The sequence below is a fragment of the Loxodonta africana genome, unplaced genomic scaffold, assembly GCF_030014295.1.
Source record: "Loxodonta africana isolate mLoxAfr1 unplaced genomic scaffold, mLoxAfr1.hap2 scaffold_59, whole genome shotgun sequence".
Taxonomy (NCBI): Eukaryota; Metazoa; Chordata; class Mammalia; order Proboscidea; family Elephantidae; genus Loxodonta; species Loxodonta africana.
This window is the reverse complement of record NW_026975316.1, coordinates 1,143,907-1,288,085: the sequence shown is the minus strand read 5'-3', so window position 1 is coordinate 1,288,085 and position 144,179 is coordinate 1,143,907. Positions and strand designations below refer to the sequence as shown.

At 40.9% G+C, this 144,179-nt stretch overlaps 1 long non-coding RNA gene across 2 annotated transcripts; it reads left to right on the top strand.

Annotated features, from left to right (window-relative positions):
• The first annotated feature begins 42,769 nt into the window (after window positions 1–42,769).
• On the top strand, window positions 42,770–83,582 carry LOC135229892 (uncharacterized). Of its 2 annotated transcripts, XR_010320561.1 has the most exons (4): window positions 42,770–42,969; window positions 58,476–58,629; window positions 75,252–75,399; window positions 82,539–83,582. It is a non-coding gene; the product is annotated as an uncharacterized LOC135229892 (long non-coding RNA). The 2 variants fall into 2 exon arrangements; XR_010320560.1 differs by lacking the exon at window positions 42,770–42,969 and having other exon boundaries at window positions 57,828–58,629.
• Window positions 83,583–144,179: the final 60,597 nt, after the last annotated feature.

Below are 144,179 nucleotides of genomic sequence, written 5' to 3'. Positions count from 1 at the left end.
CTTTTATTGTTTGAGTAGATGAAGTTGTAATAAAATTAGTTTTTGATTAATTAAGTGTATGGTACATTGTCCTAGATTATCACTAAACATAAAGAAGTAAAGTGCATATTGTCTTAAATGACACAAAGAAATCGTGAAAGGCAAAAAAATAATCAATCCAAAGAAGACAGGAATGAGATGAAGGGGGGACACAGAGAAGATAAGTAACTAAAAATCACTACATTGAATAATATAAAGTTTTTTTTAATTTAAAATAAAAAAACTAATAAGCTGAAAAACATAAGTTTTTCAGCAAATGTAAATAGTCTAAATATTCCGAGCAAAGAATCTAGACTGGAGAAAACCTTTTCGTATTTTAATTGTTGTTGTTAGGTTCCTTCATGTGGGTTCCTACTCAGAGCAACCCTATGTGCATCATAATGAAACACTGCCCCATTTTGCCCCAACCTAACTATCATTTCTATGTTTGAGCCCATTATTGCGGCCAGTGTGTTAATCCCTCATTTTTGCTGACCCTCTACTTCACCAAGCATGATGTCCTTCTCCAGGGACTGGTTCCTCCTTATAATATGTCCAAATTACATGGGACGAAATCTCGCCATCCTCGCTTCTAAGGAGCATTCTTGCTGTACTTCTTCCAAGACAAATTTGACCATTCTTTTGACAGTCCATTTTATATTCAATATTTTCCACCAACACCGTGATTCTAAGGCATCGATTCTTCTTTGGTCTTCCTTACTCGTTGTCCATCTTTCACATGCAGAAGTGGCAAAAGGCAACTGAAAATACAATGGCTTGGGTCAGGTGCACCTTAGTCCTCAAAGCGACATTTTTGCTTTTTAACACTTTAAAGAGGGCTTTTGTAGCCAATTTGCCAAATGCAATACATCCTTTGATTTTTTGACCGCTGCTTCCACTGGAGTTAATTGTAGATCAAAGTAAAATTAAATCCTTGACAACGTCAGTATTTTCTCCATTTATCACGATGTTGGTTACTGGTCCAGTTTTGAGGATTTTTGTTTTCTTTATTTTGAGATGTAATTCATACTGAAGGCTGACGTCTTTGATCTTCATCAGCAAGTGCTTCAAGTCCTCTCTACTTTCAACAGGCAAGGCTGTGTGTTCTGCATATTGCAGGTTGTTAATGAGTTTTTCTCTAATCCTGATGCTGCCTTCTTCATATAGTCCATCTCAGATCATTTGCTCAGCATACAAATTGAATAAGTATGGTGAAAGGATACAATCCTGATGCACATCTTTTCTGACTTCAAACTAAGCAGTGTCCCATTGTTGTGTTCCAGTTACTGCCTCTTGGTCTATGTAGAGAATCCGCATGAGCAAAATTAAGTGTCCTGGAATTCCCACTCTTTGCAATGTTATCCAAAATTTGTTATGATCTACTCAGTCAAATGCCTTTGAATAGTCAATAATTAACACAGAAAGATCTTTCTGTTCCACAGTCAGCCCCTGGCCTTGTTCTGACTGATGATATTGAGCTTTTCCTTTGTCTCTTTCCACAGATGTAGTCGTTTTGACTTCTGTGTATTCCATCTGGCGAGGGCCATGTGCATAGTTGCCGTTTATGTTGGTGAAAAAAAGGTATTTGCAATGAAGAAGTCATTGGTCTCGCAAAACTCTATCATTCAATCTCCGGCATTGTTTCTATCACCAAGGCCATATTTTCCGACTACCAATTGTTCTTCTTTGTTTCCAACTTTCACATTCCAATCACCAGTAATTACCAATGCATCCTGATTGCACGTTCAATCAATTTCAGACTACAGAAGCTGAAAAAAATCTTCAATTTCTTCAACTTTGTTCTTAGTGGTTGCTGCGTAAATTTGAATGATAGTCATATTAACTGGTCTTCCTTATAGGCCTATGGATATTATCCTATCACTGACAGCACTGTACTTCAGGATAGACCTCGAATTGTTCTTTTTGACCATAAATGTAACACCATTCCTCTTCAAGTTGTCATTTCTGGCGTAGTAGGCTATGTGTTGTCCGATTCAAAATGGCCAATACCAGTCCATTTCAGCTCACTAATGCCTAGGATATCGATGCTTATGTGTTCCATTTCGTTTTTGAAGATTTCCAAAATTCCTAGATTCATACTTCGTATATTTCAGGTTCCAAGCATTAGTGGTATTTTCAATTGCCTCATATGCATGTGAAAGATGGACAATGAATAAGGAAGACTGAAGAAGAATTGATGCTTTGGAATTGTGGTGTTGGCAAAGAATATTTAATATACCAAAAGAACAAACAAATCTGTCTTGGAAGTAGTACAGCCAGAATGCTCCTTAGAAGCCAGGATGGTGATACTGCATCTTACATACTTTGGCCATGTTGTCAGAAGAGATCAGTCCCTGGAGAAGGACATCATGCCTGGTAAAGTACACGGTCAGCTTAAAAGAGGAAGACCCTCAATGAGATGGATCGACACAGTGTCTGCAACTATGGGCTGAAGCATAACAACGATTGTAAGTATGGCACGGGGCCAGACAGTGTTTCTTTCTGTGGTACATAGGATCGCTATGAGTCGGAAGCGACTCCACTGCACCTAATAACAACAACAATAAACATCTTTCTGGTATTCTCAGCTTTTAGCCAAGATCCACTGGACATCAGCAATTATATCCCTCCTTCCGTGTCATTTTCTTTATTTTTTTTCTTTCAAATCAGGATTTTTCTATTTTAATATTTATTTAACCACAACTTATTTTTAAAAAAGAAAAGAAAAGAAAGGGAACATATATCTGTGTACCCAAAGCCTAGCACACAGAGCACATATTTCTTGTAGATCAGAGTCATTATACATGGTTGTCTGCCCAATGGATCAGAATCAAGTCATACAGAAATACAGCTGTATATGGCTTCAGTATGTCATATCTTCTTTGACAAGGCAAGTGATGGAACTTACCATTGTGCCAGTTGGGTAGTGCTCACATAGTTCATCTGAAGAGTTAGTGTTTCTTACTCTTTGGTCTGCCATCCCAATGATCCAGATCTTTCTTCATTATAATACCCTGATTCCATTATTCTTTGAAATCCTTCCACTGGCTATATACTTACATATTCAAATTTATCTCTCTAGGTTTATAGTCTCAGTCTTCTTCAATACATTTAATCAATTAATATATAAAAACAGAACCACCGTGGCCAGAAGTAGAACTGAAGTTAATGTAACAGTGGTTAAGAATTTCAACCTAGGTTTACATTCCTACCCATTACTATCCACAGGACTCTGGATGTGATAATAGCACCTACTTCATGGGGTTAATACGGGCATGGAATGAGCAATGTATGAAAAGTACTTGGTACTGTTCCTGACAGTGCACAATAAATGTTGTAATTATAATTAACAATGCACATGTTATAATTGTTATTATGTGATAGCAATGATGGAAATAACAGTAATTCCCAAATGTTATCAGGTAGATATTTTGATTTTTCTCTTTTTTTTTTTAATTATGTTTTAGATGAAGGTTTACAGAGCAAATTAATATCTCATTAGGCAATAAATACACATACTGTTTTGTGACATTGGTTGCCAACCCTAGACCATGTCAACATTCTACCCTTGTTAACCTTGGGTTCCCCATTATCAGCTTTCCTGTTCCCTCCAGCCTTCTCATCCTTGCCCCTGGGTTGGTGTGCCCATTTAGTCTTGATTTGTTTTACGGGTCTGTCTAAATTTTGGCTGAAGGGTGAACCTTCGGAGTGACTTCAGTACTGATTTAAAAGGACACTTAGGGGCCATACTCTCGAGGTTTCTCCAGTCTCTGTCAGACCAGTAAGTACGGTCTTTTTTTGTAAGTTATAGTTTTGTTCTGCATTTTTCTCCAGTTCTGTCCTGGACCCTCTATTGTGATCCTTGTCAGAGCAGTCGTTGGTGGTAGCTGGGCACCATCTAGTTATGCTGGACTCAGTCTGGTGGAGGCTGTGGTAGTTGTGGCCCATTAGTTTCCACATCCTTTTCTGAATCGGCTTGAATTTCTGGCAGTTTCCTGTTGATGTACTGCTGCAGCCATTTTTGAATTATCTTCAGCAAAATTTTACTTGAGTGAAATTTTAAGGAGGCATATTTAAATATAAAGACAAAGAATATATGAAATTTAAAAGGTCAAAAAGATACGTAAGACAAATATTAATTAAAAGGAAATATGGTTTAGCTATAAAATATTAAACAAAGCAGATTTTAAGAAAAAAACTCTAGATATGAAGATGCTCACACACACCATATAAGACAGGCTCTATTTTTTGGATTATTAGCTTGGAGTCCTGGTGGTGCAGTGGTTAAAAGCTGACACTTATCAAAAGGTTGGCAGTTCAAATCCACCAGCTGCTCCTTGAAAATCCTACAAGGCAGTTCTGCTTCACCCTATAGGGTTGCTATGAGTTGTAATTGACTCAACATGATTGGTTTTTATTTTTTCATATTAGCCAGCATGTTTTGTAATGCGCCTTGGTTTTCAGATACTTTCACTGACTTTATTTGACTCTATACCAAGGAGAACTACATTTCCCAAGATCCTTTGCCAGCATATTTCTTGTAGGAAATCACAATGTAAGACTGTCAGAAGATTAGAAAGGCTATAGGACAGAAGTCAGCAAATTTCTCCTTGTCTCTTTCCCCACTTCAACTATAGTTCCTGGAAGTAACCGTGGCTCGCCATGATTTCACTTTGAATAAATAGCCACTCTCTTCATGGTTTCAAATATTGTCTGCTGGTCCTCACCTTGGTTCTGGGTTCTGCATGAGGGCCCCACCCATGGGGTCCTGGAAGCCACCTTGTCCTGCTGTTTGACAGTTTTCTGGGTGTTGGAAGCAACATACTGATGGGAGTCTCTAAGTTGATTCAGCTTCCCTTGTTTGGTTCCTTGATTCCTTCATCTCCTATTGAAGTACTTATCTGAATTCTGTTCTCTCTTTTGAAATAGCTAGTGATCTCTCTCCTGATAACTGATTTTTAGATGAGGAAATTAGGCTTAGAAAAAAGTTTTTGAAAGAGACAACCTACTGGAGACATTTTCTTCTCATGATGATGGAAGAAACAATAGAGAAATACGAAAATATAATATCGCTGAAACTCTAGGCTTGGAAGTGGTATACAGACACTTTCAGCCACATGCTATTGAGCAAACTTTATCAAATCACTAGGTTAACACGTGATGGAGTGAAGAAGTGTGCTCCTCATGTGATCAGCAGAAGGCAGTAAATACTTGTCAAATGATAGTCTCTTTATCACAGACTCCAAACACCATGGGCAGAAAGTTAGTTGAAAAAACTCTTTAGCAACCATAAGAGTATATTCCACAATTATCATGGCAGATAGGAAACCCTGGTGGCGTAGTGGTTAAGTGCTATGGCTGTTAACCAAAATGTTGGCAGTTCGAGTCCACCAGGCGCTCCTTGGAAACTCTATGGGGCAGTTGTACTCTGTCCTATAGGGTCGCTATGAGGCAGAATCGACTCAACAGCAGTGGGTTTTTTGGGGTTTTGCATCATGGCAGATAAGGCAATATGAATCTTTTAAAAAGCATATCTCAGAGAGAAGATCCAGAGGCTATGCTATCAAAAAAATGAATGTGAAAACTACTCCAAGGAGGCAGAAAAGTGGCCTTATCAGTGACTATTCCTCATCAGAAATATAGTCGGCCTTTAAATGTCTGCCTAATGGAATTTCAGAATTTCTGGGGACCCACGATTCTTGTGGATATCTCATTCTTTCTTTCCTAATACCAGTGTTTATTTCCGTTATCCTGTCCCTGTCCAACCAAGACATGCTGGATATTTGGATAACTGGGAAATTTAGATAATTCACAGGTCATCAGATAAAAGATGGACCTTATTGGTGACTGCTTATCACCAAGAGATCCTGGGCTTTGAGCTTATTCCATGACTGAACGGGACATTTGGTTGTCTCCTTTGGAGAGGAGCTGGGACCCAGATGGGTGAACTACTTGATTAGGAATGTTGGTTAATCATCTGATCTTCATCCTTCCTGGCTCAAGTTTAGATTGCACTTCCCTTTTCTCTGAAGTTAGGTGTGGACTGTGAAACATTAGTGCAAGTGGCATGCATAACCCATGGCAAGAATTAAGAGCCAGCGAGTGAAATTCCATGTTCTTTACGTCTCGGAAACTATGGGGCAGTTCTACTCTGTCCTATAGGGTCGCTATGAGTCGGAATCGACTCGACGGCACTGGGTTTTGGGTTTTACACCTTCCATAAATTGCTGTTGCTTCACAATGAGGGAAGCACCATCAGCCTGTGTCCCTGAGGGAGGACAAATCCCAAGATAACATGCAGCGTGATCCAGAAATCCACTATTGTGGTTTTATGATAGAGTTTTTTTTAATCACTGGTGTTATACCACAGCATAAACTAGAATATTATAACTAATTGCCCACATTCTAGACAAAAATTCATGTTTGTGATTCCACTCATCTAAAATTAACAAAATCTTGTCATTCCAGTGAGAAATTTGGGAATGTAGCTAAGTACACAGAGGGTAAAATTTCAGTGTTGAAGGGGAATTAGATTTGTGTATAAGTGGTAAAGACCAATGTTAAAATAATTTGGTAGTTTTTAAAATTTTTTTCTAACAAAATAAGACATAGACTCTGAAGTAACCCAATCTTCAAAAATACTGATATAGGATAGATGGAAATTACATAGGGGAATACAAAATAAATTCTTTTGTTCTTTTCATATTTTATAGAATAATCTCAGAAATTATACTTTTCATTAAGATTTCTGCCATTTTATTTTCATATCAAAAATATTTGAAAGGTAAAAATAAATATATCCTTCCAGCTTTCAAAAATAATCACTGAGTGTATCACAATAAACTGTTCTCTTAATTTGTTTTATTTCTGGGAGTATGCAATAAAATTGCCAAGGAAAACAATAAGGCATCAGCCAATATACTGGATTATGCAATGCTGAGTATATTCCTCAGCCTCCCTCAGAGGATGCACATGACCCCTTCCCTCACGAAAGTTGTTCTCACTTGTAAATTACTTTCACAGAAAAACAAACAAATATTTCTAATGCTAAGAAAACGTGGCTGTAGGCATCAGATGATAGTGGGTAAAAAAAAAAAAAGTGGGTAGAGCATCAAAAATCAGAAAAAAAGTATTTCCTTTTTATTAGATGAAATAAATTTCTAAATGTTCACCATCACTACTCATTTTTCTTTTGGTATCTGGAGACCATAAACATCACTATTCATGGCACCATGACCTGCACGGTGACTAATAAATGATAAGTGTTTGATAACCTAACTGTTGAACTAAATAATATGTAAATTGATGGCTATATTTTCTTTTTTTATGTTGCATAAAGTAAGTTCCCTAAAACCCGTTGCCATCGAGTGGGTTCTGACTCCGACCAACCCTATACGACAGAGTAGAACTGCGCCATAGGGTTTCCAAGGAGTACCTGGTGGATTTGAACTGCTAACCTTTTGGTTTGCAGCTGTAGCTCTTAACCGCTATGTTTCCAGGGTTTCCAAAGTGAATCCACGGTCTTATATCAAAACTTGCTACTACATTCTGCAAATTGTATTTCCAGGCTTGGAGTGGATAAGAAAAGAAATTATAAACAAGAAATTTAAACATGGACTCATTGAGAAAAAATGTATATATATATATACATAGTCCAATCAAATGAATTATTTGCAAGGGAAAAAGAATTAATATTTTGTTATAAAAGCTATGATTGGCAATAAATTTACTTTAAGTGAAATCATAATAGCAAGATATAAAATTGTTCTAAATTGAAATTTTTAAGCTTATTTTAAAAATCATAAACAGAGTGAGGGTAATGGGGAAGTTATGGTATATGAAGCTTTTCAGAAGTAAATATTTAGAAAATGTGTATGGATAACAATTCTTTTTTTTAATATTAAGTATTCTTTTTATTGTGCTTTAAGTGAAAGTTTACAATTCGAGTAAGTTTCTCATACAAAAACTTATACAGACATGGTTAAGGTGATCCTAGTTGCTCTCCCTACAATGTGACAGCACTCTCCTTCTTTCTCCCCTGTGTATTTCCTGTGTCCATTCATCCAGTTCCTGTCCCCCTCTGCCTTCTCATCTCGCCTCCAGAGAGCTTTACCCACACAGCCACAATGTGTCTACTTGAGCTAAGAAGCACAATCCTCACCAGTTTCATTTTATGTCTTATAGTCCAGTCTAACCTTTGTCTGCAGAAGTGGCTTCGGAATGGTTTTAGTTTTGGGCTAACAGAGAGTCCAAGGGCCATGACCTCTGGAGTCCTTCCAGTGTTCAGTCAGACCGTTTAGCCTGGTCTCTTTTACTAGAATTTGAGGTCTGCATTCCACTTTTCTCCTGCTCCATCAGAGATTCTCTGTTGTGTTCCCTTAGAGTGCAGTCATTGGTGGTAACCGGGCACCATCTAGTTCTTCCAGTGTCAGGCTGTTAGAGTCTCTGGTTTAAGTGGCACTTTCTGTCTCTTGGGCTCATATTTCCTTGAGTCCTTGGTGTTCTTCATTCTCCTTTGCTCCAGGCGGATTGAGATCAACTGATGCGTCTTACATGGCCGCTTGCTAACTTTCAAGACCCCAGACACCACTCATCCAAGTGGGATGTGAAATATTTTCTTAATACGATTTGTTACGTCAGTTGACCTAGATGTCCCCTGAACCATGGTCCCCAGACCCCCACCCTTGCTACTCTGTCCCTCAAAGTGTTTCGTTGTATTCAGGAAACTGCTTAGCTTTTGGATTAGTCCAGTTGTGCTGACTTCCCCTGTATTGTGTGTTGTCCTTCCCTTCACCTAAAATGATTCTTGTCTACTCCGTAATTAGTGAATATCCCTCTTCCTCCTTCCCCATTCTCGTAATCATCAAAGAATGTTTTCTTCTGTGTTTAAACCTTTTCCTGAGTTCTTATAATAGTGGTCTCAAGCAATTTTGTCCTGCGACTGACTAATTTCAATCAGCATAATGCCTTCCAGATTCCTACATGTTATGAGATGTTTCATGGATTCATTGTTTTTCTCTGTTGTTGCACCGTATTCCATTGTGTGAATATACCATAATTTGTTTATCCATTTGTCCATTGGTGGGCACCTTGATTGTTTCCATCTCTTTGCTATTGTAACAGTGCTGCAGTGAACATGGGTGTGCATATATCTATTCTTGTAGGGCTCTTATTTCTCTACACTATATTCCAAGGACTGGGATTGCTGGATCGTATGGTACTCCTATCTTTTTAAGGAAACGCCAAATCGATTTCCTAAGTGGTTGTGCCATTTTACATTCCCACCAGCAATGTATAAGTGTTCCAGTCTCTCCACAACCTCTCCAACACTTATTATTTTGTGTTTTTTAGATTAGAGCCAGCTTCGTTGTGGTAAGATGGTATCTGATTGTAGTTTTGATTTGCATTTCTCTAAAGGCTATTGATCATGAGCGTTTCCTAACATAGCTGTTAGCCGCCTGAACGTCTTATTTGGTGAAGTTTCTGTTCATACCCTTTGCCCATTTTTTAATTGGTTTATTTGTCTTTTTGTTGTTGAAGTTTGGCAGTATCTGGTAGATTTTAAAGATTTAGACACTGATCGGATTTGTTGTAGCCAAATTTTTTTTCCCAGTCTATAGGTAGTCTTTTTACTCTTTTGGTGAGGCCTTTGGGTGAGGATAAGTGTTTCATTTTTAGAAGCTCCCAGTTATCGACTTTACCTTCCAGTGTTTGTGCATTGCTGGCAATGTTTTGTATACTGTTTATGCTATGTTTGAGGGCTACTAGAGTTCTTCCTATTTTTTCTTCCATGATCTTTATCATTTTAGATTTTATATTTAGGTCTTTGATCCATTTTGGGTTAGTTTTTCTGCATGGTGTGAGAGGTATGGGTCTTGTTTCATTTTTTTGCAGATGGGTATCCAGTTATTCCAGCACCATTTGTTAAAGAGACTGTCTTTTCTCCATTTAATGGACTTTGGGCCTTTGTTAAATACGAGCTGCTCATACGTGGATGAATTTATGTCTGAATTCTCAATTCTGTTCCATTGGTCTATGTACCTGCTGTTGTGCCAGTACCAGGCTGTTTTGACTACCCTGGTGTTGTAATATGTACTAAAATCAGGTAGTGTGAGGCCTCCCACTTTGTTCTAATTTTTCAGTACTGTTTTACTTATTTAGGGCCTCTTCCCTTTCCATATGAACTTGGTGATTTGTTTCTCCATCTCATTAAAAAATGCCATTGGAGTTTGGATCAGGCTTGCATTTATCTATAGATTGCTTGGAGTAGAATAAACATTTTCACAATCTTGAGTCTTCCCATTGAAGAACAAGGTATGTTTTTTCACTTACGTAGGTCTCTTTTGGTTTCTTGCAGTAGTGTCTCATAGTTTTCTTTGTATAGGTCTTTTATGTCTCTGGTTAGATATGTTCCTAAGTATTTAATCTTCTTGGGGCTATTGTAAATGGTATTCATTTCATGATTTCCCCTTCGACTTTCTCTTTGCTCATATAGAGGAATCCAACTGGTTTTTGCATGTTTACATGTTTATCTTGTATCCTGATACTTTGCTGAAATCTTCTATTAGTTCCAGTAGTTTTCTTGTGGATTCTTTAGGGTTTTCCGTGTATAAAATCATATCATCTGCAAATAGAGATAGTTTATTTCTTCCTTACCAATTTGGATGCTTTTTTTTTTTTTTCCCTAGACTAATTGCTCTGGCTAGGACCTCCAGAACAATGTTGAATAAAAGTGATGATAAAGGGCATCCTTGTCTGGTTCCCGTTCTCAAGGGGAATGATTTCAGACTCACTCCATTTAGGGTGCTGTTGGCTGTTGGCTTTACATAAATGTCCTTTATTATGTGGAGGAATTTTCCTTCTACTCCTATTTTGCTGAGAGTCTTTATCATGAATGGATGTTGGACTTTGTCAAATGCCTTTTCTGCATCAACCCATAAGACCATGTGGTTCTTGTCTTTTATTTATATGATGGATTACATTGATTGTTTTTCAAATGTTAAACCATCCCAGCATACCTAGTATGAATCCTACTTGGTCAAGGTGAATTACTTTTTCAATATGTTGTTGGCTAGAATTTTGCTGAGGGTTTTTGTGTCTAAGTTCATGGGGAATATTGGTCTGTAATTTTCTTTTTTTGTGGTGTCTTCACCTGGATTTGTTATGACGGTTATGCTGGCTTCATAGAATGAGATTGGGAGTATTCCATCCTTTTGTATGTTCTGAAATACCTTTAGTAGTAGTGGTGTTAACACTTCCCTGAAAGTTTGGTAGAATTCTCCAGTGAAGTCATCAGGGCCAGGGCTTTAATTTATTGGGAATTCTTAATTATCTTTTCAATTTCTTCTTTTGTTATAGGTTTATTTAGCTGTTCTACATCTGTTTGTGTTAGATTAGGTAGGTAGTGTGTTTCTAGAAATTTATCCAATTCTTCTGGGTTTTCAAATTTGTTGGAGTACAATTTTTCATAATATTCTGTTATGATTCTTTTAATTTCAGTTGGGTCTGTTGTAATATTGCCGATCTCATTTCTTATTCGGGTTATTTGCTTTCTCTCCTATTTTTCTTTTGTCCATTTGGCCAATGGTTTATCGATTTTGTTGATCTTTTCATAGAACCAGCTGTTGGTCTTGTTAACTCTTTCAATTGTTTTTCTTTTCTCTATTTCATTTAATTCTGCTCTAATTTTTATTATTTTGTTTCTACTGGTACCCTAGGACTTCTTTTGCTGCTTTCTTTCTATCTCTTTGAGTTGTAGGGATAATTCTTTGATTTTGGCCTTTCCTTCTTTTGGATGTGTGCATTTATTGCTATAAATTGACCTCTGAGCACTGTTTTGCTGTGTCCCACAGGTCCTGGTAGGAAGTGTTTTCATTCTCATTTGATTCTACGAATTTCTTTATTCCACCCTTAATTTCTTCTATAACCCAGTAGTATTTCAGCAAGGTGTTGTTCAGTTTCTGTGCGTTTGGTTTTTTTTTCACTTGCTTTATGTTATTGGCTTCTACTTTTACGGCTTTATGGTCAGAAAAGATGCTTTGAAATATTTTGATGTTTTGGATTCTGTTAAGACTTGCTTTATGACCTAATATGTGGTCTATTCTGGAGAACGCTCCATGTGCATTGGAAAAGAAAATATGCTTGTCTGCCGTTGGGTGGGGTGTTCTGTATGTGCCTATGAGATGAAGTTGGTTGATTGCGGCATTTAGACTTTCACTGTCTTTATTTAGCTTCTTTCTGGATGTTCTGTCCTTCACCAAAAGTAGTGTGTTGGAGCCTCCTACTATTATTGTAGAGCTGCCCATCTCTATTTTCAGTGCTTTTAGAGTTCATTTTATGTATTTTGGAGCCCTGTCATTGGCTGCACAAAAGGGTCCTTCCTTATCCTTTGTGGTAGATTTTACTTTAAAGTCTATTTTGTTAGAAATTAATATTGCCACTCTTCTTTTTTTGGTTGTTGTTTGTTTGGTATCTCTTTTCCATCCTTTGAGTTTTAGTTTGTTTGTATCTTTATGTCTAAGGTATGTCTCTTGTAGGCAACATATAGGCAGATCTTGTTTTTTTAATCCATTCTGCCACTCTCTGTCTCTTTATTGGTACATTTAGTACATTTACATTCAGCGTAATTATGTCTAGGTATGTGTTTAGTGCTGTCATTTTGATGCCTTTTTTTTTTGGTTGTTGACAGTTTCTTTTTTCCACTGAATTTTCTGTGCTGAGTAATTTCTCTTTATGTATTATCTTTTCCTCTTTTCCAGTGTTGTTGCTTTTGTTTTTGCTGTCTTCATGTTTTTCTTTTTTATTATTATTTTGATGTGCAGGATTGTTATTTTCCTTTGTGATTACCTTGATAAATTTACCCCTATTTTCATACTCCATATGAAAGATCTATGACTATATCTTTTAGTCCTTCTTTTTTGAGTTAATGTTGTCATCTTTTACTTCATGATGTCTGTTTCCCTGTTCTGAGCGTTTTAGCTTTGATTTAGTTTTGTGATTTCTCTGTCTTGAATGATATCTGGTTTCCCTGTCCTCTGTTCTTGTCTTGGATTGTTATCTGATGTTATTGAGTTTCTAACTGGAGGATTTCCTTTAGAATTTCTTGTAATTTTGGTTTGGTTTTGGCAATGTCCCTCAACTTCTGTTTATCTGGAAATGCCATAATTCACCTTCATATCTGAGACAGTTTTGCTGGATATATAATTCTCGGCTGGCAATTATTTTCCCTTTAAGTCTTTATATATGTCCTCCCATTGCCTTCTTGCCTGCATGGTTTCTGCTGAGTAGTCCGAGATTAGTCTTACTGACTGTCCTTCACAGGTGACTTTTTGTTTATCCCTAGCTGCTCTTAAAATTCTCTTTATCTTTGGTTTTGGCAAGATCGACTATAATATGTCTTGATATCTTTCTCTTGAGATCTACCTTCTGTGGGGTTAGATGAGCATCTTGGAAAGAGATCTCGTCTTTCATGATATCTGGGAGGTTTTCTGCCAACAAATTTTCCACAATTTTCTCTGTATTTTCTGTTTTTCCTCCCTGTTCTGGTACTCTGATTACTTGTAGGCTATTTCTCTTGATAGAGTCCCACATGATTCTTAGGGTTTCTTCATTTCTTAAAATTCTTTTATCTGATTTTTCTTTGAATATATTGGTGCCAAGTATTTTATTTTCAGTCTCACTAATTCTGACTTCACTTTCCTGAATTCTGCTCCTTTGACTTTCTACTGAGTTGTCTAATTCTGAAATTTTATTGTTGATCTTCTGAGTTTCTGACTGCTGTGTCTCTAAGGATTCTTGAAGCCTATTAAATTTTTCGTTATTCTCTTGAATAACCTTCTTAATTCCCTCAACTGCTTTATCTGTGTGTTCCTTGGCTTGTTCTGCATTTTGCCTGATCTCTTTTTTATTTTTTTTTCTTTCCTGATATCTTGAAGAGTTCTGTATATTATTATTTTGTATTCTATCTCTGGTAATTCTAGGAATATATCTTCATCTGGAAGATTCCTCAATTCTTTGCTTTGGAAGCTTGCTGACATGATCATCGTCTGCTTCTTTATGTGATTTGATATTGACTGTTGTCTCTGTATGTTTGCATACTGTGTCCTAGCTTCTTGCTTTGTTTTGTTTTGAAATACTTAATAGGCTGCTCAAATTAGTTGGTTTGATTAATGGAGCCTTTGAAGCTCTAATGTCCTGTCACCAGATGGCTAGAGCTGTTATCAGATATATGAGCTTAGAAGTCCATTCAGTTTTCTTGTAAGGATTCAGCTCATATTTGAAGGTAGTTAGTCACCAAGTGTGTGGTGTAGGCTCCCACCTACTGTCTTTGAGGAGCAGTGGTGATTGGTGTATGCACAGGTCTCTTGTTGCATCAGGTGGTCACACTCTGAGCAAGGTAGGGGGTTGACAACCTTTCCCTGAGTGTTTGTGAGGAAGACATGTCCCTGTTCTCTAGAGTGCACAAGTGGGTGGGCTCTGCAGCCATACCATTGACACCCGATACTTTTAACTGTAAGGACTGGGAGACACCACTTATCCTTGTACCCCTGACATGGGTGGCTAGGTGGTGCAGGTGGAGCCACCAGTCCTCAGGCCCCTGATTTGGGTAGGTGAGGACCCTGCTTATTAGAGCAGTGTCAAGCATCAAGAACCCACCTCGCCACTGCACAGCTGAAACTGTTAAAGTCAGACCTTAGGCCACACACCCTTGCACTGTAACAAGAACCCAGCTCCTGAAATGGGCCACACAGTTCTATGCAGGGGTGAAAGCCATTCAAAGTCTATGGTCCACTTGTGCCTGGACAGGAGCTGCTTCTGCCCTGAGTTTCCAGCTTAGAGGAGCCATCAGATTATTTTTTCCCTGTTTGTTAATTTGCTCCTTCTCCAATGGCTCTGGTTGCATGCCAGGACCTATCTCAGGCCCAGGGAAATCGAATGTCACTGAAGCCAGCTTGGGGGCCTGGGACAGAGGGTGAGGGATCAGATAAATGGGAGAGAGTTCTTTTGAAAGGGGAGGTATTTGATCTGTGCAGTGAATTAAATGCTAGCACTTATGCCGAGAGCGCTGTTCTTCTCTGATTCTGGAGGCGTGAGTAGACTCTGTGCCACTGGCTCTCTGTGGCTAGGGAAACCGTGTACAGAAAGCTACTGCCAGCCCCTCTGCAGTCACACCAGCAGATCAGGGATGAGGGGCGCTGGTTCACACTGAGTTAGGTCCGGCAACTTCTTGCTGCTTCTGAACCATATCTCCCTCCCTCTGTTGCTAAGTCCAATTTCTTAACTTTGCCTTTGATGTTCAGGGCTCCTAGCTTGTCATATATATAATCAATTTACTTGTTTTTTCAGGTCTTTGTTGTAAGAGGGACTATCAGAAGCATCTGACTACTCCACTATCTTGGCCCTGCCTGCATCTGATGCATTCTTGTCTAGCTATATTTGATAGATACTTTTCTAGGTTAGAACATAAGTTTTCCTCATGCTTTCAAAGTAGACATTATGTTCTCATGCCTGACTGATGGAAATTCACAGTCATGGGAATTCTTTCCTTTTTTTTTTTTTTGATTCAAAAAATCCTCTTATAAAATGTAATGAAGAAAAGTATGTAAAATTGTTTATTTGCATTTTATGAATTCCTAACTTGGATTATTTCTAGCATAAATATAAATATTGAAAACAACTGCAAATATATCATCACAAAGTTTCACAATCCATATTTGCAACAATGGTTGAGGGCACCTGCTTTCCCTTGGACCATTTCTATTACTATTTTTAAGTCTTCCAATAGCTGATAAACCATTTGGAAAAACGATGAATTCCAGCTGCCATTTTAATTTAAATTTATTTTTTAGTGAAATTAGATAAATTTCCATGAATATATTAGTGCCTTCTTATCTTCTACTGGACTCTCCTGACATATATTTTGCTCATTTTTATACTTTTATGTTGATTTGAGGAGTGCTATGGTGGCATAGTGGTTAAGAGCTATCACTGCCAGTCAAAAGGTCGGCAGTTTGAATCCACCAGGTGCTCCTTGGAAACCCTATGGGGCAGTTCCACTCTGTCAAAATTGACTCAATGACTTGGTTTATATGTATCATAAAGATAGGAAGGAAAGAAGAGACCAAAATGGATGTCAAAAGAGACTTCGAAACTTTCTCTAAAATATCCGGTAGCTAAAGGGAATAGAAGAAATTAAGAAGTAGAAGAGCTGAACAGAAGATTCAAAGGGCAGCTTGAAAGACAAAATAAAATATTATAATGAACTGTGCAAAGATCTGGAGCTAGAAAATCAAAAGGGAAGAAAACTCTCAGTATTTCTCAAGCCAAAAGAACTGAAGAAAAATTCAAGCTGCAAGTCGCAATATTGAAGGATTCTATGGGCAAAATATTGAACAGCTCAGGAAACATCAAGAGAAAGATGGAAGGAATACGCAGAGTCATTATACCAAAACTAATTGGCCAATGTTCAACATTTCAGGATGTAGCATATGATCAAGATCCAATGGTACTGCAGGAAGAAGTCCATGCTATGCTGAAAGGCATGGCAAAAAACAAGGGTCCAGGAACTGATAGAATACCAACTGAGATGTTTCAACAAACAAATGCAGCACTGGAAGTGCTCACTTGTCTATGCCAAGAAATTTGGAAGAGAGCTACCTGGCCAACCAACTGGAAGAGAGCCAATATATATGCCTATTCCCAAGAAAGGAGGTCCAATCAAATGCAGAAATTCTTGAACAATATCATTAATATCACATACAAGCAAAATTTTGCTAAAGATCATTCAAAAGTGGCTGTAGCAGTGTATTGACAGGGAACTGCCAGAAGTTCAAGATGAATTCAGGAGAGGATATGGAATGAGGGATATCATTGCTGATGTCAGATGGATCCTGGCTGAAAGCAGAGAATACCAGAAAGATGTTTACCTGTGTTTTATTGACTATGCAAAGACATTCGACTGTGTGGATCATAACCAATTACGGATAACATAGCAAAGAATGGGAATTTAGAGCACTGAATTTTGCTCATGAGAAACTTGGACATAGATCAAGAGGCAATCGTTCCAACAGAACAAGGGGATACTTCATGGTTTAAAGTTAAGAAAGATGTGCATCAGGTTTGTATCTTTTCACCATACTTATTCAATCTGTATGCAGACCAAGTAACCTGAGAAGCCAGACTGTATAGAAGAATTTGGCATCAGGATTAGAGGAAGACTCATTAACAACCTGTGATATGCAGATGACAAGACGATGCTTACTGAAAGTGAAGAGGACTTGAAGTACTTAGTGATAAAGATCAAAAACCACAGCCTTCATTATAGATTACACCTCAACATAAAGAGAACAGAAATCCTCACAACCAGACCACTAAGAAACGTCATGATAAAAGGAGAAAATATTGAACTTGTCAAGGATTTCATTTTACTTGGAGTGACAATCAAAGCAGCATTCAAGAAATCAAATGACGTGTTACTTTAGGCAAATCTGCTGCAAAAGACTTCCTTAAAGTGTTAAAAAGCAAAGATGTCACTTTAAGGACCACGGAGTGCCTGATCCAAGCCATGGTGTTTTCAACTGCCTTATATGTGTGTGAAAGCTGGACAAGGAGTAAGGAAGATCAAAGAAGAGTTGGTGCCTTTGAATAATAGTTTTAGTGAAGAATATTTAATGTACCGTGGACTGCCAAAAGGAGAAAAAAATCTGTCTTGGAAGAAGTACAGCAAGAATATCCTACTGAGCAGTTACATCTCTCTTATAGGGTTGCTGTAAGTTGGAATCAACTCAATAACAATGGGTTTCATTTGGTTTAAGTGGAGTTCAAGGAAAAAATGTTTTATATAAATATCACAAAATACATTTCCTAAATCTAAACTGATAATTTATATTTAGGAAATGTATAAATTTTTTTGCATTTTTTATTTATGAGAAAATAAAATTTGTAACTCTTCAGGGTTATACTTTATCTATATTAATGGGGTGCCAATTATACTTTCTGAGCATTCTTTTTAGTTCATATGATTTTTCAGTTGAGTCTAATAGTGTTTCAGGTTGATTATATCATACGTAAATACCATTCGTTTTTGCTAGCTTTTCAAAGGTAAGATATTTTTGGTTCCAGTGTTGTTTGCCATGATATCCAGGTCTACAATTTCCAAGAAAAATGTTGAGTATTTGATCCTTAATGTTTGATTGTAACATTGATGGAAAACATTAACAGTGTTTTATTTTCCATTTAAACTATGTATGCATTTTATCATATTACAGATTTTTTTCTGCCTCTTCTAGACTATCAAAAAAAAATTAGTATGTTTGTATTTAGTGTTCTATGGGAATTTGCATTATTTTTTACCAAAAATGTTTATCCCCCACTTATGTGATGTCAGGGTTTTTCTCTAATTTGGAGTCATCATTGACTTCTCTCTTTCTCTAACATCTTATATACAACACTTTCTGTTGGTTGTATCTTCAGAATAGATTCCATATCTGCCCACTTCTAAATTACTCCCTTGCCTACACCCTGGGCCTGGCTGCCATTACAGCTTGCTCAGACACTGCAAGGGCCTCCTAACTGCTCTCCCAACCTTCAATTTTTCCCTCTAGAGTCTAATCAGACAACAACCAGGGGGAAGTTCTTAAAACATTACTCAGGGGACATGTCTCTCTGATCAAATCTTTTCAAAGATTTTAAATAAATCCAAGTCCTTTAGGCTGCCATGATAGTCTTTTGGACATATCTCTCACCTCACTACAGAGCACCCCTCTCTCCCTTGATTTCTGTTGTGCATCCTCCTTGTTTTGTTTCATTGCCTCCAGGCCTTTGGACTGGGGTTGGTTCTCTCTCCTAGCATTTTTTTCTTTTTTTTGCATATTTTCCTGTTGGTTGTCTCTCCCCTTTCTTTCAGATCTCTGCTCAGATACCACTCTTAAGAAAGGACTTTGCTGACCAACTAATTTAACCTATAAATTAACATTCTACTTCAATGCCTTGCTCATTTTGTAAGCATTAGCATTACTTTGAATTTTACTGTATCTCTATTTGTATATGCATTTTTTGTGTATTTCTACATTGGAATGTAAGTTTCTGATGGGCAGAGATTTGTCTGATGGTTTACTTCTGTTTCTATGGGACCTGAAACAGCAGTTGACAAACAATATGCACTTACTTAATATTTTTTAATGAATGGATTATTGTACTGGTCCTATTGTAGGGCCATCTTAGGAATTTTGTAATTACAAATATATGTTTAAAATACAGTATCTTTTTTATCTACTGACAGCATTCATTTTCTGGGATTTGATTTATGGTATTAAATAATATGCATAAGTGAGGCTTGTCCAACTTTATATTTTTGTTCTTTTTATCAAATGTTTCAGTGATAATGCCATAAATATTCATGATATATTGATAACAATTTCTGATAACAATTAAGTAGCAACTACAATATACCAAGCAGTGTTCTACACATTTTGTTTATAATAAGTCACTTAACTTTCACAGGGAGTCCCTAGTTGCACTAAAAAAAAAAAAAAAATTTTTTTTTTTTTTTTTTTTTTTGCTGTTAACCAAAATATTTGTGGCTTCAGTCTGCCCAGAGGCACCTCAGAAGAAAGACCTAGTGATCTACCTCCAAAAGGTCACAGCAATTGAAAGCCCTACAGAGTATGGGTTTGCCATGAGATGAAATCAGTTGGATGGCAACTAGTTAATCCTCACAACATCAAAACCTATTACTTCTATTGAATCTGTTACTGTTGTTACTGCCATTGTACATATGACAAAGTTGAGGCTCAGAGAGGTTAAGTAACTTGTTCTTGGTCATGCAACTAGAATTTGTATGATTATTATTAATCACATGGTTTTGTTCTATTTTATATTCTCCATTGTCTAAACAGAAGCATAGCAAAAGGGGGGCAGAGGAGGGCACATGCCCCAGGGTCCAAGTCCAAGGGTGCAGCAGACAAGGTACAGAATGCTTTTAGGCACCACAAATACGAAAGCCAGACAAGAGGGGGAAGGCATTTCTGCTGACTCATCAACATCTATTCATCTTGAAATTTGGGATAGGAAAAGGCTGAACTTAGAGATTGCCCCTGGAAACTCCTTACCCTCACTATGCCCTGTGTCTGCAATATATTACAAAGTATAAGAATTGCAAGTTTCTTGCTATTTTGATAAAAGTAACATAAAAATTATATGACAGTGATTTGCTTTGGATTTTAATGGTTCAGTAGCTTTCTAGTTTAGGTATTTTCTATTCAGTGTTTTTTTCGTATTTTATTGATTATATTTTGTTAATGTATATCTGTGAACAGGCTTACACGCGTGTATATGAACGCACACATGCATGCACACACTCCTACACTCATGAACACACATATCCACTCAAGGATTTCACGGATAAAATTATAATATTGACATGAAGGTAGATCTCAATAATTCTTGAGATATAGAAAGTTAATGGTTAAGAAGACTAAATTCCATCAATACTGTTTATATATTCTATGCAAATCTAATAAAAATCACAACAAAATTTGTAAAGAAAATGACAAACTAATTCTAAAACTTACGTAGGTATGTAAAGGCCCAATAGTAGCTAGAGTAATACTAAAAAATAAGTAACAGCCCCTACCAGATACCTGACATTTTGTAATAAATGAACAGTGCTGTGTCCTTATTTAAATAAACAGACTTCTCATTTGACTAAATCGTTTATGTCATTGTTTAATTTCTATCTCTATGTTTACAACTACCAAATTTATATCTCCAAATAGAATCTCTTCCCTGAAATCTATGGTTGAATATCAACTTCCAAGTTAATATCTCCATGAGGATATATGTCAAGTATTCAAAGTTGATGTATTTGAAGTTTAAAGGTTGATTAGGCTCTCCAAGATATTTTCCTGCTCTATCTTCATCCTATCAATAAATGATGCCTTTATTCAACCAAAGCTTTAGTAGCATCCCTGACTCCACTGTTCTCTCAAAGAATGCATTGTTCAGCATTTGCTCATTGTCTTCAGGATTTTGCTACTTTTGCTATTTTCCATACTTGATGGTTCAAGTCATCATACTTACTCACCTGTACTTTTGTAATATCTATCTAAATTGTCTTACTGTGCCCATCTTTGTACCATAAAGCACATGGAATAATCCATTTAAAGTATGTTAGATTTTATTACGGTTCTATTCAATTTTACAAAAACCTGAGTTGAATGGAAAGCTTTTAAAATTAAACTCAGGGCCCAACTCCACCTGGCTTCCATTGTTGTGTGCTCCTCAATTCCTATTACATCACTGGGCTCTTTCACTGTATTACAGCTATATTTTGCTGAGGTTTCTTCTTTGGATACTAACTCATCTCTTATTTCAGGGCTTCAGCCAGTTCATTTGCTTTGAGCAGTCTGCTTCTAGAAATGATAGAGAGACTTCATCCCTGAACCAGTTACTATCTTGTCCTTTACCCTACTTTTTTAATTTTTCTTCAGAGAGCAAGGCACCATCTAACTATATATGTAATTATGTGTATCTATTTCTGTCTACTACTAGAAAAAGAATTGATGCATGCAAACTCCAGTGTTGATGAAGAATATTGAATATACCATAGACTCCCAATAGAATGAATGTTTACTCATGCAGTCTTAGAAGAAATACAACCAAAATGTACCTTAGAAATTAGGATGGTGTTTCAGTCATCTAATGCTGCTATATCAGAAATACCACAGGAGGATGGCTTTAACAAAGAAAAATTTATTCTGTTACTGTCTAGTAGGCTACAAGTCCAAATTCAGGTCGTCGGCTCCAGGGGAAGGCTTTCTCTCTCTGTCTGCTCTGGAGGAATGCCCTTGTCATCAATCTTCCCTTGGTCTGGGAGCATCTCAGTGCAGGAATCTCAGACCCAAAGGACATGCTCTGCTCCAGCACTCCTTTCTTGGTGGTATGAGGCCCCCATGTCTCTCTTCTCACTTCTCTCTTTTGTATCTCAAAAGAGATCCACTTAAGACACTACCTGATCTTATAGATTTCATCAACATAACTTCTGCTAATACATTTTATTACATCATAGTGATAGGGTGTACAACACTTAGCGAAACCACATCAGATCGTAAAATGATAGGCAATCATAGAATCGGACAAGGGAATCATGACCTAGGCAAGTTGACAGATATTTTGGGGGGGGACACAATTCAATCCATGACAGCTGGTGAGACTTCAAATTGCTTACTTTGGACATGTCATCAGGAAAAACCAATTGCTAGGAAAAGGTACCATGTTTGGTAAAGTAGAGAGCCAACCAAAATGGGGGAAACCCTCAGTGAGACGGAATAACCCAATAGCTGCAACAATGGACTCAAAATACCAAAGATCATGAAGAGGTTCCAGGACATGGCAATCTTTCATTTTATTATGCATAAAGTCACCGTAACTCAGAACCAACTTGATGGCAGCTAACAACAACTAGAATGCATATACTTTGACATCCTGCTTTGGTATCTGAAAAAAATATTTGTGTCCAGAAAGTATTTCTTGGATGAGTGAATGCAACTTGTGTAGATTAGATTATTAGTCACCAAATATTGACATTATTCCCCTGCTTGCCCCCCCCCACAGACCTACACTGTCTTCATGGGAGGAGTATATTTCCTGACCCATTGACACTAGTCTTGGCCATGTTACTTGGTTAATGGAATGTGGATATGAGTGTGAGTGTGGTGTTTCCCAGCCTAGTGTGTAAGAGACTTCTCCTCTGAAAGCTTGAAGTTCTACCATGAGATGAACTTGCCTCAAGTGTCTGCCGCCCCTTCAACTTGTCCAAGGAAATTAAGAGATGCATGGAAACAACCTGAACTCAAAACCTAGCTGATCTGTAGAGTTGCATGAAATACTTTTTACTACGTGTCACTAAGATTTTGTGGTTGTCTTTTATGCATCATTATTGTAGTAAAATTCTGACTAATATCCCAACCCAGTGCCTTCGAGTCGATTCCATGACTAATATAGGAACGTGATATGGAAGCCAAATACAGACCTAATGGTATATGAAGTATATGATTAATTCACTATACCTAGAAACAAGGGAAAGGGTTATCCTTGGTGCATCCTGAGTAGCGGGGTATTTCTCACTCTTCCACATCAGGATTTGCCATATGACTTGCTGGGCAAATGGAATATGAATGAAGTGAAAGATTCCACATTCAAACAGAAGAATTAAGTGCCATTTACCTGGTTCCATCCATATTCCTATGCATTTGCCAGGATAGTGACTAACATAAGAGCTGCTAACCAGAAATGAAATAGGAAAGATGATAATACAGAGCAGATTTGCACTTGACTCACACCCAAGAGGTATTATAAATGAGAAATATCCCCACATTTTAAGTCAATGAAACTTGTGGATTGTCAATCAACTAGGATAGAGTTCAAGCCCAGTTCCAAGGATATAACCCAACCATTTCACCAATAACAGTAATCACATTTGTCGTGATTATTTCTGGAGCATGAATTAAACCAGATGTTGTCTAATTAGGTCAACTGTTTATTTATTCTAGAAGGGGTTCATGCACCTGTAATTATTATACAAGTTTGAACTCAGGATTTTTTTTTTTTTAACCCAGTTAACACAAATTTTAACTGATTTAGTGATAATGCAAAAAAAGTGCTGCTGCTGATGATAATGGTGATGATATACACCCGTCCCAACCCATATGTATTTTATATAATTAATACTGACAGGAGCTTGGGTGAAATTTTGACTTGCTCTACAAGCATGACTAGAAACCAGTGAGATATCACAGGTGTCTCCTATGAACAATAGGCATATTGGTTTTGACAGACCCTAAACCAAAGATGTCCCTATAATAGCTGACTTGAATATCATATTTTTAATACCATTAGGTGACCATTTATATATTTTTATAACTGGTCCTTATTAATGGTAAGATAAACGGGACATTAATAGATTTGAATATCAGTATAACAACAGGGATCTGCAAGAAATTCAAGCCAGATTCAGAAGAGGGAGTGGAACCAGGGATATCATTGCTGATGTCAGATGGATCCTGGCTGAAAGCAGAGAATACCAGAAGGATGTTTACTTGTGTTTTACTGGCTATGCAAAGGCATTCGACTATGTGTGGATCATAACAAATTATGGATAACATTGTGAAGAATGGGAATTCCAGAACACATAATTGTGTTATCAGGAATCTGTACATGGATCAAGAGGCAATTGTTCAGACAGAACATGGGGAGACTGAGTAGTTTACCGTGAAGAAAGGTGAATGTCAGGGTTGTGTCCTTTCACCATACCTATTCAATCTCTATGCTGAGCAAATAATCTGAGGAACTGGACTGTATGAAGAAGAATGAGGTATCAGAATTGGAGGAAGACTCATTACAGCCTGCATTATGCAGATGACACAACCTTGCTTGCTGAAAGTGAAGAGGATTTGAAGCATTTACTGAGGAAAATCAAAGACTACAGCCTTCATTATGGATTACACTTCAACACAAAAAAACAAAAATCCTCACAACTGGACCAATAAGCCAAACCACGATAAACAGAGAAAAGATTGAAGTTGTCAAGGATTTCATTTTACTTGGATCCACAATCAATACCATAGCAGCAGCAATCAAGAAATCAAAAGATGCTATTTCCAGAGGCAGAGCCAAGGTGGCAGAATAGACAGGCGCTTCCAGCGAGCTCTCTTGACAACAAACACCTGAAAAAAACAAGTGAAACAAGTATATTTATGACAAGCTAGGAGCCCTGAGTATCAAAGGCAAGCTTAGAAAAAGAACTGAGGGGCAGGGGGAGGAAGAGATGGTTCAGAAGTGGAGAGGAGTTACCAGACCTGAATCATGGGGAGCCCTTAGGCCCCATTCCCAGGAGCTGCAGTGGCGGGTTGGTACTAGTGTTCGGCCACAGTTTCCTCAGGGAGAAGCAGCCAGCCGTACAGCCTACTCAGACCTCTGGAACCAGAGAAGAATGGCGCTCTCAGCGAAAGCTAATTACCTGCATATATTTCACTGCACCCCCCACTCTGCCCCCCTGCCCCCCCTACTCCCAAGATGGCTTCAGTGGCTGACTTCCCTGGGCCTGAGATAGGTCCTGTTGAGAGCCTAGACCTATCCTCATGGGCTTTGAGAAGGAATAAATTTGCAATTGGGGAAAAACATAATTTACCAGCTCCATTAACTGGAGAAGCTCAGGACAGAAGCAGCTCCTGATCAGACATAAACGGTCTGTGGACTTTGACAACCTTTCCCCTCTGCATGGACCTGTCTGGGCCTATTTCAGGAGAATAGGCCCCTGTTGGCAAACACCAACTATTTCAGCTGTGTGGTGGAGAGGTGGGTGTTTGATGTTTGACATTGCTTTGCCTATTAAACAGGGTCCTCACCTACCCATATCAGGGGCCTAAAGACAGATGGCTCCACTCAGGTCACCCAGCCACCCGCAAAAGGGGTCCGAGGATAACTGGTACTTCTCAGTCCTTACAACCAAAAATATTGGGTGCCCATGGTCCGTCTGAAGAACTCACCCAACTGTACACTCTAGGGAATAGGGGCACACTTTCCTCAGAGACACTTGGGGGATGATTCTCAGCCCCCTGCCTTGTTCAGAGTACGACCATCTGCTACAACCAGATACAGGTACCTGCACCAATCACCCCTGCCCCTCCAAGGGTGTGGGACACAGCCTGCACCACACACTTGATGATCAGCTACCTAGACACCTGAGCTGAATTCATACAAGAAAAGTGAATGCACTCCTAGACTGATCTACCTGATAACAGCTCTAACCATCTGGTGAGAGGACATCTGAGCTCCAAAAGTGAAAATAATCAAGTTAGCTCACTCAAGCAACCATCTGGGCATATCAAAACAAAACAAAGCAAGAAGCTATGACACAGTAAGCAAACATAAAATAAACTAATGCAATAACTTATAGATGACTCAAAAAAAAAACAGTCAATTTCAAGTCACATAAAGAAACAGACCATAATTACCTCAACAAACTCTCAAAACAAAGAATCAAGGGATCTTCTAGATGAAAGTGCATTCCTGGAATTACCAGAGGCAGAAAACAAAACATTAATATGCAGAACCTTTCAAGACATCAAGAAGGAAATAAGGCAATGTGCAGAACAAGCCAAGGAACATACAGATAAAGCAATTGAAAAAATTAAAAAGATTATTCAGGAACATAATGAAAAATTTCATAAGCTGGAAAAATCCATAGACAGACAGCAATCAGAAATTCAGAAAATTAACAATAAAAATAAAGAAATAGACAACTCAATAGAAAGCCAGAGAAGCAGATTTGAGCAAATGGAAGGCAGAATTTCTGAACTTGAAGATAAAGCACTTGGCAGTCATATGTTTGAAGAAAAATCAGATAAAAGAATTTTAAAAAAATGAAGAAAGCTTAAGAATCATGGCAGACTGTATCAAGGGAAATAACCTACGAATGATTGGAGTATCAGAACAGGGAGGGATAACACAAAATACAGAGAAAATTGTTGAAGACTTTTTAGCAGAAAACTTCCTTGATATCATGAAAGAGGAGAAGATATCTATCCAAGATACTCGTCTAACTGAACATGAGGCAGATGTCAAAAGAAAGTCTCCAAGACAGATTATACTTGAACTTGCCAAAACCAAAGATAAAGAAAGAATTTTAAGAGCAGCTAGGGATAAAGGAAAAGTCACCTAGAAAGGAGAGCCAATAAGAATAAGCTTGGATTACTAGGCAGAAACCACACAGGCAAGAAGGCAATGGGATGACATATAAAAAGTTGAAGGAAAAAATTGCCAGCCAAGAATCATATATCCAGCAAAAATGTCTCTCAAATATAAAGGTGAAATTAAGACATTTCCAGGTAAACAGAAGTTTAGAGAATTCATAAAAACCAATGCAAAACTACAAGAAACACTAAAGGGAGTTCTTTGGCTAGAAAATTGATAATATCAGGTATCAACCCAAGACTAGAACACTGGGCAGAGCAACCAGAAGTCAACCCAGACAGGGAAATCCAAAAATACAAAGCAAGATTATTAAAAAAAAAAAAAAAACAACCCTCAAAACAGGGGAACAGCAATGTTATCATAGAAAAGAAGACAACATTAGAATAATAAAGAGGGAGTAAGAAATGTTATCATACACCTTCCATATGGAGTGGAAAATACGGCAATACAAAGAAATAAAAGTTACATTTAAATTTAGAAAAATAGGGGTAAATAATAAGGTAACCACAAAGGAGACAAGCTATCCTACCCATTAAAAAAAAAAAAAAAAAATAGAGACTCAGCAGAAACAAAATCAACAACAACAGATATGAGGAAAGGACAATATATAAAGAAAATCTACTCAGCACATAAAATCAAGTGGGAAAAAGAAACTGTCAATACACAAAAAAAGACATCAAAATGATAGCACTAAATTCACACCTATCCATAATTACTCTAAATGTAAATGGACTAAATGCACCAATAAAGAGTCAGAGAGTCTCAGACTGGATAAAGAAACACGATCTGTCTATATGCTGCCTACAAGAGACACACCTTAGACTTAGAGACACAAACTAAAACTCAAAGGATGGAAAAAAATATATCAAGCAAACAATAAGCAAAAAAGAGCAGGAGTAGCAATATTAATTTCTGACAAAATAGGCTTTAAAGTTAAATCCATCAGAAAAGATAAGGAAGGACACTATATAATGATTAAAGGGACAATACACCAAGAAGCTATAACCATATTAAATATTTACACACCCAATGACAGGGCTGCAAGATACATAAAACAAACTCTATCAGCATTGAATAGTGAGATAGATAGCTCCACAATAATACTGGGATACTTCAACACACCACTTTCGCTGAAGAACAGGATATCCAGAAAGAAGCTCAGTAAAGACACGGAAGATCTAAATGCCACAATCAACTAACATGACCTCATAGACATATACAGAACACTCCACCCAACAGCAACCAACTAAACTTTCTTTTCTAGTGCACATGGAACATTCTATAGAATAGACCACATATTAGGTCATAAAGCAAGCCTTAGCAGAATCCAAAACACTGAAATATTACAAAGCATTTTCTCTGACCAGAAGGCCATAAAAGTGGAAATCAATAACAGGAAAAGCAGGAAAAAGAAATCAAACACTAACTAAACAATACCCTGCTCAAAAAAGATTGGATTATAGAAGACATTAAAAAAAAAAAATAAGGATGGAATAAAGAAATTCATAGAATCCATTAAGATGAAAACACTTCCTAACAGAACCTTTGGGACACAACAATAGCGGTGCTCAGAGGCCAATTTATATCAATAAATGCACACATACAAAAAGAAAAAGTGGCCAAAATGAAAGAATTATCTCTACAACTTGAAGAAATAGAAACAGAGCAACAAAAAAAACTCACAGACACTAGAAGAAAACAAATAATAAAAATTAGAGCAGAACTAAATGAAATAGAAAACAGAAAAACAATTGAAAGAATTAATAAGACCAAAAGCTAGTTTTTTTGAAAAAAATCAACAAAATTGATAAACTACTGGCCAAACTGACAAAAGAAAAACAGGAGAGGAACCAAATAACCCGAATAAGAAATAAGATGGGTGATATTACAACACACCCAACTGAAATTAAAAGAATCATATCAGATTACTCTGAAAAATTGTACTCTAACAATTTGAAAACCTAGAAGAAATGGATGAATTCCTAGAAACACATTACCTACTTAAACTAACACAAACAGAGGTAGTACAACTAAATAGAGCCATAACAAAAGACGAAGCGAAAAGGGTAATCAAAAAACTGCCCCCCCCAAAAAAAGCTCTGGCCCGGACAGTTTCACTGAAGAGTTCTATCAAACTTTCAGAGAAGGGATAACACCACTACTACTACAGGTATTTCAGAGAACAGAAAAGGACAGAATACTCCCAAACTCATTCTATGAAGCCACCATATCCCTGATACCAAAACCACGTAAAGACATCACACACACACAAAAAATTACAGACCTATATCCCTCATGAACTTAGATGCCAAAATCCTCAACAAAACTCTAGCCAATAGAGTTCAACAACATATCAAAAAAAAAATAATTCACCATGACCAAGTGGGATTCATACCACGTATACAGGAATGTTTCAACATTAGAAAAACCATTAATGTAATCCATCATATAAATAAAACAAAAGACAAGAATCACATGATTTCATCAATTGATGCAGAAAAGGCATTTGACAAAGTTCGACACCATTCATGACAAAAACTCTTAGCAAAATAGGAATACAAGGAAAATTCCTCAACATAATAAAGGGCATTGATACAAAACCGATAGCCAACATCATCCTAAATGGAGAGAGCCTGAAAGTATTCCCCTTGAGATAGGGAACCAGACAAGGATGCCCTTTATCACCACTCTTATTGAACACTGTGCTGGAGGTCCTACCCATAGCAATTAGGCTAGATAAAGACATAAAGGGCATCCAGATTGGCAAGGAAAAAGTAAAAGTATCTCTATTTGCAGATGACATGATCTTATACACAGAAAACCCTAAGGAATCCTCCAGAAAACTACTGAAACTAATAGAAGAGTTCAGCTGAGTATCAGGATACAAGACAAACATACAAAAATCAGTTGGATTCCTCTACACCAACAAAAAGAACATCAAAGAGGAAATCACCAAATCAATACCATTTACAATAGCCCCGAAGAAGATAAAATACTTAGGAATACATCTTACCAGAGATGTAAAATACCTAAACATAGAAAACTAGAAGACACTACTGCAAGAAACCAAAAGAGACCTACCTATGTGGAAAAACATACGTTGCTCATGGATAGGAAGACTTAACATTATAAAAATGTCTATTCTACCAAAGGCAATCTATAGATTTAATGCAATTCTGAGCCAAATTCCAACTTTTTAAAAATAATTTGTATTGTGCTTTAAGTGAAAGTTTACAAATCAAGTCAGTCTCTCACATATAAACTTATAATATACGCCTTACTACACAATGAGACAGCCCGCTCCCTCCTTCCAGTCTCTTTTTTGGTGACCATTTTGTAAGCTTCTAACCGTCCCATCTTCCCTCCAAACAGGAGATGCCAACATAGTCTCAGGTGTCCACCTGATACAAGTAGCTCACTCCTCATCAACTCTCTCTCCAATCCATTGTCCAGTCCAATCCATGTCTAATGAGTCCAATGACATTTTTTAATGATAAGTAAAGCATTACTGGAAAAGAAGAATAAAGTGGGAGGCCTCACTCTACCTGATTTTAGAACATATTATACTGCCACAGTAGTCAAAACATCCTGGTACTCCTACAACAACAGGTTCATAGACCACTGGAACAGATTTGAGAATCCAGACATAAATCCATCCACATATGAGCAGTTGATATTTGACTAAGGTACCAAAACAGTTAAATAGGGAAAAGACAGTTTTTTTTTTAACAAATGATGCTGGCATAACTGGATATCCATCTGCAAAAAAATCAAACAAGACCCATACCTCACCCCATGCACAAAAACAAACTCAAAATGGATCAAAGACCTAAATATAAAATCTAAAATGATAAAGATCATGGAAGAAAAAATAGGGACACTGTTCGGAGCCCTAATACATGGCATAAAGAGTATATGAAACATTATTAATAATGCAGAAGAAAAACCAGGTAACTGGGAGCTCCTAAAAATCAAACACCTATGCTCATCCAAAGACTTCACCAAAAGAGTTAAAAGATTACCTAGACTGAGGAAAAGTTTTTAGGTATGACATTTCCAATCAGTGCCTGATCCCTAGAATCTACATGATACTGCAAAAATTCAACTACAAAAAGACAAATAACACAATTAAAAAATTGTCAAAAGATATGAACAGACACCTCACTAAAGAAGACATTCAGGTAGCTAACAGATACATGAGGAAATATTCATGGTCGTTAGCCATTAGAGAAATGCAGATCAAAACTACAATGACATTTCATCTCACTCCAACAAGGCTGGCATTAATCCAAAAAACACAAAACAAGAAATGTTGGGGAAGTTGTGGAGAGATTGGAACACTTACACACGGTTGGTGGGAATGTAAAATGGTACAACCACTTTTGAAATCAATTTGGCGCTTCCTTAAAAAGCTACAAATAGAACTACCATAAGATCCAGCAATCCCACTCCTTGGAATATATCCTAGAGAAATAAGAACTTTTACAGGGACAGATATATGCACCCTTATGTTCATTGCAGCACTGTTTAGAATAGCAAAAAGATGGAAGCAACCAAGGTGCCCATCAATGAATGAATGAATAAATAAACTATGGTATATTCACATGACAGAATACTGCGCATTGATAAAGAACAGTGATGAATCTGTGAAACATTTCATAACATGGAGGAACCTAGAAGGCATTATGTTGAGTGAAATTAGTTACAACAGAATAAGTATTGTATAAGACCACTACTATAAGAACTAAGAAATAGTTTAAACAGAGAAGAAAATATTCTTTGATGGTTAAGAGAGATAGGAGGGAGGGAGGGAAGGAGAGGGATATTCACTAATTAGGTAGTAGATAAGAACTACTTTAGGTGATGGGAAAGACAACACACAATACAGGGGAGGTCAGCACAACTGGACTAAACCAAAAGCAAAGAAGTTTCCTGAATAAACTGAACGCTTCGAAAGCCAGAGTAGCCGGGGCAGGGGTTTGGGGACCATGGTTTCAAGGGACATCTAAGTCAATTGGCATAATAAAATCTATTAAGAAAGCATTCTGCATCCCACTTTGGAGATTGGCATCTGGAGTCTTCGGCCCTAGCAAGCGGCCATCTAAGATGCATCAACTGGTCTCAGTCCACCTGGATCAAAGGAGAATGTAGAACACCAAGGACACAAGGTCATTAAGAGCCCAAGAGACAGAAAGGGCCACATAAACCAGAGACTACATCAGCCTGAGACCAGAAGAACTAGATGGTGCCCAGCTACAACTGATGACTGCCCTGACAGGGAACACAGAGAACCCCTGAGGGAGCAGGAGAGCAGTGGGATGCAGACTCCAAATTCTCGTAAAAAGACCAGACTTAATGGTCTGACTGAGACTAGAAGGACCCTGGTGGTCATGGCCCCCAGACCTTCTGTTGGCCCAGGACAAGAACCAACTCTTCAGACAGGGATTAGACTGGACAATAGGTTGGAGAGGGATGCTGGTGAGGAGTGAGCTTCTTGGATCAGGTGGACACTTGAGACTGTGTTGGCATCTCCTGTCTGGAGGGAAGAGGAGAGGGTAGAGAGGGTTAGAAGCTGGAGGAATGGACATGAAAAGAGAGAGTGGAGGGAGGGAGTAGGCTGTCTCATTAGGGGAAGAGCAATTGAGAGTACGTAACAAGGTGTATATAAGTTTTTGTGTGAGAGACTGACTTGATTTGTAAACTTTCGCTTAAAGCACAACAAAAATTAAAAAAAAAAAAAAGAAGAAAGAAATCAAAAGACACATTGCATTGGGCAAATCTGCTGCAAAGGACTTCTTTAAAGTGTTGAAAAGCAAATATGTCACCTTGAAGACTAAGGTGTGCCTGACCCAAGGCATTGTGTTTTCAATCGCCCAATATGCATGTGAAAACTGGACAATGAATAAGGAAGACCAAAAAAGAATTGACGCCTTTGAATTGTGGCGTTGGCAAAGAATATTGAATGCACTGCCAAGAGAAGGAACAAATCTGTCTTGGAAGAAGTACAACCAGAATGCTCCTTAGAAGCAAGGATGGCGAGACTGTGTCTTACATACTTTGGACATGTTGTCAGGAAAGATCAGTTCCTGGAGAAGGACATCATGCTTGGTAAAGTACAGGATCAGCGGAAGAAAAGGAAGACCCTCAAAGAGAGAGATTGACACAGTGGGTGCGACAATGGGCTCCAGGATAGTAACGATTTTAAGAATGGTACAGGACCAGGCAGTGTTTTGTTCTGTGATACATAGGTTGGCTATGAGTCAGAACTGACTTGATGGCACCTAACAACAACAATCAATTTGAAAATGATACCTTCAGTTCTTTTTAACTCCAATTTACTGAACGCTCTGTAATTCTGGTTGACTCATAGTGCCACAGTATTTCAAATTTATTTTCCTAACTTTTTTCAGATTCTTCGAAATCATCCTACTGAGTGATTTGGATAACTTTTATATACAACTTCCATCAACCTAGTTGCATGGTACATTCAAATATTAACAAAAAAAATATTAGTCAACCCATTTATTTAAGTCTGATTAGAGCCACTTCATTTCTCACAAAAAGATTTAATAAATATCGAATTATTTTACAAATAGTTGTGTTGACATTTGTAAACACATTCCATTTTCTCATGCTTTACTTGAGTCATATTAAGCCCTGATATCCTCCTTCCTTTTGGGAATGTGAGAGTGGAGAGGCAATTAAGAATAATCCACAGCTGGCTCCAGTCAGGCATCTCCTTTCCATGAACCCTTCCTTTATGATAAAAATCTCACATGAGATGATTCTACATGATGTAATTATCAAGGAAGAGTAAAATTCCCATGTTTCCATATGAGGTTTCATTTCACTGAGAATTAAGTTACCTTGATTAGTGTTTATTTTCCTCGTGCCACACACAAGCAGTTGCACCTAGAAGATATTGCTTGTTCAAGATATTTCTGTTCATTTGTTTAACTTTAAGAGTCTTCTTTGGGGCCCAGTCAAGACAGCCAAATTGCATTTGGTTCTTTTTCTGGTCTTTAGGAGCCAATGATGTAACCACCAGGAAGGTAAGTAGCTATAAAAATGAATGTTTCTGCACAAATGAGTTCAAATGCATGACTGCAGGACATCAGGAATGTTCTGGATGAAATATGATGAATATATTGTTGCTTCTAAGATTTTGTGGAAACTCTGGTGACATAGTGGTTAAGTGCTATGGCTGCTAACCAAAGGGTCGGCAGTTAGAATCTGCCAGGCGCTTCTTGGAAACTCTATGGGGCAGTTCTACTCTGTCCTATAGGGTCGCCATGAGTAGGAATCACCTCGACGGCACTGGGTTTGGTTTGGTTTTTTGGTTCTAAGATTTTGCAGGTAAGGATAAATTTTCTTAATCTTTTTATTCCCATAAATGATTGTCTAATCAAATATACATTATTCTATTTTAAACACCATTGTAGAAGCAACCTTCTGTATGTTCCTGCTATGAACATATTTTACATTTTGTTTGATTATTACTGTTCTAGTCCTACCCTTCTGAGAACCAATCCTTTTGAAATCCTCACCTGCTCTTCATATTAGGTTTCTAACTTACTCTTCTTACATTAATAACAAAATATTAATATCTATATTTATAAATTTATCACTTCAACATGACAGTTAAATTATCTAGCCTGATGTATGGATTCAATAGATAATAAGTAACATATTTATATTTTCTTACTATTTTAAATAACTTTCGCATGCCATGTGAGGCAGGCAGTGCAGGAATTATCTATATTTTAATTTCAGGAAGGTAAATTGCTTACTTAGATGCATACCCCCAATAGCATATAAACACTGAAATTCAACCTAGTGTTTGTGAATTCACAATGAAACTGAAAGGGAAACAAAAAGAGGTAGCATAGAAAGAAAGAAGACGGGAAGGAAGGAAACGTATCTGAGCAAACTGTCTAGAAGCTTGGAGTGAGTAAAGAAGGCAGGTAGAAGAAATAGCAATATTTGTTAGTATTGGCTTTGTTTCATCCATTGTCAGAAGTAAGTTTCATACGTATGTATGTATATATATATATACATATATATATATATATATATATGTATATTCTTTCCAGATGAGGGTCATCATCCCATTTTGTGGGTGAGTAAATCAAGGCTACAGAAAGTAAAGAAGCATACTTAAAGTCATCAGCCAATTAAGGGCAGAGTGGGATTACAAATACAAATCTGCGTAATTAAAAAGCCAACATTGTATCAATGATATTTCCCTTAACGTTATAATGGCTCCCACTTTATACTTACAATGTAAGCATTGCTGGACAGTATAAAATACCTATTTGATTCCTGAGTTTCCTATACAAAAAAGTAATGATGAAAGTGGTGAGAAATTTAAAGTATTGAACACTACAAACACTCTGGGCTGTACCATACATAATACGACATGAACAATTGACTTCGTTCTCCAAAAGTAAAAGATAAGAAATATTAGACAGTAAAGATAATTTAAATCTATTAGCCAGCAAAACATGTGAAAATAGTAGCCCAACCACTCCTGACTGTCTACCGTGTTAGTATCATAATCACTACTCAGAGACTGATGCTGAGTTTGTGCCATTGAGAATGGGTGAAAACAGGAGCACCAACTGGTCTCAAAGGCATTTAAACCCCTACTGAGAACTGGAGCTAATCATTTGATCTTACTTATTTGGAATTTATTATAATTTTTGATCAATTTACATTTAAAATTTTAAACATTACATAATTCTCTTTGACATATTTCATGCACTAAATACATAGCTGGAATATAAGCTTATCAATTTATCTGACTTATTACAAGAAAGGAATCCTGGTGATGTAGCGGATTCCAACCTGGCTGCTAACCAAAAGGCCTACAGTTCAAATCCACCAGCCACTCCTTGGAAGCCCTTATGGGGCAGCTCTCCTCTGTCCTACAGAGTCGGTATGAGTTGGAACCAACTTGATGACAACAGGTTTGGTTTAGTTTTTTTTAACACAAGAAAAATCTAAATGTTAACATCATTTTTGGTGAATTTATATTTTGAAATTAAAAAGAAATGTATATATCTAAAAAAAGCATAGATAGATTGTAACCTGTTTTACAAATGTTGAAATTAAGTTTTATAGTCAGTAAGTATTGCCGATATACAGCTAGTCAATGAAGGAAGTAAAACCCAGGTAATTGAAACTTGATTCTAAATCCCATTCTGTCTCCACAAAAATGTAATTACTTTTTAATCATGCCTGAACTCTGAGTGGACAAGAATATAATAAAAGAAAACAACAACAGCAAATAAAATGAAACACTGTTTTAAGTGTTAAGGTAGAGAAATAAGAAAGACATTTAAAAGTAAATAACAAGGCTTCAACAACAGGTAAAGAGCGCAATAAGGCAGTAAACATGTTGAGTCGACAATAGTGACCATAGTGCTATCAAAAATATATATATATATATATAGGATGTTAAAAAAAAAAAAAGACTTCACAGGGACACACAGTGATCAGTATCACATAAAATGGTGGTGGGACTAGAACTTGGGTTTACAGCACTGTGAAGATTTTCACAGCTATTTAGGAAGTGGTAAAGGGAAAAGTAATGCATTCAGAATGGGAAGAGTTGTGAGCAAAGCTATGTTTATGTAATGATTTAAGCATTTTTTCTACAGCATGGGACTTGTAAAATGATTTATTGCATTAAAATAATACTTGAATGACATGGACAACTAGTTTAATTCCAATAAATCAGAAATTGCAACACCTGCTAAAGAGAAAAGCTGCTGGATGCACATTTTGAAGCATCTAGCTATTTTATTTCGGTGTCAAGATGCTCCTCTCTTTTACATAACGCTGGTAACCTCTGCTGCACTTATTTTTTATTCTTTGTTTTCTGTTTGTATCTGTCATGACAATAGATATCTATTGACTTATTCTGCCGTTTAATGTGTTTTTATTTGTTTTTGTCTTTTTTAACCATCCGAATTATTACATTAAACATTTACCTACAAGTACACCTATAGTTATGGAACATATTTGTTGTTGAAACTTTCATGTCAAAATATTTTTTGATTCAGTATTCTCTAGCCACAATAGTCCCTCCAACTCTTTAAACCATTGGAACATCACTTTATAATTTGAAATGTAATGATATACACATTATTACACACCTGATTGTTGTCTTAAGCCACATTAAAAAAAAAACATAGTGGTGAAAAATTTATATAGAGACGATGATTTGATGAAATAGTGGTTTGCCTAATAATAAAACTTAACATTTTTATAAGATTTTTCACTGTAATTTTCAAGGAGAGATTTGGAGCCAATTCTTGAACAATGCTCTTGGCAGGCTGAAGAATTTTTACCTTAGTAGAAGGTGAAGAGCAGTGGCAAATATTGAGACAAAGCTGTCTTTCTTCCTGTGCTGAGATGAAGGTCCGTGTTGCTGTGCGGAACTGCATCAGGTAGAGAATTTCTAAAGGGAGCCAAGACCCGCTATGCAATTTCTTCATCCTTAGAGTTAAATAACCATAAGAATATTTCCTATACTTCAATTTATTCTTGAACATTGAGTGAATGGTCAAAAAAATGAATGATATTGGGTAATATTTGTGAGAAAACTACGTGTAGAATGTTCATTATATGTACACAAAACTCTGGGTATATGGAGCAAGAAAAATATCTACAAAAAATACGAATTAATTAAGAGAATTAGATTCCGGCAACCAGCACAGAACCAATATGCACTTATGTCTTTAGTGATGTTCAATATCCAATGCCTTTATTTTTAACTGACTTGCTTACAGAGCTGTGTTTTGTTGTAGAGATCAGTGTTATGAAGGCAAGTGGGACTTGCTGAGGCACTGCAAATGCAGTCAGTGTGATTGTGTGTATCCAACTGGGGATCCGTCACCAACACTGCTGGGAAACTGCTGGTAAGGAAGCACTTTTATTCTACCTGTTTCTGACTAAAAGAGCCAGTCCCCAAAATATACTAAAAGGTGGATGTCATGGATTGTATTATGTCCCCCCCCAAATGTGTGTACCAAGTTGGTTAGGCCATGATTCCCAGTGTTCTGTAGCTGTCCTCCATTTTGTGATTGTAATTTTATGTTAAAGAGGATTAGGGTGGGATGTAACAAAAACATTACTAACAATGTGCAAGCACCCAAAGAGAAATTAGGTAACTCCTAAAAATCAAACACTTATGCTCATCCAAAGTCTTCACCAGGAGAGTAAACTGATTACCTACAGACTGGGAAACAGTTTTTAGCTATAACATTTCTGATCAGCATCTGAACTCTAAAATCTACATGATATTGCAAAAACTCAATAACAAAAAGACAAATAATCCATTTAAAAATGGGCAAAGGATAGGAACAGGCACTTCAACGAAGAAGACATTCAGGCAGGTAACAGATACATGAGGAAATGCTCACAATCATTAGCCATTAGAGAAATGTAAATCAAAACTACAATGAGATACCATCTCACTCCAACAAGGCTGCCATTAATCCTAAATCACAAAATAATAAATGTTGGAGAGGTTGTAGAGAGACTGGAACACTTATTCACTGCTGGTGGGAATTTAAAATGGTGCAGCCACTTTGAAAATCAATCTGGCACTTCCTTAAAAAAGTAGAAATAGAACTACCATAGCATATGGCAATCCCACTCCTTGGAATATATCTTAGAGAAATAAGAGCCTTTATATGAACAGATATATGCAAAACCATGTTCATTGCAGCACTGTTTACAATAGCAGAAAGATGGAAGTAACCAAAGTGCCCATCAACAGATGAATGGATAAATAAATTGTGGTGCATTCACACGATGGAATACTTCACACAGATCAAGAACAATGATGAATCCGTGAAATATTTCATAGCTTGGAGGAATCTGGAGGGCATTATGCTGAGTGAAATTAGTCAGTTGCAAAAGGACAAATACTGTATGAGACCACTATTATAAGAACTCAAGAAATAGTTTAAACAGAGAAGAAAATATTCTTTGATGGTTATGAGGGTGGGGAGAAAGGGAGGGAGAAGGATATTTGCAAATTTAGGTAGTAGACAAGAACTATTTTAGGTGAAGGGAAAGACAACATACAATAAAGGAGAGGTCAGCATAACTGGACTAAACCAAAAGCAGTTTCCTGAATAAACCAAATGCTCCAAAGGCCAGAGTAGCAGGGGCAGCAGTTGGGGGATCATGTTTTCAGGGGACATCTAGGTCAATTGGCATAATAAAATCTATTAAGAAAACATTCTGCATCCCACTTTGGTGAGTGGCATCTGCAGTCTTAAAAACACTATCAAGCGGCCATCTAAGATGCATCAATTGGTCTCAACCCACCTGGAGCAAAGGAGAATGAAGAACACCAAAGATACAAGGTAATTATGAGTCCAAAAGACAGAAATGGCCACGTAAATCCGAGACTACATCAGCCTGAGACCGGAAGAACTAGATGGTGCCCATCTACAACCGAAGACTGCCCCGACAGGGAACGAAACAGAGCATCCCTGATGGAGCACGAGAGCAGTGAGATGCAGACCTCAAAGTCCCATAAAAAAATCAGACTTAATGATCTGACTGAGACTAGAGGAACCCTGGAGGTCACGGTCCCCAGACCTTCTGTTGGCCCACGGCTGGAACCATTCCCAAAGCCAACTCTTCAGACAGAGATTGGACTGGATTATAGGATAGAATATGATAGTGGTGAAGAGTGACCTTCTGGTCTCAAGTGGACACATGAGACTATGTGGGCAGCTCCCGTTTGGAGGGGAGGTGAGAAGGCAGAGGGGGACAGAAAGTGGCTGAATGGATACGGGGAATACAGGGCTGAGAGAAGGAGTGTGCTGTCTCATTAGTGGGAGAGGAACTAGGAGCACATAGCAAGCTGTATACTAATTTTTGTATGAGAGATTGACTTGATTTGTAAAGTTTCACTTAAAGCACACACACACAAAAGATGCAAAGAATACACAGAGTCACAGTACCAAAAGAAATGGTCGACTCTCAGTCGCTTCATGAGGTGGCATATGATGAAGAACTGGTAGTAGTGAAGCAAGAAGTCCAAGCTACACTGAAGGCACTGGCGAAAAACAAGGCTCCAGGAGCTGAGAGAATACCCACTGAGTTGTTTCAACAAACAGATGCAGCCCTGTACATGCCCACTCCACTATGCAAAGAAATGTGGAAGCTAGCTACCTGGCCAACAGACTGCAAGAGATGCATGTTTGTGTCCATTCCAAAGAAAAGCGATCCAACAGATTGTGGAAGTTATCAAATGTAAATCATAGTATTAGTAAATATGGTAAACAAACAGACAAACTATCTACTCCACAGTGAATATGACATTCTATCCCCAGGAGATCTAGTGAGTTTATGATGTTGTTGTCAGGTGCTGTTGGGTCAGTTCCAACTCATAGAGACCCTGTGTACAACAGAACGGAACAGTGCCCAGCCCTGGGCCTTTCTCATTGCTGTGTCTGAGCCCACTGTTGCAGCCACCGTCTCAATCTGTCTCATTGAGGATCTTTGTCTTTTTCACTGACCCTCTACTTTACCAAGCATGATGTCTTTTTCCAGGGACTGATTCCTCCTGATAATATGTCCAGAGTACGTGAGACCAAGTCTTGCCACCCACCTTTCTAAGGAGCATTCTGGCTGTACTTCTTCCAAGACAGGTGTGTTCATTCTTCTAGCACTCCATGGTATATTCATTATTCTCCACCAACAACATAATTCAAGTTTCAGTTCTTTTGTCTCCCTTATTCATTGTCCAGCTTTAGCTGCACACGAGGCGACTGAAAATATCATGGCTTGGTTCAGGCACACCTTAGTCCTCAAAGTGACATCTTCGATTTTTAACACTTTGAGGTCTTTTGTAGCAGATTTGCCCAATAAAACATGTCATTTGATTTCTCGAAGTCTGCTTCCATGGGTGTTGATTGTGGATCCAAGTAAAATGAAATCCTTGGCGACTTCAGTATTTTCTCTGTTTATTGTTCCAGTTGTGAGGATTTTTGTTTTCTTTATGTTGAAGTGTAATCCATACTGAAGGCTGAAGTCTTTGATCCTCATCAGTAAGTGCTTCAAGTCCTCTTCACTTTCAGTAAGCAAGGTTGTGTCATCTGCATGTCTAGGCTGTTAATGAGTCTTCTTCCAATCCTCGTGCCCCTTCTTCTTCATATGATCCAGCTTCTTGGACTGTATGGATTACATGTTTTTTTAAAGACACTGAGTTTTTGGTAATTTACTATGGCAGCCCTAGAAAATGAATACAGAGCCCTTCACCAAGGACAAGTCAAGTTAGCACCAAAAATGCTCCTGTAAGGGTAGCCACGTAACATGAGACATGGCAGTTTTTAAAAAGTATGAAGTAAAACTTTCAGCTTTGACAAAGAAAGGGCTCCTCTAAGTCCAAGTTCTAAGTCCATTGCTGTTGGGTCAATTCTATCTCATAGCGACCCTAAACGACAGAGTAGAATTGACCCATAGGATTTCCAAGGAGTGGCTGGTAGATTCGAACTGCTTGAATAAGTATTGTGAAAAAATACAACCCTGACACACAACTTTTCTGAGCTTAGTATTAAAACAAAACAAAAAAAAAGTCGCTATTGAGTGGATTCTCACTCATAGGGACCCTATAGGACAGAGTAGAGCTTCCCCACAGGATTTCCAAGGAGCGACTGGTAGATTCAAACTGCAGACCTTTTGGTAGCAGCCAAATGCATAACCACTGCACCACCAGTGGCTTTCAAATCAGCTATAGGCTGATGATCTTCAAATTCTTAGAACCCAGAAAACTACTCTACCTCAGAGTGGTATCCACAGCTGGGAACTGTTCTCCACACTTGGATGACCTCAGACATCCAAATCTAACATGTACAGAAAAAAATCTTTTGGTCATTTTCTCAAGCTTGTTCCTCCATGGTTTTCCACATGGTAGAGAATGGCTCTGGTGACCATGCGCTCACGGTAGCCTGAATTCTAGAAGTCACCTTTGATTCTCCATTCCCCTCATCCCATACGTCTGATCGACCACCAATTCTTGGCAGCTCAAGCTCCAAAGTACACCTCAAGCCTGCCCACTGTTCCCATCTGCACTTCCACCATCACTCCTCACCCTGACCACTGCAGAAGCATCCTGACCGGTCCTCTGTATTTGCTGTCTTCAAGTTCTCCTGGGCTACAGTTAATTCCTGGGACACATTCTTTCTCAAGACCATTGAACAATAGAAGGAGAAGGGCATTTAGTTGTATGCTACCTCCTCCGCTTGAGCTGCATGCCCCTCAGAAATCACTTTTCAGTGTGCAGTCTATAATGTCTCTATCCCAATTTCCTGTCTTTGGCTGCACTGCTTTGATAGCGTGCATGCATGTGTGCTTCAGGGGTCATGTAGGCAGATGCTTGGAGGAATTTTTCTTAGTACAATCATGGTTGTGTGCCATCAAGAGATTCTGACTCATATCAACCCTGTATGACAACTTAGAACTGCCTCACAAGGTTTCCTAGGTTGCAGTCTTTATGGTGCAGCCCTGGTGGCCCCGTGGTTAAGAGCTCGGCTGCTAACCAAAGGGTGGACAGTTCGAATCCGCCAGTTGGTTCTTTGCAGAAAGACATGGCAGTCTGCTTCTGTAAAGACTTATAGTCTTAGAAACCCTATGGGGCAGTTCTACTCTGCCCTATAGGGTCACTATGAGTCGAAATTGATTCAATAGCAACTGGTTCGGATTTTGTTTGGTTAGAATCTTTATGGGAGCCCATCTCCAGATCTTTTCAACCCCTGAGCTGGTGGGTTACAACGGCCCACCTTTCAGTTAGCCAAGCACTTAACCGTTGCACCTCCAATACTTAACTCTGCACGCGAGAGGGCCCTCTCCTGACGTCTCCCGTCTCCTCACCCCGCACACTTTGGCGTTGTCCTTGCTTCTAGACCCCACCCTCCCCTCTGGAGGCCCAACCCCCCCACGCCCGCCCCACACCCGGGCCGCTGGGCGGGGCCGGCAGCCATGTTCCTAGCCGTCCAGCCAGTTACTCCCGGAAGTGCTGGGACGGGTGGTGAGGGGCCCGGGCCGGATGGCGCGCCTTAGAGAGGATGGTGTTTGTGCTGCTTTCTGTGCCGTGGTTTCTGAAAGATAGGAAACTCCGGCAGCTGGGTGGAGGGACCCGCTCCCAGACTGAACAAGCCCGGCCCCTCGAAGGTGTGGAGGGAAGGCGCCAGGAGGGCGGTTCCCAGTCCCAGCAGTCTGTGGGCTCCAGAGGTTGGGGAGTCCGGACGTTGGGTTAGCAGCTGGCATCGCCCCCTCCGGCGTACCCCGTCCCGAGTGATCCCCAGGGGCGGACGCGGCACGGGGCCGGGCGGACGCAGCCACTCTAGGGGCTGCGAGAGGGAGCCTCTGGCCCGGGAGACGCAGCTGGTCTGCGAAATTTCATCCCCATGGATTTGCGGGGGGGTGGGGATCCAGCTGCGGAGTGCCCTTGGGCCTGGGGGCTTGAAGGGCTTGGGGAGAAAGGCCGTGTCCAGGGCTGCGCCAAGGTCCCTACTCTGCCTGGGCGGGTTTGCGGGCCAAGCTGGGGGATGGGCGCCTGCCCCCCCGCCCCCCACCTGCTCCCTGTGCCGGGGGGGGGGGAACGAAGGCCCAGAGTTCGCCCGGGGGGGTGAGACTCCAGACTGAGGACGGGGCACTCGCCCCCGTTCGTCGTCCCACCCCCACCAGACTCCGTAGGGTGCCAGGGGCGGGGAGAGAGCGATCCCCCGCCCAAGGCCCCGCTGCCCCTTACTGTTTTGGGCGCTGTGCCTGGGAGGCTGAGGCACCCCGCGCCCGCGCCCGCGCCCGGCTGGTCTACTCTCGGGGCTGGGGCGTCGGCGCGGCCCCAGCCCCACCTGGAAAGGAAGGGGTCCTGGGAATCTGTGGAGCAGCGCGGGGATCCTACTCCTTGTGGAAGCAGCAGCGATTCAGTGTGTGTTAACAGTGTGGGTGCCGGGTCCCGCTCCCCCTCTGGGTGGCGGGGGTGGGGGTAGCAGGAAGGGATCCTGAGCGCCCATGTTGTTTGTTAACTTAAACGTTTGTGCGGCGCTGTGTAGCGGTAGCTGTGGACGCGGTCTCTGGTGCTGAGGGGATTTGAGGGTTCCTCAAACTGGTGGGATTTGGAGCCTCTACCCTGGTGGCAGTGGGTTCAGTGGGTTACCCTGGTGGCGTAGTGGTTAAGTGCTAAGGCTGCTAGCCAAAAGGTTGGCAGTTTGAATCCACCAGGCGCTCCTTGGAAGCTCTGTGGGGCAGTTCTACTCTGTCCTATAGGGTCGCTATGAGTCAGAATTGACTCGATGGCAACAGGTGTGGTTTTTTTTTTTAGGTTGGAGATTAGGTGTCTCTCGGGCTGACATTTGAAGGTCTGGAGCTGACGGTTTATGAGGGCTTGTAAGGGTTTTAAGCGCTCCAGCCATGGGCACCAACCCGATCTTCCAGCCCCTGCGGACTGACCGCCCCCCCCCCCTGGGGGGGGTTGGCTGCTCTGGGACCCTGAGCCCAGAGGGCGATGAGAAGCTGACAAACGTGAGTGATGCCCTCCCTGCAGGCTCCAGTCGGCGGGGCAGCCCTGCTCACACGGTCTCAATAGGGGCAGTCGGCTTCGTGCCTGGGGGGTGGTTTCCGAATGTTTCCTCGTGGCCCACCCCCCCCCCGTGCGGGGCGACAGCTCTCCCCTGGGCGGGGACCTAGTAGAGGCCTGCAGGGCATCAGGGTGTGGAGGGGCAGAGCTTGGGCGGGGAGGGCGCGGCCCTGCAGGTTCCTGTACATGACCACGGCAGGGGGGTGCGGGTCTTGAAGGCTGGGCCTGGTCGAGGACCCACTAGGTCTCACAGACGGAGTGGGTTAGGATAATCATAGCATTAATGGGAGTATTGAGAGAGCGCCCTGGGGCGTTGGGTCCCTCGGGAAGAAAAGCTTCTGCTGTCGCCACTGGAGCGGTACCCAGTTCGTCCCGTCTTAGGTCCAGGAGGTTCCCATGCTCGGAGGGTCTGGTGGGCAGAACAGAACCGGCGGTGCGCACGCCCTCTCGCGGCCTTGCGCCCAATCGCTGAGGTTCAGTGTCAGGTGATTCTAAGCCATGGTTTTGGAACTCAATAGTGAAGCAGAGCAAAGAAATGATGCAGTGCCTTGATGGGACCGGTGGAGACAACAAGAAGCAAAGCACAGCTGAAACTTCAAAATTCCACTGAGTGTTAGTAGGATTTGGAGGGAGAAAATAGACGGAGAGTCGAGAGGCCCAGAGATGCAGAAGGGTTAGAGGATTAGGGTTAGGGGTTAGGGTTTGGTGTTAGGGGTTCAGGTTTGGGGGTTAGAGGTTTGGGAGTTAGGTTTAGGGGTATAGGTTTTAGGTGGCTGGGGTCGGGGTTAGGGCTGGGGTTACTAGGCTAGGGCACAAGTGGTTTAGGGTTATGGTTAGGGTTAGAGTGAGGCTGAGGTTGATTCCCAGTCTTGTGTACCGTCTCTTCCTTCACCAGAGTTACCACATATCTGTCGTTTGGTTGGAAACCCTGATGGCATAGTGGTTAAGACCCACCAGTGCTAACCAAAGGTCTGCAGTTCGAATCCACCAGGCGCTCCTTGGAAACTCTATGGGGCAGTTCTAATCTGTCCTATAGGGTCTCTATGAGCTGGAATCGACTCGACGGCGGTGGTTTGTTTTTTTTTGGTTATTATTTAGTTAGCTTTTCTCTACCCACTCTCCGTCTGCCTGGTGAACATCAAGGATTGTTTCTGTGTGTAAATGTTTTCATGAGTTTTTATGATAGTGGTCTCTTAGTGTATATGTCGTTTTGTGATTGACTTAGTCAGCATGATGCGCTCCAGATTCATCCATGGTGTGAGATGTTTCAGAGATTCATCATTGGTCTTCGTTGTCGTGTAGTGTTCCACTGTGTGTATGTACCGTAGTTTGTTTATCCATTCCTCCGTGGATGAGCACTTAGGTTGTTTCCATCTTTTTGCTACTGTGAATAATGTCGCAGTGAACACGGGTGTGCATATGTCTATTCCTGTGACTGCTCATGGAAACCCTGGTGGCTAGTGGTTAAGTGCTACGGCTGCTAACAAAAAGGGTTAGGGTTTGAGGTTCGGGATGTTAGGGTTAGGGTTGTTAGAGTTCTGGTTGTTAGGGTTTGGGGTTAGGGGTTGGGGTTAGGGTTTTGGGGTTAGGGATGTTAGGGTTAGGGTTGTTAGGGTTTGGGTTAGGGTTTTTCGGTTGGGGTTAGGTGTTAGGGTTAGGTTTAGGGTTTGAGGTTAGAGTTTGGATTTACAGGTTAGGTGTTAGGGGTTGCAGTTTGGGGTTTACAGTTTTGGGGGTTTAGGGTTTTGGGGTTTAGTCGGTAGGGTTTGGGTTAGGTTTTAGGGGTCAGGATTTAGGTTTAGGGTTGGGGTTGGTGTTGGGTTTGTTTGGGATATGTGGTTTGGGGTAAGAGAGTGGGTGTTAGAGGTTTGGGGGTTAGAGATTGAGGGAGTTAGAGGGTGAGGGGTTAGAGGGTGAGGGGGTTAGAGGTTGAGAAGATTATAGAGTGAGGGAGTGAGAAGGTGAGGGTGTGAGGGGGTAAAGGTTAGGGTTTAGGGTTAGAGGGTTTAGGCTTAGGGTTCAGAGGCTTAGGGTTAGGGGGTTAGGGTTTCAGGGTTCAGAGGTTGGGGTTGGTGTTGTGGTTAGGGTTAGAGAGTTAGGGTTAGAGGGTTAGGGTTGGAGGTTTAGGGTTAGAAGATTAGGGGTATGGTTTAGAGGTTTAGGGTTAGGGGTTAGGGCTAGGGTTTAGGGGTTCAGGTTTAGGGGTGTGGGATGGGTCTGGGGTAAGGTTTTAGGGTTTAGGGTTAGAGGGTTATGTTTAGGGCTTAAGGCTTAGAGTTTAGGGTTTCAGGACTTAGGGTTTAGGGCTTAGGGCTTAGAGCCTAGGGTTTAGGACTTAAGGTTTAGGGTTTAAGGCTTAGAGTGAGGGTTAGGGCTGGGGGCTGGGGTTAGGATTTAGGGTTTAGTGTTAGGGTATTAGGGTTAGAGGGTTAGATGGTTTAGCGTTTAAGTTTAGGGTTTAGGGGTTAGGGTTAAGGGTGTTAGTGTTTAGGGTTTTGGCATTTAGGGTGTTAGGGTTGAATGTGTTAGGGGTAAGGGTGTTAGGGTTTTAAGTGTTAGGGTTTACAGTTTAGGGTTAAGTGATAGGGTTAGGCTTAGACTCATTCTTAGGTTTAGGGCTAGGGATTTGAGGTTTAGGGTTTGGCGTTGGGTTTGGGGGTTGGGGTTAGGTTTAGGGCTAGGATTAGAGGGCTAGGGTTAGAGGGTTAGAGTTAGAGGGTTAGGGTTTCAGGTTAGCGTTAGAGGGTTAGGGTTCGAGTGTTAGGGTTAGGGTTAGGGTCGTTAAGGTTAGGGTGGTTAGGGGTTAGGTGTTAGGGTTTAGGGTTTAGGGTATAGGGGTTAGAGTTTGGGTTAGGGTTAGAGTTTAGGGCCTTGGGGGTTAGGACCTAAGGGCTTAGGGCCTTAGGGGCTTTGGGACTTAGGGCTTAGGGGCTAGAGTTAGAGGGCTAAGGCCAGAGGGCCAGGGTTATGGTTTGATTCCTGGTTGGCAATTTTTTTCCTTCAATATTTTGTATAAGTCATCCCATTGCCTTCTTGCCTCCATGATTTCTGCTGAGTAGTCCAAGTTTATCATTATTTACTCTCCTTTGTTGGTGACTTCCTTTATCCCTAGCCTCTCTTAAAATTCTCTTTATGTTTGATTTTGGCAAATTTGATTATTATATGTCTCGGTCACTTTCTTTTGAGATCACCTTATGTGGAATTTGATGAGCATCTTTCATGATATCAGGGAAGTTTTCTGCCAACAAATCTTCAACAGTTCCCTGTGTATTTTCTGTTAGCCCTCCCTGTTCTGGTACTGCAATCACTCATAGTTATTTCTCTTGATAAAGTCCCACATGATTCTTTGGATTTCTTCATTTAAAATTCTTTTATCTGGTTTCTTTTCAAATATATTGGTCCCAAGAGTTTTATCTTCTATCTCAGTAATTCTGCCTTCCAGTTCTTCAGTTGTGCTCTTCTTACTTTCTATCGAGTTTTCTAACTCTGTAATTTTATTGTTAATCTTCTGAATTTCTGATTGCAGTCTCTCTATGGTTTCTTGCAGCTTATTAAATTTTTAATTATGTGCTTGAGTAACCTTTTTAATTTCTTCAGCTGCTTTATCTTTGTGTTCCTTGGCTTGTTCTGTATTTTGCCTCATTTCCTTCCTGATATCTTTGAGAGTTCTGTATATTAATCTTTTGTATTCTGTATCTGGTAATTCCAGGATTGCACCTTCATCGAGAAGATTCCTTGAGTCTTAGTTCTGAGAGCTTGTTGAAGCAATCATGGGTCAGCTTCTTTTTTTTTTTATTTTAATAATTTTTATTGTGTTTTAAGTGAAAGTTTACAAATCAAGGCAGTCTCTCACATAAAAACTTATACACAACTTGTTACATATTCCCAATTACTTTCCCCCCAATGGGACAGCCCACTCCCTCCTTCCACTCTTTCTTTCCGTGACCATTTTGCCAGTTTCTAAGCCCCTCTACCCACCCATCTCCCTTCCAGGCAGGAGATGCCAACATAGTCTCAAGTGTCCACCCAAACCAAGTAGCTCACGCCTCACCAGCATCCCTCTCCAACCCGTTGTCTAGTCCAACCCATGTCTGATGAACTGGCTTTGGGGATGGTTCCCGTAGTGGGTAAACGGAAGGTGTGGGGGCCATGATCACTGGGGTCCTTCCAGTTTCAGTCAGACCATTAAGTCTGGTCTTTTTATGAGAATTTGGGGTCTGCATCCCACTGTTCTGCTCCCTCAAGGGATCTCTGTTATGTTCCCCGTCAGGGCAGTCATTGGTTGTGGCCCGGCACAGTCTAGTTCTTCTGATCTCAGGATGATGTAGTCTCTAGTTCATGTAGTCCTTTCTGTCTCTTGGGCTCGTTATTATCTTATGTTCTTGGTGTTCTCCATTCTCCCTTGATCCAGGTGGGCTGAGAATCATTGATGCATCTGAGATGGCTGCTTGCTAGCATTTAAGATTCCAGATGCCACTCTTCAAAGTGGGATGCAGAATGTTTTCTTAATAGATTTTATTATGCCAGTTGACTTAGATGTCCCCTAAAACCATGGTCCCCAAACCTCTGCCCCTGCTTTGCTGACCTTCGAAGCATTCAGTTTATTCAGGAAACTTCTTTGCTTTGGTTTAGTCCAGTTGTGCTGACCTCCACTGTGTTGAGTGTTGTTCTTCCATTCACCGAAAGTAGTTCTTGTCTATCTCTTTAGTAAATACCCCTCTCCTACCCTCCCTGCCTCCCCCCCTCATAACAACAAAGGAATATGTTCTTCTCAGTTTAAACTATTTCTCAAGATCTTATAATAGTGGTCTTATACAATATTTGACCTTTTGCTACTAATTTCACTCAGCATAATGCCTTCCAGGTTTCTCCATGTTATGAAGTGTTTCACAGATTCGTCACTGTTCTTTGTTGATGTGCAGTATTCCATTGTGTGAATATAGCATAATTTATTTATCCATTCATCCATTGATGGGCACCTTGGTTGGTTCCATCTTTTTGCTATTGTAAACAGTGCTGCAATAAACGTGGAAGTGCATGTATCTATTTGTGTAAAAGCTCTTATTTCTGTAGGATATATTCCGAGGAGTGGGATTGCTGGGTTGTATGGTAGTTCTATTTCTAGCTTTTTAAGGAAGCACCAAATTGATTTCCAACGTGGTTGTATACCATTTTACATTCCCACCAGCAGAATATAAGTGTTCCGGTCTCTCCACAGCCTCTCCAACATTTATTTTTTGTGTGTTTTGGATTAATGCCAGCCTTGTTGGAGTGAGATGGAATCTCATTGTAGTTTTGATTTGCATTTCTCTAATGGCTAATGATCGAGAGCATTTCCTTATGTATCTGTTAGCTGCCTGAATGTCTTCTTTAGTGAAGTGTCTGTTCATATCCTTTGCCCATTTTTTAATTGGGGTGTTTGTCTTTTTGTGGTTGAGTTTTAGCAGAGTCATGTAGGTTTTAGAGATCAGGCACCGGGCAGAGATGTCTTAGCTGAAAACTTTTTCCCAGTCTGTGGGTGGTCTTTTTACTCTTTTGGTGAAGTCTTTAGATGAGCATAGGTGTTTGATTTTTAGGAGCTCCCAGTTATCTGGTTTCTCTTCGTCATTTCTAGTAATGTTTTGTATTCTGTTTATGCCATGTATTAGGTCTCCTAATGTTGTCCCTATTTTTTCTTCCATGATCTTTATCGTTTTAGATTTTATGTTTAGGTCTTTGATCCATTTGGAGTTAGTTTTTTGCATGGTGTGTGGTAGGGGTCCTGTTTCATTTTTTGGAGGTGGCTATACAGTTACGCCAGCACCTTTTGTTAAAAAGACTATCTTCTCCCCAATTAACTGACACTGGGTCTTTGGCAAATATCAGCTGCTCATATGTGGATGGATTTATATCTGGATTCTCAATATTGTTCCATCGGTCTATGTGTCTGTTGCTGTACCAGTACCAGGCTGTTTTGAGTACTGTGACAGTATAATTTGTTCTAATATCAGGCAGAGTGAGTCCTCCCACTTTGTTCTTTTTTAGTAATGCTTTACTTTTCCGCGGCTTCTTTCCCTTCCATATGAAGTTGGTGATTTGTTTCTCCATCTGTTTAAAAAATGTCATTGGAATTTGGATCGGAAGTGCATTGTATCTATAGATGGCTTTTGATAGAATGGACAATTTTACAATGTTGTCTTCCTATCCACGAGCAAGATATGTTTTTCCAATTACGTAGGTCCCTTTTGTTTTTTTTGCAGTAGTACCTTGTAGTTTTCTTGGTATAGCTCTTTTACATTTTTGGTAAGGTTTATTCCTAAGTATTTTATCTTCTTGGGGGCTGCTGTGAATGGTATTCATTTGATGATTTCCTCTTCAATGTTCTTTTTGTTGATATAGAGGAATCCAACTGATTTTGTGTGTTTGTATTGTAATCTGAAACTTTGCTGAACCCTTCTATTAGTTTTCTTGAGGATTCCTCAGGGTTTTCTGTGTATAAGATAATGTCTTTGGAAATAGAGATAATTTTATTTCTTCCTTACCAATCTGGATGCCCTTTATTTCTTTGTCTAGCCCAGTTGCTCTGGCTAGGACCTCTAGCACAATGCTGAGTAAGAGCAGTGATAAAGGGGATCCTTGTCTGTTTCCCGTTCTCAAGGGAAATGCTTTCAGGCTCTCTCCATTTAGGATGATGCTGGGTATTGGCTTTGTATCAATACCCTTTATTATGTTGAGGAATTTTCCTTTTATTCCTATTTTGCTGAGAGTTTTTATCATGAGTGGGTGTTGGACTTTGTCAAATGCCTTTTCTGTATCAATTGATAAAATTATGTGGTTCTTGTCCTTTTTTATGTGGTGGATTACGTTAATTGTTTTTCTAATATTGAACCAACCTTGCATACCTGGTATAAATCCTACTTGGTGATGGTGGATTATTTTTTTGATATGTTGTTGAATTCTACTGGCTCGAATTTTGTTGAGGATTTTTGCATCTATGTTCATGAGGGATATAGGTCTGTAATTTTCTTTTTTTGTGTTGTCTTTAGCTGGTTTTGGTATCAGGGTTATGCTGGCTTCATAGAAGGAGTTAGGTAGTATTCCGTCCTTTTCTATGCTTTGAAATACCTTCAGTAGTAGTGGTAAGTCTTCCCTGAAAGTTTGGTAGAACTTTGCAGTGAAGCCATCAGGGCCAGGGCTTTTTTTTTGTTGGGAGTGTTTTGATTACCTTTTCAATCTCTTTTTTTGTTATGGGTCTATTTAGTTGTTCTACTTCAGTTTGTGTTAGTTTAGGTAGGTAGTGTGTTTCTAGGAATTCATCCATTTTTTCTAGGTTTTCAAATTTGTTAGAATACAATTTTTTGTAGTAATCTGATATGATTGTTTTAATTTCAGTTGGATCTGTTGTGATATGGCCCATCCCATTTCTTATTTGGATTATTGGTTTGTTTTCCTGTATTTCTTTAGTCAGTCTCGCTAATGGTTTATCAATTTTGTTCATTTTTTCAAAGAAGCAGTTTTTGGCCTTGTTAACTCTTTCAATTGTTTTTCTATTCTCTAATTCATTTAATTTTGCTGTAGTTTTTATTTTTTGCTTTCTTTTGGTGCCTGACAGTTCCTTTTGTTGCTCTCTTTCTGTTTGTTCAAGTTGTAGGGACAGTTCTTTCATTTTGGCTCTTCTTTAATATGTGTGCCTTTATTGATATAAATTGACCTCTGAGCACTGCTTTCACCATGTCCCAAAGGTTTTCATAGGAAGTGTTTTCAGTCTTGTTGAATTCTGTGAATTTCTTTATTCCCTCCTTAAGGTCTTCCATAACCCAGTCTTTTTTGAGCAGGGTATTGTGCAGTTTCCAAGCATTTGATTTCTTTTCCCTGGTTTTTCTGTTATTGATTTTTACTTTTATGGTCTTTTGTTCAGAGAAGATGTTTTATAATATTTCAATGTTTTGGGTTCTGCAAAGGCTTGTTTTATGACCTAATATGTGATCTATTCTAGAGAATGTTTCATGTGCACTAGAAAAGAAATTATAGTTTGCAGCTGTTGGGTGGAGTGTTCTGTATGAGTCTATGAAGTGAAGTTGTTTAATTGTAGCACTTAGATCTTCCGTGTCTCTATTGAGCTTCTTACTGCATTTCCTATCCTTCACCGAGTGTTGTGTTGAAGTCTCCTGCTATAATTGTGGAGGTGTCTATCTCACTTTTTAATTCTGTTAACATTTGTTTTATGAATGTTGCGGCCCTATCATTGGGTGCATAAATATTTAATACGGTTATATGTACCTGGTAAATTGTCCCTTTAATCTTTATGTAGTGTCCTTCTTTATCCTTTGTGGTGGATTTAATTTTAAAGTCTATTTTGTTGGAAATTAATATTGCCTCTCCTGCTCTTTTTTGATTGTTGTTTGCTTGATATATTTTTATCCATCCTTTCAGTTTTGGTTTATTTGTGTCTCTTAACTCTAAAGCGTGTCTCTTTTAGGAAGCATACAGACTGATCGTGTTTTTTTATCCAGTCTGCAACTTTCTGTCTCTTTATTGGTGAATTTAGTCCATTTACATTAAGTGTAATTATAGATAAGTATGAGTTTAGTGCTGTCATTTTGATGCCTGTTTTTGACAATTTCATTTTCCATTTACTTTTTTGTGCTGAGTTTTTCTTTGTAGAATGTGTGTTCCTCCTTTTTATAGTAGTTGAATTTATTTTGGTGAGTCGTTATGTTTATCTTGGTTTTTATTTTGAAGTATGGAATTGTTAGACCTTGTTGTGGTTACCTTAATATTTACCCTGGTTTGAGTAAGTAAAAACCTAAGTTGTTTCGCCCTGTATCGCCTTGGTTTCCTCTCCATATGTAATTTCTAAGCCTCCTGTATTTAGTCCCTCTTTTTTCACTATCGTAATCTTTTACATAATCACATCAATGATTCCCTGTTTTGAGTAATTTTTTTAATTAATCTTATTTTGTTTTTGTGATTTCCCTATCTGGGTTGATATCAGGATGTTTTGTTCTGTGACCTTGTGTTGTGTTGGTATCTGATATTATTGATTTTCTGACCAAAGAATTTCCTTCAGTAATTCTTGCAGTTTTGGTTTGGTTTTTGCAAATTCTCTAAGCTTGTGTTTATCTGTAAATATCTTAATTTCACCTTCATGTTTTAGAATTTTGCTGGATATATGATTGTTCGCTGACAGTTTTTCCTCTTTCAGTGCTCTATATATGTTATCCCATTGTCTTCTTGCCTGCATGGTTTCTGCCGAGTAGTGCAAACTTATTGATTCTCCTTTGTAGGTAACTTTTCGTTTATCCTTGGGTGCTTTTGAAATTTCTCTTTATCTTTGGTTTTGGCAGGTTTGATGATATGTCTTGGTGATTTTCTTTTGGGATCTGTTTTGTATGAGGTTCGATGAGCATCTTGGGTAGATATCTTTTCATCTTTCACAATGCCAGGGAATTTTTCTGCCATCAGATCTTCCACTGTTCTCTCTGTATTTTCTGTTATCCCTCCCTGTTCTGGAACTCCAATCACACGCAAATTACTCTTGATAGAGTCCCTCATGATTCTTAGGGTTTCTTCATAGTTTTAAATTCTATTTGATTTTTCTTCAACTATATTTGTGTCAATTGTCTTATCCTCCAGCTCCCCCACTCTTCATTCCAGTTCCTCGATTCTGCTCCTGTGACTTCCTATTGAGTTGTCTGATTCTGTGACTTTATTGTTAATCTTTTGGATTTCTGAATGCTGTCTCTCTATGGATTCTTACAGCTTATTAATTTTTTCACTATGTTGTTGAATAATCTTTTGGATATCTTTAACTGCTTTATCCGTGTGTTCCTTGGTGTTTTCTGTAGATTGCCTTATTTCATTTGTGAGGTCATTCCTGATGTCTTGAAGAATTCTGTATATAATTTTTTTATATTCTACATTTGGCAATTCTAGGAATGTATCTACATCTGGGAATGATTTTGATTCTTTGATTTGGGGGTTTGTAGAAGCAATCATGGTCTGCTTCTTCATGTGATTTGATGTCGACTGCTGTCTCTGAGCCATCTATAAGATATTGTAATATTTTCTTTTATATTTGCTCACTGAGTCTTATCTTCTTATTTTGTTTTGTTACAATACACCCAGATGGGCTACTAGATTGTGGTATCGTGATTGATGTAGCTTTTGAATCACTTACGTCCTATTACCAGCTTGCCTGAGCTGTTACCAGGTATATAAGTGTATGAGTCCATTCACTATTCTTGAATAGAATCAGCTCAGGTGTCCTGATAGCTGGTCACCTAGTGTGTGGTGTAGGCTCTCATGTATTATCTTAGAGGAGTAGTGGTGATGGTTGTATGCACCAGTTTCTATTAGTGGCATGGGGTCACATTTCGAGGAGGGCAGGATGCTGACAGCCTTCCTTCAAGTGACAGTGAGGTAGGTGTGGCTCTATTCTCTAGAGCACTCTGGTGCGTGGGCTTTGCAGCTGTATCTTAGGCACCCAATGCTTGGGTAGGCGTCACTATTCTCAGACCCCTCTAGCAGGTGGCTAGGTGATGTGGGTGGAGTCTCAGCCCTCAGTTCGCTGGTGCGGATCAGCGAGGGCTCTGTTTAATAGGTAGAGAGGTATCTGACCTCCAAAACTTGCCTTTCCACTGCTGAGCTAAAACAATTATGGTCAGATCTCTATCAGAATTGCCTTTACATTGTAATAGCCACCTAGTTACCTGTAGGGTGAAAGCCAAAGACTATGGGTCTGTTAATGCCTGGATGGAGCTGATTCTGTATTGTTATTTCAGTTTAGGGAAGTCAGGGAAGGATTTTTTCTTTGATTGTTAAATGCTGCTTTTCTCAGGCCAGGAGAATGGGTTAGAAAAGAAAGAAGAAAAAAAATCCAGCAGTGCACTTCACTCTCTGGCACAGAGAATTCCAATGTTAATGAAGCTGGCTGGGGCAATGAGGGGTGGAATCAGATATATAGAAGAGAGTAGCCTGGCAAAATATAGAAAGTTACTTATGTTGTTTGGTGAGGACTGTTTTTTCTGAGATTCCAGAGCATTGTGTCGCTCGTGTGTGGTGGCTGGATCCCTGCTGAGACTGTCCCAGAGGGTTAGGGCTGCGTCCATGCTCACACCGTCTCAGGAATCCACAATTGGCTCCCCCACACTTAGTCCAAAGCCCAGCACCAGGGTTTCCTTTCTGGGACTCTGCACTCCAGGCTCCAAAACCAGTCGCTGCTTCCCTATAGTTTTTCGTTTCCCTGTCAGCCGCGTCTGTGTGGAGCCTGTGTGTGCTGCCTGGGTCCCCTCTGAGGTTGGTCCTGAGGGTTGGGCCTATATCTGTTCTTCCCTGTCTCAGTAAGCCACAATCAGCCCCACCACTCTGACACCAGGAAACCGCGAGGGCTCAAGGCTGTGGCGTGGGACACTGGCTCTGGAAGCGGTCCCTGCTGCAGCGTGGCTTTTCACTCCCCCGTCACTCAGGTCAACTCCTTAGTTCTGTGTTTGATGGTCAGGGTTTGTAGATTGTCCTTTATGTAATCAGTTCACTTGTTTTTTCGAGTCTTTGTTTCAAGAGGGATAAGCGGAATCTTCTACCTAGTCAGCCATCTTGGTCCTGCCCCCGTGTCTGCCTCTTTATGTGATTTGATATTGACTGTTGTCTCTGAGCCATCTATAAGTTATTGTATTAGTTTATTTTATGCTTGCTTTTTGTATCCTAGCTTCTTGCTTTGTTTAGTTTTGGTATACCCAAATAAGCTGCTTGAGTGCACTAGGTTGATTACTTTCACCTTTGAAGCTCTAATATACTATCACCAGATGGCTAGCACTGTTACCAGGCATATGAGCCTAGGAGTTCATTTACTTTTCTTGTATGGATTCAACTCAGGTGCCCAGGTAGTTGTTCATAAAGTGTGTGGTACAGGCTCTGTCCTACAGTCTTAGAGGGGCAGGGGTTATTGGTGTAGGCAGAAGTATCTGGCTGCAGTAGGGGGTCAGAGTCTGATCAAGGCATGGGGCTGACAGCTGTGCTCTGAGTGTCTGTGAGGAAAGTGCATCCCTGTTCTGTAGAGCACACGGGTGGGTTCTGCAGAAGGGCGATGGGCACCCAATGCTTTTGGTTGTAAGTTCTGGGCGGTACTACTTATCCGTGGAGCCCTGTCACAGGTGGCTAGGTATTGTGGGTGGAGCCACCAGTCCTTAGGCCCCTGATGTGGGTAGGTGAAGACCCTGTTTAATAGGCAAAGCAATGTCAAACATCAAACACCCATCTTTCCACCGTCCACCTGAAACAGTTGCAGTCTGGCAACAAGGGCCTATTCTCCTGAAATGGGCCCACAGAGGTCCGTGCTGGGGTGAAAGGTATTCAAAGCCCATGGACTGTTTGTGCCTGAACAAGAGCTGCTTCTGTCCTGAGCTCCCCAGCTTAATTGAGCTGGCAGATTATCTTTCCCCCAGTTGCGAACTTATACCTTCTTCAAGGATGGAAAAATGGCTCAGAGTGGTACCAGGGCCTATCTCAGGCCCAGGGAAGTTGACAGCCACTGAAGCCGGCTTGGGGGCTGGGGGCGTGGTAAAATAAACACAAGTAATTAGCTTTTGCCGAGAGTGCTGTTCTTCTCTTGTTCTGGAGGTGTGAGTGGTCTGTGCAACTAGCTGTCTTTCCGTGAGCGAAGCGTCTCTGTAACGCTACTGCCAGCCCCACTGCAGTCGCTCCAGGGAATGGTGCCTGAGGGTTCCTGGCTATTCAGGTCCAGTAACTCCTCTCCACTTCTGAATAGTCTCTCCCTCCCCCTGCCGCTGAGTCCATTTTCTAACTTTACCTTTGGTGTTCAGGGCTCCTAGCTTGTCATAAATATAATCGCTTCACTTGTTTTTTCTGGTCTTTTTTTGTAAGAGGGATCACTGGTGGCGTCTCAATACTCAAAACTTCATCATTTCTTCCTTTCACTTTAGCTACTCGACATTCAAGAGCAACGTTCAGAGTCTCTTCCGACATCCGTTTTGGTCTTTTCTTTCTTTCCTGTCTTTTAAAGGATCTCTTGCTTTCTTCATGTGTGATGTCCTTGATGTCATTCCACAGCTCGTCTGGTCTTCAGTCGTTAGTGTTCAACACGTAAAATGTGTTCTTGAGGTGGTCTCTAAATACAGGTGAGATATACTCAAGGTCATATTTTGGCCCCTTTTGACTTATTCTAATTTTCTTCAGTTTCAACTTGAACTCCCGTATGAGCAATTGACAGTCTGTTTCACAATCGATCCCTGGCCTTGTTCTGACTGATGATATGAGGTTTCCCATCTTCTCTTTCCACAGATGTAGTCAGTTTGATTCCTGTGTATTCCATCTGGTAAAGTCCACGTGTATAGCTGCCGTTTATGTTGTTGAAAAAAAATATTTGCAGTGGATGAGTCACTGGTCTTGCAGAATTCTTTCATGAGATTTCTGGCGTCATTTATTTCAGCGATGCTGTATTTTCCAACTACTTTTCCTTCTTTGTTTCCAACTTTAACATTCTAATCACCAGTAATTATCAATGCATCTTGATTGCATGTTTGATCAATTTCAGGCTGCAGAAGTTGTTTAAAATCTTCAATTTCTTTATCTTTGGCATTAGTGGTTGGTGCATAAATTTGAATAGTCGTATAAACTAGTCTTCCTTGTAAGTGTATGGATTTTAGCCTATTAGTGACAACATTGTACTTCAGGCTAGATCTTGAAATGTTCTCTTTGATGATATGTAACGTCATTCTTTTGACTCTAGTGGAATATCCATGTTTGTAAGACTGCTCACAGACTGTTTCACCAGAGAGTTTTCTGGTACTGCAACATCTACCACTAATCTCTGTGATCCCTGTGAATTGGCAAAATAAGAATAGTGCTATAGATTTCTTCCAAATACAGAAAACATAAGTATGAAAATGTTCTTGCTATTGATTATGTTCTTTACCAATCTGTTTGTATGGGATTTTTGGTACTTCACTTGAAAAATGAGTCCAAGGTACTGTGATGTGATTGTTTACTTTGTGTCGCCTTTCTAGCCATGGTCTTATAACATCCACCCTGGTGCTTGGGCAGGACTGTGTGATAGGGTAATTGTGGCTCACCAAGGGGATTGTTTATTTTCCCTTCAAAGAGAACCAGTTCCAGAGCAAAGAGGAGGATTCAACTCCCATCAAGGAAGAACAGCCAAGAGCCGAGCGTATATTATGGACCTGAGATCCCTGCACTGAGAAGCTCCTAGAAGCAGGAGACTGAGATAGAGAGAGGAAGCTGTAACCCTGAAGATGGTAAGATGCCATGGCAGGAGAGACCGAGCAACAGGGACCTGGCTATAGGAGATGATGGCCCAGGGAGAAGGAAAGCTGAGTGCCTTTGGAGAGAGGCCGGCCCAAGGCCAGGCAGAGGCACGCCTATCAGCACAGGAGGGAAGAGGCTGTCCTGATAGAAGAACTGTATTCTGAGTGTCTTTGAGCCTGAGCTATAACTGTTACTTCCCTAATAAACCCCATAATCGTGAATATGGACTATGAGTTCTGTGTGGCCATTGCAATGAGTTATTGAACCCAGCAGAGAAGTAGGGAGTGCTGTGTGAGGGACAGTTGGTGTCAGAGTTAGTGAAGATGGTGGAGAGAGGATAGTTTTTCACCAATGCCTTCAATGCAGCTTCGATTTCTTCCTTTTATACCATCAGTTCTTGATCTTATGCTACCTCTTGAAATGGTTGAAAATTATCCAGTTCTACTGCAGTGGCTGTATTAATATCAGACAAATTATACTTCAGAAAAAGGAGTATTATTGGGAATAAGTAGGGACATAACATAATAAAGGTTCAATTCTCCAAAAAGATACAACACTCCTAAATGTGTACGTGTCTAACAACAGGGCTCCAAAATACAAAAACTAATAAATCTGAAAGGGGAAATGGACAAATACGCATTTATAACTGGTATCAGTACTTTTCTATCAATAATTAATAGAGCCCTGCTAGTTGAAGTCCAAAGCATCTGTATGAACCACTCATGGATGTCTATGTGTGTGTATGTGTGTATGTATGTATATAGTATAAAGAGAAGTAATACAGAAATAAACATAGATACATGTTGTAGTCCTTGGGAGGTACAAACGGTTAATGCATTCAGCTGCTAACCAAAATGTTGGAGGTTTGAGTCCACCCAGAGGCACTTTGGAAGAAATGCTTGGTGATCTACTTTTGAAAAATTAGCCATTGAACTGACACACTTGTGTGTCAGTACTACTCTGACACACATGAGGGGAGGGGTCACCATGAGTCAGATCAGCTTGATAGCAATCGAATGATTTTTTTATGCATTCTGCCAATGTTTGTCTTTTAATTGGTATCTTAGGCTGGGTTCTCTAGAGAAACAAAACCAGTGAGGTGTATATATATATATTTATATATAAATAGCTTTATATCAAGAAAATGGCTCACGAGGCTGTAGAGGCTGGTAAGTCTCAAGTCCATGGGTCAGGCTTGTGGCTTCTCCTGACTCACATAGATGCAGGGACTGCAGAACTCAAGATCTGCAGGTCATACAACAGGTCTGTGGCTCACAGGCTGCAAAGGCTGACAGATCTCAAGATCGGCAGGTAAGCTGGCAGGCCGTGGCTCACAGACTGCGGAGGCTGGTGAATCCCAAAATTGGAAGGTAAGCTGAGAGTTCAAGTCCCAAAAACTTGAGATCAGATGAAGAGGAGCCAGCTGCAGGATTCCGAGTGAGCAAAAACTCAAGAGCCTTGCCAGAAAGTCCACCTATATTGGATGCAGTCCACACCCCCCGAGGAAACTCCCTTACATCTGATTGGCTACTCACAGCAGATCCCATCATGGAGGTAATCACATTATATCACATCTCATCATGGAAATGATTGCATCGTTATACGACTGCTAAACTACATCATAACTGCCAAAGCACTGAGAATCATGGTCCAACAAAGTTGACACACAACTTTAATGATCCCAATTGTGAATTTAATCTATTTAAATTTAAAGCGATTAATGATAAGGAAGGACTTATGTCTTCTACTTTGTAGTAGGTCATATACGTATTTTGTTTCTCATTTTCTTCACTACCGTCCACTTTCGTGTTTGACTGATTTTTTTCAAGTGTACAATTTTGATCCTCTCCTTATTTCCTTTCCTTATATTTTTTAACTTCTTAGTGGTGATCATGAGGATTACAATTAATATCTTATGTTTATAACAATCTTCTTTTAATTAATACAAATTTAGCTTCAACAGTATACAACATTCTGCTTTTATTCAGCTCAGTTACCTCCCCTACTTACGTTGCTGTTACAAAAATTGCATCTTTATACATTGTGTGTCCATTAAGAGAGATGTATAAGTATTTTTATGCATTTGTGCTTTAAATCATATATGAGAAAAAGAGAGGCGTGATATAAAAATATTACTGACTTTGTTTTATCTAAGTAGTTACCTTTACAGAGTCTTCGTTTCTTTTTATGGCTTCAAGTTACTGTCTAGTGTCCTTCCGTGCCAGCCAGGATGATTCCCTGTAGCATTTCTCATAAGGCAGTTCTGCTGCTAACACCCTCCCTCAGGTTTTGTGTATCTGGGCATGTCTTAATTTCACCTTCATTTTTGAAAGATAGTTTTGCTAGATATTGACATCTTGGTTCATAGTTTTGTTTCTGTATTTTTTTTCCAGTACCTTAAATACATCATTCGACTATTTTCTTCTCTCAATGGTTTCTGATGAAAAATCAACAGTTAAACTTGTTGAGACTCTCTTGTACATTAAAAAAAAAATTTTTTTTGTACATTAGGGGTCACTTATCTGTCGCTGCTTTCAAGTTTCTATCTTCGTCTTTTGACATTTTGATTATGTCTGTCTGTGGATATCTATGTATTTACTGTCCTTTGAGTTTATTGAGCTTCTTGGATATCTAGATGACATTTGGGAAACTTCCAGTCATTACATTTTTAAATATTCTTTCTGTCCTTTCATCTTTCTTTCCTTTCTGGGACTCCTTAATGAGTATGTTGGTATGCTTGATGTTGTCCCGCAGGTCCCTTAGGCTCTGTTCATTCTCTTCATTCTTTTTCCTTTATGCTCCTCAGTTAGAACAATTTCAGTTGTGCTTTTTCAAGTTTACATTTTCCTGCTTTCTTGCTCAAATCTGCTGTTGAGCTCCTCTAATGAAATTTTTATTTCAGCTATTCAACTTTTCAGCTCTATAATTTCTATTTGGTTCTTTTGTATAATATTTCTTTATTAATGTTTTCTACTTGTTCATACATTCTTCTCTTGGTTTCCTTTTTTTGTGTGTGTGTTTATGGTTTGTTTAGCTCTTTGAGGAAATTTAAGACAATTGGTTTAAAATCTTTGTCTAGTAATCCCAATATCTGTGTTTCCTTAGGGATGCTTTCTGTTCATTTCTCTTCCTTCTTTCTTCTTAACAAATGAACCATCCTTTTCTTTTTTCTTTTTATGACTTAGAATAGTGTGTTGCAAACTGGATATCTTAAATATTATAATGTAACTCTGGAAATCAGATTCCCTCCTGTCATTAGGGTTTGCTTTTTTTTTTTTTTTAATTGTTGAGGGCCAGTCATCCATTTGCTTAGTGATGTTTCCAAACTATTTCTGCAGAGATTGTATGTCTTCTCATGTGTGGACACTGAAGTTCTGTTCTGTTATCTCAGCAGTCAGTTCATGACCTGACAGTGCTTTCTTTAAACGCTTGTAGCCAAAAAGAAAAAGTAACATTATCCCAGTCTTTGCAGATTGGCTCTGAACTGGCGCGTTCTTTCAATGCTAAGCAAGAGTGCCTAAAACTCTGCCCTAGCCTTCACTTCCTGCCCCCATGGAGCCCAAAGATCAGCCAGAGGTGCAAGCCTAAAGCTTTGTCAGGATCTTTATGAGCATATCTTCATCCTTAGGCAAGAACATTGCACTTCAGATTCCTCAGTATATATGGTAGCCCTTCAAAGCCCTTAAACCACCAACCATTGTCCTCTCAGCCCTTTTTCCAAGCTTTTGGATGTCTCTGCTGTTTTCTCTGTCCTTCATCCTTTGACCCTGGAGGTAGGACCAATTCTTTTTAGCTTCGTACTTCTGAGTTTCCATCACATTATACATTTTTTCTTGTGTGCTGTTGAGTCAATTCTGACTCATAGTGAATATAGGATGGAGTAGAACTTCTCCAAAGGTTTCTAAGGCTGTAATCTTTATGGAAGGGAACGGTCATATCTTTCTCCTGTGGAGTAGTTGGTGGATCAAATCAAAAGGTTTAAGAGCTGAGTGCTTAACCACTGCACTACTGGGGCTCCTTTTGACATCATGCATCATAATAGATTTTTAACACACCCCTCAGAAACATAGAAGTCCATAAATTATCAAGGATACAGAAGATTTAACATGTAAAAAAATACCAAATTGATATATGTGTATGTGTGTGTATTATCTAACCATGAAAGAATATACATTCATCTCATGCACATACATAGTGTGTATAAAAATTAACTGTATACTGTGTTATAAAGCAAGTCTCAACAAATTTCAAGAGTCTGCAATAACATAGAGGATACTATGTAAGTACACCATAATTAAAAAAAAAAAACCATCTTAGAAAATGAAAATACAAAATCTCCATTTTTTTTTATGTAAGTACACCATAATTAAAAAAAAAAAACATCTTAGAAAATGAAAATACAAAATCTCCATGTGCTCGGATATTTTAAAATACTATGAGTCAAAAAAGACATCATAATGAAAATTAGAATACATTTTGAAGTGAACAATTATGAACATAGTGCATATAAAAATTTGTGCAGTACAGACAATATAATATAGGAAACTTATAGCCTTAAAAATATAATTGGAAAGAACAAATCTTGAAAAATAAGTGAGTTAAACATCCATTCAAAATGTTGGGAAAAAACCAGAAACGAACATTCATAGGAATTTTTGTTTCTATTAATGATTGAATACATGCAACAGACGATCAACAAAGACTAAAGTTGATTCTTAGAAAATGCTAGTAAAATTGACAAACTTTAGGCAAGATTGATCAAGTGAAAAAGAATGAAGATATAAAAAACGAATATCAGGAATTAGAAAGAAAATGACTACAGATCTTGCAGAACATAAAGATAATGTGAGAATGTTATGAACCGTATTAGCCAATAAATTTGCAAATTTAGGTAAAGTAGGCAAACGTATCATACCATGTAAGTTAATAACAACGATTCAAGAAGAAACAGGAAGCAAAAGTAATTCCACAACTGTTAATAGAATTGAATTAGAGCTCAAACTATTCTCAAAAAGAAAACTTCATATCAGATGGCTTTTCCTGCAAATTCTGCCAAATATTCAAGAAATATTTCACAAATTCTTCAATATAAAATGAAATATATACCCAAACTCATTTTATAAAGCTTGTAGAATGAATATTGATACCAAAACCTGACAAGAGAAGCAGATGGGAAAATTACAGGCCAATGTCACTGATGAACATAGATGCAAAATATAAAAATAAATAGGCAAAACAAATCCAGCAATACTCTAAAGAAGAATATATTATGACCAAGTTGGGTCTATCCCAAGAATTCAAGGTTAGTTTAACATTCGAAAATGAATCAGTATAATTTGCCATATGTACAGGAAAAATAAATGTGATTATATTAATAGGTGTAATAAAATAAGTATTTGATAACCTTCAGCATCCACTCATGTTTTTTAAAAGAACGTCTAGCATGCCATGAGACCAGAAGAACCAGAAGGTTCCCGGCTGCTGTCGCTGAACATTTTGATCAAAGAGTCCATAGAAAAGCCCTGATCAAAAGGGGGAAAATGCAGAACAGAATTTCAAATGAACCCTAGACTTTTTGGAGCCACTGAGGGTGAATGAACTCCTGAAACTATTGCCGTGAGATAATCTTTAAACATTACACCAAAAGCATTCCCTTGAATCATCTTAAAACCGAAGTATGAAAAAGAAAAAACCAAACTGTTGCTGTTGATTCCAACTCAGAGACTCTGTAAGACAGAATAGCACTGCCCCATAGAGTTTCCAAGCTGCAGGTGGTGGATTCAAACTGCTCTTCTTTTGCTTGGCTACCGTATCACTTAACCACTGTGCCATGAGGGCTCCAGAACATTAGCTTACTTAACTAATAAAAATGGTCTACCTTGAGCATATGCTCTTTTAAGAACTGTCTACATGGCATCAGATTGCCAACAGCTACTGAAAAGATTAGATAGGAACCTTAAGGAGCAGTGGGTTTATGTTAATGACAGAGGAACAACTCAGAAAAGGAGGGTAAGAATGGTTGCACAACTTCAAGAATGTAGCCAGTGTTATTAAATTGTACAGGTAGAAACTGTTGAGTTGGTGTATGTTTTGCTGCATATATTCTCAACCAGAAAAAATACAGGTAATAATTAACAAAAAATGTCAAGGAGAGCTAAATATTTTGAAAATAAGACAGAGTTGCATGTGAGGGAATGAGTGGGGTGAGCTGTTTTAGATTAATAGTAAAGGCTTCTGGGAGCAGGATATTTGAGGAGATAACTGACCTATATCAAAGGAGAGAATAGCTGTATGAAGTTCTGAAGGGAGGGATATTGCCAATAAAGGAAAGAGTTGTTTCTGAGGCCCTTAAATAACCAAGTGTTTTGGCACGTTTGAGGAAGCTCAGGAAAGAAGTCATGGCTAGTGTGGAGTGAACCGAGGGAAGACTGTTAGGAAATGAGGTTAGTATGGTGAGCAAGCCCCGCATCATGAAAGACCATGGGAAGGATTTGGGAATTTTTCCTAATTGCCATGAGAAGCCACTGAAATGATGCTGTTATGTAGATTGTAAGAGGGAAGATCGGTGCATGGAGTCCAGTTTTAACCAAGAGATGATGGTGGATGTAAGGTGGAGGTAGTGAGAAGTGGATAGAGTCAGGATTTATGTTAAGGTAGTGCCAAGAGTCCAGAATATGTCAATGGATTGGATGCAAGATTTGAATAAAGGAGAGAAATCAAGGATGATTTCTAGGTTTTTGTCCTGAACGACCCAGAGGATAGTGAGAACATTTGCTGAGATAAGGAAGACTGGGAGGTAGATAAGACACTTGGACGAAGAATTTTGTTTGAACCACATTAAGTTTGAGATGCCTAGTAGACATTCAAGGGGAGATGTGAGGTCAGCCATTGGTGAAGGAACAGGGCAGAGTATGTAAATGAGGGTATCCTAGGGCTCAGGTGGAATTGACTGCCATGAATTGGCTCAGATAACCTAGACAGTGAGAAGTGATGAGTGACGTTACTTAAACAGGGCATGGAAATCAATGAAAAAGGTGTGGGAATGGGAGGGAAGCTAAGGTAGAGAAGTTTCTCTCTCCCTAAACCTGATTAGCTGGATTTGAAGACATCATAAGTTCCTGTATGAGAAATATCCAGCAAATTACCAGTTGATTTAATAAATTGATAACAAAGTCCACCTTTCAGCCAAAGATTGAAAAGCAAACAAACCAATTGTCATCCAGTGAATTCTAACTCTTAGCAACCCTATAGGACTGAGTAGAACTACCCCATACGGTTTCTAAGGAGCAGCTGATGAATTCAAACTGCAGACCTTTTGGTTAGCAGCTGAGCTCTTACCCACTGCACCACCAGGACTCAGACCAAGAATAACACATGTGAGGAACTTACTCCTTAGTTCAATCAAGTATGTAGAAATTGAAATTTGTAATTTTGGAGATTCCCCTCTTTTTTTTTCGAAATGGGGGGCATTGAGATGGAGGATTTTCCTATGCCCACCATCCTAAGGGATTTAATTAACCCATAGTTGAGACATTGTAAACATTTGAAGAAATTATTACCTTTGAGAAATTTGAGGGTGAGTAGGCATATCACCTGGCACCTCTTAAACTCCTTTTAAAAACCTGACTTGAAGACTCACCTGCCTTTTTGAATAAGTGCCAGCTTGAATAGGCAGGGTTCAGGGAATTGCCAACCAAAGGTATGGTTTCTCCAGAGGCCTCCAAGGGGTGTAAAAGAAGAGCGGAGCCAGACCCCGTGCTTGGGACACACCCTTGGTATGAAATATTTGAGTGTGTGTGTGGTGAGGGAGCACTGGGTGTGGGAGAGTGGGGTGGGTGGGTAATAGGGAAATGCCTGGTTTTTTTTAAGAAACAGTTTTTTACTTTTTTTTTTTTTTTAATTACAGTGAACAGTTCAGTGGAGACACATTCCTTATGTGCAGGGGCTAGTGGAAGTGCTGACAGCTGAGAATGTAGCCTGCTCCCCAAGTGCCAGTTGGCATTTTGGAGAGAAAACTTGATGTTTGGAGCACTGACTGGCCCTGCCTTTTCTAAATAATTAAGGGTGGTGGGGTGGTGGTAAGAGAAAGAGGATGGTCTATGAACACTGACCCTGGAAAATTAACCCGAGTGTGTGGGTTGTGGATAGCAGGAAAAGAACATCACCCGCAAATGACAGCAGTGCCTTTATTTATTTATTTATGCTTCTTTTTAGTTCTGAGTTGTTTTTAAGCCACAAATTAATGGGGCCACCATGAGTTTTCAGAGAATGAGTTTTACAAAAATCTAAGTGTTTTAAATATTGCAAGGATTTACTTATATATGCTGTATATGAGAAAAGTCCTTCCAGTTATAGGGAGGAGAAAGAAAGTATATTCAGGAATTAAATTTTCACAGTTCTCTGAATTCTTATATTTCTCCTGTTGTCCATTTTTCTTTTTTTGTCCTTCATCCACCCCTTCCACCTTGACCCACTGTCTTCATCATCTAGTGCTGCCATAACAGAAATACCATGAGTGGATGGCTTTAACCAAGAGAAATTTAATATCTCACATTAAAGTAGGCTAATAGTCCACATTCAAGGCATCAGCTCTAGGGGAAAGCTTTCTCTCTCTTTCGGCTCTGGAAGAAGGTCCTTGTCCTTAGCCTTCCCATGGTCAAGGAGCTTCTCAGGTGCAGGGACCTTGGGTCCAGAGGACGTGCTCTGCTCCTGGTGTTGCTTTCTTGATAGTCTGAGGCCCCCAACTCTCTGCTTGCTTCCCTTTCGTTTTATCTCTGGAGAGATAAAAGGTGGTGCAGGCCACACCCCAGGGAAAGGTGACCTGAGTGAGGGTGGTGTTACAATCCCACCCTAATCCTCTTACAGTAAAATTACAATCACAAAATGGAGGACAACTACACAATAGTGGGAATCATGGCCTAACCAAGTTGAGACACACATTTTTTAGGGTCATAATTCAATCCATGACACCCACCAAACCAAACTTGTCACCATCAAGTTGATTCCAACTCATAGAGACCCTAGTTGATTTGAACTCATAGAGACCCTATAGCATAGAATAGAACTATTCCATAGAGTTTCCAAGGACTAGTTGGTGGATTCGAACTGCTGACCTTTTGGTTAGCAGCTGAGCTCTTAACCACTATGCCACCAGAGCTCCTCTTGATCCACAGTCCACCCTAATTCACCACTGTGTTAGAAACTAAGGTTTTGCTACTCTGAAATAAGAACCTTTTACTACACTTTTGTGTTAGTGGTTGCTTTTGGTACGTCTTTAAGCACTGAACAGTTACCTCATACCCGTTAAAAACCCATTGCCACTGCGTCTATTCCAACTCATAGCGGCCCTATAGGGCAGAGCAGAACTGTGCCATAGACTTTCCAAGGAGCGCCTGGTGGATTTGAACTGATGACCTTTTGGTTAGCAGCCGTAGCTCTTAAACAGTACACCACCAGCGTGGGAGGGGTTTAATTGATAACATGATGTCTGGGCTCCAAGGGAGATGGAATGGATGTGCAGGAGAAGGGCATGCAGAGTCTGCCTGTATAGTCCCCAGAACTCTGTTCAAGATCATAACACACCTCAGTAATCACTTGAATCTAAACATACAACTTTAACAGTTGATGTAAATGACTTTACACATGAATTTTGGAACTCAACTCTTTTTCAATGGAAGTTCCTTCAACCTAGCCATTTGTTTGTATTCCCTTAATAATTATGAAAGCTAAAAATTATTGTGTTCATTCTGTGTGTAAGGCCTTTTTCTAAGTGCCTTGTGTGTTTTATTTAACCTGCGTAACAACCTTTTGCATAAGACCCATTTTAGAAATGGGAAACTGAGGCAGTGAGAGGTAAAGTAACGTGCCCAGATCACCCAGCTGATAAATTGTGTTAGGATTTAAACCCAGGCAGTTTGTTTCAGAATTTGCTTATGTAATCACTGTACATGACAGCAGTGAGCCCTAGTGGCTCTGTGGTTAAAGAACTTGGCTGCTAACTGAAAGGTCAGTGGTTCGAACCCACCAGCCTCTCTGTAGGAGACAGATGTGGCAGTCTGCTTCAGTGAAAACCCTATGGGGCAGTTTTACTCTGTCCTTTGGGGTCACTGTGAGTTAGAATCGACTTGATGACAGTGGGTTTTGGCACATAATACTAATGTGCAGTGTATTCTGTATGCCGTGTATATGTTCAGAAACTAATTTTCCGAACATTTATGCCATATATAGATTACCAATCCAGTTGCCGTTGAGGAGATTTTCACTCATGACGACCCCGTGAGTTTTCAGAGTAGGACTGCCCTCCATACGGTTTTCAATAGCTGTGACTATTTGGAGGTAGATTGCCAGGCCTTTCTTCCAAGGCAACTCTGAGTGGATTTAAACTGCCAACCTTTCAGTTAGTAGCTGAGCACTTAACTCTTTGTGCCACCTAATACATATATATACTAGGAGGTTTTCCTCCTTATTTGTACTTTAACGTTTTTTAGACTCTTACGAATACTTGTTCCTGGCAGTGAACTGGATGCTAAAGAACAGAATAGGCACATGTAACCCTCTCTCACCTTCTCCCTCCCCTCTTTCACAGAGATGAAATGAAAAGGAATTAATGAAGACAGATCACTGGATTAGGGCCCATACTCCGGGCTATAACAGCATGGGGAGTTTCTCCTGTCACTTCAGTTCTTGTTCAGGAATTGGTACCTGCTTTTTGTGAATCACAAAGACCAGTGCTGTATATCAAGCCATTTAGATTTGGGGTATGGAGCAGTGATTTAAAAAAATTAAATTTTATTTTCAGAGATTTTTTCTATTAATTGTTTACATTTATTTTAATTGTGTATTCTAAAACCCCTACAAAAAGGCATGAAATAATTGTTTAAATTTTAATTCATATGGGTCAAAATGTATGTTAAACTACCTATCGTCACCTTCACAGTCGTCGTTATGTTTGAGCCAATTGTTGTGGCCACTTGTTACCAAGTATGACCTGCTTCTCCAGGGACTGATCTCTCCTGACAACATGTCCAAAATATGTGAGATGAAGCCTCGCCATTCTTGCTTCTAAGGAATATTCTGGCTGTACTTCTTTCAAGACAGATTTGTTCATTCTTTTGGCAGTCCGTGGTATATTCAATATTCTTTGCAAACACCGTAATTCAATGCCTTCAATTTTTCTTTAGTCTTCCTTATTCATTGCCCACCTTTCGTGTGCGTATGAGGCGACTGAAAGCACCATGGCTTGAGTCAGGCACACATTAGTTTTCAAGGTGACATCTGTACTTTTGAACACTTTAAGTGGCCTCTGGCAGCAGATTTGCCCAATGCAATGTGTCGTTTGATTTCTTGACTGCTGCTTCCGTGGGTGTTTATTGTGGATCCAAGTAAAAATGAAGCCCTTAATGACGTGAACATTTTCTCCGTTTATCATGATGTTGCTTATTGGTCCAGTTGTTAGGCTGTTAGTCTGTGGTCTTTGATCTTCAGCAGTAAATGCTTTAAGGCCTCTTCACTTTCAGCAAGCAAGATTGTATCATCTGCATATCTGAGGTTATTAATGAGTCTTCCTCCAATCCTGATGCCTTCTTCTTCAGACCAGCTTCTCAGATTATTTGCTCAGCATACAGGTTGAATACATATGGTGAAAGGATACAACGGTGATGCACACCTTTCTTGACTTTAAGCCATGCTGTATTCCTTGTTCTGTTTAGATGACTGCCTCTTGTTCTATGTACAGGTTTCTCATAAAAACAGTTAAGTGTCCTGGAAATCTCATTCTTCCCCATGTTATCCATAATTTGTTATGAGCTGGAGTAGGTCTCAGAAATAATGTACCATTTCTTCCAGTTGGTTGTGCATGGCTGCCTACTTCCCTAGGTGGTAGCAGCTAAGGCCTGTCTCAGAAACACTCTCCTCCCCACTTAGCATGAGTTTTCACACTGCTCCATCTTCTTTCCCTTGTGTGTCTCCTGCCCTCCTCAGTGGCTGGGGAAAATGATAGTAGTCCACTGATGAGATTTATTCTTTTATTATACTTTATTTTATTATTTGTTTTTATAACATAGTTCTGTTAAAATCAAGGGTAATAAAGATGTTTGTATGATGGAAGTGGATAATCCCACCCACTGTGTCCATCTAAAGTTTCATGAGAAAACTGTGCCCACAACAGAGGGCTCCCACTCCTCTGGCTCACTGTATTTTCTCCTTGTTCATTTGCTCTTCCCTCTTTCCTGATGGATGCATGGAACCACTGAGCTTCAGGACTCCACAATTCTGCTTTTCATACCAGTGTTACTGTAATCTTGGGTTCCTGGGCTGCCTTGCCACAGATTTACTCATTCTGTTTCTGTTAATTATTTCATTACTTTAAAATCTCTCATGAATTTTTCCAGAAGTACATTCTATTCCTCAAAAACTTGGAAGCAATGGGAAAGTATGCAAAAAAAAAAACAAGAAAACATACGTAATGCATAGAATAAATTATTAACGTTCCAATATGTCTATTTTCTTGCTTATATTGGCATGTATGTGTATTAGAGTCTCTGGTTGATGCAAATGGTTAATATCTTGAGCTGCTGACAGAAAGTTGGAGTTCAGGTCCACCCAGAATTGCTATGAAAGAGAGGTCTGGCAGCCTACTTCCGAAAACTCAGCCATTGGAACCCCTATGGAGTACAGTTCTCCTCTGGCACACTGGTGTCATCATGAATCAGAACTGACTCAGTGACAACTGGTTTTATGTGTGTATTAGCACACACAGTTATGTATATTAACACAGATATTATATCCTGATATTTTCATTCAACATTAGTCTTTTCATGGTAATTTTTTTTGTTTTTTTTTAATGAGGGCATTAAATTACTTTATAATATTCTGTGTGCATGTAGTATATGTTTTTTAGCGATTTGACTATAGTTGCAATAATGTGCATGTTTCTAGTAATCTTTAAGCTATACTTACATCTTTTTAACATACATCTCTGCCATTAAATCTCTTTGTTTAATTATTGTTTAACACTCATTACGCCTAAGGGATGGTCTCAGAAGCAGCCCTGATCAATTTTTCTCCCTCTTACTCATGAAGCCCCTTAATGTATTTCAAGGTATCAACTACGAAGGATTTTACGTCCTTATCGTTTGTTTATTTTTCATTCAGTCAGTGTATTCCATGGGCCAGAAGTAGTCTATGTTATGCAGATACAGTGGTGAAAGGTACACACTGTCCCTGTCGTCATGAAGGGGACAACCCAGTGCAGGTGGGAGGAGCACTGGGGAAATGCAGCTGAGAGCAAGGACAGACAACCCTCCAGGAACCACACTGGACTTCAGAGAGGCTTGTTGGCTGCTGTTCACCTGGCAGGCTTCTAGATACCCGAGTACCCTTGGCCTTGGTGCCTGCTCCTCTCTCTGTTGACACCCTCCCTCTAGGATGCCTCAGTGAGTTTACTGCTGTCTATTTGTAGCTAAGGACGTGAGGTTTATACCTCCATCCATTCAAACTCCTCCTGGGTCCAGACTCATATATTCAAATGTCAGCCTAACTCTCTGTATTGACCTCTTTATGCATTATAATGATACATTCCTCATATGGCCATCATGAAAAGCAAACATGAAAGGAAAGCACAGGAGTGCCTGGCACCAGTGTAGGTACTCAATGACCATTAGCTGTTGGTATTATTCTTGACATCTCCATGTGGGTATCTAACAGCTGCACCATGTTATCTAGGCTATGAAACAATTCTTGGTTCCAACCACCATTCTGTTCTTATCGATGAATTTCTCAAGGCTTCGGTGATGGGAGTGTGTGTTTTTCCACACAATGGACATGATTAGGAATGGTAGGCCAGGTCCTGCACAATAAATTGCTCCAACATTCCTATGGGTGACCATTGAGACAAGTTTCAGCCACTGAATGTAGCAAAGAATTGGAACTACTCTCAGCTGTTCATGTGACTACTCTCAATCCAGAATATCTGGTAAGTCGACTGTTAGGGATTGAATTGTGCCCCTCCAAAATGTATGTGGAAATCCTAACCCCTGTACCTGTAATTCTGACCTTGTTTGGAAATAAGGGGCCTGCTTTTATTATGTGAATGAGGTCATACCAATGTAGGGTGGGTCCTAAGCCTAACTCTTCTTAGTTATAAAAGGAGCAGAATACACACAGACACAAACAGGTGAAAAGGAAGACAGACAAAGAAGACAGATGCTTCTAGAACGCCAGGAACACAAATGATTGCTGGCATCTACTAGAAGCTGAGGTAGACAAGGAAGGACCTCCCACTACAGCCATGCCCTGAATTCGAACTACTACCTGCTAAACTGTGAGAAAATAAATTTCTGTCCTTTAAAAGCCATCCAGTTGTGTTATTTTTTGTTATGGAGGGACTAGGTAACTAACACACATACCCGTGCTTATAAGTTCAGCCCAGTGCAGAACAGTTTTCTTCCCTCCTTGGTCTAGCCCACCTGAACCTGCTCTTTCCCTATCAGTGTCCTTTGCTTTCACCTAAGAGCTATGACAGAGTCCGCTTGATGCTGACGCATTGAAATTTCAATTTATTTTTTATTTATGATTACTATTAATTCCAATATTTTCTATGGTTTTCAATGGAGACAGCCCTATAATCTATGAATAGCAGTTATACTTTTTTTGTATTAGCTTACACTTCCAGTGTTAAATGTTTAATAAAAATAATGATAGAAGCATCCTTATTTTATTTTTTATTAATTTTAAAGAGAATGTCCCACCCGTCACCATGAACTATCATGCTAGTTGTAGTTTTCCACGTTCGGGAACTCCTTTTCTGTTCCATGTTTGCTCCTAGTCCTTATCTCTCCGTGTGATTGGATTTTATCAACCTGCTTTGCCCCCATCTCTTGAGGTGAGCATATGTCTTCTCTTCTTTCACCTATGCATGTGGTGAATGAAATTACTAAATCTTTAATGTTCACTCAAATTTGTATGCCTACAATAAACCGCCTTGATCATGGCATGTTACGTGGTTTACCCTTTGCTGGATTTCCTTTGCTGGCATCTTGTGTAGGGTTTTGCATCTCAGTTACTGAGTGTGCTTGTCCTCTAACTCTTCTTCTACCTTCTTTCTCTAATTTGTTATCATTTTTAAACTAGCCATAAGGATCAAGTTAGGGGAGTGTCTCATGTTTTTCTAATCTCTGTTGACTATGTACTAGATTAAAATGACTGTTTCTTGCATGTTTGCTGGAACCTGACTGGAAACGATCTAGGTCTGCCATTTTCTTTGTAGGGAGATCTTGAACTACTGACCCATTTTATTTAGTGGTTAAAGGCCTCTTCTGGTGCTAATTTACTTGTAAAAAATTCTGATGCATGTTCTAGATTGCTCGAATCTCATCTTTAAATATTGATTATCAGGGCTTGTAGCCTCATGCAAGCCAATTAATCAATCCCAGATTTCCCCAAAGTCAGGCTCTGCAACTATTCCTGGTACCAAATTCCCTCATCTAAGACTTATTTGCAAAGAAAGAGACAACAGTATGCTATCTACGCAGTTGTGTATCCGCAGCCTTCTTGAGTCCATAACGTGAGGTTACAGTCTTCTAATACTTTTTTTGTAATTGTTCTCTTTCTTATTTTTTTTTTCCTTTTTTCACTGCCAATACTGCCCCCCCCCCAGTCTAGTAGTTTTAAAGTTGTGCGTTTCAGGTTCAAGTCTGTAATCCAGCTGGGATTCTGTGTGTGCTGCATGTGTGCATCAAAAGAACACGCTTCTAGAAGCAGAAAGCAGGCAGTGGGACTGTTGGGTGGTTGGCGGGGCGGGGGGAGGGGAGCTGCTGCCCAGAGAGGGCACCCGAGGGAGGCAGGAGATGCCGGGCTGCCCACTGCAAGCCTGCAGACTCCAAGGGGGCGGAACCTGCGTGCGCCATGAGCCTTTTGAGACAGGCCCAAGCCCGCCCAGCCGGGTGCTAACCTCGCACCCGCCAGGCTTGCGGGTTCCCCCAGGACTAGGGGAAGCCTGAGGCCAAGGAGGGCAAGACCTAGGGTCTGGACCTGGGAACTGGTTCTGCCACGTGTGATCGCAGCACTTATGCTGGGAAGGGGGGCAGGAAGCATATCGCAACGTGCGTCCGGGCGATGACCCAGAAGGGCAGGAGTTGTGGTCACCCACGGACTCTGCGTCTGCATATGGACGCCCCCCCAGGGTGCAATTCCAGGAGCACAAGGCAAAGCCACAGAGGCCACAGTGCACCTCGCCGATGCTCCCCAGGGGCATTGCCCCAAATTTGGGGAACAGTCCCTCCTCTGGGCTAGGGACTTTGTTTCCTCCATTGTCATCACTGACTGTGAGCAGACTCTTGTCTAGGCAGACTAATGAGGAGTTATCAAAATGAGCTTCAAAGTCCGGATTTGAGTTAAGGATCATAAATTAACACAGAGAAATACGACTTTAGCAATAAGTGCCTGCTTGGAGCCCAAGTTGCCTGAAAACACAGAATTTCAGTCTTTCAGCTCCTCTGCTAATCTAGGGACTAAGAACTGGATCTCACTGGAGCTCAAAGATGTGGGGCACTGGAAATACTCCTGGGTCTGTCTGCTCATGGCTGATTGCCTGATTCCCAGTTTTATTATACAGCTTAAATACAGACCAGAAGAGGAGTTTGGGGCTTGACACCTGACATCTTAACACCAGTTCCTGTTTCTTGAGGAAGGAAGAGGTAAAATAAATCAGCGTTTACTGTTTCCTTCTCCATCCCCGGAAGTCCTGATGAAGACCCTCTCAGGTAAGGACTGACAGGGAGTGGCTTGGTTTACTATTCAACTTTGTCCTTCAGTCACTTTGTTTATGTCCTGCATGTAAACTATTGTGCATTGAGAAGCATTCTAATTCTTGTGCAGAAGGACTAGACCTCCTGCAGAATGACTATATTGTGCCTCCCTCGGGCACCCCTGTCTGCGCAGCACCCCCCAACGCCAACTGCCCAACCGCCTCTCTCCTGGCATTCTGCTTCTAGAAGCATGTTCTTTTGATGCAGAGATGCAGCACACACAGAGTCCCAGCTGGATTACAGACTTGAACCTGAAGACCTTATGCAGAATGACTATTTATGAACCACTAAGCTCAGTACTAAAGCAGGTACTTCCCCCTCAGAGAAGGCCCTGGGGGAGGTTGACACCTGCATTCCCCAGCGCTCCTGCTGCTCTAGAAGTGCCTGAAATGCCTCTCTGGGAAAGGCCTTCAGAGTAGTAGGCTCATGGCCCACGTGGGAATTCAGGCCTATTTTTCTGTTAGAACATCTCATTTCGCTCTGAAAATATTATTATCCAGTTTATTCACCAGGCATGAGTACAGACATCTCATATTTTCAAAATTAACCCCATTCTCTAATACTAATTTGCCACCAAGAGTATATTCCAAAGTTTTTCCAATAGGCTAGAAAGTCTTTGCAAAGAGGGGAGTCCTGCGCCATGTTGTGCAGTGACAGCAGGGTTGGCATAATATGTTTACCCAGATACCTACCACTTTTTTTTATTTTTTATTGTGCTTTATTTGAAACTTTACAGAGCAAATTACTTTCTTGTTCAACCATTTATACACAATTGTTTTGTGACATTGGTTGCAATATTCATGATGTGTCAATATTGTCCTCTCCTGTGCTCCAGTTCCCCGTTTCCATCCGCCATGATTCCTGTTCCGTCCTGCCCTCTTTTCAGTGCTTTTGGGCTGGTTTTGTACTTTTGGTCTCATACACATGATTGAACTAAGAAACACTTTCTTCACGTGTGTTATTGTTTGTTTTATAGACCTGTCTAATCTTTGGTGGAGGGCGAACTTCCGAAGATACTTTCCACTTTGTTGCTTGCCATAATTCCTGAAATTCCAAGCCTGCCACCTGAAGAACTTCCTTTAGTGTTTCATTTAGAGCAAGTCTGGTGGCGATGAATTCTCTTAAGCGTCTTTCACCTGAGAATGTCAATATTTTTCCTTTACTCATGAAGGAAATAACAGCCTATAGAACACTGGGTTAATGTTTCTTTTCTTTCAGTGTTGAAAAAATGTTGTTTTCACAGCCTTTTGGCCTCCATGGCTTCTGATGATGAATACAGAGTCATTCCAATTGTTTCTCCTGTGTGAGATGAGTTGTTTTCTCTCTAGCTTCTTTGAAGATATTTTCTTGGTCCTTGTTATTCCACAATTGACAATGAGGCATTTGGGCGTAAAATTATGTGAGTTTAACTTGTTGGAGTTTGCATAGCTTCTTGAATCTGTAAGTTTATGTCTTTCAACAAATTGGGAAAGTGTTGAGCCAGTATTTCTTCAGATACTTTTTTCTACACCACATATTTTCTCTACACCGTATGGAATTCCAATAAATAAATGTTAGATATTTTTGAATTTTTTTGAGGCTCTGTTCATTTTTTTTCAATATTTGTTCTCTGTTTTCAGATTGGATATTTTCAATTGAACTGTTTTCATCTCACTGATCCTTTTGTCTGTCAACAGCATTCCGCTGTAGAGCTGATCAAGTGAATTTTTTATCTCTATTTTTCTGTTTTTCCTGTCTAAAATTTTCATTTGTGAATGGTTTCTATGTATTTTTCTATTTTTCTAAGTTGTGCCTGTTACTTCTTTGAGCATGGTTAAAGTAGCTTTTTAAAGTTTTTGTCTGTGATTCCAAGACTGTGTCTTACTTCAATCTTACAGAAAATGTCGATGTTGTTTGTTTTAGGAATCACTTGACCCAGTTATGTTCAGGCTGCAGGTTCTTTCCCAACTTCTGTGTGCTGTGGCTCAGATGTCAGTTCAGATTTTGAAGACTTTGCAGTGATATTTGGATGTAATCTATGGGAGTGTCACTCAGTCTGGGACCTTGTTGGTGTTCTAACCCATAATGCAGTTCTCAAAGGATTGATCTACTTCTTAGGGTCAGAGCAAAGCATATGCAACTGTGGGAGTGGGGAGGGGTATGAAAAACAACTTTATGGTATCCCTCTCTTGAGCCGCCTGGTCTCTGTCTCTCTGAGGCTCTCTGATGTCTGAGCAGCTACCTTCCTGGTCCACTGGCAAGAATGTTGGGGCTTTAATCTCTTCATTCTGCTGCGCAATTAAGTGACTGGGTCTGCGTATGAGGCCAAATAATGGTAAGATGGAGAAAATGTAACAGAGATTCCTGTACATTATTTGGTCCTTATATACTTAGGTCAGAGAGAAGGCACACTGTTTCGGGTGATACTTTGAAACAGGTATGGAGAAAAAGGCATTAACAGGTCGATAGCTGCATACTCGGTGTTACGGATTAAACTCTGTCTTCCCAAAATGTATATATCAGCTTGACTAGGCCATGCTTCTCAGTATTGTGCGATTATCCACCATTTTGTCAGCTGATGTGATTTTCCAATGTATTGTAAATCATACCTCTATGATGTTAATGATCGAGGATTTGAAGCAGTTATGTTAAGGAGGCAGGGCTCAGTCTACAAGATTAAGTTGTGTTTTAAGTCAATCTCTTTTGAGATATAAAAGAGAAAAGAGCAGAGAGACAGGGGGACCTCAGTACCACCAAGAAAGAAGTGTCAGGAGCAGTGCATCCTTTGGACCTAGGATCCCTGTGCTGAGAACCTTCTTGTCCAGGGGAAGATTGGTGACAAAGACCTTCCCCTAGGAGTGACAGAGAGAAAAAGCCTTCCCCTGGAGTTGGCACCCTGAATTTGGACTTATAGCCTTCTAGACTGTGAGGGAATAATTTTCTTTGTTAAAGTCATCCGTTTGTGGTATTTCTGTTACAGAAGCACTGGATATCTAAGACGCTAGGTACCAGGAGATGTACATTTCCCAGCTCTTTCACTCCCAGGGACACTATGACTAAGTAGCCAATGCCATAAATCCATGCGAGCAGACTGTTCTGATTACTGCTTTGACTCTACTGTCTGTTATGGTAACCACACCCACCTTGTCTTTGTTGATTGAGTGCTACCATTTGGCTGCTACCACCATGGGGTCCAGTCAACTGCATTGTAGTCAGGTGTCTTAATTCAGTTAGGGCAGTTCTCACTGTGGACTCTTACTTACATAAAATAGCAACCACAGAAGTCTTCAATAATGCTGGGGCTTGCTTCCCAAATTTGTACCTTACTGCTATGGTAAAAAGAGAGCCCTCTGGGCACTCCGTGTGTGGGTCTGTGGGTCCAGCCTAATAAATCCATTCTAACATGCCAATTTCCCTCAGCCTTTGGATACCTTCTCCTACAGTATACAATGGCAGATCTGCCATTTCCACTTGATTTATTTTAGGCCACCACTTAATCCATGCTTCAGTAAACCAGCCAAATAAACTATGAGATCCTTTTCTAACCTCTCAAGCTGAAACACTGAGTGAAGAATCTATGCTTCCTGGGCCTATATCAATAAACTCAGACTAATCCACCTTTATGTTGCTTGCACCGTTATCCCACACCCATAATAGCCATTCCCACACATATTCACCAGGTTTCTGTATGTATATATTAGAAAAATCAAGCAGTTCTTTTGGAGTTTAGCATAGCTTTTCCTGGGTCACACTTCATAGCTCACCTTTTGGGGCTTGTTGGGACTGAAGCCTAGGTATAGGTCTAGAAGGAAAAATGGGCAGTGGCAGTGGGATGTTCAGCCGTGTCTTATAAGGCATCTGCCTAAGGTGATGCCCCAGGCAATGCCCCAGACACCACCCCAGGAGACAACTCAAACAAGACACTTCAGGCACAGCTGGGGTAATCTCATCAGATGGAGGTGGAAGGGATAATTGTTTTACTGGGAAGGGTGCCTTAGCAGGCAAAGTTAGAGAATCTCTTCAGATGGAGTAAGAGGTCTGGTTCTGTTAGGAAGAGCGATTCAACAGAAATTGGAGGTTCATTGTCCCCCACTTCCTGACTATCTGCCCATATGTCCTCATCCCAAGTTTCAGGATCCCATTTCTTCCCAATCAGTGCCCTTACTTTAACTTCAGAAACCATTTGAGGTTGGATATTCAACTGGCGCTTTAATTCAGTCACTCTTATGATAAGAATCTGAGTTTATTTTTGGCAGCATTAGCCTTGTTACTATAAGAAATACGGTTTTCTTTCTGGGCACAAGTGGCAGCTTTCAGGTCTTGTATGTGGTGCTTGAGCTTTGAGTCCTTTTCTTTCATTCACCAGTGTGGCTAGCAAAAGCAGGACCAACCAAGCAGCTTCCTTATTATTCTTATTCTGACAAAATTATAGAAAAGTATCAAATATGTAATCAGGCAGAGCCTTGTCTCTCACAAATATTTGATCCAGTGGTAGTAGTATTTTGCGTATTTCTATTGTCACCTCCCACCATGGATTAGCAATAGCCTGTTTACTACTGGAGGCAGTCATCAGTGCCTTTAAGATTAGCCAGACTTGAGAATCAATTCAGAAAACTCGTCCTTAAGATTTGGTTCCTCTGGAACCACTGTAGGTACCAAATATCTTAGCCTGGGATCTCTAGAGATGCAAAACTGGTGAACAGAATATATATATACACACATATATATGAAAAAAAAAAAAGAGTGTGTGTATATATATACGTGTGTGTATATATATATATATATATATATATATATATATATATATATATATATATATATAAATTTTTTTTTTTTTTATATGGAAACCCTAGTCGCATAATGGTTAATAGCTATAGCTGCTAACCAAAAGGTTAGCATTTCGAATCCACCAGGCGCTCCTTGGGAACTCTGTGGGCCAGTTCTGCTCTGTCCTGTAGGGTCACTATGAGTTGGAACCGACTCGACGGCAATGGGTATACACACACACACACACACACACACACACACACACATATGCTTACATATGTTAGTTGTGGCTCTTAGAGGCCATCGATCCTGTGTAAAACAGAATGAAACACTGCCTGATCCTGAACCATCCTCACAATCATTGCCATGTTTGAGCCCATTCTTGCAGCCATTGTGTCAGTTCATGTTGTTGAGCGCCTTCCTCTTTTTTTCTGACCCTCAGCTTTTCCAAGCATGATGAGCCTCTCCTGGGACAGGTCCCTCCTGAAAATATGTCCAAGGCACGTGAGACGAAGTCTCGCCATCCTTGCTTCTAAGGTGCATTCTGGGTGTACTTCTTCCCAGATGGATTTGTTTATTCTTCTGGCAGTCCATGGTATATTCAGTATTCTTTGCCAACACCATATTTTAAATGAATCAGTTCTTTGGTTTTCCGTATTCATTGTCTAACTTGCTCAAGCATGTGAGGTGATAGAAAATATCATGGCTTTGCTCAGGCACACCTTAGTCCTCAAAGTGACATCTTTCCTTCACAACACTTTAAGGAGGTCTTTTGCAATAGATTTGCCCAATGCAATACATTGTTTGAATTCTTGACTGCTGCTTCTGTGGGCATTGATTATGGATTCAAGTTAAATGAAATGCTTGATGACTTCAGCATTTTCCCTATTTATCATGGTGTTGCTTACTGGTCCAGTTGTGAGAATTTTTGTTTTCTTTATGTTGAGGTGTAATCCATACTGAAGGCTGTAGTGGTTGCTCTTCATCAGTAACTGCTTCAAGTCCTCTTTACTTTCAGCAAGCAAGGTCGTATCAGCTCCATATCATAGGTTGTTAGTGAATCTTTCTCCAAAACTAATGCCATGTTCTTCTTCTTACAGACCAGCTTCTCAGATTATTTGCTCAGCATACAGATTGAGTAAGTATGGTGAAAGGATACCGCCATGACACACAACTTTCTGATTTTAAACCACACGGTATCCCCTTGCCCTACTCAAATGACTGCCTCTTGGTCTACGTAGATATTCCGCATGACTACAGTTAAGTGTTCTGGAATTCCCATTCTTTGGTAAGCTATTCAATTTGTCATGAGCCACACAGTTGAGTGTGCTTGTATAGTAAACAAAAATAGGTAAACATCTTAGTGATAGTCTCTACTTTCAGCCAAGATCCATCAGACATCAGAAATGATAACCCACGTTCCATGTCTTCCTCTGAATCCAGCTTGAATTTTTGGTAGTTCCCTGTCTGTGTACTGCTGCAACTGTTTTTAAATTATATTCAGCAAAATTTTTCTTGCATGTAATGTTAATGACATTGCTCGATAAGTTCCGCATTCCGTTGGACCACCTCTCTTTGGAATGGGCACACATATAGATCTCTTTCAGTCATTTGGTCAGGTAGCTGTCTTCCAAATATATTGGAATAGACAAGTGAGCACCTCCAGCACTGCGTCCGTGTGTTGAAACATCTCATTTGGTACGCCATCAATTCCTGGAGCCATGTTTTTTGCCAATGGCTTCAGTGCAGCTTGGAGTTCTTCCTTCAGTACCATCAGCTCTTGATCCTATGCTACCTCCTGAAATGGTTGAACGTCGACCAATTGTTTTTGGTGTATTGAGTCTGTGTATTCCTTCCATCTACTTTTGATGTTTCCTCTGTTGTTCGATATTTTGCCCATAGAATCCTTCAGTATTGCACCTAGAGGCTTGAATATTTCCTTCAGTTCTTTCAGCTTGAGAAATGCCAGGTGTTTTCTTCCCTTTTGGTTTTCTAACTCCAGATCTGTTCGCATTATATTATCATACTTTGTCTTCTCCAGCTTCCCTTTCAGGTATTCTATTGAGCTCTTTTACTTTATTTTTCCTTCCATTCTCTTTAGCTACTGTACATTCAAGAGCAAGATTCAGAGTCTCTTGTGACATCCTCTTTGGTGTTTGCTTTCTTTCCTGTCTTTCTAATGACTGTTTTTTTCATATATGATGTCCTTGCTATCATCCCACAACTAATCTGGTCTTCGATCATTAGTGTGCAGTGCATCAAATCTATTCTTGAGATGCTCTCTAAATTCAGGTTTGATATACTCAAGGGCATACTTTGACTCATGGACTTGTTTTAATTTTCTTCAGCTTCAACTTGAACGTGAATATGAGCAACTGATCATCTGTTCTGCAGTCAGCCCCTGGCCTGATTCTGACTCATGATATTGACCAAGTGAAGAGTGATTCAGAGAAAAACATGGGTAGAGTGTGACCTAATTTCCATAAAAACAAAGAAATGAATGTACTTACACGTGTCCCGGCAAAAAGAAGTGTGTAAAAGGGTACATATGTATCTTTGGACACTGGACACTTCAGGGGAGCAGGTACAATATACTTATGTGGGGATGGCTCTTATTAAAACTTCTATATACAAATCTCTATTGTTAAATGTGTTATAAGAATGTAAAAGCTTTTAAAGTTTAATAACATCATACGTGTATGTGTGTGTATTTGAAACTTTTTTTTTTTTTTTACTATTTTATATATGTGTTTTTTAGTTATCTAGTTTTTTTTTTAGTGTGGCTATAGCAGAGATACCACAAGTGGATGGCTTTAACAAACAGAAACTTATTCTCTCACAGTTTAAGAAGCAACAAGTTTGAAGTCAGGGCACCAGGTCTAGGAGAAAGCTTTCTCTCTTTGTGGCTCTGGGGGAAGGTCCTTGTCATCTATCTTCCCCTGGCCTAGGAAATTCTCAGCGTGTGGACACTGGGTCAAAAAGACGTGCTCCACTCCAGACACTTCTTCCTTGGTGGTATGAGGTCCCTCTCATTTCCGCTCACTCTTCTCTTTGTATCTCAAAAGAGACTGACTCAAGACTCACCCTAATCCTGTAGATTGTGTCCTCCCTCATTAACCTAACTGTCTCTAATCCCGCCTTATTAACATCACAGAGGTTAGAATTTACAACACATAAGTAATTACATCAGATCACAAAATGCAGGACAACCACACAATACTGGGAATCATGGTCTGGCCAGGTGGGCACACATTTGGGGGGACACTATTCAATCCATAACAATAGAGAAAACACTGTCTTCAATGCCAGATTCAGAGACTTTTATCCATCTATGAAGGGCAAACACAGAAATTGAACAAAATTCAGACCAGCGAATTATTGCTTGCTCTTGTAACTAATGACTTCTTCCGGTCTCTGTACCTGGAAATGGCCAAAACGAATTCTGTGAGGATTAATTCAGTTATTGCTAAAACATCTACTGCATTTACATGTCTACAGATAAGGAAGAATGCTGGACACCATGTGTGATTCATTAAGTAACACAGGGACTATTAGACTGTTGTTCTCCTTCTCTGATATGCCACTATCACCTTCTCCCCTTGTTGCTCTCCTGAAAAACCCACACTTGTATATTCTAGGCTTTTTTCCAGGATTGAATTTGCAGGAAGTTGAAGATATATCTTTGAAAGATAAAAAAGACTTTGGCCACATTGTCTTTAGACAGTCAAACTTCCCAGCCAGCCTCTGTGCAGGATGGGAATTCACAATCCCTCCTACTCAGTACCTCTGAGCAGGACAGGATTTCTGTTTCATTATCAGGAGACTGTGGAATTCACCCCTCTTCAGAAAACTTACTTTCCTTTGCCTCAAACTGTCCCTCTCAGGATCTGTCACGGTCACTCTGAGAAATTCACATGGGCAGCCTGTATGGAAGTGCCCATCCTAGAGACCCTGCCCTCCCTTCCTTGCTCCATAGGGCTTCCTCTGACACTTGGGGTCACATCTCCCAGGGAGTACACACCTCTGGCACTTCCAGGGATTCCCAGGCCCTGGGATACTGTGGATGGGACTTGGAACTCAATCTCTTTCTTCCCATCCTCACCTTTGGTTATCTGTGTTCTGTCTTCACCAGATTTAGGAGGCCTTGTCTTCTCTTTGCTCATTTCATTTCAGTCAGGCTTTTCTATTCCAACTCTCTGATCTCAGGACAGATCAGGTTAGACCACAGAAAAGAGAAAGACCAAGCAAACATCACTGATCTGTGCAGAAGCTGCTGGGAAGGGATTCGATTCTCATTGGTTTAGGGTTTTATGCCCACTGCTCACCGGCAGGCAGGTTCCCCCCAGAGTCTGGGTTCTGTCTGGTACCTTGTACTACAAAGAACTCAGTGACCAGCCCACCTTCACAATCACACCTCCCTTAGAGCTACCTTTGCAGAGGCTCTTTCTCAGACTTCCATGTCCCACTGAAATCCCATTTCTCTTCCCTTACAAACATTGTGCTCATTCTCAGGGCCCCGAGACCTTATCTGCAGGTGAGTCTTGTCCTCTTCTCTCCTTGGCTTTTGAGTGGACCTCATGTCTTCAGACAGCTATCCTGGGGCTTCTTCCACCCTGGTGCTCTGGGGCTGGATCTCTCCATGTACTAGAGGGGGCGTGGAAGGGGCACAAGGCTAAAAGGATGGATCTTCCAGGTGAGGTGGGTTTAAGAAGCCTGAATGAAGTTCTTCCCTGAAGGGTGCATATTTTGCAGTCCACACATCCTGCTTCTCTCAGTCTGAGAGTCCTAGCATGTCTTCATGTGCTTTCTCCTTTGACTTTGAGGCCATGCCTGCACCCTCTGCAGCCAGGTCTCCCACATGTGTAGCAGCACCAGTAGGTGTGGTAGCCTCTTCAGCCCCTGTCTCCTCCTCCATATGCTCCTGGAGATACCTGGCTGTTCTTGCCAGGACTCCAGGATGCTGACCAGGAACTCAGTGTTGGTTAGACTGAGGGCAGCCAAATCACAACCATGCCTCCTGTGGGTGGGGGAGGGGGCGGGGGGCAGGGCTTGAATATGTCAGCATAAGGGTCAGTATTTTTCTGAGTATGAGGGAATGATTGGCGAGTTAAGGAAGAAAGAGAAGGAGTTTGGGAGGGGAATGTAAGCTCCAGTGACAGACAGAAGATGGGGTGGGGGATCTCTCAAAGGGTATTAGAGGCCAGTCAGAAAAGCAGGAAGCAGCAGGAAGCAGGGTCAGTGGAGGGCAGCACTGGGTGGAGGAGGACAGCAGAGGTAATAGTAGTGGGGAGGGGAACAAAACTGGCCTGAAAAGAGTGATACATGACTGATCCTAGATGAAGCTCAGGTTGAGAAAAGTAGGAAAATAAAAAATTCTATCCTGTAGCCATGTTTGTGGTTAGGGGTTGTTAGGCTCTTGAGGGAGGTGGGCAGGAGACACAGGAGGGGAAGGGGAGTTCCTGGATCTAGGGAGGAGTCTACAGCCCTTCTTCTGCCCTCAATGATATGGGTTCTGGGCTGTTCAACCTACTACTCCCAGAACCTCCTGAATAATTTCCTTAGTTCTTCACATGGTATATTAATTCCATCTCAGTAGAAAATATAATAATGAAGTACGCTTCTTCCTACCCACCCTTTCCACCATCCTATACTCTCTGCCCCAGTTGCCCACTGGCTTCCTTCCCTTCCATCATGTTCAGATCCAGAACAAAAGAGTGCCTTGTCTGCAGCTATTCTGGAAAGCTCTCAAACTTACAATTGAATTCTTTTGTTTCATCCCTCATTTATTCCTACATTTCTTATTGACAAAATAAACTTTGGTTAATTATCTACTAAATGACAGAAAGTGCTTTCTCAGGAGAATCTTCCTTATGACCTTATCCATTCATCCCAAATCCTTCGTCTTGTCCTACCATGGCTCTCTTTTCTGGTGGAAGTCAGACCTTTTGTTCTGTAGCACTCATCAATCTGGGTCGATTTTTCCTCATCTTTATCTACAGTCTTAGAGAAAGGCCTTTTCCTCGTGTATCACTGTTTCATCCTGCCTGGGTGAAGATGTCCAAACATAATGGTCTCTGAAGGACATTTATCCCTTCTCCCAGCAGGACCCTTTGATAACCTGGGGACTCTGGCTTGCTCCTGAATTTCCTTGATTCAGTAGCTAAGGTTTCTCTCCCACAAGAACTGAGATCGGCACCCTTTTCAAAAAGCAGCTGAGATCTGAGTTAGCACCAAGGCTTCCGTAATCCTGTGTGACATCATTGCTGACAGTGCTGAGTTCCATGGGCCCAGTTTGAAGCTAAACAGGGCAACCAGAAAAACATGAAACTGTCAGGTAGGCACTTGAGAAGTGCTAGTGCCAATGTGGGAAGAAGGAGATTAGATACTAAAAATGAATTGCAACTTTTCCGTGCCGTGTAAGGGGTTACTATCCCCTGGTGGGTAAAGAGAGCACAGGGAATGATAACAGTATCATGGGCAGCTGCTTTCTCCCAGTCCTCTCATTTGACTCTGTTGGAATCATGTCTCTCCAGCTCTGGTTATAAAATGTCCACTCTGAGCCCCTCTTAGGTCTCCTTAGCCTCTGAGGCTTCACACAGGCTCTGCTCTCTGACTAGGAGATGTTCTCTCCCTTCCCGTCTGCTGGCCTACTCTCCCTGGTGAAGCGTGAAGGTGAAGAAAACTGTCCCCATTGGAAAGATTAGGCTCATGACCTCACCAAGAAGCCCTAAGACTCAGGAGTTTTGTGGTCAGTCAGAATGGGAAGTTTGGGAGTTGACTTGGGGAACTGCTTTTGTTTAGGAGGCCATTTAGAAGAGAAAGCAGCAAATGGGGAGACCATTTGAGGAGGAAATTAAGAAGGTTGGGGTGGTGATGAGGAAGGAGGAGTCTTCTCCAAGGAAAATAAAAGTTTCCACATGGGGATGGTAGGGGCTTGTTTTGTGTGACCCCAAAGGAGAGAAGAGGCAGGAATGGTAGGGAAACAATAGAACAAAAGATAATCCGTGCCTGTTCACAAATGTAACAAATGCCCCAGTGTTTTCAGCCTGTTTCCTCAGACTTTTCTCATCAAGCCATCCCTCCCCTTTTACTGAAGCCTCTGGAAAATACCTGGGGCTTCCTGGATGCTCGGCCTTTTTTCACCCCTTAACTATTCAGTCATATTCCCAACTTGGTTCAGGCATGACTTCCTGGTTGTAGTCTTGCCTGAATCTTCTCCTGGTAGATGAGTCCACTTCTTGCTCTGTACTCCATTGTACCCAGGAAACCCTTTACTGCAGCATAAAACACAATTGCATTTACTACACATTCTTCCTCTCTCTGTGCCCATGCCTTCTATGAGACTCCAGAGCACCTTTCATTAGCAGTAGGAGTCTTCTTCTACCTGTTGAAGGCCGACCTTACGGTTGCTTCAGCCATTGAAATAGTAGCAGAGATGATACAAGGAGAGAATTGAAAAGATTTTACATTGAGTCTTGCCCTTTTGTTGCTCTTAAACCCTGAGAACCTGTGGGAGTGACCCCAGGCCAGCCTGCTGAATGATGAGGGACCATTGGAAAGAGGATCCAGCGGTTTCCCTGAGTTGATTTTATGAAACTGGCTCGCAGGTGACCTGGAATCAAATTGTAGACACATGAGTAAGCCCTGCTGTGAGCCGCTGTGGCTGGCCCAGATCAGAAGAACCCCAAATTGACAACCTGAAAAATTGTGAGCTTAGTAAATGGTTGTTTTTTTAAGACACTACCTTTTGGAGTCATTTGTTACACAGCAATACGTGACTGATACACCTGTTAACTTGGCCGTTTCTCTCGCCAGGCAGTGAGGCAGCTTCTGTAAGTCATTTCATCACCAAGAGCATTTGGCCTAGGGTCTGACATGTAGCTGTTTATACAGGAAATCTTTGTTGACTTAATGCATGAATGAGTAATACGAATTTTATGTGCGAGTCTGCACAAAATCATATATGAATAAAAGCATGATTTTTTAAAAAATAAAATGAATTGAGGCTCAGAACTACCTGCTTACAAAATTGAGGGGAGTTTTTAACCTCACTTACTTTTAGGGTACTCCCTCCTCCAGATATGCAGTAATTCCCAGGGTCTAATGAAGGACCAGTGCTTGGAGAAGACCTTGAAGACACCCATTGCCTCAGCCTATGTGGGTGATCTCTCTAGAAGCATTCGTTCTGCTGTTTCCATTCTCAGCTGGATCATGAGAACCTTGGTGGGGCTGTCAACAGCATAATAGGGTTTGTCTACTTATGTGCCTGCATCAGCCTTTGAGGTGCTGTAACCCCCTCCAGGGCACTATCAAGAAGGAGGTCCTACCCCTTCCCAATGTCTAGGACCCTACTATCTCACTGTCACTCTTCCCCTGGGCTCCAGTTCACTCAGTGTGATCACCTCAGTGAGCTGAGGCTTTTACCACAGACTCTTCAGAGTCTTGAAGTTTCAGGCCTTCAACACTGTGAGTCCAGCTATCTCCTTGAAATGAGGTAGGGAAGGAGGAAAAACGTAGGAAGATTTTATTTTCCATTTAATGTTGCAATAAAATTTCTTGCCCTGCATTTTTGAAGGGTCCTGCCTAACAATTCCCTCTGTTCTCTTCCAAGATGTAGGACGATGAAGAGTGAATGTTTGTTGTGTCATAATCTGCAGAAGGCTGCAAAGTGCACATGGGGTCCATTCCCCCGATGCTCACACTAGAGCACCCCACCCACGTGGAAATCTCTGCAAGTGTTACTGAGTCCCTCCCACATCCACAGTGAACAGCTTTCAGTTTCTTATAAGAGGGAATTGTGTCCTAACACCAGCTGCTCCCTGGAAACCCTATGGGGCAGTTCTACTCTGTCCTATACGGTCTCTGAGTCAGAATTGACTAGATGGCTACGGGTTTGGTTTTTTCTTTCAGCCGAGTGGTGAGAGTTTGATGTCAGCTCCATAATCATGTTATTAAAAAATAATGACAGGGTGGCAGGTGAAAGCAACAAAACAAAACTGAAATGTAATGGCTTTTTCACATTTATTGGCCCCACAGAGTTCCTTCGACGTGTTTACTTTTCACTAGATTCGGAGAAATCTTTGTGAGAGAGACAACAGCTTGAGATAGCTCCAAAATTACGTTTCCCTCCTTAATGTTAGGTTACATTAAGAGCTGGTTGGCTGATTTATCATCTGCCTGCTTCACAAAAATACAAGGCCCATGCAGGCAGGAACTTGTCTGTTGTGTTTGTCAGAGCATCCTGGTACCTGGCACCTAAGAAGTGCTAAAAAATGATTTGAGTGAATGTGGGTGGGTTTTTATAAAAAACACTGTGTTGCTGTCTTTATTTAGTTAAATAGTGAAAACAGGGATAAGGAAAATGGAGACAATTATTTGTATAATTTAGAGTTACATAAGATGAGAATAGAAGTTGAATAATGAAGAGATAAAAAAAATAAGCTGTACGGATGGAATGTACCCCCTTCCCTTTGCTTTGGAGGGAGACGTTTTAAAATTGGATTGTTTTTTCCCTACTGATTTATAGGTTCTATATGTTAATTGAAAAGTTAGTCTTTTAGGAATCACAAATACTTCTATTGAGATACAATTCACCTGCCGTAACACTGCCTTTGAAAATATGCACAATACCGTGGCTTTTAGTATATGGACAGACTTGGCACAACAGTCACCACTGTCTAGCTTCAGAATATTTTCAGTGCCCCGTAAATAAAGGCCCTTGTTAATAAAGGCGTATTAACAGTCATCCTCATTACTCCTTTCCTCCAAGCCGTAGCAACCACTAATCTACTTCTGTCTGTGTTGGTTTGTCTGTTCTGGACATTTCATGTAAATGGAATCATGCACGATGCGGTCATTTGTGTTTGGCTTCTTTCATTTAGCGTAATGTTCTCAAGGTTCGTCCATGTTGTGGCATGTATCAGTACTTGGTGCCTTTTTGTGGCTGAGTAATATTCCAGTCTATGAATATACCACATCCTGTCTATCAGGTCATGACATGTGGGTTCTCTCCACATTTTGGCTGTTACGAATAACACTACTAGGAATCCTCTGTGTGAGTTTGTGTGTGAACATGCTTTTGATTCTCCGGGTACAGACCTAGGAGTGCAATTGCAGTGTTGTATGGGAATTCTGTGTTTAACTTTCTGCAGAATTGCCAAACCATTTTCCAAAACAATTGGATCATTTTACATTTCCACCAGCGGTATTCCAGCTTCTCCACATCGTCGCCGACACTTGTTGTCCATCCTGTTGAGTTTAGCCATCTTAGTGGTTTTGAAATAATAGTGCACTTTAGTTTAGATTTGCATTTCCCTGATGACTAATGAGGTTACGCTTCTTTTCCTGTGCTTGTTGACAGTTTCTACATCTGATTTCGAGAAATCTCTATTCAAATCCTTAGCCTGCAAGCTTTTTTTCAGCTCTTTGCCTGTATTTTTACTCCCTTCATATACTTTTTGATATGCCAAAGATCTATAGATCTTAACAGTTTTAGCCTTCATATTTTGGGATTTTTAAAAAGTCTTTCTCTTTTATCAATAAAAAGAAAATAAAAACTTCTAAAATTTTTATGGTTGCATATTTTAATTTTAAATATTCGATCCATCTGGAATTTTGTTTTGTGTAAGGTATGAGAAAAAGGATGAAAACATTTTTACAGGTGGTCTGAGTGATTACCAGATTGCTACAAACGCTCCTTTTCCCGTGACCCATATCTTAACTGCATTTTCCCGTAGTCTGTACAGAGACGCCTTTTTACAAAGGGAGGCCACCATTCCCAGCCATTTCATTTTAAGGTTTGTTTTCTGCAATTAAATCCCTTGTGTATCTTATCTACACACCTTTTCTTTTAAGCTAATACAAATTTTGTGTGAGTAGGACCTTGGCGAGTGTAAGATGGGCTTGAATTTCATAACTGGTTCCGTGTGGTGCAGCCCAGCAGACGGACAGACAGAAGCAAGGGCTGCAGAGGCGACAGAAGCTATGAGAACATGAGCCTCTAGAGATGTGCTGTGGAATTTCAGATAAAGATTCCACGTGCCAGGAATAGTCTACATCATGTGGACGCAGTGGTGAAAGTACACATTGTCCCTGCCATTGTGAAGGGGACACCCAGTGCGGGTGGGAGGGGGACTGGTAAAATGCAGTCCAGAGAAAGGACAGACCATGCTCCAGGAACCACACTGGACTTCAGAGAGCTTTGTTGGCTGCCGTTCATCTGTCCGGCTTCTAGATGTCAGAGTGCCCTCAGGCTCAGTGCTTAGTCCTCTCTCTCTATTGACACCCTCTCTCTAGGATGCCTCAGGGAGTCGGTGGCTGTCTGTCTGTAGCTGAGGATGTGATGTTTACACCTCCATCCATTTCAACTCCTCCTGGTTCATGACTTCTATTCAAATGTCAGCGTAACTCTGTGTACCGAGTTCTTCATCTGTAAAATGTGCCTTATAATGATACATTCCTCACACGGGTATCATGCAGAGCAAGTATCTTAAGAGAGGAGAAGCCTTCACAAGAGTCCTGGCACCAGTAAGTGTTAGCTGTCAGTATTATTACCTGCCATCTCCACGTAGATGTCTGACAGCTATGCCATGTTACCAACGCCATGAAACAATTCTTGGTCCCAACCCCGTTCCACCCTTATCGATGAATTTCTCAGGGCTTCAGTGATGGGAATGTGTGCATTTTTCCACATAATGGACATGGCTAATAAAGGTTGGCCTGGTCCTTCATAATAAGTTGCTCCAAAGTTTATATGGGTGGACTCAGACAAGTGATAGCCAACTAATATAGACAAAAAATAGAACTCTCAGCTGCTCATATTTGTACTCTCAGCCTAGAATATCTGGTGAGGGTACTATATGGACTGAATTGTGTAACCCCAAAGGTACGTTGAAATCCTAACTACTGTACCTATAAATGTGACCTGATTTGGAAATAGGGGATTTTTAAAATTATTTTAATGAGGCCATACCAGTGTAGGGTGAGTCCTAAACCTAATCCCTTCTGAGTTACAAAAAGAACAGAATAGACACAGACACAAACAGGGGAAGAGGGAGACAGACAAAGGGGAAGATAATCTACAAGGCCAGGAACGCAAAGGGTGGCTGGAAGCTGCTAGAAGCTGAAGTAGACACGAGCCATGCCCTGAATTCCTACTTCTAGCCTCCCGAACTGTGAGAAAATAAATATCTGTTCTTTAAAGCCACCCAATTGTGTTATTTTTTTCTTATGGCAGCACTAGATGACTAACACATACCCATGACTATACATGAAGCCTGGTGTAAAATAGCGTTCTCCCCTCCTTGTCTAGCCCACCTGAATCCTGCTATTTCCTTATCAGTGTCCTCTGCCTTCACTAAGAGCTACAACAGAGTCGGCTTGATGCTGATGCATAGAAATGCAGTTTATTTTTTAGTTTATATTTATGATTGACTAGCATTAATTTCAATGGTTTGTAAATTTTTCTGTGGAGGCATTTCTGTAATCTATGAGTAATAGCAGTTGCAGCTTTTCCTTCTTTTTGTTGTCATTTTGTTCTAGCTTGGACCTCCAGTGTTAAATATTTAATATAAATAATGATAGAAAGCATCCTTATTTTTTTAATATTTTTGTGTGTGCTTTAAGTGGAAGTTTTCAAATCAAGTCAGTCTCTCACACAAAAACGTGTATACACCTTGCTACACACTCCCAATTACTCTCCCCCTAATGAGACAGCCTGCTCTCTCCCTCCACTCTCTCTTTTCGTGTCCTTTTCGCCAGCTTCTAAACCCCCTCCACCCTCTCATCTCCCTTCCAGGCAGGAGATGCCAACATAGTCTCAAGTGTCCACCTGATCCAAGAAGCTCACTCCTCACCAGCATCCCTCTCCAACCCATTGTCCAGTCCAATCCATGTCTGAAGAGTTGGCTTCGGGAATGGTTCCTTTCCTGGGGCAACGGAAGGTCTGGGGGCCATGACCACCGGGATCCTTCCAGTCTCAGTAAGACCATTAAGTATGAATTTATGAGAATTTGGGGTCTGCATCCCACTGTTCTCCTGCTCCCTTAGGGTTTCTCTGTTGTGTTCCCTGTCAGGGCAGTCATTGGTAGTAGCCGGGCACCATCTAGTTCTTCTGGTCTCAGGATGATGTAGTAGCTGATTCACGTGGCCCTTTCTGTCTCTTGGGCTCGTAATCACCTCGTGTCCTTGGTGTTCTTCATTCTCCTTTGATCCAGGTGGGTTGAGACCAATGGATGCACCTAAGATGGCTGCTTTCTAATGTTTAAGATGCCAGACGCCAGTCTTCAAATTGGGAAAGCATCCTTATTTTAATGCTAATTAATTTTAAAGAGAATGTCCCACATTTTCCCATGAACTATCATGCCAGTTGTATTTTTCCAACTTAAGGAACTCCTTTTCTGGTCCATGATTGCTCAGAGTCCTTATCTCTCAGTGTGATTGGATTTTATCAACTGCTTTGTCCCCATCTCTTGAGGTGAGCATGTCTTTTCTTCTTCCATCTATGCTTATGGTGAATTAAATTATTAAATCTTTAATGTTCACTCAAGCTTGCATGCTGACGATAAACCCCCTTGATGATGGCGTATTACATGGTTTATACTTTGCTGGATTTCCTTTGCCAGTATTTTATGTAGGTTTTTGCATCCCAGTTACTTGGTGTGCTTGCCCTGTAACTCTTCTTCTATCATCCTTGTCTAATTTGGTGTCAATATTAAACTAGCCTTAGGGATGAAGTAGAGGAGCATCTCATCTTTTTCTCTTCTTTTCTGACTTTGCACAAGATTAAAATGCTCTGTTTCTTGCCTGTTTGCTGCAACCTGAATGAAAGTGGTCTCGGCCTCCTATTTTCTTAGGGAGATCTTGAACTACTGACCCATTTTGTGTAGTGATTAAAGGTCTTTTCTGGTGCTACTTAGAAAAATTTCCACTGCATGTTCTAGGCTGCTAGGATTTCATCTTTAAATGTTATGTTGTTATCACGATTTTCAGTCTCATCCACGTCAATTAATCAATCCCAGATTTTCCCTCATTTTTCCAAAGTCAGACTCTACCTCTATTCCTGGCAGCAATTCCCTTATCTAAGACTTGTTTGCAAACAAAAATACAACCCAGCATCTTTGAGTCCATGATGTGAGAATACAGTCCCATATAACTTTTTTTGTAACTGTTGTTAAGTGTTTCTCCTCTTTTTTTTTTTTTTTTTTTGTTCATTTCCCACCTATCTAGCAGTTTCAAAGTTGTGCAGTTAAGGTTGAGGTCATTAGCTGGATTGACTCCGTGCAGGGCCATGGGGTGCTAGTTGCAAATGGACATCAAAAGAGCACTCCTCTAGAACTAGGAGGCAGGAGGAGGTGGTTGGGCGGTTGCGGGGGCGGGGGAGGGAACTGGGCAGGGCTGTGTGGAGAGGGACGCCCAGGGGAGGTGCCAGGTCGGAGGCTGCCCCACCACAATCTCAGGTGCATCAGGAAGGAGCTGGCTGCAGGAGCCTTTCACGAGAGTCCCAGCCCACCCAGCCTTGGCCTGAACTCAGACCCGCTAGGCTCACAGGTCCCACCAGAACTAGGGGAAGCCTGAGGCTACCGATGTCAAGACCCAGGGTACACCCCTGAGCCCAGTCACAGTGCTTATGCTGGGATAGTAGGGCAGAGGAGGCGTATGGGGACTTGGGTCCAGAGGGTGACCCAGAAAGGGTGGGAGAGTTGTGGTCACTCTAGGACTCTGGCTCCGCACGTGAAGGGCCCCAGGTTGCACTTCCAGGAGGAGAAGGGGAAGCCACAGAGGCCACACTGCTCACACAGCAATCCCCCACCCCCCTCCGCCCTTTCTCCAGGCGGGACGCCCCTCCTGTGCTGTCCTCAGAAGGGCTCTTCAGGGACCGCACCCCTAGTTTGCGGAGCAGCAGAGCCTGCCCCAGTCTGGACCAGGGACTTTATTTCTTCCACTCTCACCACTGGCTGAAGGCAGACTCCTGTCTCCACAGACTAAAGAGGAATTATCAAAATGAGCTCGAAACTCTAGATTTGAGTTAAGGATCATAAATTAACACAGAGAAATACAACTTTAACAACAAAGACCTGTTTGGAGCCCCAGTTGGAATTAAAAAAAAAAAAACTTGAACAGAGGGAGTGATAAAGTCTTCCTTCTTTTGCCACCCTCTCTCGGTGGTCCCAAGCTTTCTCATCTCCCACCTCACAAGACTGTATCAACTGCTTTGAGACTTTTAGAATAAAGATCCCCAGGCATATCACTGCTGTTACCCTGTGAGGATTTCCCCAGTGCTGGGTTAGACTAAGACAGAATCCTTCCAAGGCTTCCAGGGCCTGTGTACTGGACGGTCAGCACACGGAGCCTCAGAGCCCACTTCGTTTTTCCTGTAGTTGGGCATGACCCCAGGGACATGACCCTGAGAGTGCTGACACTTACTGAAGCCAGTGACCCTCCCCCTGGGCTTCTCTCTGCCTGGGTCTCAGAATCTCTGAGGCCAACTTGTACCCTCGGAAGTGTTTCTGCTGAAGGACACGTAAACCGCACTGTGGATTTGTGTCCTGCAGTCTGCAAAACTGCCTCCCCTGAGTGGGGTGAGGAGCTACTGAAATACTGAAATCATTGAAACTAGCAGAAGCCACAGCTCATGGTGCTGGGAGAAAACTGGGAAGGACGGAGAGGTGAAGAGGCTATAAAGGCTCAGTTGTGAAGGTGATCATGGGCCAGGATGTCCTGAAGTCGCAAAGCTGACCAATGCTGAGTGCCCTAAAACCTGCTACTCCTGTGCCCATCTCTTCTTTCAATGGACAAAGTCTTCCCCTGCTCTTATGTGCCTGGGCTGGAAGGGCCTTTGACTTAGAACATGAAGCAGCCTCCAGAGCCTCTTGGGGCAAGTGATGGTCAAGGAGGCTCTGCCTAACCCCACCCTGCCCTTCCCACTTGTCAGAGGACCAGGAATTTCAGTCTTCCAGCTCCTGGGCTGATCTAGTGACTTGTAACAGGATTTCTCTGGAACTGGAAGGTGTTGAAGACAGGAAGTACTCCTGGGTTTCTTCACCCAGCTGAATGCCTAGTTCCTGGTCTTATTACACGGCTTACATTCAGGATAAGAAGAGGCATTTGGAGCTTTACGCATGACCTCTTAGCAGAGGTTTCTGTTCAGGAGCGAAGAGGTAAAAAGAAAGCAGTGTCTACTAAATCCTTTTCCAAGAGTCTCAGGAAATTCTCACGAAGACCTTCTCAGGTAAGGACTGACGGGAAATGCCTTGGTTTAATATTAAACTTTGCCCTTGACACATTTTGTTTATGGAGGGCATATACAATGTTGTCCGCTCAAGGAAGCACTGTAGTTCTTATCTAGACTTTATGTAGAATGAGTATATATAAAACCTAAACTTGGTCCTTAAGCAAGGGGTTACCTCTCAGAGAAGGCCTATGGGAAGGTTTCTACGAAATTCTGTGGTGCTGCCATTGCTCCAAGGAGCCCAGGTGGTGCCAAGTTTGAGCACTCGGCTGTTAACCGAAGGTTAGTTTTTTGAACCCACCAAAAGGCTCTAAGGAGTAAAGACCTGGCGAACTGCTTCCGTTAAGATTACAAACCAGGAAACCCTATCGGGGAAGTTCTCCTTTTACACTGGGCCACAATGACTCAGAAACCCACTCGATGGCACCTAGCAATATCAACAGGAAGCCGTTGCCCCCCATGTGCTTGAAGTGCCTCTCTGGGGAAGGTTGGCCTTCAGAACCAGCTCATGGCCACACGGGAACTGAGACTCATGTTTTGTTACCACACCTTAGTTTCAGTCAGTAAATTTATTTTCCAGTTTGTTCACTAGACTTGACTACAGACATCTCTCAGGTATTGTCAAAATTAATTCCATTCTCTAATAATGATTTGCCAGGATGTATTTCCAAGCATTTCCAAGAGACTGGAAAAACTTTCCAAAGAGGCTTGTTCAGTGCCATGTTGTGCAGTAACTACAGTGTTGACATAGTATATTTATCCACATAGTTTCCACGTTTTCTGCTTTCCATAAATACAACTGAAATTCCAAGTCTACCACCTGAAGTACTTCCTTTAGTGTTTCACTTAGAAGTCTGGTGGTGATGAATTCTCTCAGTTTTCTTTCCCCTAAGAATGGCATTACTTGTGCTTTACTCCTGAAGGTAATGATTGGACATAGAATTCTGGGTTAATATTTCCATCTTTCAGGGTTGAAAAAATGATGTTTCACAATCTTTTTTTTTTTTTGGCTTCCATGGCTTCTGATAGTGAATACAGAGTCATTCAAATTATTTTTCTCAGGTGAAATGTGTTGTTTTCTCTCTACCTCCTTCCTCAGTATTTTCTTGACCTTTGTTATTCTGCAGTTGATTATGATGTATGGTATTTTTATGCAAGTAACCCATGTTCTATATATATATATATATGTGTGAACTGTTTTTCCCCTCCCAGGTGTGTCTGTGAGTACAGTATACTGTTTTTTTCTTTTTACATGCTGCTGTTAAAAAAAAAAAAAAAATTAGAGTAATGTACTTACAAATATACTTGGGATGTGGGGTAAGGCCCACTGGGTTGGCAAAAAACCCATAACCCACAGAATATTTTTGTGAAAATTCGGTATTGGGGCATGGAATTCTTTAACTTGCTGTGGTTTGCTGAACTTCTTGAATCTGTAAGTTTATGTCTTTCACCACATTTGGAAAGTGTTCAGCCAGTATTTTTTCAAATACTATTTTCTTCACCACACATTTTGTCCACTTCTTCTGGAGTTCCAATAAATAAGCTTTTTGTCTAGTTCTTGAGGCACTGTCCATTTTTTTCCATATTTTCCTCTCTGTTTGCAGAATGGATATTTTCTACTGATCTATTTCAAGTATTTAGTTTTTTTCTCTGTCATCACCATTCTGCTATTGTGAAAATATCAACTGAATTTTTTATTCCTACGATTGTACTTTTAACATGTAAAATTTTCATTTGCAAATAGCACCTATTATCTTTCCATTTATTTAAAAAGTGTCCCTGTTATTTCTTGGATTAGAATAGCATTTTAAAATCTGTTTCTTATGATTTTGAGAGTACAAGTCCTGCTTAAATTTTATGGAGAATTTTTTTGTTTTTAGCAGTCGATTGACCCAGTTATGTTCAGGCTCCAAGTTCTGTCCCATCTTTTGTATTCTATGGTTCAAATGTTAGTTCAATTTTTGAAGGGTTTGCAGGTGTATTTAGGTCTAACCTATGTGAGCGCCACTCAGTATGGAACCTTGATGGCATTCTAACCCATAGTGCGGGTCTTAAAGGATTTGATAATGCTTCTTAGGGTCAGGGCAGTGGATACGCACCTGGGGGGTGAACCAGGAGTTCATAGCAAGTCTGCAGAATCTCTTTCTTGCACAGCCTCCTCTTTCTCTTCTGCTCTCTGAGTTCAGAAGGAGTGCTTTCCTGGCCCACTGGCGGGAATGCTGGGGCTTTAATCTCCTCATTCTGTTGTGCACATCAGTGACTGGTTCTGCCTATGGGGCCAAAGCACCGGACAACCAGCCAAAAGGCTGGCACTTTGAACGTGTCAAGAAGCGCCTCAGAAGACAAACCTGGTGATCTGCTTTTGAAAAGTCTCACCCTTTGAGGCAGAATTGACTAGGTGTCAGTTAACAGCAGAGAGAGAGAAAATGTAATGGAGCTTTCTCTACAATATTTGGTTCTTCCATACTCTGGTCAGAGAGAAGGATTCTCCTCTGCCAGAGTTTCAGGTGTCTGCCCACCTGCCCAGCTGCCTGTCTCTCTCCTTTACGGACCTTCTATCCCATTTATATGAGAGAGGGCTTCTCTCGGGGCTGTTTCTGTCCACAACGGGTGTGCAGCTGTGAGATTTGGGCTCATTTAATTTCAGCCTCTAGAATGTTCATACTTTATGTTCTGGTTCTGCCCTGCCCCCATCCACCTTCAACACTTTCCTTTGCAGAGTCCTGAGATAGTGTCCCATGCATTTGTCCAGATACTTAGTTGTCAGATACCAGCATAGCCACCGGGGGCAGTGCTGTTGTGGTTGAGGGGGGAGAGACTGTACACTGAAGGAGCTGCAAGACCTGGCTGCCTTGTGTGAGCAGGACGGGGGTGTGCTGAGGAGTGGGTGCTGAAGGTGCTGAGTCAAGGGGAGTTTAATATAAAGTTGGGTCAAGGATAGTTTGTTGACAAGGATTTATTGCCGTAGCAAGGGTTCTGGAAATGGGTTTAATATGCTGTGGGATTGCTTTTGGAAGCTTAGAAAAGGCAATGGCCCACATTCTCTGAAATGGAAATGCCAGACCTGCTAGGTCAGATGTTGGAAGAGGGATTAAAAGCCTCCAATATGTGGGCATGTCTGAGTTAGTCTTCTATAAGACCATTTCTTGGAGGTCCTGAAGGATACCCATTTCATCAAAAGAATAAGGAATGCGGAGATGAGGGGAGCACCAGCAAGATAGAGCTTACCAATATGTATACTTTGTAGGGAGTCCCTGGACACCACAAACAGTTAAGTGCTTGACTATTATCTGAAAGTCTGGCAGTTTGAACATACTCAGAGGGTCCTTGGAAGACAGTCCTGGCCATCAACTACTAAAGGATGAAAGCCTTAAAAACACTATTGAACAGTTAGTTCTACTATGCCCACATGGGGTGGTCATGACTCAGAAATGACTTGATGACAACTAACAGCAACAATTGTCTATAGGCTCAGGTTGTTAGTGGGAGCTGGGCTGCCTAGTAGCAATGCAAATCATGGGATCCCAGCTCTACAGAGGCCAGGTGAAAGTACTTAACTGTCAGAAACAAGTTGTGTGTGATTCCAATAATGGTCAGCAGGTCACAGTAGTAGTTATCTATTGGGGCATAATAGATTCTCCCCAAACTTAGCAGGTGTGAGATAAATGGAAAATTAATATTCAACTCATTCTGATAAATTTGGAACTAGACAAAAATTTTGGTATCACTCAACATAGTTTTCAGGTGAAGGAATAAACTAGAAAATTAAAATAACTAGTATAAGTATAATAAGAGATTTTTCAAATAATGATGATATAATTGCATACCTGAATAAAAGACAAATACATCAAAATCAATGGTTTGTCTCCAGTATAGACATGAGGGTCTCAAATTGGCAAGGGTGAGAAGGGCAGACCGTTCTCTTTCCCCTACTACTTGACTGGATCAAACTGTGTTCAAAACTGTAAAATATTTAGGAAAACATTGTTTTGACCAGAGCATCAAAGGACCTCTATGACGAAAACTAATGTACTAAAATACATAAAATGAAACCTGAATGTATGCAAAAAATATGCCATATTTTCAAATGAGAAGTCTTGTCAATGAAATGGAGGTCCCTAAAACTAATATATAAGTGGAATGTATTTCCAGTTGGAATATTAAGATAGTTGTTTTTGAATTGTATACAGTGATCGTATGCTACAAATAGTACAGTAGATAGCAGAGGATGTTGCTGGTGTTAGGAGACTTGGAGTCCATTTCTGACTCATAGTGATCCCATTTCACTGCCCCATAGGGTTTTCTAGGCTGTGATCATTATGGGAGCAGAACAACAGGTCTTTCCCCTCAGTGCCCCCTGGTGGGTTCGACCTGCCAAACCTTCTTTGGATTAGCAGATGAGCACTTAATCACTGCAACACTACGGCTGCTTTAAAAGGTATAGAGAAGAAAAACATGAAAAAGCAGGATACTGACACGTGTCTACCTCTTCAGGTAACAGAACAAATTGATATTACATAGCATAGAAACTGACAAGTCGACCAATGAAACAAAATCTGCTAAGAAGTCACAATAAACATTGATATAAAGGCGCTATTTTGAGAAAATTATATTTATTTAATAAACGGTGCTGACTCAAGTGACCGTTCTGGGGGACAAAGCTTGCAAAAATGTGATACACAAATGATAGATTTGGAAAATCATGTGAAATGGAGATGACAAGGCTTAATAACAATTTCCATTTTACACAGAAGGATAAAAGTTAAGCACTTGAAAAATGAGCAGTGAATTCAAAAAGATCGTTCACAGGAAATCCACATGCCCAATAAACATAGTCCAAGTTGCTCAAAAACACTGGTAGTTAAGAAAATATCAAAGTCCCAGTGAAACTGGCACAATTTAAAAATCAACACCATCTATGGCTGGCTGGGCTGTGGGGAGAAGGATACCCTGAGACATGGCTGGAAAGGTGCTTTAGGACAGCCTCTAGGGGAAAGACATGGCCATGGCTCTGTACTTTTAAAACATACTTTGAGCTGGAAATCTCACTCTATGGAGTCTATTGCACAGAAACAGATCCTGTAGTATACAACGGATAGTTATTATTAGTGTTGACCAAACGTTGACTGTACATTGACGGTTGAATGATAGATAACTTATGGTAAAGCTACATCATCAATAAATGAGTTGTAGTAGTTGAGTGGGAAAAATATCTGTGAAGTATTATTGAAGTATTACTGAAAAAATCTAGGTGCAGAGAAGTGTATATAAAATGAGCACATCTGGGTTAAACAATATCAATTGTTTGAATATGCTTGGATACCTGTTTATGTTTATGAGTGTTATACACATAAACGATCCTTTTGAATTCACTGCTCATTTTTCACGTGCTTAACTTTTATCCTTCTGTGTGTGTGTATAAGTCTGTGTCCTTGTTTAAGCAAGGATAAGAGAGACTACTTACCACATTGTTAACCTGAATTATCTTGGATTCACTTGCAGGAAAGAACAGGGGGAGGAGAGCTAGAACACGCAGGAAGAGTGGACTTAAAAAGCATGGATGATAATGTTTCCATTTTAGTAGTGTTATGTATGAACGAACAAATCTGTCTTAAAGGGAGAAAGCCAGAATATTTCTTAGAAGCAAGGATGGCTTTGGCCATGTTATCAAGAGGGAGGGACCAGTCCCTGGAAAAGGACATCATGCTTGGTAAAGCAGAGGTCCAGTGAAAAAGAGGAAGACCCTCAATGAGATTGATACAGTGGCTTCAACAGTGTGCTCAAATATAGCAAAGATTATTAGGATTGCACATGACCGGGTGGTGTTTTGTTCTGTGGTGCAAAGGGCCACTGTGAGTCAGAACTGACTTGATAGCTTCTGACAAGAACATGTAGAAGTACAGATAAAGTGTACTGAATTGATATCATCTATTTAAATTATTCATGTAAGTTAAAAGATCAAAAAATATAGTGGCAGTGCCATATCTAATGACTTACAGAGAATCAAGGTAGAATATCAAGTGAAATAAGGGGCGAGAGCAATGTGGGTGGAGTGTGACCAGGCTTTCATAAAAGTAAACACCCCAGCAGATATACCTGTGTGCCTGTGACTGTGTATATGTGTCCCTGCAGAGAGGTGTAGGGAAGGTTACACATGTGTCTATTAACATTGGATACCCTGGGGGAGCAGGACCAAATTACATATGAGGGTGGGACCCTGACATTAATTTTTTTGTCATACAAATCTGTGATCTTGCAAATGTGATAAAAAACAATTTCAGAGCTTTGGAAATTCATAAACATCATAGATATATGTATATTTTAACATGTTTTGTTAGATATTTAAAATAGGTGAAAATTCTCCAGAATGACAGACAAAAGATTTGAATCACTGGCAGGAGAGCACACCGCAGAAAGTAATAATCAGATCCAGTGGATTTCTTGTTGTTCTTGGAGCCAGTGAGTTCCTCTGGTCTCTATAACTGGAAATGACCAAAAATAATTTTGGGAAATCAGTAGAGTTACCCCTCAAACACGTCTTGCAAGCACACGTCTACAGCTAAATGTAGAAGGCTGGACGCCATGTGCAATTCACTAGGTAACTCATGCGCCTCTAGAAGATTCTCTTTCCTGGATATGCTGCTTCCACCTCCTCCCTGCCTAGCCCCACTGGATAACCCACCTTTGTGCATTTTAGGCCCCATTCAGGTCTGAGCATAGATCATAGAGGACATCAACTGGGAAGGTAGCTTTTAAGAAGAAAGATGTTGATGAAAAGATTTCCGAAAGCAGCACCTCCCCAGCCAGCCTCTCCCCAGCCTGGGAATACCAACCCCTCCCACCCTGATACCTCTGAGAATCTCTGATTTTTCGTTTTGGATGCTTAGGAGACTGCAGAATTTACCTGGTCTGAACACCTTGGTTCTTTTCTGCCTGTGACCCTCTGCCTCGCAGGAGCCGTCTCTGTCACTCTGAGGAATACACACAGGACAGACTGTGGATGGAGGTGCCCATCCTAGAGGCCCTGCCCTCCATTCCTCTGCCCCTGGGGGGTTCCCTGTGATACTTGTGGTCTCATTTCCTAGAGAGGTGGATACACCCCTGTCATGTCCAGGGCTTCCCCAGACTTGGGATTTGATGTTGTGACTGAGACTGGGGCTTTGTTGTCCACTGTTGAGTCTGGGCCTGAATCTGCCCCTTCCCACCATTACCTCTGATCACCTGTGTTCTCGCTGTTCTCCCTGGGTTTGAAGCCTGTCCTCTCTTTTGGTTCTTTCACCTCAGAGGGCCTTTTTCTTCCAGTTCTTTGACCTCGGGACAGGTCAGATTTGACCACAGGAAAACAAAAAAAAATTAGCATGTTTGTTTGACATGTCAAGAACCGGAATGTATAGCTTGATTTAGGAGAAGAAAAAGTTCCAAAGCTCTACCCCTTACCCTAGAACATGCTCTACAGGAAATATCCTGCAAGCCCTGGATCAACTCTTATCCAGAAATGGTTAACACCCAGGGGGATTTTTCTACACCACCTCCCACTTACATTCCCCTAATGTGGCAGAAAGGATGCATCCCAATCATAAACCCAAATTCACCCTAGGAGACCAGAAGACATGGCTGGGGTGAGTTCATTTTCCTTCAACCTGCCCTCCTCTCCTCCTACCAAGCCCTGTCTCTTTCTCTGCCTCTATACTGCTGGGAAGGGACCCAGAGTTGTTTGTTTAGGGCTTTATGTCCACTGCTCACCTGCAGACATGTTTCCCAACAGCCTGCCATCTCTCTGATTCCTTCTCCTCCAAAGAACTCAGTGACACCCCCTTCACCATCACACCTCAGCAGGGCCCCCCCCCAATCCTCCCAAGTCCCACTGAAATCCCATTTCCCTTTCCCTATTTATGGTGCGCTCATCCTTAGGGTCCCAAGATCTCACCATCCAGATGAGGCCTGTCCTGTCCTCTCCTGGGCCAGGGGAGCCTCTGAGGGGACCTGGTGTCTGCGGTCAGCTATCTGGGACTTCTTCCATCCAGATCCCCCTTAGGGCTGGAGTTCTCTGTGCACTTGGGTTGGGAGGGTTGGGATCACAGGGGGAAGGACGGTATGATCTTCCAGGGGAGCTGGGTTAAACGAACCTGAATGGAGGTCTCTCCTGAAGGGCCCACGTTTTCAGCCCAAAGGCCCTGCTCCTCCTAGTCCCGGGGTTCTAGCACGTCTTCAGGCGCTTCCCCCTCTGGCCTCGGTGGTGCACCTGCTCCTTCTGCAGGCTGGTCTCCTGCCTCTTCAGCCTGTCCAGCTGGTGCCTCAGCCTCTTCAGTTCTTCTCTCTGCTTCTCCAGCTGCTCCTCCAGGCGTCTGCAGACCGCTCTCTTCTCCCTCACCTCCCTCTTCTTGGCGGCCATCAGGCAACGCCTGGCCAGCTGGTGGCAGCGTCTGGGCCTTCGCTGGACTGAGCGTGGCAGCCGCCTCTCCAGCAGCTCTTCAAAGAAGACCCGGCAGCTGAAGCCCTGAGTCACACCATGCTCCGCGTGCGCAACCAGGGCCTCCCGGGACTCGAACACGCGGCAGCAGGCCACGCAGCGGAAGCCGTGCTTACGGGTCACCAGCCACTCCGGGGTGGTTGCGCGGGGTCTCTCCCCATGCTCCTCCCCTTGGTCGGTGGGCTCCTGGGTACAGGTCTGGGGCCCCTCCTGCCAGGGCTCCAGGTTGCTGACCAGGGACTCAGTGTTGGCCAGACTGGGGGCAGAGCCGATGGTGCTCTCCTCAGAGAGCTCGGCTTCAAAGACCTGGGGCATATTGCCCACGGGGGCAAAGGAGGTTTTGGTCTGCCAGGAGACCGCCACCCCCTTGACCGTGCGCACCTTGGTGAAATATGCGCACCTGACCCATGGGTTTCCTGGGGCAGCCCCGTAGCTGGAGGAGTGAGAGGTCTGCTCAGTGAAAGAGGACAGAAAAGAGTTCTCAGATTGTTTTGGAATCTTCCTGGGCCTGGAGCTTCGACTTTTTTCATGGGATGTTGTTGACTGTTGCACATTTTCCTCTTGGATAGAGACCTCTGAGAATAGAGAGTTAATTTACTTGAGCTTTCAGGGTCCTTATTCTCACCTGTGACCCCAAAGCTTTGGTCATAGGGACCCCTGGAGGCCTCTCCATCACCACATCCTCCACCTCTGCAGACCCCATGCTTTCTTTCTTCTTCCCCAGAGACCCACCACCCTTTGGGGGCACTGCTGTGGAAGACAAAGTCTCCATTGTAAAGTGGCACTGTTTATGGTAGTTCATTTTTTAAGAAGTTATTTTTCTTTAATTCCACCTTTATTGAATTCCAATGAATTTGTTCCTTTGGAACTTAGAAATGACCCCATTCCCATGAAGCTTCATAATAAATGTGTGACTTGATGTTTTGTATGTGAGTGATATTCTTAGTAAATTTGGAGGGTAAACACTCCAGAGCAATGGTCACCTCTTTTCATCCTCTTTTTACTGAAAGGCTTTTTATAGAGGAGGTATATGTAAAGAGAAGAATGTGTATATTTAGTTATGATTCTTACATGTGTACCTCTTCCTTGCACCCTTCTTAACCCAGCCACAGTAGAAGATGAAAATTGTTTTTCTCGGAATAGAAGCCCAGTCCTTAGTAGATGAAGTGAGGCAGAAAGAGATGGCCGTATCTGAGAACCTTGATGTGAGAACTTCAGATGGAGAACACACAGCCTCCTCCGCTGTGTATGTCTCAGTGGGTTGTCTGTGTCAACCTAAAGGTCTGTGTATGTTTCTGAATCTGTGGGAAGGACTGCAGAGTTCAGGATGCAGAAAGAGATGGAGCTAGGTCGGGTGCGTTGGATGGAGGGAAAGCTTGAGAGAGAGACAAGATTCAGAGATGGAACATGCCAGCAGTTGGTTAGAAGGATACAGAGATCAAGGAGGGAGCAGAAAGCAGGGCTCAGCCACTGAAGGGCAGAATGGGGCAGCAACAAAGAAGACAAGGCGGGGGCACACTAGTCGGTGAAAGAATGGATGACTAAGAATGATAGCAGAAACTGAGGTTAGCTATAGTTGGAATTTTAAAATTCTTTCCTGCTAGACTTTGAAAACATCATGCTAAATGGAATAAGTTAGTATTTGCCCTAAGTATAGGGCAAATACTGTACGATCTGACTTACATGAAATAAGCAAATATATAGAAAGCAAGGATTATTGGTGGTTGCCAGTTGTGGGCAGGGGGAAGGGGCAGTTTTTCCATTGGGGCATTGAGGTTATGTTAATGGTTGTAGAAAAGTTTGGAGAAAGGTATTGAGAATGGTTATATGACTTGAAGAATGTAATGAGTATCACTGACTCATACATTAGAAATTATTCAGTTATGTTTTATGTATATTTTCAACACAATTAAAAAAATAAAACTTTGCAATTACAAGAGAATAAAAAACGATCTATACTATAGCTGTCTTTACCTAGAAGAAATGTCAAACCCTTCGGTAAAGATGGTCAGGAGACCTTGGAGGAGAAGGGAAATCCCTAGAGCTAGAGGGGCAGGGCCTTCCTGGACCTTCTTCTGCCTGCGTCCAGGCTGAGGACTGTGGCAGCTTACATTGACTGGGAACTCTGAATGAACGTGTGGTACTGTGCTCCATCACACCACCCACTCCCAAAACCTCCTGATAAATTTGATATATTTTTTTTATTCGCATGATATATTAATTCATTCTCATGAAAAAATGAAGTACAAGTCTCTGTAACCACCCTTCTCCCTGGTTCTATACCCACTGCCCCAGTTGCCCACCTGCGTTCTTTCCGCTAACAAAGCAGGAGAGTTCACAAATCTGACTTGTCTGCTACGGTTATGGAAAGCCCCTCAGATGACAGTAGAATTCTATATTTCACTCACATAGTTATTCCTTCATTTATTTATTCACACTATAATTTCTTACTGTTTACTAATTGACAGGAAGTTTTTTCAGGTGAAAGCCTTGATGATCCCTTGTGGTCCTTGTTTCCGGGGTGAATCAAACCCCTTGCTGCCCAGCACCCATCGCACAGACTGAATTTTCCTCCCACCCTTACCTTGGGCCTTAGAGAAAGGCCTCTTCCTCATGTATTGACGCTCCATTCTGGCTGGGTGAAGATGAACCACGAAGGATGGTCAACGGCAAGCTGTTTCTCCTCCTCCCACGTAGAGATGATGTCCCAAACTCTCACAAGTTGGGGACCTTGATTTAGGCAGAACCGTTTGTAATTTGGTATCCAAAGTCGCTCTCCCACAGGAGACCTCAGACCCACAAAGAGCAGTTGGGATCTGAGTGAGCACCAAGGTTTCCAGTAACTCTTGTGTGACATCATCGCTGACATCGCTCAGTTCCAAGGGCCCAGTTTGAATCTAAACAGCGCACTAGGAAAAAATATGGCAACTGTTGTGGGAGAGGCTAGGAGGCTGAGAGGAGGGAAATTATATCTTAAAAATGAATTGAAATGTTCACTTAAAGAAGTCAACATCTAAGAGGAAGGAAACTGTGAGTTGAGGAAATAGAAGAGTATAATGAGTCGCTATTTCTCCCAAACCTCTTCTCTGGCCCTGAATCAAATCTCTCCAGCCCTAGAAACACAATGTCCACTCTGAACACCTCTCAGGCCTCCTTTGCCACTTAGGCTTCACACAGGCCGTTCCCTCTGACTAGTAGACATTCTCTCCCTTCCTGTTGACTGGTTCCTCCTCCAAGGTACCCAGTCTGTGCTTCTGGTTTATGTATTCAGAGGACCTAGTAATCTTTTAGTAATCCTCCATCATAGCACTGAGTCATAGGAGATGCTCAATTTCCAATTTGTGTCTTCCAAATGTGTTGTAAATAACTTGGGGACAAAGACAAGGTCTGCCTCATATTTGGCAGTCCCAGAAAGTGAGACAGAACCCCACCCATAGGAGATACCCAATATATATCTATTGGTTAAATAAAAGAAAACTCTTTCAAAAGACTCACCCTTCGTAGCCATCCGTGCAGAATGGGGTTTTTGGTCTGTTGCCTGGAGGTACCATCACTCAGTGGTGGTGTCTAGGCCACTCTCTCTTGACCTCCTGACTCTCAACCCTGTGAAGCCTCTTGGCCTGTCCACATGCTTCTCCCTTGGAGCCACTAAAAAGGGTAGGATTACATCAACACAGAAAAGCACTGAGACTCCGGACGACGTCTATGGTCAACCTGCCTGGGAGGCTTAGGTGAGCCCTCGGGGAAAGGTCCACTGTCCTCTGCTTGATCTCCTTTTTTGTCCAGGGGGCAATTAGAAAAGGAAGAAGCAAATTGTTGAAACATTTTAAGCAGGGTTTGGGAAGTTGTGCTTGGTAGGTAGAGGAGAGCCTGAGGATTTGAAGGAAAATGAAAGATGTCAACATGGGAGCAGAGGGCTCGCTTTGTGTGATGACAGATGGTAGAATGTGGGCAAGTGGTTAGAAATATATAAAAAAAGAAAATCTCCTAACCATCCACTCGTATTTCAAAATTTAGGTCAAGCATCACTTCCTGGTGGAAGCCTTTCCAACCCTACACCTGGTAGAATTTCCCACCCTGCTCCACACTCTATTGTATTTAAGAAACGCTTCTGCCACAACTAGGGACAAACTTGATTGCATTTACATGTTGTGATGGATAGCAAAAATGGCCACATGTTCTAATATGTATGTATCCATACATATTATATGACCTACAGCTCCCTTTCTCAAGAGCAAGATTCTTCCTCCAGTCCTTGAATTTGGACTGATCTATGATTGCTTTGGCCTTTGGGACAGTACAAAGACCAGTAGAAGCAGAGACCGAATATAATTAGACACATCGTGACTTGCTCTCTTACCAAAAACGAAACCCACCACTCTCAAGTATATTCTAACTCATAGTGACCCTGAAGGACAGAGTAGAACTGCCCCATAGGGTTTCCAAGGCTGTAATCTTTACAGAAGGAGAGTGCCATGTCTTTCTTCTGCAGAGCAGCTGGTGGGTACAAACTGATTACCTTTCCTTTAGCAACTGAGCCCTTAATCACTGCAGCACCAGGGCTCCTCCTTGCCCTCTTGCTGCTCTTCAAACACTGAGAACCCATGGGAACATCCCAGGCCACCCTAATAAATGACAAGAGACCATTAGAGAGAGAATCCAGCTGAGAAGATTTCAGGCTGCCCACCAGCTGACATCGTGGCTGATTCCCCATACATGAGGGAGCCCAGCCGAGAGCGGCTGAGTCTGCCCCAGACCAGAAGAACCCCAAACTGCCAACCCGCAAAACTGTGAGCGAAGTAACTGCTTGTTCTTTTAAGGCACTTCATTTTTGGGTCATTTCTTATACAGCAATTGATAACTGATTTGTTAACTGGGCTGTTTCTCTCACCAGACTGCAAGGAATCTTTTCTTAATCATTTCTGTATCAACAGTATCTGGCAGAGGGTTGTTCATGTAGTCATTAGACAGTAGAAATTTCTTCATTTACATAATTTAAAAGTTTCTAACATTATGTTTTAACTTTCTTTTATAAGTAAGATATGGGTGGATTTGCAAGTCTAAGCTGAGTGTACATGTTTTTTCCTTAGGTATTAATCCCTTTTTCTTGCTATTACTCATACATTTAGACATAATTCCAATATTATACTTCATATTCACTGTTCTTTTTTTTATTGTTATTATTCTGCTTTTCCTGTTTCTTTTTTTATTGGAATGATGAAATTTCTCTTTCTTTTTCCTTCTAGCGATTTGAAAGTTGTATTTTCAATTCCTATTCTTTTATAGTAAACATGAGATCTTTGAACATTTTAATATTTGGTATATTGTATCAAGTTCATATCTCAGTTCTCCTCTCAAACAGTAATTTTTTGCTAGCCGCCATTGAGGTGACTCCGACTAATGGTGAACTTAGGTAACACAGAACTAAAGGTTGCCAGGTCCTGTGTCATCCTCACAAGTGCCAGCAATTTAGATTCCATCATTATGGCTAATGTGCCAGTCCATCTCACCAAGGGTCTCCTACAGCCTTGTTGGCCTTCTTCTTCACCAACCATGATATTCTCCTCTAGGACTGATTAATCTCTCCTGATGACATGTCCAAAGCAAGTGAATTGGACAGTATTCTCTTGTGATCTGTAAGGGTTTAATTGTCCAATTTTCAGAAGTAAATCTCCAGGTCTTTCTTCCTAGTGTGTCTTAGTCTTGAAGCTCCACTGAAACCTGTCCACCATGGATAACCCTGTTGGTATTTAAAATACTGGTGGCCTAGCTTCCAGCATCATAGCAACATCCAAACCACCACAGTACAGCAAACTAAGAGACAGGCAGTGAGCCGAACTGGGTATTGTTGTTGTTAGGTGTCATCAGGTCAGTTCTAATTTATCGTGACCCTATATACAGCAGAACAAAACACTGGCCAGTCTTGTGCCATCCTCACACTTGTTATTATGCTAGAGCCCATTGTTGCAGCCACTGTGTCAATCCATCTCACTGAGAGTCTTCCTCTTTTTCACTTTCTACTTTACCAAGCATAATGTCCTTCTCCAGGGCCTGGTCTCCCCTGATAACATGTCCAAAGTATGTGAGACAAACACTCACCATCTGTGCTTGTAAGGAATATTCTGGCTGTACTTCTTCCAAGACAGATTTGTTTGTTCTTCTGGCAGTCTATGGTATATTCAATATTGTTCACCAACACCATAATTCAAAGGCAGCACTTCTTCTTCGGTTTCCCTTATTCATTGTCCAGCTTTCACATACGTATGAGGCGTTTGAAAATGTCATGGCTTGTGTCAGGCACACCTTAGCCTTCCAAGTGACATCTGTGCTTGTCACCAGCTTAAAGAGTTCTTTTGCAGCAGATTTGCAATACATCATTTGATTCCTTGATTGCTGCTTCCATGAGCGTGGACTGGGGAACCGAATAAAATGAGATCCTTGATAACTTCAATCTTTTCTCTGTTTATCATGATGTTGCTTATTGGTCCAGTTGCGAAGATTTTTGTTTTCTTTATGTTGAGGTGCAACCCATACTGAAGGTTGTAGTCTTTGATATTCACCACTAAGTGCTTCAGGTCCTCTTCACTTTCACCAAGTTTGTGTTATCTGCATATCGTAGGTTGTTAATGAATCTTCCTCTAAACCTAATGCCACATTCTTCTTCATAGAGTGCAGCTTTTTGGATTATTTGCTCAGCATACAGATCGAATAAATGTGATGAAAGGATAGAACCCTGACACAAACTATTCCTGATTTTAAACCACATAGTGCCCCTTGTTCTCTCTGAAAAACTGCCTCGTGGTCTATGTACAGGTTTCACATGAGCAAACTTAAGTGTTCTAGAATTTCCATTCTTTGAAGTGTTACCCGTAGTTTGTTATGATTGACACAGTATAATGCCATTTCATAGTCAATAAAACGCATGGAAACATCTTTCTGGTATTCTGGTATTCTCTGCTTTCAGCCCAGATCCATCAGACATCAGTAATGATATTCCTGATTCCATATCCTCTTCTGAATCTGACTTGAATTCCTGTTGCAACTTCTTTTTAATGATCTTCAGCAAAATTGTACTGGGTTTTGATATTAATGATATTGTTTGATAGTTTCTGAATTTTGTTGAATCACTTTCTTTGGAATGTGCACAAACATGGATCTCTTCCAGTCGGTTGGCTAAATTATTCAGCCAGTGCTGCATCTGTTTGTTGAAACATCTCAATTGGTACCTGTCAGTTCTTGGAGTCTTGTTTTGCCAATGCCTTCAGTGAAGCTCGGAGTTCTTCCTTCAGTACCATCAGTTCTTGATGACATGCTGCCTCCTGAAATGGTTGAACATCGACCCATGCTTTTGTGTGTGTGTGTGTGTCTGTGCCGTGACCCTGTGTATTCTTTCCATCTTATTTTGATGCTTCCTGTGTTGTTCAATATTTTGCCCGTACAATCCTTCACTACTGCATCTCGAGGCTTGGATTTTTTTCTTCAGTTCCTTTAGCTTGAGAGATGCCAAGCATGTTCTTCCCGTTTGTTTTTCTAACGCCAAGTCTTTGCACATGTCATTATCATACTTTGTCTTCTCGAGCCGCCCTTTGTAAATCTTCTCTTCAGCTCTTCTACTTCATCATTTCTTTCATTTCCTTTAGCTACTTTACGTTCAAGAGCAAGTTTCAGAGTATCTCTGACATTCATATTGGTCTTTTCTTTCAGTATAAGGGCTGTATTTGAGGGTACCATCATTTTTATAACTTGCTAGTATCCTCTGTCAGGGCAGTTATTGACTGTAGCTGCACGCCACCTAGTTCTTCTGGTTTCAGGCTGATGGCGTCTCTGGTTTACGTGGCCATTAAGGGAAGACCTGTTATTCAAAGAATTATACCTAGAGGAAAATTTGTATATTTATGTATAATTTAAAGCTTCTCCTTTAAGATTGCCTTTCCCTGAACAGAAAGCTCTCACCATGTCATTATGAGAAATACTCTTTCAGTGTGAGGCAGAAAGAGATGTCCATATTTGACAGTCCGATGGTACAAATCTCAGTAGCCAAGACACAACCACATCAACTGTGTGTGTGGGTGGGTTGTATATGTCAACATAAGGGTCTGTATTTTTCTGAGTATGAAGGTAGGATTGGCGAGTTAAGGAAGAAAGAGATGGAAGCATCTTGGGAGTGGAGTGCAGACTCCGTGACAGAAGTTGCAGCAGGGGATCTCTCAAGAGGGTTTTAGAGGCCAGTTAGAAACCTAGGAAGCAAAAGGAAATAGGGCCAGTGGAGGGCAGCACTGGAGTAGTGGTGGGGGGCAGCAAAAATAATGGTAGTGGAGAGGGCAACAAAACTGCCCTGAAAGGAGTGGCAAATTAAAGATTCTAGACAAAATTCAGGTTCAGAAAAGAAGGAATGTAAAAAAATTCTATCCTATAGCTCTCTTTGCTGTGAGGGTTTTTTAGGCCCTTCGGGAGATGTGGGGAGAAGACATAGGAGGAGAAGGGGAGTTCCTGAATCTAGGGGAGGAGTCTGCAAGCCATCTTCTGCCCTCAATGATGTGGGCTCTGGGCTCCTTCAACTTCTCACTGCCAGAACCTCCTGAGATATTTTCTTAATTCTTCACATAGTACATTAATATCATGTCATTAGAAAATATAATAAGTATGCTTCTCTCTAACCACCCTTTCCCCCATCCTATACTCTCTGCCCTAGTTATGCACTGGCTTCCTTCCTTTCCACCAGGTACAGATCCTAAACAACAGAGTGCCTGGAAAGCTCTCGAACTCCCAATGAATTCTGTAGCTTGATCCCTCACTTATTCCTACATTTCTTATTGATATAAGAATTTGGTTAATTGCCAACCAAATGACAGGAAATGCTTTCTCAGGACGCTCCTCCTTATGACCTTATCCATTCCCAATTCCTTCATCTTGTCCTATCATGGCTGTCTTTTCTGGTGGAAACCAGACCCTTTGTTCCATAACACACATCAATCTGGGACAATTTTTCCTCTCACCCTTATCTAGAGTCTTAGAGAAAGGCCTCTTCCTTGTATATCACTGTTTCATCCTCTCCGGGTGAAGATGTCCAATCATAATGATGTTCTGAAGGATCTTTATCCCTTTTCCCAGTTCTTCATGATGCATGACCGTTTGGTGACTTGGGGACTCCGGTTTAGTCCAGAATTTCTGTGATAGAGTAGTTCCAGGTGCTCTCCCACAGGATCTCAGATCGACACCCTCTCCAAAAGAGTAGGTGAGATCAGCATGAATGGCATGGCTTCCATAACCCTGTGTGACATCATTCCTGACATTGCTCAGTTCCATGGGTCCACTTTAAATAGAAACACAGCAAAAAGAAAAATATGGAACTGTTCAAGTAGGAGCTTGAATACTGCCAGTCCCAGACTGGGAAAAGGGGGCTTAGATATAAAAAAGGAATTGCAACTTTTCTCTGCACTCCATGTCGTTACTATCCCTTGGTGGGGAGAGAGAGAGTACAGGGAATCGTTACAGTGTGACCAGGAGTTGATTTGTCCAAAACTTCTCATTTGACTCTCTTGGAATCATGTCTCTCCAGCCCTGGTCATACAATGTCCACTCTGAACACCTCTCAGGTCTCCTTAGCCTCTGAGGCTTCACACAGGCTCTTCCCCGTGACTAGATTTTCTCTCCCATCCCATCTGATGGCCTACTCTCTGGTGAAGCATGGTGGTTAAGAGAACTGACCCCATTGGAACAGATTGGGCTTATGAGCTCACCATAAAATGCTAAGACTCAGGAATTTGTGGCCAGCCAGAATGGGAGGTTTAGGAGTTGACTTGGGGAAAGTCCATGACCTGTGCATCTTCCAGGCTCTGCTTTCACTCTGGAGCCCATTTAGAAAAGGAGCTGCTAAATGGAGACAGCATTTGAGGAAGCAATTAAGAACATTGGGGTGGTGATGACTTCTCAGAGGAAAATAAATTTTCAACAGGGAAATGCTAGGGTCTACTCTTGTATGACTCCAAACTATAAATAGGGACGAGTGGTTGGAAAACAGTAGAACAAAAGATGATCTGCATCTGGTCACAAATGTACCAAATGCCTAAGTGGCTTCAGCCTGTCTCCTCAGACTTCTCTCTGGAGAAGACATGGGGCTTCCTGGACCCGGGGCTTTTTTCACACCTTAACTATCCAATCATATTCTCAACTTGGTTCAGACATCACTTCCCTAAATATCCTCCTGGTAGATTTGTTCACTTCTTGCTCCCTACTCCATTGTACCTGCAAAACCCTTTACCACAGCATAAAACACAATTGCATTTACTTTTTGTGGTTGATGTAAGAAATGTCTACACATTTATCCTCTCTCTGTGCCCATGCCTTCTATGAGACTCTGGAGCGCCTTTCATTAGCAGTAGGAGTCTTTCTCCATCCCTCAGTTGGGGCTGACGTTATTGTTTTGGACATTGGGATGGTAGAAAACCTGATAAAATGAGAGAGTTGAAAGACTTTACATTGAGACTTCCCTTTTGTTGCTCTTAAACCCTGAGAACTCATGGGAACACCCTCAGGCCAGCCTGCTAGATGATGGAAGACCAACGGAGGGAGGATCCAGCGGTTTCACTGACTTGATGTTATGAACTGGCTCCCAGCTACCTGGAAGCAAATTGTAGACACATGAGGAAGCCGTGTTGTGAGCCACTGAGGCTGACCCAGATCAGAAGAGCTCCAAACTGACAACTTGAAAAATTGTGAGCTGGTAAATTGTTGCTCTTTTAAGACACGACAATTTGGGGTCATTTGTTACACAGCAATACATGACTGATACAACTGTTAACTTGGCTGTTTCTCTCACCAGGCATTGAGGGAAATTCTCTGAGTCATTTCATCATCAAGAGCAACTGCCATAGGGTCTCACATGTAGCTGTTATAGTGTTAATGTTTGCTGACTTCGTGGATGAATGAATAATATGAATTGTAAGTGAATCAGCACAAATTCATGTGTGCAAGAAAACTTGATATTTCTTTAAATAAACTGAATTCCAACTCAGAGCTCTCGGCTTACAAAATTGGGGTAAAATTTTAACCTTACTTCTTTGTAGGGGTATATTTGGTGTTGGTTTATTTTCTAGGTACCCCGGGGTCTAAAGAAGGACCAAGGTTTAGAGATCTTTAACACACCCATCGCCTCAGCCTATGTGGGTGATCTCTCTAGAAGCATTGTCTCTGCTGCTTCCATTCCCAGATGGAGCATGAGAACCTTGGCAGGGCTGGGAACACCATAATGTGGTTTGTCTACTTGTGTGCCTGCATTACCCTTTGAGGTGCTGCCACCTAGCCCAGGGCATTATCAAGAAGCAGGCCTCACCCCTTCCCAATGTGTAGGTCTCTGCTGTCTGACTCCCACTCTTCCCTTGGTTTCCAGTTCACTCAATGTGATTACTGCAATGAGCTGAGACTCTTACAACAGACTCTTCAGAGTCTCGAAGTTTCAGGGCTTTAACTCTGTGAGTCCAGTTACCTCTTGAAATGAGGTAGGGAAGGTTGAAAAACATAGGAAGATTTTATTTTGAATTTAATGTTTCAATAAAATTTCTTGCCATGCATTTTCAAATGGTTCTGCCTAACAATTCCCTCTGTTCTCTTACAAGATGCAGGACAATGAAGAGGGAATGTTTGTTGTATCATAATCTCCAGAAGGATGCAAAGTGCACATGGGGTCCATTCCTCCCAATGCTCACACTTGAGCACCACACCCACATGGAATCTCTGCAAGTGTTACTGAGTCCCTCACACATCCACAGTGAACAAATTTCAGATTCTCATAAGCAGGAATTATTTGTGTCCTAAGACGAGGAACTCCTTGGAGACCCTACTGTGTCCTACAGGGTCGCTGTGAGTCGGAATCGACTGCATGGCATCGGGTTTTGTTTTTGTTTTTTGGGGGATTGGTTGATGTCAGCTGCAGGATAGTGTTTAAAAAAATGTGGACAGCGTAGCAGGTAATACCAACAAAATGAAACTGAAATGAAATGTCTTTTTTCACACTTACTGACCTCACAGTTCCTTCAAAGTGTTTACTTTCCACTGGGTTCAGAGGCAAGAGGGAACTCTTCATGAGAGAGACACAGGTTGGGACACCTCCAAAATTATACGCCTCCCTCCTGATGTTAGGTAACATTACATACTGTTTGGCTGGTTTATCATCTGAGTGCTCCACAAAAATAGAAGGCCCATGCAGGCAGGACCTTGTCTGCTGTGTTGGTCAGAGTATCCTAGTTTCTGGCACCTAAGAAGCTTCCAAATATGATATGTCTGATTGAATGAGTGGGTGGGTTTTTATAAAAACTATGGAAGTGCTCTGTTTATGTAGTTACAATAGTGAAAACTGACATAAGGAAATGGAGACTAGTTATGTATGATTAGAAATGGAGACTAGTTATGTATAATGAGAACAGAACTTGTTAATGAAGAGATAAAAAAATAAGATGTATTAATAGAATGTACCCCCTTCACTTTGGCTGGAGAGAGATATGGTAAAATGGGTTCTTTTCGCCTACTGATTTATGGGTTCTATATATTTAACTGAAATGTTAGTCTTTCGGGAGTCACAAATATTTCTATTGAGATATAATTCACCGGCCATAACATTGCCTTTTATAATGTGCACAATTCTGTGGTTGCTAGTATATGGACAGAGTTGTGCAACAATCACCACTGTCTAGCTTCAGGATATTTTCAGTACCCTGTAAATAAACGCCCTACATATTAGTAGTCATCTCATTACTCCTTTCCTCCAAGACATAGCAACTGCTAATCTACTTCCTGTCTGTGTTGGTTTGTCTGTTCTCGATATTTCATGTAAATGGAATCATGTACCACGCAGTCATTTCTGTTTGGCTTCTTTCACTTAGCATAACGTTCTCAAGGTTTGTCCATATAGTGCCATGTATTAGTACCTGATGCCTTTTAATGGCTGAGTAATATTCCATTTTACGAGTATACCACAGTTTATCAGTTCATGACTTTCGGATTCTCTCCACATTTTCGCTATTTATAAATAATTCTACTATGAAAATTCTTTTGTAAGTTATTATGTGAACGTGCTTCAGTTGTCCTGGATGCATACCTAGGAGTGGGATTGCTATGTTGCATGCTAACTCTATGTTTACCTTTCTGAGCAAGCACCTAACTGTTTTCCAAAGCGATTGGATCATGTTTCATGTCCACCAGCAATGTATGAGGGTTCCAGTTTCTCCACATCCTCACCACTTGTGTTGTCCATCCTGTTGATTTGAGCCATCTCAGTGGTTTTGAAATAATAGTGCGTTTTGGTTTTGATTCGCATTTCCCTAATGACTAATGAGGTTGATCTTCTTATCATGTGATTATTGACCATTTCTATATCTTCCAAATCCTTAACCTATGAATTTTTCTTCAGATTTTTGCCTGTATTTTTGCTTTCTTCATATAGTTTTTCATATGCCAAACATCTATATCTGTATCTTACCAGTTTGAGCCTTCACAGCTTTGGGATTTTTAGAAAATCTTTCTCTTTTACCAACAAAAAGCAAAACAAAACCTCTCATAGTTTCTTCTGAAATTTGTATGGTGACGTATTTTACTTTTAAATATGCGATCCTTTTGGAATTTCATTTCCTGTAAGCTATGAGAAAAAGGATGAAAATATTTTTACAGGTGATCTAAATGATTACCAAATTGCTGCAAGCACTCCGTTTTGCCTTTCTGCATAAGCCATATCTTAACTGCATTTTCCCATATTCCATGTAGAAAAGCATTTTTACAGAAGGAGGCCCGCCATTCCCAGCCATTTCATTTTAAGGTTTTGCTTTGCTACAATAGAAATCCCTTCTATACCTCCTCTACACACCTGTTCTCATAGCCAATAAAAATTTTGTGTGAGTAGGACTCCTGTGAATTTATAAGATGAGGTTGAATTTTATAACTGGTTCCATGTGGTGCAGCCCAGCAGAAGGACAGACAGAAGCAGTAGCTCCAGAGGGAACAGAAGCTATAAGAACATGAGCCTCTAGAGATTTGCTGCTGCATTTCACAGAAAGCTCTAGACTTTTCTTTATAAGCTTATCATTATATATGGCCATCACCTTAGAACAGACGAGAATAGTGCTTTTTAAGTGAGGCATTCAGGACAGAACTGGAGAAAAATATAGAACAAAATCCTAATTCAAAAAAAAAAAAAAAAAAACCCAGAATTCTAGGTTGACAGAGACTGGAGAAACCCTGAGAATATGACCCCCAGACATCCTTTTAGCTCAATAAAGAAGTCACTCCTGAGGTTCACCCTTAACCAAAGATTAGACAGGCCCATAAAACAAAATGAGACTCCAGGGGCATACCAGCCCAGGAACAAGGACTAGAAGGCAGGAGAGGACAGGAAAGCTGGTAATAGGGGACCCAAGGTCAAGAAGAGAGAGTGTTGACATGTCTTAGAGTTGGTAACCAATGTCATAAAACAATATATGTCCTAACTGTTTAATGAGAAGCTAGTTTGCTCTGTAAACCTTCATCTAAAGAACAATTAAAAACAAAAGTTAGGCATTCAGAAGGAGGGTGTTCATTCCTTAGCAGATGGTTAGACTTATGTGTTTTGGTGAACATATGTACCCATTTCTATCGGGTATGTATCTAGAAGTAGAATTGCTGGGTCATAGAATATATGGATGTTCACAGCTTTAGTAGATATGGCCAAAGCATTTTTAAAGTGGTTGTACCAAATTGCACTTTCACTAGCAGTAGATTAGAATTCCAGTTGCTCCATGTTCTACCAAATAGTTGGTATTTCCATTTTTTTTTTATTTTTTTATTTTAGCCATTCTGGTGTGCAGGATTAGGATCACATTGTGAGCTTTTATTAGAATTCCTCTGATAACTGATGTAGTCCCTTTCCATATGGATGTTGGCCATACAGAAATCTTTTAGAGAGCGTTCAAATATTTACTTGTCTTTCTATTGAATTCTTTTTTTTCTTTATGAATCATCCTTTGTATATTTTAGAACCAAGTTTGTAGTAGGATGTATGTATTGCAAATAACTTCTGCTTCCACATGAATTCACCCTTGTAGCTTGTCATGAACTTTCAAATTAAAAAGCATGCCTTTTACAAAAACAGGCAAATGTATAGAGATGAAAGTTCATAGGGGTTCCCAGGGACAGGAGGGAGGGAATAAAGGGGTGTTATTGTATTTTTTTTTTTATTGCATATGGAAACTGAGCTTCTGTTTACAATTATGGAAAAATCACACAGATTAAGGGTAGGGTTGCACAGCCGATTAATGTAATTCCTGTCAGTAATGTGTACACCTGTACAACTCGTTCACTTGGCAAAGGTTGTGTGTTATATTTACATCAACAACAAAAATGTGTAGCTGCTGAGGCAAAATGATAGTACTGAATTGATGAGATGTTTTCTTTTTTTATTCTTTTATTATACTCTTTTCTATTTTCTCATTTGTTTTTGTAAGAAGTTACTGTTAAAATTAAAGATAATAAAATGTTTGCATGATGAAAGTGGATAGCAATGTCTATTCCACTAATTGTGTCCCTCTGAAGTTTAAATGAGGAACTACATGCCACTAGCAGACGCCCAGCCTTACTTAGCACTCAGGAAATATTCATTTCTCCTACTCCTCTGGCTCACGGTCTTCTCCCCGTCTTTATTTGCTCTTTTCTGTTTCCAACTGGTTGCATGTGACCACCAGGCTTCCTGACTCCATCATTCTGCTTTCCATACCAATGTTATTGTAACCTTGGAATCTTGGGCAGTGGTGAAAGTTACACACTGTCCCTGCCATTAGGAAGGGGACAAGGCAGTGCAGGTGGGAAGGACAGTGGGGAAATTCGGCCTAGAGAAAGGACAGACCACCTTCCAGGAACCACACTGGCCTTCAGAGAGCTTTGTTGGCTGTGGTTCACCTGGCCAGCTTGTAGGCGTCAGGGTGCCCTAGGGCTCGGTGTTTAGTCCTCTCTCTGTGTTGACACCCTCTCTCTGAGATGCCTCAGTGAGTCCACAGCCATCGGTCTGTAGCTGAGGATGTGAGATTTACACCTCCAGCCATTTCAACTCCTCCTGGGTCCAGACTTATACTCAAATATCAGCTTAAATCTCTGTATCGGCCTCTTCATGTATAAAATGTGCATTATAATGATACATTCCGCATAGGGCTATCATGCAGAACAAATATCTTAGGAAAGGAGAAGCCCTTACAAGAATCCTGGCACCACTGCATGTACTCAGTAAGTGTTAGCTGTTAGTATTATTACCTGATATTTCCATGTGGGTATCTAACAGCTATGCCATGTTATCAAGGCCACGAAACAATTCTGGTCCCAACTCCATTCCCCACACTTATCAATGAATTTCCCAAGGCTTCAGTGATGGGAGTCTGTGTGTTTTTCCACACAATGGACATGGGTACAAAAGGTTGGTCAGGGTCTTCATAAAAGTTGCTCCAAAGTTCATATGAGTGACCACTGAGACAAGTTACAAACAACTAATGCAGAAAAAAAAATAGAACCACTCTCAACTGCTCATGGTAGTATTCTCAGTCCAGAGTATCTGGTGAGGGCACTATTATGGACTGAATTGTGTAACCCCAAAAGGTATGTTGAAATCCTAACCACTGTACCAGTAAATGTGACCTGATTTGGATATAGGGGATTTTAAAATTATATTAATGAGGCCATACTAGTGTAGGTTGCGTCCTAAACCTAGTCCCTTCTGAGTTATACAAAGAGCAGAATAGACACAGACACACTCAGTGGCAGAGGAAGACAGACAACGGAGCAGATGCATCTACAAGACCAGGAACACAAAGCGTGGCTGGAAGCTTTTAGAAGCTGATGTAGACGTAAGCCATGCCCTGAATTCAGACAGGTAGGCTCCTGAACTGTGAGAAAATAAATTTCTGTTCTTTAAAGCCACCCAATTGTGTTTTTTTTTTTTTTTTTTTCTTTCGGCAGCACTAGGTAACTAACACACATACCGGTCCTTATAAATCCAGCCCAGTGTAAAATAGTGCTCTCCCCTCCTTGGTCTAGCCCACCTGAATCCTGCTGTTTCCCTGTCAGTGCCCTCTGCTTTCACTGAGAGCTATGACAGAGTTGCCTTGATGCTGCTGCATAGACATTCACTTTATTTTTTACTTCGTATTTATAAAAAAAAAAAAATTTATGATTTACTAATATTAATTCCAATATTTTCTATGGTTTTTAAATTTTTCTGTGGAGACATTCCTATAATCTATGAATAATAAGAGTTATATGTTTTTCTTTTTGTACTCCAGTGTTAAATATTTAATAGAAATAATGAGAGAAAGCATCCTGATTTTATTTCTAATTAATTTTAAAGAGAATGTCCCACATTTCACCAGGAACTATCATGCTAGTTGTAGTTTTCCACATTCGGGAACTCCTTTTCTGTTCCATGTTTGCTCAGAGTTCTTATGTCTCAGTGTGGTTGGATTTTATCACTGCTTTTTCACCGTCTCTTGAGGTGAACCTATGTCTTTTCTTCCTTAACCTACACATGTGGTGAATTAAATTATTAAATCTTTAAAGTTCACTCAAGCTTGTATGCTGACAATAAACCCCCTTGATGCTCGCATATTACGTGCTTTATACTTTGCTGGATTTCTTTGCCAGCATTTTATGTAGATTTTTGCATCTCAGTTGCTTAGTGTGCTTGTCCTGTAACTCTTCTTATACCTTCCTTTTCTAATTTGGTATCAATATTAAAGTAGCCTTAGGGAACAAGTTGGGGAGCATCTCATAGCTTTCTCTTCTTTATTGACTGTGTACAAGGTTGAAATGATCTGTTTTTTGCACGTTTGCTGGAACCTGCCTAAAAGTGATCTACCAAACCCAAAACCAGTTGGCCATCGAGTTGATTCCATCTTTGTAGGGAGATCTCGAACTACTGACCCATTTTGTGTAGTGATTAAAGGCCTCTTCTGATGCTACTTTCCTTAGAAAAATTTCCACTGCATGTTTTAGGCTGTTAGGATTTCATCTTTAAATATTATGTGGTTATCACTGTTTTCCACCTGATCCAGGTCAATTAATCCCAGATTTTCCATTTTCCTGAAGTGAGAGTGTGTATCTACTCCTGGTACCAATTCCCTTATCTAAGACTTATTTGCAAAGAAAGATACAACCCAGCCTCCTTGAGTCCATAATGTGAGGTTACAGTCTCATATTATGTGATTTTCTTGTAGTTGTTTTTTTCTTTTGTTATTTTTTTCTTTTACATATTCTGTAATTGTTTTTTTTTTCTTAATTTTTTTTATTTTCCTTTTTTCATTTCACACCTATCTAGCAGTTTTAAGAAACCTTGTGGAGTAGTGGTTAAAAGCTACAGCTGCTAACTAAAAGGTTGGCAGTTCAAGTCCACCGAGCGCTCCTTGGGAACCCTATAGGGCAGTTCTACTCTGCCCTTTATGGTTCCTATGAGTTGGAATGGATTAGATGACAACAAGTTATTGGTTCTAGTGGTTTTAAGGTTGTGCATTTCAGGTTCAGGTGTATAATCTAGCTGAGAACTGACTTCGGGTTCAGTGCGGTGGGGTGCCCAGTTGCACCTGTGCATCAAGAGAAGGCGCCTCAAGAACTAGGGGAGGGGGCGGCAGGGATGCTCAGAGAGGGGCACCGAGGGGAGGCGCGAGGTCCCAGGCAGCCCTGCCACAAGCTGGCGGGGAGCAGGAAAGAGCTGGCTTCAGGAGCCTTTTGTGACAGTCCCAGCCCACCCAGCCCCACCTGGACCTCAGACCCACCAGGCTGGCAGGTCCCAACAGAACTAGGGGAAGCATAAGGCCATAGAGGGCGAGACCCAGGGTACACACTTGAGCCTGATCACAGCGCATATGATGGGATAGGAGGGCAGAGGAGGCATGTGAGGACTTGGGTCCAGACAGTGGACACAGAAGGGTGGGAACTTGTGGTTAGCGTCAGGATCCGAATGTGGAGGCCTTCGAGATGCACTTCCCGGAGAAGAAGGTGAAGCCACAGAAGCCACACTGCCTGGCACCCACCCCATCCCCCTCCCAGGGCCCCAGAGTGGACTCACCGCCTGCGCTGCCCTAGGAGAGCTCCCCAAGTGTGGTACTCTTAGTTTGAGGAGCAAGAGGAATTTATTTCCTCTGCTCTCATTATGGGTGTGAGCGGACTCTTGTCTGCACAGACTAAAGACGAATTATCAAAATGAGCTCCAGACTCCAGATTTGACTTAGATATCATAAATTAAAACAGAGAAATACAACTTTAGAAATAAGTGCCTGCCTGGAGCCCAAGTTGCATTAAAAAAAAAAACCTGAACAAGACCCCAGAGGGAGTGAGTGATAAGAGGCTCCTTCTTTTGCCACCCTCCTGTGGTCCCAAGCTTTCTCTTTTCCTACCTCAAGACTGTATCAACTGCTCTGAAAATTTAGAATAAAGATCCCAGGAATATCACTGCTCCCACCCCATGAGGATTTCCCCAGTGCTGAGTTAGACTAAGACAGAATCCTCCTGAGGCTTCCGGGGCCTGTGTACTGGTTCAGAGTCAGTTCATTTTTCCTGCAATTGGGCATGACCCCAGGACATGACCCTGAGAGCGCTGACACTTGCAGAAGCCAATGACCCTTTCACTGAGTTTCTCTCTGTCTTGGTCTCAGGATCAGTCAGGACAGTTTGTCACCTCAGGAGGGTTTCTGTTGAAGGACACCTAAGCAGCACTATGGGTTTGTCCCTCACACCCTGCAAACCTGCCTCCTCTGAGCGGGACGAGGAGCTACAGAAACACTGAAATCTTTGAAACTAGCAGAAGCCACAGCCCATGGTACTGGGAGAAAAATGGGAGAGAGGTGAAAAGGTATAAAGGCCCAGCTGTGAAGGTGACCAGCGGCCAGGATGTCCTGAAGCCGCAAAGCTGACCGAAGCTGAATGGCCTCAAACCTGCTGCTCCTGAGCCCATCTTTTCTTTCAATGGAAAAAGCCTTTCCCTGCTCTTATGTGACTGGGCTGGAAGGGCCTTTGACTTATAACATGAAGCAGCCTCCAGATCCTGTTGGGGCAAGTGATGGTCAAGGAGGCTCTGCCCAATCCCACCCTGCCCTTCCCAGTTGTCAGAGGACCAGGAATTTCAGTCTTCCAGCTCCTGGGCTGATCTAGTGACTTGTAACAGGATTTCACTGGACCTCCAAACTTTGAAAGATGGGAAATACTGCCTGGGTCCTGGTCTCATTACAGAACTTACATACAGGATAAGAAGAGGAGTTGGGAATTGACACCTGACATCTTAGCAAAGGTTTCTGTTTGTTTAGGAGGGAAGAGGTAAAAAAGAAGGCAGTGTCTACTATGTCCTTTGCCATGTGTGTCAGGAAATCCTCATGAAGAGCCTCTCAGGTAAGGAGTGATGGGAAATGCCTTGGTTTACTCTTAAACTTTGCCCTTGAGGCATTTTCTTTATGGAGGCATGTAAAATGTTGTCCATTCAAGGAAACACTCTAATTCTTATGTAGACTTTGTTTGTTGACAAGGATTTATTGCCATAGCAAGGGTTCTGGAAATGGGTTTAATATGCTGTGGGATTGCTTTTGGAAGTTTGGAAAAGGCAGCGGCCCACATTCTATGAAATCGAAATACCAGACCTACTGTGTCAGGTGTTGGAAGAGGGAATAAAAGCCTCCAATATGTGGGCATGTCTGAGTTAGTCTTCTATAAGACCATTTCTTGGAGGTCCTGAAGGACACCCATTTCATTAAAAGAATAAGGAATGTAGAGCTGAGGGGAGCACCAGCAACATGGAGCTTACCAATATGTACCTTTGCAGGGGGTCCCTGGATGCCACAAACAGTTAAGTGTTCTATACTAGCTGAAAGTTTGGTGGTTTGAACCTACTCAAAGGCACCTCAGAAGACAGTCCTGACGATCTGCTTTTAAAGGATCACAGCCTTGAAAACCCTACTGAACACTTCTACTATGCCCACATGGGGTGGTCATGAGTCAGAAAGGACTCGATGACAGCTAACAAGAACAATTCTCTATAGGCTCAGGTTTTAGTGGAGGCTGGGCAGCCTAGTAGCAATGTAAATCATGGTATCCCAGCTGAACAGAGGCCAGGTGGAAGTACTTAACTGTCACAAACAAGTTGTGTGTAGATTACCATAAAGGTCAGTAGCTCAGAGTATTAGTTATCTATTGGTGCATAACAAATCCCCAAACTTATCAGGTGTGAGATAAATGGAAAAATATTAAACCCATTCCGATAAATTTGGAACTAGACAAAAATTTTGGTATCACTCAACATAGTTTTTAGGTGAAGGAATGAACTAGAAAATTTAAATAACTAGTACAAGTATTAAAAGATATTTAAAATAATGATGATATAATTACATACCTGCATAAAAGACAAATGCATCAAAATCAATGGTTTCTCTCCAGTATAGAATAAGGGTCTAAAATTGGCAAGGGTGGGAAGGGCAGACCCTTCTCTTTCCCCTACTACTTGACTGTATCACACTGTGTCCAAAACTGTAAAATATTTAGCAAAACATTGTTTTAACCAGAGCAGCAAAGGACCTCTATGAGGGAAGACAATGTATTAAAGTACATAAAATGAAACCTGAATATATGCAAAAATATGCCATATTTTCAAATGGAATGTCTTGTCAATTAAATGGAGGTCCCTAAAACTAATATATAAGTGGAATGCATTTCTAGCCGGAATATTAAGATAGTTGTTTTGAACTGTATACAGTAATCATATGCTACAAATAGTACAGTAGATAACAAAGAATATTCCTGTTGTTATGAGACTTGGAGACGATTTTTGACTCAAAGCGATCCCATCTGACTGCCCCATAGGGTTTTCTAGGTCGTAATCATTACGGGAGCAGAACACCAGGTCTTTCTCCCTTGGAGCCACCTGGTGGGTCCGACCTGCCAAACTTTCTTTGGATTAGCAGTTGAGCACTTAATCGCTGCAAAACCAGGGCGGTTTTACCAAAGTAAAACATGAAAAAGCAGGATAGTAACAGGTGTCTATCTCTTCGGGTAACAGAACAAATTGATATTATATAGCATAGAAGCTGACAAGTCGACCAATGAAACAGAAAATCTGTTAAGAAGTCACAATAACTTACAAAGGTAGCATTTCAAGAAAATTATATTTATTTAATAAATGGTGCTGACTCAAGTGATTGTTCTGGGGGACAAAGCTTGCAAAAATGTGATACACAAATGATAGATTTGGAAAATCATGTGAAATGGAGATGACAAGGCTTAATAACAATTTCCATTTTACACAGAAGGATAAAAGTTAAGCACTTGAACAATGAGCAGTGAATTCAAACAGTTCATTCAGAGCAAATCCACATGCCCAGTAAACATAGTCCAAGTTAAGAAAATATCAAACTGCCAGTGAAACTGGCAGAATTGGAAAATCAGCACCACCTATGGCTGGCTGGGCTGTGGGGAGAAGGATGCCCTGAGACGTGGCTGGAGAGGTGCATTATGGCAGCCTCTAGGGGAAAGACATGGCCGTGGCTCTGTACTTTTAACATCCTTTGAATTGAAAATCTCACTCTGTGGAGTCTATTCCACAGAAACAAATCCTATAGTATAGAAAGGATAGTTATTATTAATATGACCAAACTTTGTCCATTGATGGTGGAATGATAGAGAACTTATGGTAAAGCTACATCCTCAATAAAACAGGGAGTCCTTAGAATGAAAAAGAGTTGTAGTAGTTGAGTGGGAGAAATCTCTATGAAGTATTATGGAAGTATTACTGAAACAATCAAGGTGCAGAGAAGTGTATATAAAATGAGCACATCTGGGTTAAACAATATCAATTGTTTGAATATGCTTGAATACCTGTTGATGTTTATGTGTGTGTATAAATGAGAAGATGAGGATACATGTATGTCTGTGTGTGCTTGTTTAAGCAAGGATAGGAGAAACGACTTACCACATTGTTAACCTGAATTACCTTGGATTCACTTGTGGGAAAGAACAGGGGGAGGAGAATTAGAACATGCAGGAAGAGTGGACTTAAAAAGCATGGATGATAATGCTTCTGTATTAGTAGTGTTGTGTATGGACAAATAAATCTGTCTTGAGCAGAGAAAGCCAGAATATTCCTTAGAAGTAAGGATGGCTTTGGAGATCTTATCAAGAGGGACCAGTTCCTGGAAAAGAACATCATGCTTAGTAAAGCAGAGGTCCAGGGAAAAAGAGGAAGACCCTCAATGAGATTGATACAGTGGCTGCAACAGTGTGCTCAAATATAGCAACGATTATTAGGATTGCAATGACCGGACCGAGTTTTGTTCTGTGGTGCCTAGGGTCACTGTGACTCAGAACTGACTTGATAGCTTTTAACAACAACATATATAAGTCCAGATAAAGTGTACTGAGTTGATACCATCTATTTAAATTATTCATGTAAGTTGAAGACCCCAAAATATAGTGTTAGTGCCATATCTAATGACTTACAGAGAATCAAGGTAGAATGTCAAGTGAAAGAAGGGGCGAGAGCAATGTGGGTAGAGTGAGACGAAGTCTCCATAAAAGCAAACACCCCAGCAGATGTACTTGTGTACCTGTGACTGTGTGTATGTGTCCCTGCAGAGAGGTGTAGGAAAGGACACATGTGTCTATTAACATTGGATACCTTGTGGGAGCGGGAGCAAATTACATATGAGGGTGGGACCCTGACATAACTTTTTTGTCATACAAATCTGTAATCTTGAAAATGTAATAAAAAATAATTTCAGAACTTTGGAAATTGATAAACATTATAGATACATGTATATTTTAATGTGTTTCGTTAGATATTTTAAATAGGTGAAAATTTTCTATAATGACAGACAAAAGATTTTAATCACTGGAAGGAGAGCACACCACAGACAGTAATAATCAGATCCAGTGGATTTCTTGTTCCTGGAACCAGTGAGCTCTTCTGGTCTCTATAACTGGAAATGACCAAAAATAATTTTGGGAACTCAGTAGAATTAACCCCCAAACACGTTTGCAAGCACATGTCTACAGCTAAATGTAGAAGGCTGGACACCATGTGCGATTCACTAGGTAACTCATGGCGCTCCAGAAAATTCTCTTTCCTGGATGTGCTGGTACCACCTCCTCCCTGCCTTGACCCACTGTATAACCCGCCTTTGTGCATTCGAGGCCCTTTGAGGTCTGAGCCTAGAGCATAAAAGAGGACATCAACTGGGAAGGTAGCTTTTAAGAAGATGTTGATGAAAAGATTTCAGAAAGCAGTACCTCCCCAGCCAGCCTCTCCCCAGCCTGGGAATGCCAACCCCTCCCACCCTGATACCTCTGAGAATCTCTGATTTTTGTTTTGGATCCTTAGGAGACTGCAGAATTTACCTGGCCTGAACACCTTGGCTCTTCTCTGCCTGTGACCCTCTCCCTCACAGGAGCTGTCTCTGTCACTCTGAGGCATACACACAGGACAGACTGTGGATGGAAGTGCCCATCCTAGAGGCCGTGCCCTCCTTTTCCTCTGCCCTCTGTGGTCTCACGGCCCAGAGAGATGGATGCATCCCTGTCATGTCCAGGGCTTCCCCACACCTGGGATTTGATGTTGTGACTGAGACTTGGTCTTTTTTGTCCACTGTTGAGTCTGGGCCTGAATTTGCCTCTTCCATCCATACCTCTGGTCACCTGTGTTCTCGCTGTTCTCCCCAGGTTCAGAAGCCTCTCCTTTCTTTTGCTTCTTTCACCTCAGAGGGCCTTTTTCTTCCATTTCTTTGACCTCGGGACAGGTCAGATTTGACCACAGGAAAAAAAAAAAAATTAACAACATTTATTGACGTGTCAAGAACCAGAATGTACAGCTTTATTTAAAGGAGATGAAAAAGTTCCAAAGCTCTACCCCTTACCCGAGGACATACTCTACAAGAAATACCCTGCAAGCGCTGGATCAACTCTTAACACCCAGGTGGATTTTTTTACACCACCTCCCAGTTACATTCCCCTAATGAGGCAACAACAATGCTTCCTAATCATAACCCCAAATTCACCCTGGGAGACCAGAAGACATGGCTGGGGTGAATTCATTTTCCTTCATCGGGCCCTCCACTCCTCCTGCCAAGCCCTACCTCTTTCTCTGCCTGTATGCTGCTGGGAAGGGACCCAGAGTCCTTGGTTTAGGGCTTTATGCCCACTGCTCACCTGCAGGCAGGTTTCCTGACACCCTGCCATCTCTCTGATTCCTTCTCCTCCAAAGAACTCAGTGATACCCCCTTCACCATCACACCTCAACAGGGTCCCCCTTAGCCTCCCAAGTCCCACTGAAATCCCATTTCCCTTTCCCTACTTATGCTGTGCTCATCCTTAGGGTCCCAAGATCTCACCATCAAGATGAGGCCTGTCCTGTCCTCTTCTGGGCCAGGGGAGCCTCTGAGGGGACCTGGTGTCTGCGGTCAGCTATGTGGGGCTTCTTCCATCCAGATCCCCCTTAGGGCTGGAGCTCTTTGTGCCCTTGGGGTGGAAGACTGGTGATCAGAGGGGAAGGAGGGTAGGATCTTCCAGGGAAGCTGGGTTAAACGAACCTGAATGGAGGTCTCTCCTGAAGGGCCTAGGTTTCCAGCCCAAAGGCCCTGCTCCTCCTAGTCCCAGGGTGCTAGCAGGTCTTTAGGTGCTTCCCCCTCTGGCCTTGGTGCTGTGCCTTCTGCAGCCTGGCCTGCCTCTTCAGCCTGTCCAGCTGGTGCCTCAGCCTCTTCAGTTCTTCTCTCTGCTTCTCCAGCTGCTCCTCCAGGTGCCTGCAGACCGCTCTCTTCTCCCTCACCTCCCTCTTCTTGGAGGCCATCAGGTAACGCCTGGCCAGCTGGTGGCAGCGTTGGGGCCTGCGCTGGACTGAGCTTGGCAGCCGCCTCTCCAGCAGGTCTTCAAAGAAGACCTGGCAGCTGAAGCCCTGGCTCACAGCATGCGCCGCGTGCGCAACCAGGGCCTCCTGGGACTCGAACACGTGACAGCAGGCCACGCAGCGGAAGCCGTGCTCACGGGTCACCAGCCACTCCGGGGTGGCTGCGCGGGGGCTCTCCCAATGCTCCTTCTCTTGGTCGGTGGGCTCCTGGGTACAGGTCTGGGGCCCCTCCTGCCAGGGCTCCAGGTTGCTGACCAGGGACTCAGTGTTGGCCAGTCTGGGGGCAGAGCCGATGGTGCTCTCCTCAGAGAGCTCGGCCTCAAAGACCTGGGGCATCTTGCCCACGGGGGCAAAGGAGGTTTTGGTCTGCCAGGCGACCGCCACCCCCTTGACTGTGTGCACCTGGGTGAAATGTGCACACCTGACCCATTGCTTCTCTGAAGTAGCCCCGTAGCTAGAGGAGTGAGAGGTCTGCTTGGTGGAAGATGAAGGAAAAGAGCTCTCGGATTGTTTTGGAATCTTCCTGTGCCTGGAGCTTTGACTTTTTGTTTGGGATGTTGTTGACTCTTGGGCATTTTCCTCTGGTAGAGACCTCTGAGAATAGAGAGTAGATTTAGTTGAGCTTTCAGGGTACTTATTCTCACCTGTGAGCCCAAAGCTTTGGTCATAGGGACCCCTGGAGGCCTCTCCATCACCACATCCTCCACCTCTGCAGACCCCATGGTTTCTTTCTTCTTCCCCAAAGACCCACCACCTTTTGGGGGCACTGCTGTGGAAGACAAAATCTCCATTGTAAAGTGGCACTGTTTATGGTAGTTCATTTTTTAAGAAGTTATTTTTCTTTAATTCCACATTTATTGAATTCCAATGAACTTGTTCCTTTGGAACTTAGAAATGACCTCATTCCCCTATAACTTCATAATAAATGTGTGACGTCATTGAAAGAAGTTTTCTATAAGGGTGATTTTCTTAGTAAATTTGGGGTGTAAGCACTCAAACGAGAGCAATGCTCATCTCTTTTCAACCTCTTTTACTGAAAGGCTGTTTTACGGAGAAGTTATACTTAAAGAGAAGAATGCGTATATTTAGTTAAGACTCTTACATGCATACCTCTTTCTTGTACCCTTCTTAACCAAGCTACAGTAGGGGATTAAAATTGCTTTTCTCAGAATAGAAGCCCTTGTCCTTATTAGAGAAACTCCTTCAGCGTGAGGCAGAAAGAGATGTCCGTATCTGAGAACCTGATGCCAGAAACCTCAGATAGACAGCACACAACCACCTTGACTGGTTGTGTCTGGGTGGGTTGCCTATGTCAACCTAAAGGTCTGTGTATGTTTGTGAATATGTGGGAAGGACTGTAGACTTCAGGATCCAGAAAGAGATAGAGCTAGGTCGTGTGTGTTGGATGGAGGGAAAGCTCCAGAGACAAGATCCAGAGACGGAACCTGCCAGCAGTGTGTAAGAGGGATACAGAGACCAAGGAGAGAGCAGAAAGCAGGGCTCAGCCACTGAAAGGCAGAATGGGGCAGCAACAGAAGAGACAAAGGGGGTACACTAGTTGGAGAAAGGATGGAGAACTGGGAATGATAGCAGAAACTGAGGTTAGCTATAGTTGGAATTTGAAAATTCTTTCTTGCTAGGCTTTGAAAACATCATGCTGATTGAAGAAAGTTAGTCACAAAAAGACAACTACTGTATGATCTTACTTATATGAAATAAGCAAATTTATACAAACCAAAGATTATTGGGGGTTGCCAGCTGTGACAGGGAGGCGGGAAGGGCCTGAAATCTTTCACTGTCTCATCTCATGCTCTCATTCTTAATCTCTTTATACTCTCTATACTTTTTCTTTTTAAATTTATAACATTTCTATTACTTAATTATCATATAACTTGAGTTTTAAATACAAAAAAAAAATTCAAAAAAAGAGAAATGAGTAAGAGAAGGCGCCGCTGTGCAATACTTTGTGTCAGCCGGGCATCAGGGAACCAGAGTGACAGAATGCACTTCTTCTTTGCGCAAAGCTTGAGCAGAGTCATGGCAGCTACAATGACCATGTCATATAGACACTCCAGTAAAAGGTCTGGTTAACTAGAACTTTGGAAATTGGATGAGGGGGTAGAAAGGAATGCATAGCAGAGAAACTGAAGATATATGTATATATGTATATATATGTGAATTAAAATAACTTTGTGTAGCTAGTAATTGACAATGGTAATTCATCGTGGATTTCTGAGGAGAAGATCCAGGTAATGATACCTGACTTCAAGAAAGTTTGCTTTGGCATTATTGTGCACAGAACACCCAAGGAAGAAATACAGCTCCTCAATGGGAGCTGATGCACTGCTTCAGCAAATCTTAGGATATAAATTTAGAAGAAAAGCATCATCTCCCAAAGGTCATAAAAGTTGTTCATGAGTCTATACTAGATTTTCTTTTATTTTTTTTTATTGTGCTTTAAGTGAAAAGTTACAATCCAAGTCAGTTTCTCATACAAAAACTTATGTACACATTGTTATGTGACCCTAGTTGCTCTCACTACAATGTGACAGCACACTCCTTCTCTCCACCTGTGTTTCCTGTGTCCATTCAACCAGCTCCTGTTCTCCTCTCCCTCCTCACCTTGACTCCAGATAGGAGCTGCCCATATAGTCTCATGTGTCTACTTAAGCTAAGAATCACACTCCTCACCAGTATCATTTTAGGTCCTATAGTCTAATCTTTGTCTGAAGAGTTGGTTTCAAGAATGGGTTTTAGTTTTGGCTGACAGACAGTCTGGGGGTCATGACCTCTGGGGTACCTCCATCTCAGACCATTATGTCTGGTCTTTTTACTGGAATTTAAGGTCTGCATCCCACTTTTCTCCTGCTTCATCAGGGATTCTCTGCCATGTTCCGTTTCAGTGCAGTTATTGGTGGTAGCCAGGCACCATCTGGTTCTTCTGGTCTCAGGCTGATGGAGTCTCTGCTTTATGTAGCCCTTTCTTTCTCTTGGGCTAATATTTTCCTTGTGTCTTTGGTGTTTTCCATTGTCCTTTGCTCCAGATGGCTTGAGAGCAATTGATGCATCTCATATGGCAGTTTGCTAGCTTTTAAGACCCCAGATGCCACTCAACAAAGTGAGATGCACAACGTTTTCTTAATATGCTTTGTTATGCCAATTGACCTAGATGTCCCCTGAAACCATGGTCCCCAGACCTCCGCCCTGCTACTCTGTCCCTCAAAATGTTTGGTTGTATCCTGGAAACTTCTTAGCTTTTGGATAAGTCCTATTGTGCTGACTTCCCCTCCATTGTGTGTTGTCCTTCCCTTCACCTAAAATAATTCTATCTACTATCTAATTAGTGAAAACCCTCTCCATCCCTTCCCACACTGGCAACCATCGAAGAGTGTTTTCTACTGTGTTTAAATCTTTTCTTGAGTTCTTATAAAAATGGTCTCATACAATATTTGTCCTTCTGTGACTAATTTCCCTCAGTATAAAGCCTTCCAGATTCCTCCATGTTATGAGATGTTTCATGGATTCATCGTTGTTCTTTATCACTGTGTAATATTCCATTATGTGAATATACCATAATCTGTCCACTCATCTGTTGATGGGCATCTTGGTTGTTTCCATCTTTTTGCTTTTGTAAACAGTGTTGCAATGAATATAGCTGTGCACTAATCACTAAAAAGAGCATTTCAAGATCTATCCAGAAGTACAACACTGCCAGTGATGGCATAATATTCATACGCCTACAAGGAATACCAGTTAATACAATCTATTCAAATTTACACACCAACCACTAAGGAGAAAGATGAAGAAATTGAAGATTTTTACCAACTACTACAGTCTGAAATTTATGGAATGTGCAATCAGGATGCATTGATAACTACTCGTTACTGGAATGAGAAATTGGAAACAAAGAAGGATCAGTAGTTGAAAATATGCCCTTGGTGATAGAAATGATACCAGAGATCACATGATAGAATTTTGCAAGACAAACGACTTCTTCATTGCAAATAACTTTTTCCACAACATAAACAGCAAGTTTTTTTTTTTTTTTTTATAAGTGTGGGCCTCACCGGATGGAATACACAGGAATCAAACTGACTACCTGTGTGGAAAGAGATGATGGAAAAGCTCAATACCATCAGTCAGAACATGGCCGGGACCAACTACAGAACAGTCAACTACATATATGCAAGTTCCACTTGAAGCCGAAGAAAATCAGAACAAGTGTATGAGAGCCAAAGTATGACCTTGAGTATGTCCCAACTGAATTTAGAGACCATCTCAAGAATAGATTTGACATGTTGAACACTAATGACCAAAGACCAGATGAGTAGTGGAGTGACATCAAGGACATCAGACATACAAAGAAAACAAGAGGTCATTAAAAGGGGAAGAAAGAAAAGATCAAAATGGATGTCATAAGATTTATGACTCTGAAATGTGCTCTTGAACATCTAGTAGCTAAAAAGAACAGAAGAAATGATGAAGTAAAAGAGTTAAACAGAAGGTTTCAAAGAGCAGCTATGGAAGACAAAGCAAAGTATTATAATGACATATACAAAGATCTGGAGTTAGAAATCGAAAGGGAAGAACACCCTCAGCATTTCTCAAGCTGAAAGAGCCAAAGAAAAAATTCAAGCCTCAAGTTGCAATAGTGAAGGATTCTACAGAGAAAATATTGAACAACTCAGAATGTACCGAAAGAAGATGGAAGGAATACACTGAGTCACTACACCAAAAAGAATTGGTAGATGTTCAACCATTTCGGGAGGCAGCATATGATCAGGAAGCAACGGTACTGAAGGAAGAGGTCCAAGCAGTACTGAAGGCATTAGAGAAAAACAAGGCTACAGGAATTGATGGAATACTAATAGAGATGTTTCAACAAACAAATGCAATACTGGAAGTGCTCATATGTCTATGCCAAGAAATTTGGAATACAGCTACCTGGCCAACTGACTGGAAGAGATCCATATTTATGCCTATTCCAAAGAAAGGTGTTTCAACCAAATGCAGAAATTATCATCAGTATCACATGCAAGTGAATTTTTGCTGAAGATCATTCAACAGTGGCTGCAGCAGTGCATTGACAGAAACTGTCAGAAATTTAAGCCATATTCAAAAGAGGACGTGGGAACAGGTAAGTCATTGTTGATGTCAGATGGATCCTGGCTGAAGGCAGAGAATATCAGAAAGATGTTTACCTGTGTTCTATTGACTATGCAAAGGAATTTGACTCTGTGAATCATAACAAATTATGGATAACATCACAAAAAACGGGAATTCCAGAACACTTAATTGTGCTCATGGGGAACCTCTGCATAGATCAAGAGGCAGTCATTCAAACAGAACAATGGGCTACTTCATGGTTTAAAGTCAGGAAAGGTGTGCATCATCCTTTCACTATAATTATTCAATCTGTATGCAGTCCACATAGTCCAACAAACTGAACTATATGAAGAACAGAGCATCATGATTGGAAGAAGACTCATTAACATCCTATGATATGCGGATGGCACAGCCTTGCTTGCTGAACGTGAAGAGGACTTGAAGCACTTCTGAGAAAGACCAAAGATTGTAAAGACTTAGGTATGAATTACACCTCAACATAAAGAAAACAAAAATTCTCATCAGTGGAGCAATAAGCAACATCATGACAAATGGAGAAAAGATTGAAATTGTCAAGGATTTCATTTTACTTGGATCCACAATCAACACCCATGGAAACATCAGTCAAGAAATTAAATGATGCATTGCATTGGGAAAATCTGCTGCAAAAGAAATTTTTAAAGCATTAAAAAGCAAAGATGTCACCTTGAAGACTAAAGTGTCCCTGATCCAAGCCACGGTGTTTTCAATTGCCTCATATGCACGTGAAAACTGGACAATGAGTAAGGAAGACCTAAGAAGACACAGGACCTGGCAGTGTTTCATTCTGTTGTACATAGTGCCACTATGACTTGGAACTGACTTGAGGGAACTAACAACAACAACAATGCAAGGCAATACATGTCATGATGATATGTAATTTATTTCAAACTTGGAAGCCATTGGAGGATATTCCTTTACATAATATGTACACCCTGACTTACTAAGGAGACAACATGGGTGTTTCTTTGTAAGCAAAATCTCCTAAGAACAGATACTTTTGAATTGGGAGCAATACTTTAATTGGAGTTCGTTAGGAGGCTCTGAGAAGCCATTTTTCTGTGATAGTGTATATGTCTTCTTCTATCATTCATTTGTTTTAGAATAACTCACTGTTGAATGAGAATATGTTAGAGCCAGGACATATGACGAAATATAAACACAAGAATTTGTTAAAATGAATAAATTTTTAACACTAAAACAATTTCTTCTGGGAATAACAATTCATTTATATATATTGTTGATCCTCTACTATTTTAATACCTTACTTTTCTTTCTTCCTACCTTCCTTCCGTCCTTCCTCCCTCTCTCTTTCTCCCTCCCTCCCTTCCTTTACTTCTTTCCTTTCTCTCTCTCTTTCTGTTCTATGTCATTAAAAAGTGTACCACCCTTTAGATTCACCAGTTTCAAATAGTTGAGAGATAATATAGGGTAGCTGTGAGTTGGAATCAACTCCATGGCAATGGGTTTGGTTTACAGGGTATGTATTTTAAAAGGTTTTATATACATATATAATTAAGCTGGACATTTAGGGAAAACTACTTAAAATCTCCTCATATCAATTTTATCATCTATAAAATGTCAGTGGTGATATCAACCTTAAGAGGTTGTGTGAAGTATAAACTACAATTTAATCCTGACACAAATTCTGAAATATTTTAGGTGTCACCCAGCGAAGGTGGTGAATAAAAGTTTTACCTTCCATGTATGGTCATGGTCCAGATTTAAGGCTTGTTTCTCCCACTTTTGTTTCTTCTCTGAAATTATCATCAGAATTTTTTCTTCTTTTCCTTTCTTTTTGTGTATAATGTAATAAATGCTAATACCCATATCACAAAATTGTGGGGGAAAATTAAAAATAAAGACAGGTGAAAAAGTTTTGTAAATAGACTACAAATAAATATTTATTTCTCTTTCAATGAATAAAATAAAAATAAAAGGGACAAAAAAAAAAAACCCTATTTGGATTTCTTTTTACAGAAGAAAAAACATCCTCTTCTATTTAGACCTGGGGAAAATGCTTAAAGCTGCTTCCGGGGCAGGCACACAGCCCTTGAAATGAGTTCACAGGACAGGATACTAGCACATAAATAGGGAGACATGGATAAAAAACAATATGTTCCATTGGCAGTCATAAGACATGGCATCAAATAACTGATCTGATGTGGCATTCATTATTTCTGTATTGTGCTGTTTTTCCCACTTCTTTAATTTAGGAAAATATTAGCTACCTCGTGGGCAAAATCATTTTAAAAACGTAATTGTAAATATGACGTACATATATTCACAAAACGTGAAGGAATTCTATCCCTTCAAAAATATAGGAAAAAACATTTGGGGAACTAGTGACTAAAAACAATGAAACATATCAATCCTTAGATTAGGGAAGGCAAAGATATCCCAAGAGGGCAAAGTAAAAATAAATCTGAATCAAGATATAATGTAGTGAAACTTCAGTACATAAATACAATAAAAAATCTTAAAAAGAACCAGAGAGTAAAGAAAGACGTATATAGTTATATATATGTAATAAATAAACAAAATAAGACTAATAGTTTATTTCTTAAAAAAAAAGGTGGAGTTTTTTAGATGAAACAGATCATCCAACAGTTTTAAGTTCAAACGGTTATTTAACAGAAGAAACGAGAAAATAATATCTGCTATTAACACTTCTATTCATAATTATATTTCAGATTTAAACACCCCCCAAAAAAGAAAAAGAAATTATAATGGTTGTGAATTGATATAAAAATTATTATTGAAGTTTATACAATAGTCTAAGCAGAAAACCTAATAGAAATTAAATGCAATTGAAGAATTGTAACAGAAAGCTTAGCAATGATTTTAGATGAATTTTCAAAACCATTTAATTAAACAAAAGCTTTATAAGATTTATTTTAAAAGATACAAGTTACAGAAGAACAAAACTGCACACACTCCTCTGAGTTTACCTCAATGACATGCATGGAATCAAGCTTTCGAGACCTGCATTTGCTGATGTGGCATGACACAAAAGGAGAAGAAACGGCTGCAAACATCCATTAATAATAGAAACATAGAATGTATGAAGTATGAATCTAGGAAAATTAGAAATCATTAAAAAATGAAATGGAACACATAAACATCAATATCTTAGGCATTAGTGAGCTGAAATGGACTGATATTCACCATTTTGAATTGGACAATCATATGGACTTTTTTTTTTATGGACTACTGTGCCAAATCGAAGAGAGTTCATCATCAAAAAGAACATTTCAAGATCTATCCTGAAGTACAGTGCTGTCACTGATAGGATAATATCCATATGCCTACAAGGAAGACCAGTGTCTTAGTCATATACTGATGCTATAACAGAAGTACCACAAATGGGTGGCTTTAACAAAGAGAAATTTATTTTCTCACAGTCTAGTAGGCTAGAATTCAAAATTCAGGGTGTCAGCTCCAGGGGAAACTTTCTCTGTCAGCACTGTGGGAAGGTCTCCATCATCAATCTTCTCCTGGTCAAGGGGCTTCTCAGGTGCAGGGACCCTGGGTCCAAAGGACATGCTCTGCTACTGGGGATGCTTTCTTGGTGTTATGAGGTCCTCATATCTCTCTGCTTGCTTATCTCTTTTATACCTCAAAAGGTATTAGCTTAAGACACTATCTAATCTTATAGATCTCATCAACATAACTGCGACTAATCCATCTCATCACATCATTGTGATAGGATTTACACCACATAGGGAAATCACATTAGATGACTAAATGGTAGACAATCATACAATACTGGGAATCATGGCCTAGCCAAGTTGACAGATATTTTTTAGGGACACATTTGAATCTATGACAAGCAGTTAATACGACTATTATTCAAATTTGTGCACCAACTGCTAATGCCAAAGATGAAGAAACTGAAGATTTTTTACCAACTTCTGCAGTCTGAAATTGATCAGACATGCAATCAAGATGCATTGATAATTACTGATGATTGCAATGTGAAAGTTGGAAACAAAGAAGAAGGAACAGTAGTTGGAAAATCTGGCTTTGGAGACAGCATGATAGAATGTTGCAAGACCAATGACTTCTTCATTGCAAATACCTTTTTTCAACAACTTAAATGGTGAGTATACACATGGGCTTCACCAGATGGAATATACAGGAATCAAATGTCTACATCTGTGGAAAGAGACAATGGAAAAGCTCAATATCATCGGTCAGAACAAGACCGGGGCTGACTGTGGAACAGACCATCAATTTCTCATATGCAAGTCTACGAGAGCCAAAGTACAACTTTGATTATATCTCACCCGAATTTAGAGACTATCTCAAGAATAGATTTGATGAATTGAAGGCTAATGATTGAAGGCCAGATGAGTTGTGCAGTGACATCAAGGACATCATACTTGAAGAAAGTAAGAGGTCATTGCTCTGACAGTGATCACAATAGAGGGTCTGAGAGCTGGAGAAAAAATGTAGAACAAAATTCAACTCACAAAAAAGACCAGATTACTCGCCTGACACAGACTGGAGAAATGCTGAATATGTCCCCTGGACACACTTTTAGCTCAGTAATAAAGTCACCACTGAGGTTCACCCTTCAGACAAAGATTAGACAGACCCATAAAGCAAAACTGAAGGGGCACACCAGCCCAGGGGCAAGGGCTAGAAGGCAGGAGGGGACAGAAAAGCTGGTAATAGGGAACCCAGGGTCAAGAAGGGGAGAGTGTTGACATATTGTAGGGTTGGTAATTAGTGTCACAAAACAATATGTGAACTAATTGTTTAATGGGAACCTAGTTTGTTCTGTAAACCTTCATCTAAAGTATGACAATAAAGATATGAAATAAAATATATATGTATATCTGTCAGAAAAAAAAGAAAGCAAGAGGTCATTAAAAAGACAGGAAAGAAAAAAAGAAGACCAAAATGGATGTCAGAAAAGACTCTGAAATTTACTCTTGAATGTAGAGTAGCTAAAGCAAAAAGAAAATGATGAAGTAAAAGAGATGAACAGAAAATTTCAAAGGGCACCTCAAGAAGACAAAGTAAAATATTATCATGAAACGTGCAAAGACCTGGAGTTAGAAAATCAAAAGGGAAGCACATGTTCAGCATTTCTCAAACTGAAAGAACTGAAGAAAAAATTCAAGCCTTTTGTTGCAATATTGAAGAATTCTACAGGGAAAATATTAAGTGACGCAGAAAGCATCAAAAGAAGATAGAGAGAGGTGGAGTCAAGATTGCACAGTAGTCAGACACTTCCAGTGATTCCTCTTACAACAAAAACCAAAAAAAAAAAACAAAAAAAACAAATACCTGAAAAAACAAGTGGAACAATTTTGTACATGACAAGATAAGGGCCCTGAACATCAAAGGCAAAGTTAGGAAATCAGACTGAGTGGCTGGGGGAGGGAGACACGGTTCAGAAGTGGCGAGCAGTTGCCGGACCTGACTTGGTGAGAAATGGCACCCCTTGGACACAGTCCCCTGGAGGGACAGTGGTAGGGCTGACAGTAGCATTCAGGATGCAGTCTCCTCAGGGGAAGACAGCAAGTCTCACAGTCTACTCACAACTCTGGAATCAGAGAAGAACAGTGCTGTTGGCAAAAGCTAAGTCCTTGCATTTGTTTTACTGTGCACTCAGCCCCCAAGACGGCTTCAGTAGCTGTAGATTTCCCTGCACCTGAGATAGGTGTTGCTGTGCAGCCTGAGCCATTCTCCTGGCCTTGGAGAAGGAATAAATTAACAATTGGGGGAAAAGATAATCTGCCAGCTCCACTAAGCTGGGAAGCTCAGGACAGAAGAAGCTCCTTTCCAGGCACAAATGGTCCACGGACTTTGAATACCTTTCACCCCTGCATGGACCTGTGTAGGCCCATTTCAGGAGATTAGGCCCTTGTTACTGCAATGGTGTATGTGCTTTGTATCCAACTTCAACTGTTTTACCTTGCAGTGGAGAGGTGTGTTTTTGATGTTTGACACTGCTCTGCCTATTAAACAGGGTCGTTACCTACCTACACTGGGGGCCTGAGAACTGGTGGCTCCGCCCACATCATCTAGACACCCACAACAGGGGTCCAAGGATAACAGGTGCCTCCCAGTACTTACAAACAAAAGCATAGGGTGCCTGTGGTCTGACTGCAGAACCCACCTACCCGTGCACTATAGAAAACAGGGGTGCACTTTCCTCACAGACACTTGGGAGATGGTTGTCAGCCCCCTGCCTTTGTTCAGAGTGTGACCCCCTGCTGCAACCAGATACCTGTGTCTCCAACAATCACCCCTCCCCATCTAAGACTATAGGACTTGATGACCTACAATTGATGACCAGCTACCTAGACACCTGAACTGAATTATACAAGAAAAGTGAATGGACTCCTAGGCTCATATACCTGGTAACAGCTCGAGCCATCTGGTGACAGGATGTTAAATCTTGAAAGTTGCAAATGATCAAGCAAGCTCACTCAAGCACCCTATTTGGGCATATCAAAACAAAACAAAGCAAAAAGCTAGGGTACAGTAGGCAAAAGTAAAAAATAAAATAAAATAACTTATAGATGGCTCAGAGACAGCAGTCAATATCAAATCACGTAAAGAAGCAGACCATGATCACTTCAACAATCTCTCAATACAAAGAATCAAGGAATCGTCCAGATGAAGGTGTTTTCCTGGAATTACCAGATGTTGAATACAAAAGGTTAATATACAGAACTTTCAAGAGATCAGGGAGATCAGGCAAAATGCAGAACAAGCCAAAGAACACACAGATAAAGTAGCTGAAGAAATTAAAAAGGTTACTCAAGAACATAAAGAAAAATTTAATAGGCTGCAACAATCCATAGAAAGAAAGCAATCAGGAATTTAGAAGATTAACAATAAAATTACAGAATTAGACAACTCAGCAGACAGAGGAATGGTATTGAGGAAATGGAAAGCAGAATTAATGAGATTGAAGATAAATAACGTGGCACCGATATATTTGAAGAAAAATCAGAGAAAATTATTTTTAAAAAACATGAAGAAATCCTAAGAATCATGTGGGACTCTATCAAGAGAAATAACCTATGAGTGATTGAAGTATCAGATTAGGGAGGGATAACAGAAAAAACAGAGAGAATTGTTGAAGATTTGTTGGCAGAAAACTTCCTTGATACCATGAAAGATGAGCAGCAGATATCTATCCAAAATGCTCATTGAACCCCACATAAGGTAGATCTCAAAAGAAAGTCACCCAGACATATTATAAACAAACTTGCCAAAACCAAAGACAAAGAGAGAATTTTAAGAGCGGGTAGGAATAAATGAAAAGTCACCTACAAAGGAGACTCAATAAGAATAAGCTCAGACTACTCAAGAGAAAACATGCAGGGAAGAAGGCAATGGGATGAGTTATATAAAGTGATGAAGGAAAAAAATTGCCAGCCAAGAATCATATACACAGCAAAACTGTCTCTCAAATATGAAGGTGAAATTAGGACATTTCCAGATAAACAGAAGATTAGGGAATTTGTAAAAAAAAAAAGGTAGAAGAAATACTAAATAGGGTTTAGAAAATCAACAATATCAGATATCAACACAAGACTAGAATGCATGGCAGAGCAACCAGATATCAACCCAGGTAGGGAAATTACAAAAAGAAATCAAGATAAAAAAATGCTCAGAACAGGGAAACAGTGATGTTATTATGTAAAGGATGACAATACTAAAATAATAAAGAGGGACTGAAAAATGTAGTCATAGATCTTTCATACAGAGAGATAGTCAAGGGGATAGAAAGAAATAAAAGTTAGGTTTAAACTTAGAAAAATAATGGCAAATATTAAGGTAACCAAAAAGGAGACTAACAATGCTACACATCAAAATAAAATACAAGAAAAACATAACTCAGAAAAAAAAATCAACAATGAATAAGAGGAAAAGGCAATATACAAAGGAAAACTACTCAGTACAAAAAATTAAGCAGAAAAAAGAAACTCGACAACATACAAAAAAAGATATCAAAATGATGGCACAAAACTCATAACTACCATAATTACGCTGAATGTAAATGGACTAAATGTACCAATAGAGACAGAGAGTGAAAGAATGGATCAAAAAACACGATCCATCTATATGCTGCCTACAAGAGACACTCCTTAAAGACACAAACAAACTAAAACTCAAAGGATGGAAAAAATATATATCAAGCAAACAACAATCAAAAAAAAGCAAGAGTGGCAATAATTTCTGACAAAATAGACTTTAAAGTTAAATTCACCAAAAAGGATAAGGAAGGACACTATATAATGATT